This window comes from Microchirus variegatus (genome assembly GCF_963457635.1).
Source record: "Microchirus variegatus genome assembly, chromosome: 16".
Taxonomy (NCBI): domain Eukaryota; kingdom Metazoa; phylum Chordata; class Actinopteri; order Pleuronectiformes; family Soleidae; genus Microchirus; species Microchirus variegatus.
Window position 1 is genome coordinate 11,575,562 of NC_139817.1, and position 144,179 is coordinate 11,719,740.

Genomic DNA, 144,179 nt, shown 5'->3' on the forward strand with positions numbered 1-144,179 from the left:
TTGTCAGAGAGTGGTTTGTACGAGTGACCGGTTAATACAGGAAGAGGTTAATGTTTCCTGCGTCGATGGCCAGGAGAAGAAGTTGGAGGGGGGAGGGAGGAGAGGGGCACAAGGAGCCCGTTAGAAACAACGTGGTGTGTTGGTTTTCTTCAGAGTCGAGCAATTAAACTGACATGGTGTGTGTGACAGTGGACTGCATGAGTGAGCCTGCAAGTGGTCCTGTGTATATGGGCCCCACAACTTTGATTCCATTTGAATGTGGCACCCTCCTTTGTTTTTCTTTATTATTATTTACACTATACCGTTCAAAAGTTTGGGGTCACCTATACCATTTGTGTGTTTTCCATTAAAAGTCACACTTTTATTCACCAAAAGAGTTGCAAAATGAATAGAAAATATAGTCAAGACATTGACAAGATTTTTATTCAAAAATAATCATTTTGGCCTTGAAAACGTTGCTTTCGTCAAAGAACCAGCAAAACTGTTTTCAGCTGTGCTAACATCATTGCACAAGGGTTTTCAAGGGTTTTCTAATCATCCAATAGCCTTCTAACGTGATTAGCAAACACAATGTACCATTAGAACACTGGAGAGATGGTTGCTGGAAATGGGCCTCTATACACTCTTAGAAATAAGGGTTCCAAAAGGGTCCTTCCGAAGCAAGGGTATTTCAAGGGTTCTTGGTACTAATGGTTCCAGTAAGAACCATTTTGATCCAGAGAACCCTTTAAAACCCCTTCCCCGAGTAAAGGGTTTTAAAAGGGTTCTTGGTGGAAACCTCCGAAAGGTTTTCAGGTGGAACCTTTATAAAAATGTTCTACCTGGAGCCAAAAAACGGTTCTCCTATGAGGACAAGCCGAAGAACCTTATATGGTTCTACTTAGCACTTTTATTTCTAAGAGTGTACACCTATGTACATATTCCATTAAAAACCAGACGTTTGCAGCTAGAATAGTCGTTTACCACATTAACAATGTATAGAGTGTATTTCTGATTCATTTAATGTTATATTCATTGAAAAAAAATGCTTTTCCTTAAAAAATAAGGAAATTTCTAAGTGACCCCAAACTTTTGAATAGTAGTGAATGTATATGTATATTATGTTTATGATGTGTCCTCACTAAGGTGTGTAAATAAAAACAAGTTTTGTGTGTGTGTGTGTGCCTTTTTGGCAAGTCCACTGTGTTTGTGATCGTCGAGACACGCAGCTCTTTATATGGTCATCAGGAGCAGGAGATGAGCTCCAGCATCCTCTCAGGTTTACATTTGCATCGGCTCTGTTGAGAGTTCATGTGTGCGTGTGTGTGTTTTGGAAATAAAATAAAAAAGGAAGAGCATTCAGGGCTCTGTTTTCTTTTCACAGGAGGGGAAGTGAATATGAGATCAAATCCCTGTTAGAAGAAAAGCCTTTTTATCAGGCCTCTCGCTAATCAGGAAGTCAGTTTACAGAACACTCAAATAAGGGCAGAGAGAAAATGCCACCTTTTTTAATAAGCTACCAAATATTCAGCTCCTTTTGAAATGACCTTTTTTTTCTAGATTTAAAGGTCCAGTGTGTAATATTTGAGGTGTGTTTTGTCAGACGTTGACAAGTATGTGTGTAAAGTGTTGTCATTGATTGTGTTTCTGTAGGCTTAGAATAAGCAGTTTAAAATGTTCTTGCTCTACAAAGGCCACCATCTTCTTTACCACCTACAGCAGCCTGAATGGACAAACCAGCTAGACATTTCATTTTCGTAAAAGGAAATTTACTATGAATTAAAAAAAAATAAATAAAAAAAAATCATTGTACCTTTGGCATATGAAGGCCACCATAGTTTTCTGACATGCTTGGGAAAGATGAGGAGAATTCGTTGGAATCTGTAGTCTCCCCAATAGATGTCGGTTATTCTTATACATCAGGGGTGTCAACCTCAATTTCACTGAGGGCCACATCAGCATAGTGGTTGCCCTCAAAGGGCCAGATGTAACTGTAAGGCACAATAAATGTAACTATAAATGTAAAAGCACCCTCAGAAAAAGACTTTGAAGCAAGGGGGATTTCTTCTCGTTTTTGCTTTTGTGATCACATTCTGCTGCGATCGCTGTTTGCCTTTTAATTCTTTGACAATTTGTTGTTTTCCTTGAAGGCTTAACTTTGGCATACTTGGCTCCTTGCTTGGTGTCAAAATGTCGACGTAGATTGTACTCTTTGATGACCGACACCGCCGTCCTCATCAGAGTCAAAGCAGCATAGACCTCGCGGGCCACCATAAAATTATGTGGTGGGCCACATCTGGCCCCCCGGGCCTTGAGTTTGGCACATGAGTTATACATGGACACATGACACATCAAAGCATCACATTAACACAACCAAATAAGGAAAATTCTTCTTTAATAAATTAAAAACAAACTGCATTTCAACACAAAGCCGACAGAGAACCGCTTGAAAACTGCAGAGTGTAACACTGCATGATGTAACTCGATGAGAAAACAAGACTTCCTGTCTCCCCCTCGCTCAGGATGTTTGAAAAAAAAACAAAAAAAAAACATAAAGCAAACTTTGATCCTGCTCTTCACCCTGGCTTTAAGCCCTCAGTAGAGAGGACATGAACACATTTCACGACCAGACCTCACAGATACGGTTATCTGCGCATGAACGTCTGTGGTTTTTATGTCTCTTCCTGCTGCACAGAGATATGAGCGTACACTGAAGGAAAAAAAACCCACCAGCATCTAAAGAGGAAGCATTTGTTGTATTTAAAACAGCAAATGCATCCACATCACTAACACCAGTCAGATCGGTCCGCTAAACATAACGGTCATTGTCAGGCAGGAAGCTGCTGAGGGTGAGGTTATCTCCTCCCTCCTCATCACTGTCTTCACCACTGGGGATCACCAGCACTCCGTTGGTGACGCGGCTGCGTTGCCTCGTGTAGTTGTAGTTCCGCTCGGGCAGCAGCGACGAGATGCACATCATCTCGGTCGACTGCTGCGGCTTCCTGAGCTTGTACTTCCTCGCCGACAGCTTGGTGCACAGCACGACGGTGGAGACCATGAAGATGGTGGCCAACGCAGCTAAGCAAGCGATGGTGATGAGGCAGTGCTCCACCACGCCGCGAGTAGAGCAGGGCTGGACCACGTCAGAGCTGGGTGGGTTCTTTGGGACTCCACAAGGTGTCGTTGTTGTTGTTGTTGTCGTCGTCAATGTCGTTTGTGTTGATGGGATGGGCAACCTTTTGGGACCGCGAGGGACCAAGATGCCGACCGGACTCGTCGAAACAGCAGAGGTAGAGATGGAGGAGCTCTCGGAGACTGTGGAGGTAGGAGACTCATTGGTGGTAGGAGGCTCTTTGGTGGTAGGAGGCTCTTTGGTGGTAGGAGACTCTTTGGTGGTAGGAGACTCATTTCTGGTAGGAGGCTCTTTGGTGGTAGGAGACTCTTTGGTGGTCGGAGACTCTTTGGTGGTAGGAGACTCATTGGTGGTAGGAGACTCATTGGTGGTAGGAGACTCATTGGTGGTAGGAGACTCATTGGTGGTAGGAGACTCTTTGGTGGTAGGAGACTCATTGGTGGTCGGAGACTCATTGGTGGTAGGAGACTCATTGGTGGTCGGAGACTCATTGGTGGTAGGAGACTCTTTGGTGGTAGGAGACTCTTTGGTGGTAGGAGACTCGTTGGTGGTAAGAGACTTGTTGGTGGTAGGAGACTCTTTGGTGGTAGGAGACACATTGGTGGTAGGAGACTCATTGGTGGAGCTTGAGCTTGTTGTGTCAGGAGACTGCGATGTGGAGATGTGGGTACTTGCGTCAGAAATGTCCTGAGATGTAGATGAAAGCTTAGACCTGGTGGTGGACGTCCATGAAGAAGAAGTAGAGGTAGAGCTTGTTGTCATTGTGGCCACAGTAGAAGCAGAGGTTCTGCTCCTCAGAGGTGACGTGGACTCCTCATCTGTGGTGGCGGGAGATGACGGGATTAAAGACACGGTCACCTTTGCAGAGATTGTTGCAGACGTGGCGGGCGACTTCCTCTCTGTGGGTTTGTTTGTCGCCGTGTTGTTAGGAGAAGTGTGCGCAGTAGGCGTAGCTGCGTGTCCTCGACCTGAGCTTGCTGTGGTCAAATCGGTCGTGTTTCTATTTGAGCTATCGCTTTGGTTCCTCATATTTACTCCATTTTCTGTTTCCAGTGTGTGTGTGGTTGTTGCTGTTGCAGTGACAGCGACCGGTGCAGGTTGGTGAGTTGGAGATGGATTCACAGGCTGCATCTCTGTTGCATCGTGTCCAGTGGTGGAGTTGCCGCTGCTGCTGGTTTCTGGGATGGAAGTGTTCTTACTGCCCGTGGCAAACGACACAGAGACTCCACACAGCAGCAGCAGCAGCAGAGTCACACATGCTTTGATGCTGAGACGTTTCATTGTTGCGCAGAAAAAAAGATCTGAAACGACAGAGAGGAGACTCATGTTTACAGGCTCCACCTCTGGCGTGGATCATCGCTGTGTCACGTGTGCGGTCGTCGCTTCTCATGATGAAACTGTCACAAGTCTTTCACCACACCCATTGCTACATTGTTTTTTTCACAGAAAAGCGCACAGATCTACTGCAAACTTCCTTTACATTATTATGTTTAATACGTTTTCAACTGCAACAAACGATTCAAATGCAGATACTGTGTTGTATCTGAAACGTGGTCAACATTAAGAATAAAACAAGGACAAACTAAGCAATCTAAACAATCTTTACATAAACAAATCTCCTTTTTTCTTGACAGTGAAACAGAGAACACTGAAAGAGAACAAAGATCTTAAATGTGTCTCCTCCTGCAGAGAACGCCTGCGTCCTCGTCTTTCTTACCTTTCCGGCCGCAGACGTAGAGCTTGACAAGTATATGTGAGGATGAAATAAAGTTGACTTCAGCTCATTTCAGTCTCTCTCTGTCCATGAACATCGTTGGAGCTCTGACATGCTGACTGTGACGCTGCCTGGTAGAGAAAAAAAACAGGAAATATTGAGACACACTCTTTTTTTTCTTTCTCTCACTCTCAGAAATCAGTTATAGATACTTCCTCGACACATTTGTGAGGAAGTGCTTCTGTATGTATGTATGTATTATAATATGATATATTATTATATCAGGTGAAATGTCTCACTTTGCTGATGGCGAGGATCAGGAGGAGAGTTCTGCTGCTGCTGCCGATCCTGGCGTCCGATGCTCATGATGATGATGCTGATAATGTTCTCTTATCGGTGCGTCGTCAAAGAAGCAGGAAGTGCTCACTTCTGTAAACAGCTCAGAGGTTCGATCACGTCGAGGTGTAATAGGTGCAATAGTCGAGAGAAATCAGCACAACGCAAGGTTATACAGTGATAAAATAATTAAAAAAAAAACTTTCTGTCAATAACGTTGCAAAATGGATCTTCAACTATTTTGACAATCGATTTATCGCTTTGAGCGTTTTTTTTTTCGGATCGTTTTAGCTTCTTAAATGTGAATATTTTCTCAATTTCTTTGCTCCGCATAACAAAGAAATCATGAAAAATGATTTTGGTTTGTGGACAAAACAAGACATTTGAGAACATTATCATTTCCAGGTTAGACAAACACTGATCAACAGTTTTCAACATTTCCTGACATTTTATGGACCCAACGATTAATCGAGAAAATACTCCTATGGATATAATCGTTAGCTGCAGCTCTACAAACATGCGTTCTCTCTTTCTCATTAAGAAAGAACAGCAGCACCTGCACCTTTAATTGCACCCTAACTAAATCCTAACATGGACCTCACGCTGGATTTATCCTTATTTCAAACAGAACATTATAATGTGAATTAAGAAACTTACAAAAACATGTAATAGCTGCATAAAACTACAACAACTAACAGACTAACAACAGAAACCTCCACTGATAGAAAGAGCATGCAGTAAATACTAAGACGTCTACTACTAATAATAATAATAATGAACAATTATGTGATCTAACCGAAGCTTTGACTGTCGTACCATGAGAGGAAATGATAATGTATCTCGTCTGAAAATCCCAACCAGTCATTTCCTGTTCAGATGAGTCAAAAAATGTGGTTATGAAAAAAAAAATCCAACGCAAAAACCCACTGAGATTATTGTGTTTGTAAGGTGTTTGTAAAGTTGTCATGGTGTGGAAAGAAAAACCTGTTCTAAAAGTGACTTTGACAATTCTGGCAGTTTATAAGGTAAAGGAAATTAAGAAGCCGTGTTTCAGATTAAAACGACTTAAACGACAACAAAATGAGAAAGTAAGAGAATAAGAGATAATTTTAAGATAATTACACAACATACTAAAAGTATATATATTAAAAGTATTTAAACCTGACTCAAACAACATGCTCGCACAGTTGACTTCACACCTCTATGAAATGGCAGCTGTGTCATATAATCTGCAGCAGCAGCAGCAGCCATCTTACAGAATTGTCCCAAGGTATTCTGGGAAATGTAGGTATTCATTAGCAACAGCTTCAGTGCTAAATATGTAATGTTTTAAATCCATGCCAAAAATAAATACATTCATTAATTCAGAAAACGTGAGGAGGGAATTACCTACTTTTCCATTTGACCTTTAGGACGGCAGCTTTAGCGCCCCCGTCAGGCAAGAAAGGGTATGAATAAGTGAGGAGTTTTACAGGCTTTGGATTGCGGGTATGCTTTAGTTCAGTGATTATTCAAACCTTTATATATATATATATATATATATATATATAATCAATTTAACACGGCCAGATACTTAATATCAACTTATAATGCTTTAATTCTGTATGATTTTTTAATGTACAGATTAATTTTGCATCATAAATGTGTTTACATTGTGATCTGTGTGTCGTTCCATAGCAAAGCAAACGCTTTTATTTTGAAACTATGTGTAATATCATCATAAATGTGATTATTTTGATGACTCTTTTTGCGGGGGGCACCAAGTGTCTTGTTTGCTCAGTAGTAGTAGGGTAACTACTACTACTGAGCAAACAAGACACTTGGTGCCCCCCGCGTCAACTGAGTCACTTTTACATCTATGATGTAATATTTCCGGAGGATTTCAACCCTGACATCAAATACTGCTTTGAAATACGTCACATTCTATTACAAAAGCAGATTAATCCAGAGTAATAGTGGACTGATGATTTTGGACAGGTACCTAATTTACAAATACAGTCACATAGAACTAGAGCTGAGGCAATTAATAGATGAATCGATTACTAAATTAATCGTCAACTATTTTGATAATCGATTAATCCGTTTGAAGCTTTTTTTCATGGTGGAAACAAGATTTCTGATTGTTTTAACTTCTTAAATGTGAATATTTTCTTTGTTTCTTTGCTCCACATAACAAAGACATTCAAGAACATCGTCATTTCCAGGTTTGACAAACACTGATCAATGTTTTTTTTTAAACATTTTACGACATTTGATGGACCAAATGATTCATCGTGAAAATAATTAACCGATAACGAAAATAGTCGTTAGTTGCAGCTCGACAAAGAACAAAAGTTGAATGCTTGACCTACATTTACTGGCTGATATCTTCAATTCTCTGGTGGCCGAAGAGAACGTCAGCTGACATAAAAGCAAACCAAAAAACAATAAGAAATCTGTGGTTTCCATGTGTAAAATCTTTTATTATGTGCACAGAACTGTTTGTCATGGGTCCAGTGAAACACAAGCCGGGGTGAGTGGTCCCTTCCCAACAACAAATATGCACTGGAGAAGGCAAACTAGTTCCTAGTTTGAGCCTAAACAGTGACACAGAGGCACCACTACATTTGCACAACATTTACACCATAGAGATGCAAACCCCCGCCCCTCCCACCCCCATTTTAAAACCCAATGTTGAATTTAAATCCCAGAAGAACAGGAACCAAATGATAAATCGGATGGTTATCAATGAGCAAACTGGAGGGAGGGAAAAGTTCAACAGCTCCTATTTAAAAAAAAAACAAAAAAACAAACAAACAATAAAACAAATCCAGCTTTAATAATTCATTCTACCTGGTTGTGACTGGAATGTACAACAGGAGAGAAGATAAATGTAAAAGCAGTGCATGAAACGCACGCACATGACTCATATTTGGCAACACAAAGGAGAGCGATGAGAAATACTGATGCTACATAACGTTGTTGTTGTCTGAGTAGTTAAGTACAAACTTCACGCGAGAATGTTTGACCACGACTTAAAAACAAACAAAGAGAAAGAATTTAAGACGTTTCTTTCAACAACAACAACAAAAAAATGTCTTTTCTTCATACACGAGCTGCAAGAGTTTTCTTTTTCCATGTGTGTGTGTGTGTCTGAGCAAGAGTGTGGAACCTGGAGGAGGCTTGATGAGGAAAATTAAAAAGTTTGTCTTGGAATGTAGGCCTGGACTCGTCGTGGGGTGACGACGCCGAAGCCGAAAATGGAGCCCAATCTTGAGAATTTGGCCGTGGCAGACACTGTCAAGTCGATTCTCTCTCTCTCTCTCCGAAAACAACGAGCGGTAATCTGGGTTCTTACATGGCGACCTTGGCGACCTGCTCTTCCAGTCTGGCGATCCGACGGTCTTGGAGGATGACGCGATCCCTGAGTGACTTGAACTCTCGGAGTACCTCTTCCAGTTTATCTTCAATTTTCTGGGCAAGAAAACAAGGGAAAGAATGTTAACTTTCCACCTTTTAGTTAAACTAAAGACACTACCGTTCAAAAGTTTGGGGTCACTTAGAAATGTCCTTATTTTTGAAGGACTTATTTTTTTTTTCAATGAATATAACATTAAATGAATCAAAAATACACTCTATACATTGTTAATGTGGGAAACGACTATTCTAGCTGCAAAGGTCTGGTTTTTAATGGAATATGTACATAGGTGTATAGAGGCCCATTTCCAGTGTTCTAATGGTACATTGTGTTTGCTAATCACGTTAGAAGGCTATTGGATGATTAGAAAACCCTTGAAAACCCTTGTGCAATTATGTTAGCACAGCTGAAAACAGTTTTGCTGGTTCTTTGACGAAAGGGCAAAATTATTATTTTGAATAAAAATCATTATTTCTAATCTTGTCAATGTCTTGACTATATTCCTATTCATTTTGCAACTCTTTTGATGAATAAAAGTGTGACTTTTAATGAAAACCCACAAACTTTTGTACGGTAAATAAAAGTGCTAAGTAGAACCACATAAGGTTCTTCGGCTTGTTCTCATTGGAGAAGCATTTGTGGCTCCAAGTAGAACCTTAAATAAAGGTTCCACCTGGAACCCTTTTAAAACCCTTTATTCAGGAAAGGGGTTTTAAAGAGTTCTCTGGATCAAAATGGTTCTTACAGGAACCATAAGTGTTACCAAGAACCCTTGAAAAACCCTTGTTTTTCCAGAAGCAAATAGTTCCAGGTAGAACCTCAGCCCTTGTAGAAGGACCCTTTTCGAACCCTTATTTCTAAGTGTTTAGTGTATTTCCTGAAGATTGTTGACCATACATATTTTTTATTAACACTGGCAACTTCAGCTACATGCAGCGAAGTCATGTGGCTTTTAACACATTTTCCTTTACTGCTCCAGTGAATTGTGACCCAAACACCAAAGTATGTGCTGATCCTCATGAATTGTTCCAACCATAATAATTACTGTGAATAGGGAAAAAGACTTAATGTCAGCAAAAAAAAAAAAATACAAATGTCATGAAAAAAAAAAAAAAAAAGAGTCAAAATTCATCACTGACCACTGAGGGCTGTGGAGCGACGACGCGCTTCATGACAGGCGAGACGTGCTCGGCCTTCGGGGCCGTTTTGGTCTCCAGGACGTTGGACTTGACCACTTTCAGGTCACGGTTCTTCGTGGAGACGTAGCCGTCTTTGAGCGAGATGAGGATGGGGCGGCCGTTTTTGCCCGCGAACCAGTCCTCCGCCTCCAGGGAGGGGTCGGGTCCGTCCGTGTCCGGATACAGGTCGTCCTGGAACAGGTCCGACTGGAGCAAGCGGGGAAGACACAGGGAAATGTCATGAGGACAGGATATAAATGATCACATTCATTTGTTTCTGACTTGATAAAAACGCACTCACCTTACGCGGGACTGTCATGATGATCGGCTCACATTTTCTCTCGTGTAATTTGTAAAACCTAATGAGAAAACAACAGTTATTATTATATTATATACACTCCAACTTTAAGGATAAACATCACTTCAGTCTATTATTCAAATGTAAACAATGCCAATATTATAGTTGTAATGCTTATATGAAATAGTGTTTTACTGGCATCGTCCTTGCTCCGTGTTTTAATAGCTTATTTTATATTCATGCAAAACTGTGCCGTATGAGACGCTGGTTTTTATCTTATATATATATTTTTACTGTATGACCTGTTTATTTGTGTTGTTTTTATATTTTCTACAGTATTTTATTGTATGTTTTATTGTTTGTTCTTAGGTCTATTAGGTCATACATTTGTGTGCTTTATAGTGCTTTATAAATAAAGTTGGATTGGATTGGATTTTGGCCAGGATAAATAAAGGTTTAAAAAATATATATGTAGATGAAAATATAATCTATTAAAACATTTTAAAAATGTATACTGGAACAATTTTGTAGTGTTTGTCTGTGTTCATATTTTCTCTTCTAGTTCTATGGCTGAAAGCCTTTAATTTCATAGGCTATTATGGGAAAATGATTCTGCAACAACACCGATAACACAATAATAAGCCTTTGAAACTAAAACTCCAAGATATGCACATCCCTGCATTTTAAAAACCTATGATACCAAAGTGAATGTGTGATAAATGTGTAGAATGATTAGCTGCAGAATCCACAGCGGCTCATGCAAACCGAACTAAAGTATTATCCATAAATAAATAAATAACGTCTGCATTACCTCGCTATCTCACATTTGTTGACATCCAGGCCTCTTTTGGGCATGTATCCCATGCCCCTCTGCGGCTCCTTGGTGGAGAAGGTGTTGAGGTAGTGAACGTACGGCGCCTCGTCCGTGATCTCAAAGTACCGGATGCTGCTGTCGCCCTGAGGACGCGCGCAGCCACAGACACCACAGAGTCACTTTATGCATCCAATTTATATGAGAATCAGCAAAATAAAAACATTTAGAAATATCGCCTACCTTTCCACACAGGTAAACTATGCTGGTGTCGGGGTCGTAAAAGGGCAGCAGAACTCCGTTACTGCTGTCCATCTCCTGAACACATATGGGCTCATCCATGTTGTCCTGGAAACAGAAACAGTCAGAGTCATGGAACAGTTTTTAAAATGAATTTTCAATGAATATAACATTAAATGAATCAGAAATACACTCTATACATTGTTAATGTGGTAAACGACTATTCTAGCTGCAAACGTCTGGTTTTTAATGGAATATGTACATAGATGTAAATAGGCCCATTTCCAGTGTTTTAATGGTACATTGTGTTTTCTAATCACGTTTGAAGGCTATTGGATGATTAGAAAACCCTTGAAAACCCTTGTGCAATTATGTTAGCACAGCTGAAAACAGTTTTGCTGGTCTTTTGACGAAAGGGCAAAATTATTAATTTGAATAAAAATCATTATTTCTAATCTTGTCAATGTCTAGACCAGGGGTCACCAACGTGGTGCCCGCGGGCACCTGGTAGCCCGCGGGCAGCCAATACGGTGCCCGCGGGCTCACTTCACTTCACCTCACTTGCATGTATCCATATGATGGCTCAGTAAAATATCTTTGATATTGTTTATAAAAACTGATAATCGTTAGGAGTAAGCACTGGAATGAATGTGTATGCAGTTGAATGCATAATATTAATCATTTAAATGGTAAACAAACAAAAAAAAGTTAATGTGGTAGCCCTCCATATTATTTTTTACCCTTAAGGTAGCTCTCATCTCAAAAAGGTTGGTGACCCCTGGTCTAGACTATATTTTCTATTCACTTCTTTTCACTCTTTTAATGAATAAAAGTGTGACTTTTAATGGATAACACAAGAAAATTGTATATAGGTGACCCCAAACTTTTGAATGGTAGTGTATGTCTGTCATGGAATTTCACTGGCAATTCTAATAGGATGTTTTCGTTCTTTGTATTTAGCGCCCTCTGTTGGAGCTGAGATGGTACAGCTACAGTCACGAGAAAGAAATGAATGGATAAACACAAAACTAGTTTCAGTGTTGTAGCTGATCTGCGTCTATATGTTCATTTTTATAGTTTCTATAAAGGTTCTATATTTGGAATCCATGTTTACCTGACCAAGAACCACCTTTTAACGGTCGCCAAACCATTTTGACCCAATTTTAAGAGCAAATGTGCATATTATAACATTTTCTGATTATTCTTACAGCTATTTCTGTCACACCGAAAAAACTATTTTGAACAGGATATCCAGCCATTTCCAATAGATATATAGATGTAGGAAAACCTTAATTCATGTTGTAATAGAAGTAGAATAAAGTTATGTAGAATAAGGTGTTAAAACGTGCTTAATGATTACTAATAATGGGCTAGTATGTTAATTATATATGTTAGTAAGCACCTAGTTAAAGGTGAATATATGTTCCATAATCTAAAGTGTTACCGTTAAAAGTTTTGGCCGACGTATGGACACTACTCAAAAAAAATATAAAAGATAGACCTCATTTTTACATATTTAAATATTAACAAATCTTAAGTAAAATAAATTCTGCTCCACAACACATCTGTGTGTTCCGAGCCAATCTCTGGAAATGACATGGCAGCATCTCTGTGACGAATATAAACATGTGTGAGATTAAAAAAAAACAAAAAAAAACACAGGAACATACACTTCTCCACAGGGCCAGCTGGCGCTCACTCATGCGGCTGAATCCAGTGGTGAAGATGTTGTCGTCTACTAAAAAGATTGCTCTCATTGGGCGAGCTCCCTCGTGGGCTTTGTCCTTCTCCTGAAAATAGACAAAAAAAAAAAAAAAACACCTGTCAGATTGGACAGCCGCCGCGAAGCCTGTGCTCGGCGGGTGATTCTGGGAATGGTTATTCCGCCCCGTCGACTCACCGTCTCAATCTTCTTCTTCCGAGGGTCGATGACGCGGACCTTCTTGTCCTTGCAGGCGGTGCAGAGCAGGCTGCCGTTGCGGTTCCAGCTGACACTGAAGATGACGTCAGGGTGCATGTCCTCCAGGTTGATCATGGCCTCGCCCGTGCCCACATTCCAGATGATGATCTGGTTGTCGCACCCTAAAATGGACACACACACACCATGAGCCTGACTGCACACACACACACACACACACACCTCTGTGTTGTGTCCAAGTTTATTTCGGGCACTTTACATCACACAAAGCAGCGCGACAGAAGGCAGACCCTGAGATAGTCAGTCAGATTTGGAGTTCAACTCTTGGGCACTGGACAAAATGGCAGACCGGAGCACATGAACAGGGAGGAGTATTGACACACTACGTTACCTGCACTGAGGAGAACGTTGCGAGCGGTGGGATGCCAAGACACGATGCCGACCCTCTTGGAGTGGCCCTCTAATACGACCACAGGCTCTGAAAGTGGAGTCTCCAGCCCGTCCTCAGGGATCTGCCACACCTGAACCAACACAAACACAACAGTGTTTGACACTAGGGCTGAACAACTCGCCAGAATTTGATCAAAGTCGCAATACGGCCAACTGCAACTGACCTATAAACGTCATATTGTGTTTATCACAGATATGCCCTAATATCACACAGTAATCCTTTAAAACATGTTAATCAAACACAAAGAGGATGTGGTTGAAATGGGTTCAAGACACGGAGACCTGATTTGATCTGATGGATATTGTTCTTATTTATTTTTTCACTACTGTTACTATCATTACTCATCATCACTTGAAGAAATTGGTTATATAAGAAGGGTATGTTTGAGGTTTGTTCAGTTTTTATTTAAGGTAAAATTAAAGGGACAGCGCGAGAAAGAGACTTTTTAAAAAAATGTATGAAGGAATGCAAAGTACTGAACCCATATTATTATTATTATTATTATTTATGTGTATGTATGTATAAAGATGATATGTCTCTTATAACTGTAATTATTAAAATGAGAAATAATCATATAATAAAATAATAATAATAATAAAAATAATATAATAATAGAAAGAATTAATAATAATAAAAACAAATGTTGTAATGAAAAAGAGAATATTTAAGTAAAAACAATCGCAATTAGAGATTTATTCAAAACCCGTTCAGCCCTATTATACACTGTGTTAAACAATTGCAGGAAAATTGATTGAGGGGACTAAATAAAAGCTCTAGGTATTGTCATAATTTGAAGTAAACAGATTTTGACGAGTCTCTTTAACTTATTCGACACCATATAAAACAAAAACTAATATAATAACCCTCAGAAAAAATCACAACATATAATACAGAATATAAGCAAAAACAAGGCTTATCTCAGGGTTATAAATATGTAACATATTTTTTCTTACCGTTTGTTTTAAAAGGTTTTGAGATTCTTTGTATTTAAACTATCACTATTAGCTGGGAATCCATTTTAAATAATTATAATGTTTTTTTCTAAGAGAACAAATTATGAAACAGAATAAAGTGGCCCTCTGTTTAAAAAATAAAAAATACTTCAAACAACTTAAAGGTCATGTGACGCTTCAGAGATAACCAGTGACCTCACCATGACCGCACAGTCCTCGGAGCCGCTCGCGATGACAAGGTCGTTGTGGGGACACCACTCGATGTCCAACACCGGGCCGGTGTGACCACACACTGTCGGGTAGACCTTGTCTATACGTCCGGTCTGCGAGACAGAGAAGGACGGGGTTGTTACGGAGACATTTATGACGACATGCAGCAAAAACGATGACTATAAAAGTAGTAGAAAATAGTAAACAACGTTTATAGCGATGATCTGTCCCCAAACTTAGAGCAGATTCTCTACAGTCACGCATAAAAATGATTTAACCCAGTGGCCCACGATATAACGACAGAAAAGCAAACCCCCTCTGTGTGAACAGTAACAGGATACACGTTAAAATGGATCAGATTTACTCACTGATTTATCGTTCCTGCTGCAGATATGAGCCTCGAGGAACATAATCCAACCCAGTTCAAATCCAAATTCATTTCTATAGCACATTCAAAGTGCTGTACATCGCATAAATACATAAAACAGACAGGATATGAAACAATGTAAACTAAAAGCAGTATATAAAACAATAAAAACGGGACGTAAAACCAATAGAACACAGAAACAATGTCAAAAATAAGCAATATAAATATAGATCTAAAACACAGAGGAAGTGGGAGCAAATAACTTTCAAAATACCAGCTCTTTAGGGCCAGATTTCAAACCGTCTGCATGTCAACAGAACAGGTTTGGAATTATTTGAATACTTTGTGCAACACTGTTTGTAACAGTTCTCCTGTATAGGGCTGAAAAAAAATCCTTTAAAACAATCTCTTGTAAATGAGAGGAAGCAGCAGAGATAGAGGTGTTGAAATGTATTGTTTCTAAAAGGCGTATCGATGCACGTGGAGGATTTTCAGCTCATGATCGATTACAGCCTTAAAGCCTTGTTGATTTTCCGGTTGCAGGAAAGCTGAAGATAAACTGCAGAGGCATTCATTTTGTTTTGGAAAATGATTACATTGTCGTTTGTGAAGACACGTTTAAATAATAAATGGTCCGGATTTATATAGCGCTTTTCTAGTCATGACGACAGCAGCAGCAGCGTGGGGTTGTGTGGTCTTGCCCAAGAACACATCAGCACTAGTGGAGCCAGAAAACTGCAGACGCAATCATAAAATGTGTATAAAAAGGGGACGTAGTGTTCTGGTTTGCTCAGTGAGGCCAACTAGGAAGTAAAAATATAGTGAATTGCCACCAGGGGGTGACTGTGTCAATAAGCGTACTTTCTTACTTGATTTTCAATGACAGATAACATGTTCTTGGTGAGAACGTGATGTCAATTTTGTTCCCATTAAGTGGAAAACACAGCTGGTATTAGAGCTGCAACTAATATTATTTTCATAATCGATCAATCTGTCGATTAAAATGTCAGAAAATGCTAAAAAACGTTGATCAGTGTTTGTCAAACCTGGAAATGACGATGTTCTTGAATGTCTTGTTTTGTCCACAAACCAAAATTATTCAGTTTTAATGATTTCTTTGTTGTGTGGAGCAAAGAAACAACAAAATATTCACATTTAAGAAGCTAAAACGATCAGAATAGCTGGTATCGTCGAGTGGTTGCAGGTTACATTGTTAAATCACGGACGTCAAGGCTTCAGATCAGGAGATCAGATTCTTATTGATGACGTCACTGAACTGAAACGAATCGTTGACGCGATACGATCTGCTTAAGCCGAGCGTCTCACCTTTTGTAGAGGCAGGACGAAGAAGGCTCCTCCCCCGCTCGCCTCGATGATGATGGCAACAAACTTGGGGTTGACGGCACAGAAGGAGCTGTCCCATGTGACCCTGGAGACACGGATGTCATCGTAGCACTGGTCGTTCCTCACCGTCTGGCCAAAGACGTGACGGAACTTGCTCTGTCGCACAACTCGCCGCGACATATCTGCAGAGGGATAAAGAGACGCGAGAAATAAGAGTTAGGCACGAGAGCCCTCACAAAAAAGTACATCTTTCTGGAAAAAGGGCTGTTAAAAATACGATTAAACCTGGAAGTGAGCGCCCTGCTGTCACCACGGTGTACACAGGGGAAACCTTGAGAGGTAGATCTGGCTGACGGCCAGCTCAGTCAGTCTGTCTGATGTGAGATTGCATTTATTGGCTGTGACTCAGTTTGTTCCTGTTCATACAAAAGGAAACAAACCAGCTCTACCTGCTGGAAAACAACACAAACGCTGTGTTATTTCTTCAGCTGTGTCTCCAACTGTGTGTGCAAGTTTCTCAGCGGAATCAGCAGCCTCAGATTTTATTTCAGTGTTAATGTGTGATTCAAATCAAATAATTCCGTCGACGCAACTTATTCAAGGTTTTGCCTTGAGGACATACAATAGGATAGGACAACAAAAATAGGCCACTTCCTGAGAAACCCCACACCTAACCCACTGTAGATATCTGGCCATTGATTTCTGAAAAGTAGCGATGACATCATCAGAATCTTGAATAACACCTGACCTTTTCTGACAAACGGCCTCACGCGAACCGTAGCATTTGCAGGCTACAAAAGCGCGACGCGACAGATGGTCAGTTGCTGCTCTGAGGTTGTAGGAAACGCTCCCGACTTGTGAAACACATTGAACGATCGCAGCGTGGTTCTCAATGAAATTCTCCAAACAACCTGACTCTTCTGAACTCCTACTGTTGCAATAAGAAGAAACAAACAAACTCAGTCATTGATAAGTGAAATATATCATTTCCGTGACACGCTTTTCAGAGTAATTATGTAGGAAATATAGAGCTGTGGGACGATAATTAAGGTGCCATTCTGAAGCCTCATGCTGTGCTGTTATACGGGGGTTTTCTATAGTTACACACAGCTCTGTCATCACAAAATAATATTCATATAATTCTCAGCCAAAACATGAGTCTAAAAGCTAAAATGCCTTTTCTTATTTTTATATTTTTTACAGTCCATGCATGCATTTTTTATCCGTGCAATATCCACTTTTTATTCCTATGTTGTATCACAATAAGCGTTAGAGCCCTAATCACTACTGCACAACACTAGACTATGTCTCTGACTGCTATCACTGACACCTTAGGGCAGTCTTAACTCATCAAAATACCAGTCAGTTTTTACATGCAGATGCTGGATTATTTTACTAACAGCACTCTTCTATGGATTAAATACTGAAATGTCAGTAAACATATCCCGAATCACTACAATGGGGACTGTGCTCTTGTGATAGAGCAAGAGCATGATGCCTGGACAGCACAGGAGGATGAGAACAGCATGTTCCCTCCGCTGGTATTAACGCTGCATTCAAGAGAAGCTCCTCTCACTCCGAACATAAACCCGAGAACATGAGCTGCTTTCACCCGTGCTGGTTTAAACGACGCCATACATTACAACAACTGCTTCTGCACCTTATCAGCATCCAGGCCTCAGCAGGACTGAGTATCTTACATGACCGCTTTATCCTCCTCGCTAGTTCTCCTTTTTCGCCTCCAGAACTACCTCGTTTTTTCACACCATGGATTCCAGAAGGTGCTGGAAACATTCTTGTCAGTTTTTCGGTCCATAATGACAAACTCGCACCGAGAGGTTGCTGCAGATTTGTAGCCCATCTGTTTCAAGGTTTGCCAGGCTGTTGAGTTCAGATATGGTCTCCTGCATATTTTGTTTATAATTAGTGTTTCTGTTGCCTTTACATCATCTCAGACCTGTTAACCTCCCGTGACCTCTGATTATCAGCAGAGTCATTTTGCCTATAGAATAGGGCTGAAAGTTTTCAATAAATGCGATTATTTAAACAGGAATTGCGATATCAGAGGGAATGGAAATCTTGACATCATGATCCTCATTTTCATTCGAAAAACATATTTAAAATGATTTACTGTGTGATATTTGTGCATATCTGTGAGAAACAAATATAAAGTCTGAAGAATATGATGTGTATATATCAAATTATTCATCTAAAATTATATTTTGACACATATGTTGGCTTTAACAAATATTGCGCCTCCTGCGATTTGAAAATTGCAGTAGGCTATATTGCAATTTTGATTAAAATTCGATTAATTGTTCAGCCCTACAATAGAACCGCCGCTGTATGGATATTTTGTTGTTTTAAAAAAAACAAACATGTTTTTTTATGCCCTTAACCGTTTGGAGTTTTTACAGTTCACAGTTAACTACATATTTATTATGCATTACACTCCTCAGCCTTATGTTATGGACATACACTTTCATTTCATTCTATTTGCACATATTTATTTTATTCAATTCTATTTATATTCTATGTATATTATAATAATAATAATAATAATGCATTATATTATGTGTCTTGCTGCTGCTACACTATAATTTCCCAGTTTGGGATTAATAAAGTCGATCTATTCTATTCTATACATCCAAAGTGGGAATTGCAGGAGACACCACAATACGATATTATCACGATATTGCGATATACTGAGTAAGGAGTACTTGTTTGGTCCATAAAATGCCAGAAAGGGTTTGATCTGTGTTTACCAAACCTGTAAAGTACGATTTCTCAAATGTCTAATTTTGTCCACAAACAAGTAACTTGGCAACATCGTGACAATATCGTATTGTGACTTAAATATCGCGATAATATCGTAGAGTGGACTCTGGCGATTCCCACCCCTGGACTGCACCCCCCTACACCCTCCTCCTCCTCTTGTTGTTCCAATGACTGTCAGGACAATGCGACTACATTGGTGCACAACAACACCACCAACATACACCGAACACCGTCACCTCACGTCGGCCTCCTCGTTATAACACCTGCATGTTGTACATGTTGTGTACATGTTAATGAGCTACACCGTCTGCTCTGAATCAACGGCGGTGCAAACAGCTGCACGGTGTCACCGTTAAACAATGGTTGCTAGCTGCTGTTAGCACAAAGCTTGCCACGTCCCCCTCCTCCTCCTCCTCCACCCCCATTGAGACAAAACCGCTCCATAATACATTATTAACGTGATAATAAGAACTCAACGTTATAATATATTACACTATATCAGAAGTTATTTCAACAACGAAGCGTGGAAGCTTCAGTTACCGAAATAAGGGGCTGAACCGCGTATGCAGATTTATTTTTTTTCTTTGTGAGAACGCCCCAAATGTGATTTTGCACTAATAAACGCCACAAAACATGAAGTTTTATTGAGGGGGGAAAAGTTAATTAAACTGTGGAATGGTAATTACATTTACGTATAGTATTAAAAAGGGACGGATGATGCATGATAAAAGACCGTGTTATGCCGCGCTGCCCCAGCCGTCAGCTCGCAGCTGTACCGGGGGCTGGTCCCACTTCCCATCCGCCGACACCGCAGACACGGTCGAGGCGAGTGTTGTTTTATGGACATTTTCCCCAAATACACCAAACTAGTTCCTATTTGTTGGCGAGTTACTGCCTTTTATATATGTGCCAATTTAAACAAAACGTGCTCAATTCTTCCACACTAGCCGGCAAGTGTGTTTTGGACCCCCAGTTCAGCTATGCTAGTTAGCCTAGCTGCTAAGCGTTAGCCGCGGTGGAGCACCGCCAGCTGACGCAAGTGCAGACATGTCCACCCAGGGTTTGTGAGGCTGCTGCTCCCACTCTCAAGCCCATCCAGCGGGCAAAACGGATGCTGCACATCCGCGGACCCACGCAGCACATGGAAAATGCACAACGCTGAAAGACTATTTCAGAGTGTCTTACCTCCTAAATCTATGCAAGATTTTCGTGAGCACGGGGTAATCAATCACAACACATGAATGTGGTAGTTTAGGCGCGCCCTTATCCTGCAGGACGTTGCTCTGGTATCCCTTGTCTCCTCTCTCACACACACACAAACACAATCACACACACACACACACACAAAAAAAGCTCAGCCGCTTTGCTCTTATTATTCCTGTTATACTGCGTTTCTTGCAAAGGTGCGGTCAGTGGAGTCACAGTTTGGATCTAGTGGTATTTCAGGGGGAGATCAGAGCATCTCCAGTCCGATCTTCACCTGCAAAAGATTAAGAATCGTCTATTCTCATCGTTTTAACATTCAAAAGGATTCTGTGACGACCGACTACTGCACATGCGCAGTTCCGCAGTCACATTTCATCCTCCCAATTGGGGATGGGTCTGCAGGGAAACTTGAGTTTACCCCTATGTGTTCTTAAGTAGTGGCAATATTTGTATTGTTCAGCTTTACATCTTGTGTTCAGTGTTTACTCCCTTTCCGTCTAAACCATCCTGTCCAATTCAAACAAAAACACTGTGATATATGACTGTAATTAACAATTATTTGCACAATCAATTAATGTTTTTGTCATTTTCTGTGCATGCATCAGTTGCTCGGTTTATCAAATATCACAAAAGGGTGTCTTGTTTTGTTGGCGCTTCATTTGGTGGTAGATTAATGATTAGTTATTGTCTCTATCCACTATCGTTTTGTCTCAAACATATTTCTGTCTCTTGACGCCGCTCATGATGAATGGGTCATCATGACAGCTATTTAGTTCACATGTCAGCAGACCACTGCAGGAGGACATTTCAGTGTGTTCAGGAATAGTAAATTTGAGTTGGAGGTTGAATTGGTTTGCACTTGGGTGATACAACACGGTTAAGGTAATAAGAGTCAACACACAGTTATTACTATGTACTGTGATTGTAATGTAGTTCTGATTCTGAACGAATGCTAACATTTTGTTTAAGATGTTAATAAATACGTGGGTGATGTAGCGGGAACGAAGAAATCTGCACAATTTAAGTCATATTCAGCCATGTGAAAATGTTGTCTGGGGAAATCCTTTTGTAAATTAAATTACTTGCTAAACAAGACTAGAAAATATTAGATTTTCAAAAGTATTCAGATGTCGTATGTTACGTAACTGAGATCCCACAACTGAGTTCTGTCGCTGGCAGAGCCGCTGAATTTCTTTTAATTGATGAATACTTAATGTAATTAAATCCATACCTATAATTACATAAAACTAGTGTAGTCTCATTTTCACAATCACGACTCAGCGTCACTGTCTTTGAGCATGCAGAAGCGGCTCGTTTAGCGGTATATCTATCGCTATATTTGTACCACACTGCACACGCTTGGTAAGTCGCGTGACCCATTGGGCAGTTATGCGATTAACGGGTTGACACATGGACAGGTGGACAATTCAAAACGTTCCTTGAAGCAACAGATGCGTGATGTCATGCTCCTTTCATCTGTGACGTCGCATTTTTAACATCTCTCGACTGATAGGCGGAAGAGTCATCAAAGAAGAGTGATAAGAACTGTGGGTACTCAGTCATCTAAGGCCTTTTTTTTTTACACCATCTAAAATAATTAAAACATATTCTGAGGTTTTTATTGGCTTCAACTGTACTCAGCATCATGTGCAACTTCAATTAATAGAGAGGAGATATCACGGAACACTCTGAACTGTTGGATTGAGACAATTTAAATACATATGTATAGTTTTTCTGAGCTCGAGAGTGAGGAAACTGAACCAGAACAATACCTGTAGCAGCTGTGAACCCAGAATATCTTTCTGAAAAATGTGTTGTTGCGCGCGTCCTAACCTTTCTTTGGAGATGGTTGGACCTCTGCTTGTCTCTCTTTGGACCTCTTTGGGACATCGAAGGCGGTCTTCATCTGGGACACCTTCACACTTGGACCCTGCTCTGCCACTCGAACCTCAGGTTTAACCACTTCAGATTTGACCCGACCCTGGAGTCTCTGCATTTGATTCGTTTCCTTGATCAGTTTTGACACGGGCTTGTAAGAATCCACCTCGCTGCCTGAGTCTCTGTCAGTTCTGCGGTCAGTTAGATCTTTACATTTAACATAGTTAGCACGGCTGTTGTTGCTGATGATCTCAGTCGGGGGCTCAGGGCAGATTTCTCTTTTCCTTAAACAAGCAGGTTTTGGTCTTTGGATTTCTAGGTCCGGGCCGACCTCTGGTATGTGCAGAGCCTCTGTGGATGCACACGGATTGTGTGCCTTTTTTGCAACAGATGGAGGAGAACATTTATATCTGGATCGCCTCTCGAAGAATATCCTTCTCTGCAACATATCAAGGTCTTGCGTTTCTTCATCCGGAGACAGAGTCGCCATGCGTTGGCAGAAGTCATAGTCAATCATGTCTCCGTACTGTTCGTCCATGTGTCCAAGCGAAAGACGTTGACATGGGCCGATGTCGGCAGAGAGCCGGCGTGTGTTGGCTGGAAGGACGTAAGGGCCTCTGTCGTCCCACAGCACGCACATGTCCTGATTCGTTGCTGTGCTGCAAGTAAGGTCTTTGTTAAAGTGGAAAGTGTGCCTCCTCTTGACCTTCTCCTCAGAGCGGTGAGCTTTTCCTCTTCGTTGAACATCAGTAGACAATAATTGTGCAGTTTTGAGCTTTATAAATGGGTTTTTGGGTTTTTTGGGGACAGGTGGAGGTGGACCTTTAACTTTGAGCTTCTCTTTTGGCATAGACTCGTCCTTTGAATCACAAATAGGCGCAGCTTCAGGGACTGTCTGTGAATTGGCCGTACTTGTATCGAGTTGTGTTGTCACAGTTGTGTCTTCCTTAGACAACAGATGAGTTTGAGGCGGAGGGGTGATGACGGCAGAGTAGCGGACATGTTCACTCTCCCTCTTTGAGATCACTTTCTGCATCTTTCCATCACAGCCTGGTTCGTTGCCTGGTGACGGAACATCAGGGATCGATCTGCGTTGTCCCATTGAAAATGCAGGATTGTCTTGGGCTTGTGTTCTCTCAGATCTAGGGGGGTTGGCTTTTGTGGTACGAGAGTCAAAGGCTTTGCCATCATCTTTCTTACCACTTGAACTCATAATACCTGCTTTAGCCCTCTTCGAGACAGCACCAGCAAATCTGTTTTGATAGGACTGATCAACATTTTGTACAGTAAATCCTAAATCCTCTTCCCGTGTAACAAAACGACCTCCTGTATCACGCATGCTTTCCAAACCACCAGTGCCGTTGTTTTGCTTCGATTGGTGAGTAGCAACTTGCCCCTCGCTTTGGTCTTTCATGACTTGTTCCCTCTCTGCCTTTCCTCTCCCAGTTGCCTCAGTGTGGGCAGCTCTTTTTAGCCGACACCTGCTGCCTGTCACTTCTGCCAAATGTTGCCCCCTTTCGCTCTGCAGACATGCGGTGGTAGAACTCCCAGCACATGTTTCCTCAGTGTCCGGCATCACCAAAAGCGTGTCAGATAATCGTCTGCTTTTACTTTCGTACACCTTTTCCGGAGGAGTATTCCTGGAAGGTTTTGGAAGGTAGTGAGCAGATGTGTCTTCTTCAACTCTTCCTTTAGCAGATGATTGAAGATTCTTCCTTGTCGTCACGTTACCTGAACGATTACTTTCTCGATCAAAAGGTGTCCAGGTTTCATCCCTCTCCAGCACCACAAAGTCCTCTTCATTACGGGGATCAAATGACCCCGACAGACCTCTGCTTTTAATGTCAGGACCAATCTTGCTGCAGCCAGTTTCGGATTTCATTCCATATTCCATAGCTGTAGTCCGAGTAAAGACTGCAGCCTTGCTCTCAGAGCCTTGGTCTTTGTTTGAAGTTTGTCTGGTCTCGTTACGGCGCAGGACAGTTTTTGAATCCTCGACAGTTGGAGTGGCACTCAGACTCTCCCTGTCTCCACCCACCCGTGTGCCTGTGGTGTCGAGAGGGTGCTCTGGCTGACACAGTGGCCTGATTGGTTGCCCAGTTTGGTTGTCTGTACGTGCAGGATCGACTGTGTGCTCCCCTGTATGCCCAGCCGGCGAGCCACTGATACTGATCCTGCTAATCCTACCGAAACTGCCATCATCATCGTCCTCATCTCTGCTCTCACCTTGTTCTCTTGTCCCGGGCTGTTCTGTCGCTCCGGTTTGCCCAGAACATTCCGAATTGTCACGCGACTCTTCGTCTTTTTCCGAAAGCTTCTCCAGCTTCTGACCCATGGTTCTTGTTCTTGTTAACTGTAGGGAAGAGAGAAAAAAAAAACACGTTAAGACACAGCACAAGTTTTATAAGCAAGTCAAAGTGAGCATGGCTCGCCTCCACCTTCCCTAATTAGGTGAAATCACATCACATCGACTTACTTCAACTATCGTGAATCTTTCTCTATTTTTGTATATTTATTTACACCGCTCATCCGTGCCCTTCCAATGCCTCCCTGTCTATCTCTCCCTGTTCTGTCACAAAGGAATGCTGTGGTTGCTATAATTAAAGGTCCAACTGCTGCCACTGAGTCAGTCGGCCGAAAAGGAAACAAGACGAGCGAGATAAGAGGTCAGCCGCCAGGTTCCAAGGTCAATTTAAATACACGACCAGAGGGAACGAGTTCCGATAAATACAGTCAAATACGTTCTTGTAATGTCTTTACATTTTTAGAAAAAATATTTTTTCTTCACGTGTACATCAAACCCTTGCTAATGATGATTTGTGGGTTTAAAAGTTTTGTACAACACATGTCCCTTTAGTGCCCGCTGCACAGTGTGAGACATCATGCACTGTCAATTACCGGTTTGGACACAAGGTCCCTTTGTGTCGTGTGTGTGTGTGTGTGTGTGTGTGTGTGTGTGTGTGTGTGTGTGTGTGTGTGTGCGTCCGTTCAAACTATCAGACTGTTTATGATTGTTTTGGTTGCAGTGGGAAACGAAAGAAAGGTCACCTAGAATAATGTGATGCAAGTCACAAGTGCTTTGACGGCGAAACTGAATTGTTTGCCAAGAGCCCTGATGAGAGGTTAACCTCCGAGCTGATGGATGGTGGAAGAGAGATTATTACAAAGGGGAAAATAGCTCAATGGGCTTTGACGTGGCATGTGAAACCTGATGTATTTTGAGCAAACAAACGGCTAAATATACAGGACGTTTACACACATGCGTAGCAGAAATATACACGTTGCATCTCTGGCAGAAAATAGAGCGGGCAAACTTGGCGAGTTCACCGGGATCCTCTTTCTTTTCCTCTCATGCCGATCGGAGCCAAAGCTGATGAAAGACCGCAGTCATTGGCAGAATCATTACACCCAGGAGTGAATGAACACATCCCCACTGGTGAAAACCTGCTTGTAACCAGGGATTTAACTGTTTTTTTATTAGTATGGTATTTCAACAATAAGACGTGTTATAGGGTTGTCCATAGGTAGTTCAACGCAGTTTTGGACAGTTAGTTAAAAAAGATAAATGAAGGGCTGTTTTAATTTCATCTGACAGTCTGAAGGAACACATCATACATCCACTCATAAATACCAAAAAGTGCAATAACATGTTGTTGTTGTTTTTTTGTCTCTTGACTGAACTACAGAGAAGAACATTGTTTGGTTTGATATGGCACACGGTGAACTCACAATAATCCACAGCCTGACAGACACATGAGCTGGACGCTTCACTGTATCTGACGTGTTATTTTAAGATGGATGCGTTACAGCACCAACATTGCCAGGCATCTGTGACACTCGCCTGTGAAACCCTGACCACTATTCTTCTTCTTCTTCTTCTTCCTCTTGTCTCTCTTTCATCTGCCTGTTCTTGTGATTCTCATGCTTGGCGGACTAATCACACAGTTTATAAGTAACTCGTGATTCCGAGTGCACTCGTAGCCCCATCTCAGACCTCGGACTTTGTTTTCCTCTGCCAGACCAAGTGTGTAGCTCAAAAGTCAAATGATCCATACGACATGATGAGACTCTCAGACGTGAAGCCTTGTCTGACAGGAACATTCCCATTGCATTTTCTAAAGATTTATGCAACGTAGCTGCTCATAAAACTCTATTCCTATTGCTTTTATGATACAGTTGTTGACTTAAAACATGGATTCATGCAAGGATGAACTTATTTTAACTGACCTATTGTTACCAGAGCATTTATCAAGACAATCAGCAGCGACTATTTCAAGTAATTGAACAGATGTACGGATATATAACGTCACCTCAGAGCCACGAGAGGTTAAAAATACAGTAGAATAAGCAGATACTTACTGAGGCTGATGCTCTGTCTGCATGCTGTGTTAGACTTGGTCTTGTCAGGAGATTTTCTCTCTCTCTCTCTCTCTCAGCTATCACCTGCTTCGTGATGTCAGGCAGACTTAATTTGACTAATTCAATGAGATTACTCCCTGCCCGCTCCACGTAACTAAAAGAGCAACGCTATAGACGGAGGCTGAAGTTATGCCGGGCCACAGTTACCGGACCGTCTCGTCTCGTCTCGCCCCCCCTTTGATATTATCCACCCAACTAAATAACGCTTCAACTGCCCCGTGTACGATTGCACGCACAATAACCAGGAGAATGCAGAGGAAATGGTTTATTTCCATGATAAACATTAGACTGGACATCATTTTTAACAAAATGTAAAAAAAGTGCAGTACACATGAACATTGGTAATGTACAGTACATTACAGAAATTCAACCCAAAAAAACCCCCCCCAAAAACAATCAACCAAACCTTTTCATCGTCATCATAATCTCTATCTTTCACTCATCCCATACTTGCTTTGGGGCAAACTTGTGCTCTGTAGATATACACTCTCTGTAAATGCCCCACCACCCCCTGATAACACCACATGTCTCTTTCTTAACTTCTGGCCTTCAAGTTTAGATTGTCTGTTTGATGCCTGCTGCCTGGGAATAATGCAAAAAAAACAAAAAAAAAACAATAATACTTAATAATTTTAATTTTTTACTAGTGCTTGAGGACATTTATCTAAATAAGAGATGGCCCCAAGTCGCTTTTTTTTGCTGTGCCTAAAACAGAAGAAGTCTTTTTGTTGCGAGACACAGTAGCATTTATTAGTGCTTTTCTTAATACTGACCACAAATGCAAGCAAATGTACTCAATAACAAATTGTAGAGAAAAATATGTACAGACTGGTCAATGTCAAACCCTTCTTCTTCTTCTTCTTCTTCTTCTTTTGTTGTTGTAATGTTGTGTTCTAATGTAAATGATGGTTCTCATTCCAGCGAGTAAGGTTCTTCAGCCAGCTATCGAACCAATACAGTGTTACCACATGTTTCAGCAATATCAAACAAATACAGTATTATTAGAGGCTATTGATCGATGGAAGTCCGTCACGTGAGGGAGAGGAGGCTGCTGTGCATGAGCTCGTCATGTCTGTTGCATACATTATGGGCCAAGTTCTACACTGAAAGGAGCCGGGTTATTATTATTATTGTTGTTATTATTATTATTGGGCGTGAGGGTATAAGTTATATACAAGAATAATACTAATACAAATCAAATCAAAATCAGATCGCCAACACGGTCACAGAACGTCTTGCAAAGCCTGTGATGCTTTATGACAGAGCTAAGGCCGAGGTTAAGGCACTTAAATGCAAAAAAGAAAATTCAACGCATGAAGCAGACGACCAAACACAGTGCTGCAGTCTGGAAACACACACACACACACTCTCTCTCTCTCTCTCTCACACACACAAACTTGTTTTTCTATCACTGTGAGGAATCTTCATAGAATCCCCCTTACCTTAACCATCACAACTAAGGTCTTAACCCTAAAGGGTTAGAAAAAGCCCTTTAACCTCATGGGGACCATACAAAATGTCCCCACAAGGTCAAAATGTCCCAATGAAGATAGGTTTATAGGTTGTTTTTTGTCCTCACAAGGATAGAAAAACATTTACACACACACACACACACACACACATACCCATAGGATTTAGTGATTTACTTAAAATCTGATTTATAGTAAAGAATTGTGTTGAGATTTTGTAAAGAAGGTCTTTTACCCAGAGTTGGCGGCAGAATATACGACTGTCCTTTGTGTTACAAATTAAGTTTCTAGTGTATTAATTGGTTCAGTTCAAGAAATTGGTCGTCTAAATATGATAAAATATTACTTCAATGTGTCTCTCAAAGACTTTAACAAGTTCTTCCCTTTGTAAGACCTTTAAATCTTATCGCATGCTCAGTTCCTTGTGTGTGAAACTCTGTGTTGTTTTGCCACGTCCAAATGTCCACGTGAGGCCAAGAAACGGGTTAAAGGCAAAAAAACACATGACTGAAATCTAACTGGAGCAAAACCTGCAGCTCCCTGGCATCCAGTTAAAAGAGGAGAAAGAACTGATGATGCATGATTGTTGTGTTTGTTGTGAGTCTATACGGGGTTAAGTGAAAGAAAAGCAATATCTACAGCGACACCAACAAAAAAAAGAAGATTAAATACTTTCCACAACTTTCACTTCCACACACACACACACTAACACTTGCGTGTGCTCTTCGTATAAACATCGTTTATCAGAACCATTCGGGCACAACCAGTGTACCAAACACAGTGAGAACACAGCTCCCAACCAATCAAGAACAACTCAACACATCGACATCTGCCGGCGCAGCAACTTTGGATCGGTGGCACAGTTTGAACAAAACAGTTTAAAAATGTGCATCAAGCTGTTTGAACACACAATATAAAAAAGTATAAACTCTTGGACTGTGGGGTGAACAGGAGCTGTTGTGTACTCGATGGGTTCAGTATAATCAGGTCAGTTAACCTATAAATATTCTCTAATTCACATGATTTAATTTGACAGTTTGAAAGTCAGAAAATTTGTGTTGGGGATCTACAAATAAATTATTCTGACAGCGAAATATTGAAGCATATTTTGTACTGATGATGAATTAAGCGGTTTGTGTGTTCGTTAATTGTGAATATTTCCTGGTCTCTTTGCTCCAAATGACAAAATCAATCATTCAAAGTGAACCATTTTGGTTTGTGGACCAAAATTCTGATTGAATGTGGCTATACAAGTGCTAAATATACCTGTGCAGTGTGTGTGAATGGATACTACAGTTGTGCTCAAGTGCTAAATCTGTACACGATGAGTGTGCCTTTGCAAATATTTGTGTGTTTAGGGAAAGGTAGTTCAACATGTTTTTTAGGACGAAAGCTTGCGTGATAAATAAATGTGATAAACGACCACATTCAATAAATGATCGAAGATAGATTTGGCTAAGAGTGATATTTAAGTTAATCGGTGCTTTCTTAAGCTCTTTCACTCGAGCAAAAACAATGACTTTGGTACAGTTCGACCTGTTTGCTGACTCCTTCAATTGTGGTCAAGTTAAACTCAATGAGGACAAATTGAATTTGAAGTTTTCACCATTTCAAAAAAGATAAAGAATAATGAAAGGTGACTTTAATGTTTTCTGCCTTAGCATGTTTGCTTGTTGCGGATATGTGCTGTAATACTGCAAAATCACATGTGTGTGTGGCTAAACTGAGCACTTTAAGGACGTGATTACATTAACGTCAGTGGTGGAGGGCGAGGGTGAAGCAGCCACTGAGCACAGACAAAAACAGTCTTTGACCAAAACAGTCCGGGCGATGCTTGTGGTCCGAGGTACGACGCTTTTTAAAGGAGCATAAAACGGCTTGAATCCTTCTTTTTTGTTTGTTTGTGTGTTTTTTTTTTTTTTTTTAAACAAATGATTATGAAATGTCCTGACGTGACGCAGAAACAGCTGCAGCAGGGAGAAACACAATTGAGGCTGAACAGGAGATTTGTTTATCTGTGGTAACATGAGGAGATACTGATACTGCAATCAAACAGGCTCCACGGTGAACCCTCGTCAAGCTGCTCCACTCGATGCCGTCGATGAGTTTGATTGATAAAACACACAGTAAATCAACAGTAACATCAAAGTGTGAACCACAGCTCTGTCAGGAGTCACACAGGAACACGAGTACATCTCCGAGAGCACGATTTCTGCTTCGAGATGACACCAAACCTGTCTCTTATAGGTTTCAATGGCAGCATGACGGTCATTGGGTCCACTGGGACTGTGAGGAAGTGTGATGATCCTGTGCGTGTGGAAGAGACTGGACAGGCTTCAGTCAGGGGGGCAAGGAAGGGGGCGCAAGAACGTCTTCAGTCTCAGCACGAGCGTCCAATACTTTTGCAAAAAAACAACCATCCTCGTCTGACTCTACATGCCAGTGGTGGCAACAGTACCTGCAGCTTGTTACAGTGGCCGGGACATGACGATACAAAACAGGACAGAGCTTCATTTTGAAGGCCCTCAGCCATCATAGTGTACTGCGGCGGCGGTAAAACCTCCACCTCTTCCAGCTCCTCCTTTTAAGGCAGGGGCCCCACTGAGAGCTGGCCTTCCATGGTCAAACCTGGCGGGTTTTGAAGCTGCACTGCCGTCTGTCACATGAGGTCCAGACCAAAAGCTACGCCCTGTCCTGGCAGCTGGAGCTCCACCGCCTCAGCAGGTTGCACATTTAAACCCTCAGCAGTCGTAGCGATGATGTCCCCCGCGCCCTCTCGCGATATTTGCACGTCCACGCTCTCCCCATGCGGTTCGTCCATGTCCTCCGCCTCTGCTGAGCTGCAGTCTGGCGCCGTCTCCTCGCAGCTCATGGGCGAGACCGGTTTCGGCCGGTTGGCGAGTGGGACAGACGGCGCACACGTGATGCAGTGGTAAAGGTGAGTAGAGGGCTGGACAACCGCGGGAGCTGCCAGAGACTGTAGAAGTGACGGGGAAGCAAAGTGTGTCCCGGGCGGATCTATGCATATGGAAGGGATAGTGCAGTGGCGGGAGGGGTTAAGGCGGTGAGAACGACCTCCCGCTGGACGCTCACAGCGCCGACCTTGTGGCAGACGGAGGCAGTCTTTACAGGACTGATAGGACGGCTTCACCTTCAAAGGGTTCCCTGTGCTAGCGCTGTCCTGAATGGAGTAAAGGCAGAACAGAATACAGAATAAGCACGACTCATTTCTCTGCGACAGATAAAGGTCCAGCGAGTAATCGTTAGTGACATCTAATGGTGAGACTGCAGAATGCAACAAAGGAATCAATATTTCAACTCACGTCAAAAGCTGCAGGACAGCTGCGCTTCGCAGCGAGCCGGTTGCTGTTGTTGGTGTTCAGGTTAGCGAGACCTAACCGGCTCTCCTCCGTCTGCTCCGACTCCTCCTTTCCGGGAGTCTGAGCCAGCGCCGCCATCTCCGCTTCCTCTTTCTTGGCCTCTTCCTCGTCCTCCTCCTCCAGCGTACTGAACTCCAGTCTCAGTCTCATGTCCTCCAGAGGGTCAAGGCGTCCGCACGTCTGGGCTGCCGTGCCCTCGCCGGGCAGAGCCAAGTGTGCCATGGGGAAACCCTCGTCCTCCAGCAGAGCGTCTCTCTCCACGTCTTCGATCTCGATGAAAACTCGCTCCATACCGAGCAGCGGAGGGCCACGCACCGGGGTGGAGGGCTCACTGTCTAACGCAGAGTCCGACAAACGTCGGAAATAGTAATTATAATTCAGGGAGTCGAGCGGCTCCATCTCCAGACCCATGCCCCTGCAGGGAGATGCACCACAGCCTCCCCAGGCTTCATCCTCTCTGAGCACCGGCGTCTCTTCTCCACCAGTGCTGTGGCCAGAGGCCTGCAGACCGTCCGATCCCTCCTCGTCTGTTTCAGGCCTCCACAGTTTGTTGTGACGATGTTTGCTGCGGAAAAATGAGACAGAGAAAAAACATCAAGACATTAATTGCTGAATCAATCAAAAATGTTCACAACAGCAAAAAGAAGGATAGGATCCACACACAGTGAAGCTCTCATTCTAGTCTAGTTACACTTCCGTTCAAAAGTTTGGGGTCACCTATACAATTTGTTTGCGTTTTCCATTAAAAGTCACACTTTTATTCATCAAAAGAGTTGCAAAATGAATAGAAAATATAGTCAAGACATTGACAAGATTAGAAATAATGATATTTTGCGCTTTTGTCAAAGAACCAGCAAAACTGTTTTCAGCTGTGCTAACATAATTGCACAAGGGTTTTCAAGGGTTTTCTAATCATCCAATAGCCTTCTAACGCAATTAGCAAACACAATGTAGCATTAGAACACTGGAGAGATGGTTGCTGGAAATGGGCCTCTATACACCTATGTACATATTCCATTAAAAACCAGACGTTTGCAGCTAGAATAGTCGTTTACCACATTAACAATGTATAGAGTGTATTTCTGATTCATTTCATGTTATATTCATTGAAAAAAAAAGTAATTTTCCTTCAAAAATAAGGACATTTCTAAGTGACCCCAAACTTTTGAACGCTAGTGTAGCTAGAAATGGCAGACCTCAGTGAGTTTGACCGTCTTACCTGGCGTCCAGGATTCCCTCGTACTCCGCCAGTTGTCTCATGAAGCCAGTGTTGGGCTGAGCTATGCTCCGTTTCTGCTTGACAAAGTTGTAGGCCTTCTCCAGAGACCAGCCGTACTCCTTCATCGCGTAAGCAATCACTGTCGAGGCCGAGCGACTCACCCCCATCTTACAGTGCACCAGGCACTTGGAATTGTTCTTCCTTTTGTGCGGAAAGAAGTATGAATACATTTGATGACGCAGTTAATTGTTAGGAGTCATATTACGATTCTGACATACAGTCAGGTGCTTCTTTTTCTTTTTTTCTTTTTGACAAACATCTTTTTTTTTTTTTTTTTTACTTCAGGTTAGCATGGCTGGTCAGTTGCATAGCAACCACAGTGACTGCACCATTTCAGCTTTCTCACTGTTACTGGCAAAACTCGCAGGAGGAAAAATGTGTCATGTGTGGCGCTGGCCCCAGCACTGGTGAGAAAGCATGATGTGAGACATCAGTTCATCTGAAACGGCTTAAAAATAGGTCGTCGAAAAAGCCCCATCTTTTAAAGAGCAGCTCGAGCATGTTTTAATTAATTATTCGTTTCATAATCGATTAATCTGTCATTATTTTCTTGATTCATCGTTTGGTCCATAAAATGTCAGAAAATGTTAAAAAACGTTGATCAGTGTTTGGCAAACCTGGAAATGACGATGATCTCTAAAATCTTGTTTTTGTCCACAAACCAAAATGATTCAGTTTTAATGATTTCTTTGTTATGTGGAGCAAAGAAACAAAGAAAATATTCACATTTCAGAAGCTAAAACAATCAGAAATCTTGTTTTAATCATGAAAAAAGCTTCAAACGGATTAATAGTTGATGATTAATTAATATATGAATCATTTCAGCTCTGATATGTACGTACCTGGCTTTGACGATAAAGTTGTAGGTGTCGTTCCAGTGGGCCAGCAGGTCAGTAGCGTCCTCGTCGTACACGCGGACGTTGTGATATGAGAACATGCCCGGGAAGAAGTTATCAATCTCTCTGGTTACGTTCAGGATGTAGCCCACTCTGCAACAAAAACCAAAACAAATACAATAGATCAGTTTCTCTCTCTGTCCGCACAGAGTAAAAATCATGGGTTGTTTAATATGAATGCATGTCCAGATTCTGCTGTGTTTTCTGAACACTGGGCCGTATTATATTATTATATATATATAAATGTATATATTATATATTTTTATATATATTTTTTTATTAAAATCTATAAAATACAACAAAAGTAAAACAAAAATGTCCCGATCCCCTCCCTGTCACACCTGCATACAAACTAAGAGAGGCCTAACCGTGTTGGTAAAGTGTCAATATTGGTGAAGTAGGGTTGCCGAATTTTCAGAAAAATATCTTATTAATTTCTTAGATTATATGTGATCTTTTCAAGTGGGGATGCAGCGTTTCATTTCCCAAAAAATCAATCGAACTATCAGGAGATGAGAATCAGACTTCCAGGTCAGTGCACAAAGCTATTCCCAGAGACTTCTTCTGGAAGTTTGTCTCCAACTCAACACAGACACCAAATTTACACAAGACATACTTTGACTATAAAACACACGATACTGAATCAGGAAAACATGACATGCGTTTATCAGCTCACCCACAGTCACGTAGCTCTTCGAGGTTTGAAGCGTTCCACTCAGAGCCCTGTGTGGGTAAAAAAAAACAAAAAAAACACAGAAAACAAGGCAAATGTTACTGTATTTGATTGAAATGAACCACAGGAAAGTGGAAGAAAATAGTGTAAAAGTGTTGCAGAAACACTCACTAAGTACACATGGTCAAAGATGAGCGTGGCCTTATCCATCTGACCCAGGATCAGAAGCATCTCGTTGTCTATGAACTCCTTGTACTCTTTCAGGTTACAGCTCATGTGCTGCTCCAGCTCGTTACGGATCTGACGACAAGGATTTAGAAAGTTTCACCATGAGTCTCTCACACTGAGTTAAATACTCTCAAAAGTGAAAAAAGGTTGATTTGGCGCAGACCTCCTTGGACGTGATGTTCTCCAGGTCTTGGAACATCATGATGTTGCGTAACTTGGCTTTAATAAGGCACTCTGTTCTCTCTCGCTCTGTTGGCCTGCACAGAAAGTGTCAACATTGTCAGTGGCACCGTGTAGGTTAGGTGTCTGTGTTTCTACACCTGGAAACAAAGGGCTAGTGGCAAAAGGACGAGAGGTGGACGTACACAGAGTCTCAGTGCATCATTTCTAGAACTCCGTCCTTAAAAAACTTCACTGGCTCCAAAACCGTTTCCGCATCAAATTCAAAATCCTTCTTTTAACATTCCAGCTCCGCCAGATCTTTTCTCTACACCTTCCTGCATTCTCTGTTCTGTGGGACAGGTCTTCAGCCGTTCTGCCCCCCCCCCAACTCTGGAATGCACTCCCACATCACATCCGAACAATGAAGTCCCTGCCTACCTTAAAATCTCAGATCTCAACTCACTTTATTCAGTCTAACCCTACCCGAAATGACTATCCCCCCCACGATCACCTAAGCCATCTTTTTCTGTATTTTTGGTATTCATTTTTAAAAACTTTATCTACTGTGTTGAATTTATTGCATCTTAAAGTAGACATATTATACCCTATTTCTCCAAGTTTATCTAGTTCCCTGGTGTCCTAATGAACATGTCTGTGACATGCATTGGTCAAAATACCTTAAGGATGAAGCACCACAGCGGTTCAATCACCCTGCCAAAACAGCCCTGTTCAGAATGCTCACTTTTTAGTGCCTGTCTCTTTAAATGCAAATGAGACACGTAAATCCTCTGAGGCTGGATGTCTGTGTAGAACTCTGTGCTGCACTGTGCAGACAAGAATAGAACACTTCGCTGACTTCCGCTCTTCCAGATACTATTGCCCTCACCTGCACTCTCGCGTTTTTTAGGGACAAGCGGAATTCCAGGAATGTGTCATTGTGACGTAACAACGAGTGCGGAAGTCAACATCGCGTGTTTTACCTCCTGTACTTAGACTGAGGCGGACCACAAAAACATGACTGAGTCATCTTTTGTCACACTTTGCCAACTCATAGAGCCTCCAGAGTCCCAAATATAAGTATTACAATGATTAAAAAGTTGTTTTTTTCATAATATGTCTCCTTTAACTTTTGCCTGTTTGATTTATCTTTTTACAGAAGATGTGAAGTGACCTTGAGTGTTTGAAACTTACAAATAAAATCTACACACTAAAGAAATCAAAGTACGAGACTGTACCTAAAAAGGTACAAATGCTCTGTCGCTCCAGTTTATACCAGGACATAAAGGTACATTTTTGTCACTAGGGGTGCAGAAATGTTTACCTTTATAGGTACAAACAAGCAGGTACAAAAATGTACTAATTGTAAAGGTACAGTGCTTGTACCTTGTTAGGGTACCACTGGAGAGACAAAGCATTTGTACCTTTTTAGGTACAGTCTCGTACTTTGATTTCTTAGTGTGTATTGTTATTAGTATTTATTTAGTTCTTTGGATGAAATCAGCACAAAGCGTCTCACCGGTCGACAAAAATGCTGGGCGAGTCGGGCCGCGTCGTCTCCAGGTCGGTCATGGCGTTCCACTCGTTGATGAAGCTTTGCTCGGAGGTGATGCAGCTCTCGTAGAAGGCCATCCACGTGAGAGCGATGCCGCCCGGGAAATAGTTGAAGCGGCGCGACACCTCGCACGCTTTGTGTAGCACCTGCAGGGCAGACCTGTGGCCACACGCAGGAGGAAAGAAAAAGTTATGAGTTGTTGTGATGTGACAGAGGAAGTTTGATAAAATAGTGAGTCTGACCTATTTATGAATCATTCTGATAAGTGACCACTAGGTGGCATGTGGCTACAAGATACTGCAGTGAGAGTAGTTACACAGAGGGACACTATTAATACAACTTTATCAAATTTTAAACCACATTTTGATTTGATTTCATGGATTTTTGAAAATAAACAAAAATAAACATTTCATACTTTACATGTCATATACAGTATATTCTAAAATTTCTAGCTCCTTTAATCATGTGGATGGCTAACATAGTATTTTCCTATCTTGTCGTAGTTGTCTGCTTTATAACTTCGGTAACAAATGTTTATTACACAACTTATTAGCTAATTATATACTGACTACTATTGGACTATAGACCATAATATTAAAACTGGACATAGACTTCCAGTATGCTGGATGGGGCTAACTCATAAGAAAAAACAGCAACTGCTTACTAACATGCATATAAGTCGCATACTAGCCCTTTATTGGTAATCATTAAGCACATATTATATACAACACCTTATTCTACATGACCTTATTCTACCTCTATTACGACATAAATTAAGATTTTTCCTAAATAAGGTGTTAATACATGCTTAATATTTACTAATAAAGGGCTCTTGGAGAAGGTCTTTGGAGAAAAGAGCCTAATTCTCACTTGATTTGAAACACCATTAAACTTTTTTTTACCGAGGACTTACTTCATGGTCTCAATCACTCATTTCAGGCCTTCAGTAGCACAGGATTTAGAGGAAAAATAGATAAAGTACAACACCTCTTGGTGGTGTGTTTGACAGCTGGTATTGTCCAATAAATGCCTGTGACGTCTGCGAATTTCCTGTTGTAAAACCTCACAAATCTCCCTGAAAACCAGGTGAATATGAAGGATTTCCTCACCACATGGCCTGCACAGACACAGGCTTGAAGACATGTGACCGCCCCGATGTGTTCACGCTGAAACCTCTGGCGAAAAAAAGAAGGAGGAGGAAGAAATCTTAGTTTGAGAGTGGGTGAAGATGAAGCATGATGATGATGATGAGTGGATGTAAACACAGACTGGATGGGACCCAGTGGAACATTCCTCCAGTTCACACACACACACACAGAAAAAAAAGTGAACAGGTCAGCAAGAACTATTCTCACACAGCAGGGAACAAAAAGATATAATTCACATCTCTGCCACTAGAGGGAGCAGTAGGAAAACAACCTAAACAGCTTCAGACCAGCTCTGCAACTCATCACTGACGAAAAACCACATAATCGGTTTCTGATTCTCCCATGGATTCACTGAAAAGCATGATGTCATCAAACCACATTTTCCCTTTATGTTCTTTGGTTGTTTCATTGATTTCTATATCTTCTTCTCCTTCTCTTGTGAAACGCGTTGCATTTATTTGAAAGTGCTATATAAATAAAATAGCCAATTTCCATTTAAAATCCAGTCTGTGACCCATGAGCGGTTCTGCACTTTAATGAAAGGAAAAGGCCAAACTTACCCGTCTCCGTCTAAATGAATGTTGGTGTCACTCCACAGTGGCAGCACCATCCCGATTGAACAGTTTTTACTGCGGGGCCAGAAAAGATCACCAAATGTAGTGAAACATAAAAGTGTGCTGAATAAAAAGGCCGCACAGACTTTAACTACCTGTCCTTGTCTGTGAAGTCCATTCCCAGGACGATGTTCTCCTCTGTATCTTGATGACCACTGGTGTAGATGACGACCATGTAGCGCACGCGGTCTGACCAACCGCTCTCTAACCGTACAGCCTGTGGAACAACAGCAAGATACTGAATATACACCCACAAGGACTGTAATGACATATTAAAATATGGTCACGCTTTAGATGAGAGAACACATATTCACCATTAACTAGGTGCTTACTAACATGCATATAAGTTGCATACTAGCCATTTATTAGTAATCATCAAACATGTGTTAACACCTTACGTCGGTAAAATCTTAATTCATGATGTAATAGAGGTAGAATAAGGTAAGGTAGAATACGGTGTTAATACATGTTTAATATTTACTAATAAAGGGCTAGTATGCGACTTATATGCATGTTAGTAAGCACCTAGTTAATGGTGAATATGTGTTCTCTACTCTAAAGTGTTACCTAAAATACATATACAGTACATTTATGGAGTTGATGCCCTGTTTTGCAACTATAACAGTTAAATACTGAGTTACCCTAACCCTTTGAGTAGCATTGTCCAAAATGTCTCTGTATGCTGAAAGCAATAACTTAACCCTTCACTGGACATACACTACTGTTCAAAAGTTTGGGGTCACCTATAGAATTTTTCCATGTTTTCCATTAAAAGTCACACTTTTATTCATCAAAAGAGTTGCAAAAAGAATAGAAAATAAAGTCAAGACATTGGCAAGATTAGAAATAATGATTTTTATTCTAAATAATCATTTTGCCCTTTCGTCAAAGAACCAGCGAAACTGTTTTCAGCTGTGCTAACATCATTGCACAAGGGTTTTCTAATGATCCAATAGCCTTTTAACACAATGCACCATTAGAACACTGGAGATATGGTTGCTGGAAATGGGCCTCTATACACCTATGTACATATTCCATTAAAATACAGATGTTTGCAGCTAGAATAGTCATTTACCACATTAACAATGTAGTGCTTTTTCCTTAAAAAATAATTACATTTCTAAGTGACCCCAAACTTTTGAATGGTAGTGGAAGATCAAGAGCAAGTCCAAAGCCTGACTGAATCACCTTAATCCAATACTTAACAGATGTGGCCAAACACTATTGTTCTTATAGTGTATATTTACTTGTTAAACCTGCCTCTTAAGAAACAAATGTTTTTCCCCTTCACGATTTGAGGACGAAAAGTAACACCACAAACACACATTGCGTGAAACCTACGTCTCTTAATGTTGATGCATTTCAGCAGAACAAGAATAATAAGTATAACAGTACATTCTTAGAAATAAGGGTTCTTCTACAAGGGCTTAGGTTCTATCTGGAACCATGTGCTTCTGAAAAACCCTTTCCCGAAGAAAGGGTTTTTTCAAGGGTTCTTGGTAACATTAATGGTTCCAGTAAGAACCATTTTGATCCAGAGAACCATTTAAAACCCCTTTCCTGAATGAAGGATTTTAAAAGGGTTCCCGGTAGAACCTTTTTTTTATAAGGGTTCTCCTATGAGGACAGGCCGAATAACTTTATGGTTCTATAGCACTTTTATTTCTAAGAGAACATATGATGTGAGAGATGTAGAAGTATCGTACAAACCAGTTTAATGCGATCTTCAGACCGGAGGATCTTAAACATGACCTGCAGGTGCTGCGGTAAATCACCTGAATGTGAAGCATCAACAAGAACAAAATTAACAACAATGACAACAACAACAAGAGTGAGTATAAAACAGAAAGAGACACAGATCAACAAAGGAAATGCACTCCAACTAAAATGTCCATCAATAATCTGAACTATACGATTCTTGGCTTTCTAACAAAAACGAAAGGTCAGTCACAAACTGAGCGTTGATCCTTTCTTTTCCATTGGGGAAAAAAACCCCCCAACATTTTTGCAGATTACTCCTAATGGAAACAAATCTAAACCTCAGTCATAAACATAGTCCAATACAAACATAAAAATAAAACAAATCAGTGAGAATCTAAAGACTAAATGTTAGCGTTGGTTGTGGTTTGTGATAAAAATCAACATACAGGTTTTTAACATATTGTCCTTGTTTCATAGAGTCTCTTAAAGTGTCTTGTGTTCAGCTGTGGGATCACGTCAGGTCACACCCAGCTCACCCACAGTTGAGAATAAACAGACAAACCCACAGAGAGGAAAAGTCAGCGAACACAACGGCTTCTTTTGTCTGGAGCTCGTTTGTGTGAAGGAGAAAAAAAAGCCTCTTGTCTTAGTCTGTGCAGATTGTGTGTGTGTGTGTGTCGGTTCTTACCTGCATGTTTGTGGTGGGTTGGTGTCTTTGGCTCTTGTGTGCTGCCGCCCTGCTGGAGGAAGAGGGCAGCACCTTTGACCATGAAGAAGCTCTCACTGAGACTGAGAAAAGAAAGAGAAGTGGAAAATAAATCATGCTGCTTACATTTTTTTTTTCGATGAGAGTGGATTTTTAGGAGATGATCATTTATTTCCACATACGACGTACAGCATGATTTAAAGGTCCCGTGTGCGAGAATTAGTGACATCTAATGGTGGGACTGCAAATTGCAAGTAAAGGCGAACTCCTCCATGCTTTGCTTAACAGAGTATAAAGTATAGAGGCTTATTCTAAATATTTTATTTCAACTTGATTACACACTCATAGCCATTGGTCATATATTATATTTCTGCCAGTAAACCCGACTAAAAGTTACACACTGGACCTTTAAAAAAGCATGAGCAAGGAGGTCAAACAAATGTGACTGAAGCTGAAACAATTAATTTATTGTTAATCGATGACTAAATTAATCGTCAACTATTTTAATCATCGATTAATCGTTTTTTCATGATTAAAACAAGATTTCTGATTGTTTTAGCGTCTTAAATGTGAATATTTTCTTAGTTTCTTTGCTCCACATAACAAAGAAATCATTAAAACTGAATCAATTTGGTCTGTGGACAAAACAAGACATTAGAGAACGTCGTAATTTCCAGGTTTGACAAACACTGATGAACATTTTTTTTTTAACATTTTCTGACATTTTATGGACAATTCATCGATTAATCGAGAAAACAATCGTCAGATTAATCGATTACCAAGATAATCGTTAGTTGCAGCTCTATGTGTGACCCCACATTAAATCAGTGTTCCCCAATTTTTTTTAAAATGGGGACCCACTTTTATAAAGATGACATTGCAACCCAATTCACACGGGGACATGACATGTCTTCACATGGAAGGCAGGTGTTTAGTCTTCCCTGGTTCAGACAGGAGTCTCCTCTGCTGTCTCTTCACAGAATGATGCACAGTCTCATCTTCACAGATCTTGCTGACCATTGGTGGGTCAAACCTCCTCCATGTATCTACTCAACTCTACTTTGGACGCAGCACTCCTGGGTCATCATCGCTCTGTTTGCGATGGAGGAGATCTTCAGGAGATCTTCAGTTGTGGATGTCTTTTTCTCACCACACAGGACACAGCGTGCAGCTTTGTTCCACCACAGACTCTTTCCCCTCACAAAAGCCCGGAATGACTGAGTGGGTCCATCACAGGCGGCCTTTTGTTGTATAGCTCCTGTCCTATGTGGTGCCATTGTTTTGTTCCGAATGTACACACAAGGTCCACTTTCATGACTCGGTTTGATGTAGAATGGAACTTTTACAAAATAATACTACACCTGAGGAAAAAGTCTCTGTCCTAAACATGTAACATTTCATTCTGTTAGATTACATGTACACAAGTACACTGCCGTTCAAAAGTTTGGGGTCACTTATAAATGTCCTTATTTTTTAAGGAAAAACACTTTTTTTCAATGAATATAACATTAAATGAATCAGAAATCCACTCTATACATTGTTAATGTGGTAAACGACTATTCTAGCTGCAAACATCTGGTTTTTAATGGAATATGTACATAGGTGTATAGAGGCCCATTTCCAGTCATCTCTCCAGTGTTCTAATGGCACATTGTGTTAATCCCAAGGCTATTGGATGATTAGAAAACCCTTGAAAACCCTTGTGCAATTATATTAGCTGCTGAAAAAAGTTTTGCTGGTTCTTTGACAAAAGCAAAGTTTGAATTTTTTGAATAAAAATCATTTTTTCTAATCTTGTCAATGTCTTGACTGTATTTTCTATTCATTTTGCAACTCTTTTGATGAATAAAAGTGTGACTTTTAATCGAAAACACCCAAAAAATTGCATAGGTGACCCCAAACTTTTGAACTGTAATGTAAATCAGACCTCACATACTGTCCCCAAAGACGGACTATTAAAACATGGCCTGTATTTTTACTTTTGCTTATACACCCATCGACACAGCCGTCAGGAGCCACTCAGGGTAGCACAACCAGGATTCAAACCCTCCATCTACCAGTTAAGAGACATCTCACTCTACCACTCATCCACCGTCACCCCTACGTAAAAAAGTAATCTTCTCTTAAATGTGTCGTGGAAACTTACATGCGACAGATCTCCCTCCGAGTCAGAGCGGCTTCCTCCACAAAGTGAGGCAGCACAGTGAACATGGTTTTGTGTGACGGCCTCACCACCAGATGCATCTTGCTGGTCGTTCTGTGACTCACTGTCTGATCATAAAATCTCATTCTCCTCTAATTTAATCTTCTAAAACTACTACTAAAACTGGCTTCAGCTCTCCCTCCCTGAGCAGCAAAGTGCGGTGGTTGAACGTCTCTCACAGTCAGTCTTGGTCCATTCCTCTCCTCCCTCCCACAGCTCGGTCCTCGTCACCAGCTCGTGCTTCAGCAGCCGGGGTCTCTGCATCGCTTTCTTTTCTGCCACAATACCATCATTCACGTGACTCCTGCGAGGCGTTGGAAACACTACTTGGCGTCGGTGGCGGGGTTTGACGAGCAGAATCTGCAATCAGAATCTCTGAGTCCTCGTGTGAGTCAGTGAGTCAGACGAAGCATGACACGACTCTGTGAGCACAATGACACCGTCTGTGCTTCTGTGACATAAAACAAAGCTTTTGTGACTCAGCGAGAACTAGATGCTCATCTTCACTCGCTGATGAACAATAAGAGAGTATCTGTCGCATTAATCAACTAAGAAAATATCTAAATATGAGAGTTAAAAGTACATTGTGTTCACACGTGTACACAATATCTTCTTAAAGAACATTATGACAATAGTTTTGTCACTCCTTTCAGACGACATACTTGCTCCTTATGTAAATATCAATCTGGTAACAGCTTTAATACTTTAAAGTTGTTAAGACAGCTTGAAATGTGACACAACTTAATCAGAGTTTGAAGATTAAAGCTTGTTGCTGTTGAGATTTATCCTTAGGGAAGCAGTGTCAGATTTGATAATGTTTTCAACCGTAAAAGTTACATAAAAATGTACTGTTTTATTTTACAATTTGTATTTTAAAGCGGAACTAGACCGGAAGTTCCTATTATCACTGTTTTTTTTGGTGTGTATCTGCGTCATTACCTTGTTTATGAAGCCCTGACGGTTCGAAACAAACAGTTCAGCCATTGCTGAGAACGTTGTGTTTTATTGTAATCTCGGGGCTCAACGAGATCACTGAAAATCCCGTTATAGTTACGTAAGCAGCGGTTCTCCTGAACAACCGATCGTCCTGCTCCGGGCGGTAGTCCGGGCACATCCGGTTGCGTACATTGAACCGCAGAAGAAGAATAACGTCAGTTGTGGAGGTGTTTCACGAGCAACAGTGTCTTCTGACTCTGGTCTGACTCCGGTTTAAAGTCATAAAGGGACTGCGGCGGGGAGTCGTGACGAAGCTATTTTTAAACATTGTTAAAACAATGTTTTGATAATGAGTAGCAATGCATCCACCGCTCCAGAGAGGGAGCTGCGCTTCTGAGAGCTGACGTGATAGATTACGTCACTTCCAGATACCTGGCCAATCACAACACAGGTGGGAAGGCTCTACGCTGGCTGGCCAATCACAACACACTCTGTCTTCTCGGGCGAGATTTATGGCTGAAATAGCGCGACTGACAAGCGCTTCGAAAAGGACAGATCGGCTCATTTACATCAACTAGGAGGATTTTGACCATAAAAACAACTTAATATATGTAAATAGACCTCCATAACTCACATATATGTGCAACAGGACCACTCTATGTGACCTTTAATGGTCATCATTAATTATTGAGTGTAAATGTAAACTCAGCTAAGCCATACAGGAGTTAACAAATGAAAAAAAAAAATCTGCCTTTCTTTCCCATCTGGTATCAGATAACATAGTAAAATAAAGTAATATTTACAGGTATATAATATATAAAGGCACATAACACAGAGTTATAGACCAACCTTTTACAATTTTTTAATCCAATAAATGTACTGTTTTATAACAGTTTTGCAGATGTACTGTTTCTGTCGCTGGTTTCCTTACCACCTCAGCTAATGGGGACAGTGTGTGACTTCTATTATATCTTAAAATGTATGCGTCTGATCGTATGTAGAAAAAATACCAAAACACAGAGGGTTGATTTTCTATCCCAGTCTGTGTCCATGAAACTTCGTTAGAAAACCGAAGCTGCCAGATGTTTAAAATCTGATCGGGGCCGGACTTGAGGGCACACTATGGAGGACCGAAAATGACAAAACAATAAATAAATAAATAAATAAATAAATAAATAAATAAATAAATAAATAAATTAATTAATTAAAAATAAAAAGATATTTAAATACGTAAATAAATAAAAAAACCCAATATATTCTCACCATGAAAAGGGCTATTACTTTATTCTTACACATATTTATTTATTTGTCTATTTATTTATTTATATATGTATTTATAAATTTCTTATATATATATATATATATATATAATTATATATGTATTTTTGTTTTTATTTTTTATTGTTTTGTAATATTTGGTCCTCCATACACTAAGGGTCAGAGATGGACAGTGAAGGTCAAAGTAAAGCAAAGCAAAATACGTGACATAAAAAAAAAAATGGAGAGAGTTTACCTTTGATTTGTTTTCCGGTCATCGTCGCTTCCAAAATCCTGAAAAGACAAAGACAAAGGGAGTTTTAAAGAATAAGAAAACAATGGTGCGTTGTGTGTGAATAAATGTTCACAGAGAGGCTGAGAGAAAAAACAATAAATGAAATCCTGAATCTTTTCTTCATTCGTCAATGTCATATTTGTGCGTTCAGTCCTGTTGTTTAGTTTTGACCAGAGTCGACTGCTGCACTGTGCTGATTGAACTCTTACTTAACCATAATGATGTAAGATATGGTACAGTAGTGGCAATAGGTTTTGATGGAAGCCTGCCGGCGCCATCTGCTGGTCCCCTCTGGTCAGTATTGTGATCTCATTGGCTGTGATCAGCTGAATCATTAGGACATTAAAAAAAAACCCAAAGAAAAACATCACACAGTCACTTTTTCTTCTTCTTCTCTCTTGCTGACTCTTGCAGGACAGTGAGAAGAAAAATGTGTGATATTAAAAACTCAGGAATGTCCCTGAGTTTGCTCGGCTCAGTCAGCCTATACTTAAGTACATAATCCACTGTTTTGTGAAAAGAAACAGAAATGGAAGTCTGGTGTTATGATAAAACGTGGAATTGCTTTCTGCCAAATCAGTCTTACATCGACTGAACCAGATTCTTCCAGATAAAAACATACTATTTGTCAACTTCTCGAGGTGTTTTGTGTTCTTAATACGAGTTATTAGACAAAGTGTTGTCTTTCTATAATTTTTTAACCAGACTGACCATTCCCCTCTGCTGCTCACTGGACAATGTTCTCTTTCTCGTCCTCTGTAAACCTTTGGCTGTGCATGAAAATCCCACAACATCAGCACTTTCTGAAGTACTCATGTTCAAAGTCACTTAAATCTCTGTTCTGATGCTCGGTTTGAACGTCAGCAGGTCGTTTTGAACACTGAAACAACACAATGGGCTGAAGTTGACTGCTGTGAGTTAATTGTTCTACTTTTAATGACTCGAAACATTCAAAGAATGTGAACACAAACATTATCTTTTTATTTAGTATAGTAGATGATATTTTTGAGAGTGGCATTGCAACAGACCCTGTTGTCGCTTTTAAAACGCAGTTAAAAACGTATGTTTTTAATCAGGCTTTTTGTTGTTTTATTAATTTTTACTGTGTTTTCCTGTTTTCAGGTATTTTCCTTGTATCGCCCCGTGAAGCACTTTGTGATTCCATATCTGTGGAAGGTGCTGTATCAATAAAATGCACATATTAAAATAAAGCTTCTCATATCGAAAATAACCTCATGCCTTAATGCAGTGGCCTCAAAATCAAATGACCTGGGGGCCACTGAGCATCTAGGTTGATATCATCTTCACATTATATCACAATAACAATATTAGTGATGGTAGTTCATGGAATTTCAAAATAAAAGTGCTTGTTTTGATATTATAGTTGATATTATGTGGTGGGTCAAATGAGGGCCACATGTAGCTCACGCAGAGTTGCTTCTGTGGGATTCTCTGATATTTATATTAACAAGACGTTGAACATGTGTACATCACTGAGTTTGGAATTGAATAGTCCTGCACTATGAGGAACAAATGGACGATCACAGGGCCTAGAAGTTCATGAACATGGCTCTACACACTGTCCTGGGCCACCTGGTTTGAATCATTTTAACAACAAAGACCTGGATATATGAAGATCTGCACTGCTGCTCACAACCTGAACAACACCAGGCAGCACATGTTTGTTTGTGCAGCAGCAAAATGAGCACTTTGTTCTGACAGCTAAACCCAGCAGCAGCAATGCCCCCCCCCCCCACACACACATATACACACTCACCCACCCTCAAATCCTCCTCATCCTCCTGATGCAGGATTTTGTTTACAAATCCTCTGCTGCCACAAACAAGAAAACAAGTCTATGCTGTTGTTCAGTCAGTGCAACATTATACCAAGTTTTTACACCACACACACACACACGCACACACGCACGCACACCTCCGCAGGATGGATTTTCAAACACCACCACCACCACCACCCTCCAGACTCCTGGCTTCCACACAAAAGACCAAACCCGGCTTTGCCACTCACCTCCCCCGCGCTGCTGTTTGTCGTGCTGGCCGAGGACGCTGCACTGGGAGTGGGGGAGCGCTGCAGTGTCACCAGGGCCATGGTCGGAGGAGGAGGATGAGGATGAGGAGGAGGAGGAGGAGGAGGAAGAGGAGGAGGAGAGCTGCTGCTGCTGCTGTTGTGGTCGTGGAGAGCAGCAGGAGAGAAGGAGGAGGAAGAGGGCGGAGGATGCGAGAAGATGCGGCGCTGAGATTGTCTCTGTCACCGGGGAGAAATGCCTAGTCAGCCTCTCATCCAGCAGCAGCAGCACCACCACCACCACCTGACTCCGATTGCGCCCCGGCGCTGCTCCCTTTCACTCCCCGCTCCCGCGCGTCCTCCTCTGCGCTTCTAGAGTCCTCACGTGCGGGGAGGTCACGACGGATTCCCGGATTCGCTTGTGCCGAGAGAGAAGCAGCAGCTGCAGCGGCAACAGCGACGACACAGTCGGGGATTTCATCACAGACAAACAAAACATCGGCGCAGGTTGGAAGCGGGGCAGAAATGACATGCAGCTCCGGCGGCTGCCTGTGATTGGCTGGCCTAGTTCAGTGTGCGCTGTCATTGGGCCAATGTTGTCAAGGTGACTGTGCCAGACTAGGAACTCCCAAATACAAATATGTTGATGAAATGATATTCAAGTCGTTATGAAACACAGAGATGATGACAAACATCTGCCATTATTGAACAGAATAAAAATGTAATGTTGTAAGAAATGTTTTTATCTATCTATCTATCTATCTATCTATCTATCTATCTATCTATCTATCTATCTATCTATCTATCTATCTATCTATCTATCTATCTATCTATCTATCTATCTATCTATCTATCTATCTATCTATCTATCTATCTATCTATCTATCTATCTATTTTGATATCTACTTTACTCCAATTTAGATTTAAAAAAAGGTGAATTCAGTTTGTTAGTTGCCAAATAAATCTATCTATCCTTTTACACACAGTATATAGACTATTACATATTATGTGTATGTGTATGTAAACATTTTGGCAGATACATACATACATATGTATATATATATATATGTAAAATAAGTTCTTATTTTCATTCTTCTGGCTTTTGGTTCCTACCTGCCTGTGTGTTTATGGGGGGAATTTATTGAGCGTGACAAACACGTGTGGTAGAGAGAATAAAGGTCTTACGCTGTGTCTTATATGATAATTACTGTGACCCCATGACCTTAGAGAATGTTACCATCCAAAAACAACAGCAAAAGAATGGCACGTCTCTTTGTAAGAGGACAAAAGGTGTTGGGTTTCATATTTAATAAATAGTCCTATAAAAAGTAAAACTCATATATATATAAAAAATGGTCTTGTTTCAATATTGTAACATAAAGCAAAGTCTGGGAAGTGCATTTTACAAAATATCCCCCCTCTCCATTTGCCGTCATGTCTCAAATGGAAAAGAGGATAAACAAAGTATTCGTCCACTCTTTTTGTGGAAAAAAGTGGTTGAAGAGGAAACAGCAGCAGCCCATAGGAGGTGATCAATCAATCAATCAATCAATCAATCAATAAATAAAATAATCCGTCCTTTCGCCCCAGTGTCTGTTTCCGTTTCCTCCTTCAGTCTAAACGATTTTGCCGGTCTGTCGTGACTCCTCGCTGGTCGCGGCGGTCGCGTTACCTCTCGCCTCCTGGTCGCCGCTGGACTCCTGCAGGCCGCGGCCTAGCGTCTCGATGGGCAGCAACAAGGACGCGACCCCGGCGAGCACAGAGCAGCCACAGTACAGAGCGAGTGTCAGGTACACGGATGATCTGAGCATCACCTGAAACACAAACACAAGTCAAAACTTGTGCTGCAAATATTACAGGCTCACAATAACAATGTTACTATTATATATACATAACACATTTTTGTAACACTTTAGATTAGGGAACACATTAACTAGGTGTATATAAGTCGCATACTAGCCCTTTAACACCTTATGTAGGAAAATTCTTAAATTATGTTGTAATAGAGGTATAATAAGGTTATGTAGAATAACATATTAATACGTTCTTAAAGATTACTAATAAAGTGCTAGTATGCGACTTATATATGTTAGTAAGCACCTAGTTAATGGTGAATATGTGTTCCCTAATCTAAAGTGTTACCCACATTTTTATTAGATTATTAGACCACCACCCAAAGCCACAGCTGCCCTAAATGAACAGTAAATACAATTATTATTGTTATCCATACATTTTCAAATGTACTGTTTAAAAAAAATAAAATAAAAAAAAAAAATAAAAAAAAAATAGCACTTTATTATTTCTTGTCAAATTATAGTTATTAACTTGCATTCTTGAACATTAAAATGGGTCATTTTAAATTTGGTCATAAAAAGGTGAATTCAGTTTATTTGCCAAATAAGTAACAATAATTTGCACATTATATTGCAATTTATTTTATTATATTAAACTGACGAGGAAAAAATACATAAACACATTAACACATTTAATATTAAGAATTCATAATAATCTTGTTGCCGTCTGTTATTCTGACTATTTCATAAGGAAAAGGTCATTAGGAGACATTTGTCAAATATCTTGCTATGGTGATCAAAATATGAATCTTAATCACCATTATATGACCATTATACAAAAAAACTAACCCTAACCCTTATTTTGTCAGATATTGGACGTCGTACCTGTGCTATAAAGGGTGTGATTAAAGCGCCAATTCTGGCCATCGCACTGGCGATCCCCATCGCCAAAGCTCGGTTTTCTGTGGGAAACACCTGATAAAATAACAAGGGAGTGAGAAGATTTTATTTATTAGTTATTGAATCTAATGAAATCAGATTTATTGTCAGTCAATTTGATGTACAAACAACTGTAGTGTGGGTAAATTACACTTCCTGAACTAATAAAACACCTATGTAAAGTGGTAGTTGCATGATAAATATTCCAGATAAGTACTTCCATATACTCAAAAATAGAAAAGTCTATACCTCTGGTGTATACACAAAAACAACTTGGTATCCTCCAGCGATGAAGGCTCTGGCAATGAAGATGCAGATTGTAAGAGCCGTCCTATACGAGAACAAAAAGAAGCATTATATCATTTTATATTGTGTTCTTTCAGTATATGATGAAACGAGGCACACAGGAAATCACTTACCTTCCAATACAAGCACATAAGGGCAGGAGGAAGAGGGAAAACATAAAGAAACACAGAGTCATGCTCTTCTTCCTGCCGAGATACTCGATTGCAAAAATGATAATGAGGAGACCTGAAAAACATGGAAAGTATAGATATTTGCACTAGTACTTATTGGATTATTGGTTGAATTGTGCACTTAAATTAATACTTTTTTTGTTCATTTGTTCAATTCTATAAAATCTCACCTGGGAATTCAGCCAGCGTTGTCCATAAAAGGTCTTTGTAGTCGGCCGATGTCAAATATTTGCACTCCAGACTGCAGCTCGGCTCGATCTTGGCCCCCTGGGTCGCTGCGAGTTTGAAGAGGTTTGGTTTTAAACGTTTTGCTAAAAGTGTGAAAAGAATAAAAGCAGTTCCAGATCCAAACTTACCCCCACACGAATCTCCAGCTTGGAACATTTCAGTCGTCAACAGGATGACCCCATAGTAGCAGAAGGCATTTGCAAACCTGTGGATAATATTATAATAATAATACAGTTATTCTCACAGTGTAGTCATGGAGAAAGGAAGTTTAAAACTCTCCATTATGTAGAGACCATGGGCTCCACAGCCATAGAAAAACACTTTTATCTCAATCAAGTGATCAATAAACAAAGCACAAGGGGAAATATTCTACTTGGCCTTGTTGATTAATGCTTAAATAATTGAATCTGATCAAGTAGAAATTAGAAAATGTGTCACTTGAACTCACCATATAAACCACAGGAGAAGAGTGGTCCTGCAGTACTGAGGAGTGAAGAGATCTTTGATCTGTCCACGGTTTTTCTGAAACATTGCAAACAGGAGACGCACTTGTCAATACACACTGCTGTTCAAAAGTTTGAAATGTCCTTATTTTTGAATGAATATAACATTAATTGAATCAGAAATACACTCGATACATTGTTAATGTGGTAAACGACTATTTTAGCTGCAAACGTCTGGTTTTTAATGGAATATGTACATAGGTGTATAGGCCCATTTCCAGTGTTCTAATGGTACATTGTGTTTGCTAATCGCGTTATAAGGATATTGGATGATTAGAAAACCCTTGAAAACCCTTGTGCAATGATGTTAGCACAGCTGAAAACAGTTTTGCTGGTTCTTTGATAAAAGGGAAAAATTATTATTTTGAATAAAAAATCTTGTGAATGTCTTGACCATATTTTCTATTCATTTTGCAACTCTTTTGATGAATAAAAGTGTGACTTAATGGAAAAAAACAAGCAAATTGTATAGGTGACCCCAAACTTTTGAATGGTAGTAGCTCCAATAGAGTGGTCCTATATATATTATGTGAGTTATGGAGGTCTACTTACATACATTAACTTGTTTTTATGGATGTTTTTATGGACAGATACACACCAAAAAAACAGCGTTAATTGGTACTTCTGTTCTATGGGAGCTTTAAAAAAAAAAATCATTATATTATTATACTTTTCACGTCACCTGTTTACAGACGATCAGCTGCCCTCGAGGCAAGACCTTTCCGTTCTGTTTGGCGATGGATTTTAACGTCGCCACAGCCTTTTCTCTTCTCCCCATTAGCACGTCAAAGCGAGGACTCTCCGGCAGCCACTGTGCGACACAGAACGTTCAGCTCAGAGTTTCGACATCAAGCAGCTGCTTTTTCATTTTCGGAGTCACAGCGGTACACTTACAAAGCAAAAGCAGAGAAAGAGGAACATGGGTGTAGTGGACAAGCCGAGCAGCCACCTCCAGCCGAGAATGGGCATTATCCACAGAGCCAGGAGGACCTCGAACACGGCACCGATCGCCCAGAATGACTGAAACACACAAACAAACAAACATAAATGAGAGCTGGTAATTGAATAATCTATAATAAGTCATGCATTAATAGCATAAATAAAATCATCACAGTACCGCAATCAGCATGATGCAGGTACCTCTTGCCTTCGCTGGGAGAAACTCTGAGTAGAGAGTCACCCTGAAAAAAGACACCAGTTATTTCACATATGGTAACTTTTTAATACATGAAAAGAACATTGTTGAAAGAGTTCACATAGACACAACTCTCTCTCTCTCTGTGTTAGTACAGCGGTGATTTGATCTCTCGTTAGGCAACATTCCAGTCAGGCTTAAAAAGTTACGCACTGCAGCTTTAATAAATCAGGTCAATTCACATAGACGCGGCTCTCTCTGTGTGTTAGTACAGCCGTGATTAGGTCTCTTGTTGGGCAGCATTGTAATGTAACAAAGTACAAATACTTTGCACTTAAGGACAAAATTCCCATATCTGTACTTTACTATGTTATTTATATTTATAGCAACTTACTTTTAATCCACTACATTTCCTCTAAATATCTTTGTTACTCGTTACTATCTACTTTATATAGAGCGTTTCTAGTCTTGATAGCTATTCACCCATTCATAACCCATTCACACACTTCAACATATGGGTTAAGTGTCTTGCTCAAGGACACATATGGACCAGGAATTGAACCCACAACCTTCTTGTCTCACTCACTCACTTTTTTTTAATACTTTTATTTCCAAAACTTCAGTACATTCAGGAAATAACTTTTAATACCTAAGTACAGTAAATGTTATATACTTTAAGACTTTTACTGAAACAATATTTTAAATAGTGCTGAGCTTGTTAACACACATTAACACATGACACGTTTCCATGACGACTGACCGGAAAAAGATGCGTTTGACGTCATTTTTATGAGCCGCGGCCCCGGAGTCCAGGCACTGTTTACCAGTTAGGTCCGTTAGCTGCGTTAGCTCCTTTAGCGCGCCTACAGTCGAACTGTAGCAGTCTGTTTATTAAAAGAAAAGAGCAGCGCTACCAGCGTACCTGTGTACTGCGTATGTTTGCCTCTGTTTTTAAAGTTTAGTGTTACTTTAGAGACTCCTTTTAAAGGTGCATTATGTAATAAATCCAAAGCAACTTGCCATAAAATCCTCCTAATATGTCACGGAGACTCAGGAATAATGTTCATATAACAAACTGAACTCACCAACAACAACAGTACAGCCAAAACATTTGCATTAAAACATTTTTTTTTGCAGACTGCAAATCATGTTGGGAAAGCGAAACCTAAAAGACCTCTGTATGTTGAATTTGAATGTAGTAACCGTTTTTGCCCACATTCTTACATATGGCACCTTTAACAATAGCACCGCTAACCGATGTTAACCGCCGCTAACGCCATTAATGCCGCTAACGTGCCCAGCACTAATTATAAAAAAGTGACTTCAACTTCTACCAAAGTCTTTTTCTGGTAACTTTTATACAAGACCGAGATCAAAAAACGCAGCAACAAAAACGCCCAAATGTTACGCACTGCAGCTTTAATCGGCCAGTGATCATCATGTAAGAGAGCGAGAGAGAAGCGGTCGACTTACGCCTGTGGCGCTCCTCCGATGCCGACTCCTACGAGGCCCCGCAAGACCAGCAGCCAGCCGTACACTGGAGTGACGGCACTCAACAGGCCGTAGTACAGAGTCCAGCTCATACATATAAACAAACCCTGTTGTCAAAGTGTTAAATGTGAGAAGGTGTTCAAAATGTACACTCAGACTATATATAAATATACATATATATATTTGGTAACACTTTAGATTAGGGAACACATGCATATAAGTCGCATACTAGCCCTTTATTAGTAATCATTAAGCACATATTAACACCTTATTCTACATAAGATTTTTCCTACATAAGTTGTTAATAAATATGTTTTCCCTAATCTAAAGTTCTTGCCATATATATTTATATATGATAAACAAAGACTCACAATTTTCCTGCCATACTTGTCAGACAAATTCCCCCACGCAGATGAGCTGAGGCCCATCCCGACAAACACGACCTGAGGCAAAATGGAGAAACGGTGCATCTGAGTTTGAGCCCAAACAAACAAACAAAATAAATCAAATCCAACATACAGTACTGCAAAAAGAGACGTTACCGATGTGATAAGAGCCGTCTGATAGCTGGGCAGCCTCCACTCGCAGTGCAGCTCAGGCCCCAAGATGCTGAGGATCATCATCTCCATGGCGTCGGCTATCTGCACTCACAGAGAGAGAGAGAGAGAGAGAGAGAGACAGAGAGAGACATGGCGTTACATGGCGTTACATGACGGACGCAGAGTAACTCGCAGGACATGACCTTTCCTCCTCTGGAGTCTCACCCATGACAGTCCAGTGACGAAAGACAGCTTCCACTGGAATATTCCAAAACCAATGGCGTCCAGTGCAGCTTCCACAGTGAAGGTTTCTGAAAGACATGTGACAGTCGCTGTAATCGAAAGACGAAACACGAAAGAAGAATGAATGCAATTACAGGAAATACAGTATGTTACAATACTATATATATACTGTATAATATATCCTTTGTTTAGTAAACAAAGGATGACGGGTGCTGATAAGTGACTCCCACACAGTAGCGGTGGATTAGAGTGAGGGGCATCAGACGTCATCAATTGCTATTTAACAATTTTGATAATATTGACCTTAGTTGTGAGTGTGAGTCACTCTGTGTCAGCTGGGATTGGCACCAGCAGCGCTGCAGGATATGCGGAGGATAAAGTGGTTTAAGATGAATGAATGAATGAATGAAAAATAATTCTTAGTTGCAGCCCAGGTGGAAAGTAAAGCTCATTTGCTACTGATGAACATATACTGCTACGTCTACTCACTCCAACTACTACCTTTCACAGAAATATGATGCATTCATGTGCATTTTTCAAAACAAAAAGGTCATTAGCTATTCACCGTGAATGAATAGTGTATATTATATACTATTCAAGTAGATCCAGCAGTTACTACGAGTGCAAACAAACTGAAATGACTACATTTAAACAAACAAAAAACCTGTTAAGCCTTCGGCGTGACTGGCTCCATGGTCCGGTGCAGACCGTGTGATCCTCGGTGAGGTTATGGTGCAGATCTCGGTGTCTGTGGACTGCGACTCGTCGATGTGACCCGTCAGATCCACCTCCCCCCTAAAGGTCAGGAGGACACAGGCACAGAAACACGGCAAATGTCATCCGAGGAAGCACAATAACAACAATGCCTTTATGATGACAACACGGTGTCAGAGCACGACCAGCAGGACAGGTTATCTCCACCGAGGTAATAACAAACACTTCATCATATCATTGTTGGTTTGTTTTTTTTACCGTTGCTCTGGATTTGACCATCTCCTGTAAGTCACCGACGATGGACTGACAAAGTGATCCATCCCAGCTCCTTAGTGTTTCAACACAACACAACACAACAGCCGGCGTGCTGCTTCCTGACTGCAGGAGTGAAGGATTTTGGGATTGGTTACCTGTTCATCCAAGTCAAACAATGTAACCCACTAAACCTGCTTTTTTGGTTTCAGGTTTCTGCAAAGACATCCAATTAGAGAATAAAGTACCTCCAGGGAAGGGGAGGAGTCACACCGGTAAACAACACAGGTCACATTCACATCTGTAAGATTGTGTCTCTGTGTACATAGTCACTGTGTTTCTTAGTTAGGACTCTGACGTAACCAATGGGGAAGGAACTATAAAAGTAGTGTTTCCTGTGTGTTATTGATATGGGGACACACCTTTTTTCAAGAAACACAGACACACATAAGAAGTCACGATGAGTGTTCATTACAAAGTTAACGACCGTTTCGGCGACACCTCATTTTGAACAGGTAAACAAGGCCGTCCCAATGTCACTGCAGATAATAAAGGGCAGTCAAGGTCACTTTTTATAAAAAATCACATCTTATAAAAAAGAGAAGATAAATCAAACAGACAAAAGTTAAGCTAAATTAAATCAGACAAATGAAAAAGTTAGACGAAAAGTCAAGATAAAATAAAATAAACAAATTAAAAAGTTAAATTACAATTTATCATTTTGAGGATATAAAAAGGTTGTGATGTGTTGCCTGTGTGTCGGGCCGGATATTCTGTCTCGAGAGTCGTTAAACTGTTAAACAACACAGGTCGTTCACCCCCCAAAGGTTGAGACAAGAGAGAGTTCAACCATAACAGCAAACAAAAAAAAATAGGTCAAGATGCAAAGAAAATACACAGGCGAGCACTTAACATGAAATACAAAGAAAAAAAAAAAAAAAAAAAAATGCATTGAATCTTAACTGGACAGGAAACATATTGGCCTCCTTAAATAAATCCTTAAATACCCTTTCTCATGATTGGATTCACCTGTGTATGGAGGTCAAGGGTCACTGAGGTTACCAAACCAACATTGAGTTCCAATAATTAGTGCTAAATATATTGAAATCAATGAAATGACAACATTTATGCACATGCCTAATTCTGTTTAAATAATTATTGCACCCTCATAAATCATATAAACTTTATTTCACTTCTCAAATAGCACTGTGTTTGTCTCCTGTATGATATATTTAACTGGAATTTCTTATCCAAAAAACGAATGATTTATAAAGGAAAATCGTGAACATTTACAGTGGTGCCCACACTTTTACATACCACTGTATATACTTTACATAAGTGCAATATACATGTACAATATCTCATGTTCAATCCTTGTTTATACTATACATATCAAGCCCAGCCATATTGTATATATTCTGGTAACTGTGTATAATGTACATTCTATTTTAACTTTTTATTTTCGTATTATTAATATCTTTCTATATTGTACTTTCACACATGTGGAAATGCATGTTTATTATTCATTATCTTAACTGTCTTGGCTGCTGTGACGATGTAAAAATGTCCACACTGTTGGACAAATAAAGGACTCTCTTATTTTATCTTCTCGAACCCTGGGGCGTGTGCTGTCGGGGTTAAAATAAGGACTTTGCTTCATTATTTGAGGAGCAAATGATGGAGAAGTGAAGTGAGTGTGATATAGATCAGGAGGAGGACGAGGAGGAGGAGGAGGAGGACGGGCAGCCTCTCAGCAGCTGTTTGGCTGCAGGGCTGTTATAGCCTGTAGCTGTCAGCAGGCTGTGCCCTCACACTGTCGTTGGTGCAGATGAATCTGCTTTTTACTGTCTGGGGTCCGTTTCACAAAGCAGGTTCAACAAACTCTGAGTCTAACCCTGAACTCTGAGTTGATCTACTCTGAGAAAGGAAACTTCCGAGTTTTCGGTTTCAGAACAGCTGATTTGAGTTAGTTTGTTCAACTCGGAGTAGTTTCACCTCGAGTTAAGCGCGTGCACCACAAGTATAAAAAGACAGCATGAATGGAGCCCCGTTTCAACGAGTCACCATGACAACGGGGAAGCGGAGGGTGACGTTCTTCATCACACTGGAGTTGGAAATATTAATGGTTGAGTTTGAGCATGTTTTAGAAGGAAGTGTAACAGCAGCAAAAGAGAGGGAGACGGCGTCTGAGAGAACACTGCTGCTGATGAGGAAGTTTAAAGGGACAATGTGTAGTATTTATGGGTTTATATAACCCAAAATCCACTTTTTTATACATATTATGTGCTCCTGCATTGTCTAGTCGCTGTATAATAGTTTTTGTTTAATTTCATTTCATTTTCAGAGGAGTAGATCTTTGTTGTAAATTTCAGCCTCTCCTCTAGATGGCACTATAAACTACTTACTTCACCTTTAAATGTAGTCCTTTGCACAATCACAATAATATTACAGGGGGAAACTGCTTGAGTTGTTGACGATTAATTTATTCATTTAGGTGTAATCCCGCGGGGGAGAAGCGCACTTGGCAGCAGTTTAATATGAAACATAAAAACATTGTTCAAACAGGTAAAACCTCGGTATAATCTCATGGGATTAACCTCATTTTGATCATGTTTTACATAAAGTAAATATGAAGTGGCTGTTTGACTGTACAGTTATTTTATCACCAACATAATGCTGTTTTCACACATAACACGAATAGTTAATTCTCTGCACAGTAATGCTGTTCCTTCATCCACGGGATCACTGTCAAAAGGACATGGTTGTGAAAATAGTCTCCACCTAATATAACTTCTAATGTAGACGCAGAACAGACTTCAAAACTCTGCTGACTGAATGAATGAGGAAATCAAATACCGTGTGTGTCTGAAAGAGGGCGGAGACAGAGAGAAACTCAAGGTTTGCGGAGAAAAACCTGCTCCCGACCAGGTTAGTTTCATAGAGCATGTTACCATGGTAACTGACCGAGAGGTTAAGTTACCTCTCTCTGTGAAACAGGCTAGAGTTACTCCTCTTTCTCTGCTTTGACTTACCTCCCTTTGTGAAACGGAAAACTCAGAGTTTCCCCTCATTTCAGGGTTAACAGACTCAGAGTTTTCACTAAACCTGCTTTGTGAAACGGACCCCAGTAGTAGAATGTTAACCATGTGGGACGTTCAGAAACAGTGGTACAGTAACATAAGACGTACTCATATCCTTTTCTTACTTAAATGTACAGCAACAGTTTTGTTTTCCACAGTTAAAATGTATGTGGTGACAGTTTTCGGGAAACACTGATGCAGTAATGTATAAAAACAGTGTTTGAAAGATGACAAACAGTGGAAACAAGTTATCCTCGTTCCCCCGCCTTTGTTTAAATAAAGAACAACGGTAAAAAAATGTATTTTTGGGTAACACTTTAGATTAGGGAACACATATTCACCGTTAACTAGGTGCTTATATATAATATATAATCATACTAGCATCATTACTACACCTTATTATTAGCATTATTCTTCATAACCTTATTCTACCTCTATTATGACATGAATTAAGGTTTTTCCTATACATAAAGTGTTAATACATGCTTAATATTTACTAATAAAGGACTAGTATGCGACTTATATGCATGTTAGTGAGCACCTAGTTAATGTGTGTTCCCGAATCTAAAGAGTTACCATATTTTTTTAATAGCTTTGTTTCAATATAGTGTGCTTTTTAAAATGCATATCTGATAAAACAGTGTTTTCCTCTGAATTGTAGTAATTGTGTTTCAAGGCAGCAAAGATTATATTAAATCTTTGTTTAGCTGTCGGTGTCATTCAAACCTCTGTCTGCACATTTTTAAGTGAATAAGCGAATAAGGTCGACCTGATATTGAAAAAAAAAAAAAAAAAAAAAGAAGAAGTAGGACAGAGACAGAGAGCGAGGACATGCTGAGGCTGCTGCATTATGGGACAGTCATAAATACACATATATACAGTATATACTGTACAGTCTCTCGTCCTCATCCTCCGGTCACATCAGCTGCTGCTGGGAACACAGAACACAGAAGTCCAGCACAGCTTTACATCAACAACATGGACTCACAGGTGAGTTTTGACATGCACATTTTGACAATGACTTATTCTGACGAGGTTTGCGGTTTGTTGAAATCAGTAAAAAACGTTTGGCTTCAGCGAACGCTCTGAAACTAATACAGCTCACAGCTTGTGCTGGCCTTCTTCTGGTGATGTGTCCTTCTCCTGCAACATCAGTCTGTTTGCTCGCATGAATAAAGGATTAGTGGGAAGTTTAGTTGTTTTGGACTAATTGAGCCTGTGAATATTTATCTGGACAAGTATCGAGGACACTCGCTCTTCACTAACCTACTGCAGGAGGACACGTTATTTAACTGGCTCGGATCGCGTGTGTGTTGAGGCTCGGATGAGTGACTTTGTTGTTGAAGCAGTAGAAGAAGAAGAAGCTTTTTACAATAAAACCACTGCAAATCAATGAAGAACATAAAGGAGTATAATTCAAGTAGCATGATTGGCATTGACAGAAAATAACACCAGAAGTTACCAAGGACTGAAACTTGTCCAACGCCAAAGAAGGTTAATGTTATTAGTTAATGCTCGAATTCTTTCTCTTCTTGACTGTCATTGGTTTACAACAGCAAAAATGTCCAAAATGTCATTTTTAATAGGCTTTTATTTGGGATCGAGCAATAGTGTTTGCACAAAATTACAATTTATCTTAAACTGCATGAAATGGCACTGAAATCATTTTTATTTTGCAGAAATTGAAGCTAAAACAAGTAAATGTAAAAGCACTTTATTTATACAGCCCTTTACAACAATCCTTTCGTTGATCCAAAGTGCTTTACAACAATTAAATAAATAAAGAGGAAACAAATAAAAGTAATTAAAAACAGTAAAAACAATAAAATAGTGCAAAATAAAATAATCAGATAAAAGATAAAAAAGTGTATAAGTGTATAATCTTTTATTACTTTATCAGTTGTATGTATTGTTTTCATAACCACAAGACAAGCCTTTTATATTTATATGTCAGCTCTACAGAGGCTGTCATTTTGAACCACTTTGTTTTTTTTACAATAACTAAATATCTTTTGAGTTTTGATGCTAACTGAAGGCTGTAAGGGAAAAACATATTGTTCGGCCTTCTCTAAAGTTATCAGCTCCCATAGTCTTAAGCACAAGCCTAAACAACTCTGTACGGTGCCTGCTGCAACTATCTAATCACAGCACTGGCACCAGTCTACAGAATTTGTGTTTTCACTGAGCCTGACCGGACTGGGGCAGACGACTGACTACGCTACTGCGCAGTCCTCCCCAAGGTCAGCTCCATGTATCAGCAGAGAAAGCACCTTTAAATATCCTAACTCTGGGACTCACGGGCAGACTGACAGAGGATGCACAACTGTCAACATACTTGTTTATGTTTGGCATTGTCTCAGATTCTCCTCAGATCTGAGCTGCATCCAATAAAGCCTTCTTCAACTTAACTCATCTCTGACACCAGAAAACTCCATCCTCGGTCAACTCACTAAATAATCAAATCTCTGCAATAAAGTTCTCCAACACAGTTGCAAGGGAAAGTTGTGGTGAAGTGAGGGATAATTCAGCTGCAAGAAGCACATGTGGTTAAATTTGACACATTGCACCTTTAAAAATAGCTCATAGGATCAATGCAGCATGGAAGAGCATCGCTCACTCACATATTTACAGTCGTGCTTAGTGAAGTATTTACATGATATTGAGGCGTTTTATGTTTTGCTTTAGCTTTGATCACATCCTGTATTTAATTTACCAATTGCATGTTGTCTTGTTATTGGTTATTGGAGCCTGTAGAATAAAAGGTATAGATAAAAAAACAAACAACGAATGAATGCAAGAGGTTTGTATATTAAGTTCAGTGAGGACATACAGTATGTTAATTAGGGATGTGAATCTTTGGGTGGCTCTCGATTCAAATTCGATTCTGATTTTTAGGGTCACGATTCTCGATTCAAGGGATTCCATTCATACGTTTCTCGATTCAAAAATGTATACAATGCATAGTGTGTTAAGGCAAATTATGGAATCAAAACAATACAGTTTGTATAAGATCATGTGATCACAACGGCAAACTTTAGACAAAAGTTAACATTTATTCATTCAAAACAAATAAAATCTTACTTGCTGTACAAAAAAAATGACTTGCATAAATAAAAGCTGAGGCTAGCTGCCTTTTACAGTTACAAAAATAAACTGTACACAAATAACACAAACTGGTGTTTTGTGTGTTTTTTCAAAATAGAAACTTAAATTTTTTATTTTTTTTTAAATTGATTTTTGAAGTTTATGAATCAATTCAGAATCGTGGATGATTAGAATCACGATTCCTATGTGAATTGATTCACTTTGCAAACTGTTGTTTTTAAAGGTGCTATACAAATACAGGTATTATTATTATTATATATCTGTTATCAGACAATGTCCAGTAATATCATTTTCAGTCAGAATCAGAATCTCAGGATGGCGTTCCCCTTTATTTTTAAGATATAAATACGTTGTCCTAGTCAGCGTTTCATTCAAACTTCTTTGTTGATTCCAGTTGAATGCATTTCTTCAACCTGTAGGATATTATGGTTAATCCTTTTGTGTTTGGTTTCCAGTGTCTTATCCAGTTCTGTAGCTAAGATATAACATAGTATTGGTGCAACTGGATTTCCTGCGGTTGCCAGATTTGACAGTAATTTATGAACGATAATTGCCACACGTGTTTATAAGCCCGTATACTTGAGAGCCCAGATGACAGCACTCACACGGACACTCCAGGGGGTTCACTGTACTGTACTGTAATCCAATAACATGTGACCATTGTCTCCTGTAAGTGTGCAGCTGTGTGTGTTGTGTTGCGACGGAGCGGATTCTATACAGACAAAAAAAAAACCCTTCTCTATTTGCATAATGGATTACATTATGTTAATTCCTGTTTTTTCTTTCCAGCATCTTATGTCACCGTGTGCTCCAGTAACGTAAGATGCCCTTGTTTATCCCGACAGGAAGCACAATGTTAAAATTTAAACAGACGGAATTTGAGGGCGACATTACGCTGCTCACAGACCTATAGCTGTCACCGCTGCACCAAACAGAAAGAAATATGCAGAAAAGCAGCAACATGTGACTTTGATGGTACTATTAATGAAAATAGCATCATGTAGAGTAGATTAAAGTTTCATCAATTTATTTATTTTTTACTTTAAAACTGATATAATATTTGGTTTATTGTAACTGGGGGGGGGGGGATCAGTTCCACCACAATCTATACTTACTTTTTATTTGACATTTCCTGAAAAGATTCACGGTAATTACAGAGGCTTATTCGTGTGTAAGTCTGTAAGTCATTGTGTGATTGATGATCTGATCCCCGTGGCTCTAATGAGCAGTTAGTAATTAGTTTGAAACGCATCTGCCTAATCAAAGATCAGTAATCGAATACCTGCGCAGTAATTTTGTGGGGAGGAGGAGGAGGAGGAAGAGGAGGGGTCCCAGTGGAGATAGAGTTACCTCATCCTTGTATTACATACCTGCACACACACACACACACACACCAACACACACATCCTTCCGTAAACACACAGCGGAGCTGTCCAACACTCAGGTGGAGCGCTGAATGAAGGTTTGCTGCCTGGGCTCCATGAATGTTTAAGCAGCTCAGTGTTCTACAGAGACAGAAGGGACAGCAGTACCACCCTCATCATCATCTTCCTCCTCCTCGTCCTTTCCACCTGCTGTGTGTGTTTGAATCAGGGACTAATGCAAACCTGAGAGACACACCAGAGGACAGAGAGAAGACCTGGAGCGATGGCAGAACTTGTCGCTTACTGAAGCTGCAGTGAAAGGCCGTGTCTGTTTGAGCGGAGGCTTTAAACAGAAGACTCGAGTTTATAGGAGTTTGGGTTCGTCAGAGTCATCCTCACACAGGACTGAATCAACCATGACACACATGGCTTTGGAAGTGAAGGAGGTAATGACACGGATATGGCTTCATGTGAACATGATCTTGGTTACTGCTGTGTTCTTATATTCTCCAAGATACTATTTAAGATTGTGATCTGATTGTAGCAGCTTCCAATGCAAGCGGCTTTAAAAAAGCACCAATTTAATTCAAACAAGAGTGTTTTTTTATTCACTTCTATTGGATCTTTTCTTCTTCTTTTTTCTGATTTGGTTCAATCTAACCTCTCACCATGATCGACTGTGACCAAGGGAATACAAATATTGGCACCGAAATCACAGGCTGAGTTAGTAACTATACAGTATACTGGTGAACACGCTGACCCCGCTTATACATCGTGACTCAGTAAAGAGCAAAACCACGCAGAGCTCAAATGAAAAGTGGAAAAGAAACGCAACAAAAATGAAGGTTAATTCTGTAGTGAACTATATTTGACTTGGACTTGCTTTGGTTAGGTTTCACCCATCATCCAGGAGGAAGAGTTACTTCTAACAGAGGGCACTCTCGCCCTCTATCAGGGGTTCTTTTCCAAGACTACTGCTACGTAACTTATTCCTCTTTTGTAAGTCGCTTTGGATAAAAGTGTCTGCTAAATGCTTAAATGCAAATGTATATAAAACATCTTCAATCTGACTAAAGCAAGTCTAACCATTGAAACTACCGTTCAAAAGTTTGCGGTCGCCAATAGAATTTCTTTGTGTTTTCCATTAAAAGTCACACTTTTATTCATCAAAAGAGTTGCAAAATGAATAGAAAATATAGTCAAGACATTGTCAAGATTGGAAATAATGATTTTCATTCAAAATAATATTTTTTCCCTTTCGTCAAAGAACCAGCAAAACTGTTTTCAGCTGTACTAACATAATTGCACAATAGTTTTCAAGGGTTTTCTAATCATCCAATAGCCTTCTAACACAATTAGCAAACACAATGTACCATTAGAACACTAGAAATGGGCCTCTATACACCTATGTACATATTCCATTAAAAACCAGACGTTTGCAGGTAGAATAGTCGTTCACCACATTAACAATGTATAGAGTGTATTTCTGATTCATTTAATGTTATATTCATTGAAAAAAAAAGTGCTTTTCCTTCAAAAATAAGGACATTTCTAAGTGACCCCAAACATTTGAACAATAGTGTATAATAATTATATATATTAACATAATTTGGATAAACCTTAAGTAGATTTTATTTGATTCTTTACCGTTCAGCAAAGCAAACAGGGCGATGGTTTGTGTGGTATGGATCATGTCAAAACAGTTCAGTGTGAGACCGTAGCGACACAGGAGGTTCTATATTGGACCAAGAGCGATGGAGGCCTGTTGACGGTCAGGTTTCTCTGGACACCTGGAGCCCCCGAAATGTGTGTGTTGCCCCGGGCGATGTGTGGTGTCAGTCAATGGCCCACGAGGAGTGCTATCTCTTTCAAGAGCCTAACTGCCACTTTGTGGCTCCGTAACAGGATCCTGCACCATACTGGAGAGACGGGGACAATGGAGGGCCCGGTCTGCTGGTCAGATAGACTTTCCTGTTCTGATGTTGCCTGACATCAAAATTTGATGTTTTACTGTAGTTGTTTTAGTTGGTTTTTTTTTTATACCTTATACATATGACAGTGTTGTGTTGGTCTGGGGGGTAATGTTTCCCTTTAACCCCTGAAGGTGTCTTTCTTCCACAGTTCATTCAAAAGACAAGGTGGGAAAAAAAGGGGAATTTGTGCTCTTTGCCTTTCACAATAATTGGCCGTGTGTGTTCAGCAGAGGTCACATTTCAGAAAATCTCTGCCTCGTGCTCTCAGCTAACAACACAGGACAAAGCCGAGCTGTACTTTACTTTAAGTTTTGCCACACGTCGTTTTCAGACTGAATCCTGTCACCGTAACGTCCCATGTCAACGATAAATCAACCTCATAAATCATGTTCAACCTCTGTGATGAAGTTAGAAACAGTTTTAGTCTTTGGTTTCTTCTACAAAGACAATTTTTCGAAAGACTCTCAGGATTCGAAACTCCTCCTCCTCCTCAGTCTTTGCATCATGATAAACTACATAATTTAGATTTTCTTCCTTTTGTGGACAGGCAGCACATTATTGATGGTTTCCCATTGAAGGAAGTGGGGAGGCTGTGATCTATCTGTGTTTCCTGTCATGCTACTGTCCTCCCCCTCCAATAAAATCCCTACATTTAGTTCAGAAACACTCCGGCTGACACACACACACACACAGGCACACACACATCAGGGACCTTCAGGACAGGTAACTTTTCACACTTTTTTTCCCATGTTGAACAGGTTAATTATGTGGTTTTTTCAGGACATTTCTGGCTCGGCTTTGTTTTGTCAGTTGTCAGTTGATAGTCGGTTACTCAGACTTGGTGACAGGTCGACAGCGATGAGAGTCAGACTACTGAAGCCTAATACCGGGCGCCTTTCAAAGCTCCGTAATTAAAGTGCGTGATGTCACATTTGCTGATTATTTCACCGCGCGCGTCTTCCGCCGGGAATTAAATAACAGAACAAAACCCTGTTCGTAGATTAATAATCACATTTGGATCATGCTTGATTAAGGTCATTTTGCATTTTATTTTGTTTGGGTCATTGTTGAAGCCCTTAGATTCGAATTGTCATCCACATGATGGAGTGTTTTGGTGTTTGTGTTGTTCCTGCTATGATCGTGACATATGGTTCTTTAGGGAGCACAGAGAAAGATTAGATAGTAACGGCTGAATTTAGATTTGTCGTGAGCATAAAGGATGTAGTGAAGGCCACAAAAAGCTCCGACTGGACGTCACTGATATTAGGACAGACAGGATGTTAGTCATTAATTCTATGGGAAATATACAGTATGTCCCATATCATGTGTGTGTGTGTGTGTGTGTGTGTGTGTGGTTGTGTTCTTGAGTGACAACTTCCACAGAACACAGATAACGTCTGACAAAAACTGATGGGACATGATGCAGCAGCCTACACTCTTAGAAATAAGGGTTCCAAAATGGTCCTTCTACAAGGGCTGAGGTTCTACCTGGAACCATTTGCTTCTGAAAAACCCTTTCCCGAAGAAAGGGTTTTTCAAGGGTTCTTGGTAACACTAATGGTTCCAGTAAGAACCATTTTGATCCAGACTCTTTAAAGCAACTTTCCTGAATAAAGGGTTTTATTAGGGTTCTTGGTGGAACCCCCCAAAAGGGTTCCAGGTGGGAAGGCTCTCATGAGGACAAACCTTATATGGTTTTTAAGAGTTTAGCAATAAAATAATACAATAATAACACTACTTTAACACTATTCCAGAGTGTATTTTAGTGTAAATTTAACACTGCATACATATGATTGTGTGTATATGATTTGTATTTGTATATTATGTGAATTCTGTAGGATCCATTCACCTTGAGGTTCACCTCAAGTGGTTTATCCTTGAAACAAAAACTCATCTGTCATTAAACACAATAGTTTTTCCTCGTGATGCCCAGTTTCCCTTAAAATGTCGCTGACGTGCTCCTGATTTGGCACAGAGCCTGGAGGTGCGCTGTAACCAGATCCTGAGGAACATGGAGGCCTCGCTGACAGCCCGGGACCGCGTGGGCATCCAGGATTTTGTTCTCTTGGACGCCTACACGAGTGAGAGTGCCTTCCTGGACAACCTGAGGAAGCGCTTCCACGAGAATCTCATTTACGTGAGTCTTTCCTTTAGCGCGTTCGATTTTGGCTGCACTATTCCGCCGTCTCCTGTGCTCTAATTAAGCTTTACGACCTCCACCTTTGACCCCCACAAGGTCCTCATGCTGCGTTGTCTTCTGCTAAATCTGGCACCTTGTGTTGCTGACACAGCAGCTCCTGTCCTTTCATTGTGCAGAGTAAGCACTATAAAGGTCACTCCTGTTTGGAAGGTGATCAGCCAAATTTATTGCTTTTGATAAGAGGAACAAACTTACTTATCAGTAGACTGATGCACACTCCTCGCGCACTGTTGAAGGACTTTTAATGTCACGTCATTTTTGAGGAAAAACAATGGCCTCCTTTATTCATTGTGCAAACGTTGCAGACCATGACTTCCTCTCCTTGTCTCGCTTTGCAGACCTACATTGGGACTCTCCTGGTGTCCGTCAATCCATACAAAGATTTAGACATCTACAGCAAGAAGCAAATGGATACCTACATGGGCGTTAACTTCTTTGAGCTGCCACCTCATATGTAAGATTTTGTTCTTCATGCCGATGAACACAAGACGAACACAAGCGTCTACGCCAACTCTTAATCATCACTGTCCTTTACAGTTATGCTCTGGCAGACAACGTCTTCCGCACGATGCTGTCCGAGTACAACAACCACTTCATCCTGATCTCAGGAGAAAGTGGGGCCGGCAAGACCGAGGCCTCCAAGAAGATCCTACAGTACTACGCCGTCAGCTGCCCGAGTACCAGAGTCCTGAACAATGTTCGAGACCGACTTCTTCTCTGCAATCCAGTGCTCGAGGTCAGTGAGCTGTGTTCATTTATTGATGTGATATTGTGTTTAAAAATCTGTGATTTTTTTTACGACACTTTTGTATCTTCCAGGCTTTTGGAAATGCCAAAACTCTGAAGAACGACAACTCGAGCCGCTTTGGAAAATATATGGACATCCAGTTTGATCACCAGGTGGAATAAAAATCAAATTTTTTTTTTTTTTTACATTTGTATTGCAAGTGTAAATGTAACACAGCAATGTAAAGATCTTAAGGTTAAAGATGACCTTCTTTCCTCAGGGCGGTGCGGTCGGCGGTCACATCCTAAGCTACCTGCTGGAGAAGTCCCGTGTGGTCCACCAAAATCACGGAGAGAGGAATTTTCACATCTTCTATCAGCTGGTGGAAGGAGGGGAGGAAGATCTGCTCCGCTGGCTCGGCCTACAGAGAAACTGCCAACACTACAGTTATCTGGTGCAGGTCAGCAGTCAAAGAAAACACGTGATTTGTCTGTTGATTCAGATCTCTAATTCTTCGTCTCCCACAGGGTGAATGTGCCAAAGTTAGCTCTATCAACGATAAAAGTGATTGGAGGACGGTGCGAAAAGCCCTGTCTGTCATAGAGTTCAGTGAGAGCGATATTGAGGTGAGGTAGTACAATATTCTTGAATAAATGATATAAAACCATGTGTGACAACTTTTGCTCGAGATGTGTAACCTAGTTTTCTCTTTGGCTGTAATACAGAACCTGTTTGGGATCATTGCTAGTGTGCTCCACCTGGGTAACGTCAAGTTTGAAGCAGATGCTCGAGGATACGCCACTCTCAACCACAACCAGGAAATGCACTGGGTGTCAAAGGTGAGAAATGATTAAAGCTGCAGTGAGTAACGTTTGGTGTTTTTTTTTTTTGAGAAATTTGTTTGAGGTAGGGAAGGAAACAAAATGCTGATGTCTGTGTCTCTTTGCTGTGCAGTTGCTGGGGATTCCTGCTGATGTTCTCCAACAGGGCTTAACCCACAAGAAGATTGAAGCCAAAACAGAGGAGGTGATTTTAGGCCTTGAGCTGTTAAATATGTTGATATATGTGTTTGCAACATTTATTTTACGTCATAACCTTTACTGCATTGGTTCTCAAAGTGCGGCCCGCGGGCCAATGGCGGCCCGTAGAAACATTTCTGGCGGCCCGCAATGAATTACAGTTGATAGTTTTAATCCAGGAGCTACTAAGCTTGTTAAATGTTTATTGGACATTACTGGATTCAGACCAATAAGTGTAAACAAAAATTCTGGGTATTTACCTGGTTTCTATATGGTGAATTTTAGTGTATTATTGGGTTATAAGCAGGCAGCTACAGCCCCCAATTACTAGCTATTTACCCAGTAAATATATGGTAACAGAAATGTGTTACTTGGTATTAACCTGTAATTAGAAGGTAAGAACAATGGCCAAAATACTGGGTAATTACCCAGTAAATTATAAAGCGTTATTATATTATATTATATAATAATAAAATAATATTAAATTACATTATGTTAACGCTTATATTACTTTACGCTAAACTGTAGAACTGAAATCTGGTCATTAAAATGATTACAAATGGGATTTCTTTCTGTTTTTTTTTTCTTTGGCGGCCCTCAGTCCAATGTTGGGTTCCTAAATTGTCCCTCAGGTATCAAAAACTTTGAGAACCCCCTGCTTTACTGTGATGTTTCAGGTGTTCAGTCCCTTCTCTGTGGACCATGCAGTATATGCCAGGGATGCCCTTGCCAAAGCCATCTATGGCCGCACTTTCACCTGGTTGGTCAACAAGATCAACGAATCTTTAGCTAACATGGTATGTCAAGAAAATGGATGAAATAAGATTCTACTAAGGCTGTGGCAAATAAGAAAACATGTTTTTTTTAAATCTAGGATCTCTCCAGAAAGACAGTGATTGGTTTGTTAGACATCTACGGGTTTGAGGTTTTCAGCGTGAACAGGTAAAAAAAAAACACACAACAGCAACAAATCTGACTATTCTTCAACATCAAATGTGTGAAATTAGAAATACTTTTTTTTTTTTTTTTTTACAATTCAGCTTCGAGCAGTTTTGCATCAACTATTGCAACGAGAAGCTGCAGCAGCTTTTCATCCAACTGACCCTCAAATCCGAGCAGGAGGAGTACGAGATGGAAGGAATTGAAGTAAAGACACAACTCCTCCCTGTATTTTCATCATATAAGTGACTTGCACTGCTACAAATGTTGATTTTTTTTTTCCCATGCACAGTGGGAACCAGTGCCATATTTCAACAATAAGATCATATGTGACCTCGTGGAAGAGAAATACAGAGGAATCATCTCACTGTTGGTAATGCTGTGACCGAGTTATGATTCTTTTGACAATATTGTAGCACATGGTTGACTTACTCATGGTTGTTCTGTCATTTAGGATGAGGAATGTTTACTTCCTGGAGAAGCGACAGATCTGACTTTCCTGGACAAGATGGAGGAAAAGATCGGTGGCCACCCTCATTTTGTCACGTGAGTGAAACACCCATGCTACACAGGAAATCGTAGATAGAAAAACATCTAAATATCTATATTATATGTTATCATCTCTAAATATCGTGATAACCAATAATGACTGAATCCCTTCCGTGTAGACATAAACTAGCCGACCAAAAGACGAGGAAAACGATGGACAGAGGAGATTTCCGACTGCTGCACTACGCTGGGGAAGTCACCTATTGTGTTGTTGGTGAGACATTAAAGGCACCATATGTAAGAATGTGGCCAAAAACGGTTACTACACTCAAATTCAAAAATACCGAGGTCTTTTAGGTTTCGTTTTCTCCGCCATTGTAGCTTAGACGTACTGTAACTGGCAACCCGTGGTTGCTCGGCAGCTGAGACTCTACTGACTGCAATGATTGGTAGGTGGCGCCACATGCCAAAACATGATTTCAAAACATAAACATGATTTGCAGTCTGCAAAATATTTTTTTTAATGCAAATATTTTGGCTCTACTGTTGTTGTTTGTGAATTCATTTTGTTATATGAACATTATTCCTGAGTCTCTGTGACATATTAGTTGCTTTAGATTTATTACATAATGCACCTTCAAATATTCTTTTAGAATTTCTTACTTCTTCAAATGCCTTACTTTCTTTATTGAAATACCATTAAATAAGTCAATGTAGAAGTGGTTATGGAGGATGCTTACAAATTGAATTTTCTGTTTGTAATGAGGTGGAATATTTGGAAAATGTTGTTATTTTAAAACATTCATAATCTTCGTCTTTCTTCCGAATACCGTCAGGATTCCTGGACAAAAACAATGATCTATTGTATCGAAATGGAAAAGAGGTAAACTCACTGAATTTGCATCCTTTGAAACCAAATGATACAGCATATTTGCTGGTGATTATACCTGAGAATGTACACACATTTATTTCAGTATATTAACATTTGTTTGACTCTTCTTCTTCATCAGGTCATGCGACAGTCCAAAAATGCTATCATCAAGCTCTGTTTTCCATCAACTGAGCCGGACAGCAAGAGGAGACCTGAGACTGTGAGAAGTGCTTCTGATCAAATTGTCCACTGGTCCACTGACTATAAAACAAAACTATTATTTCTCATATCTAACTCTTGTCTAATGTGCTCCTCAGGTGGTGACTCAGTTTAAGAGCAGCCTCGTGGGACTGACAGAGATCTTGATGTCCAAAGAGCCTTGGTACGTCCGCTGCATTAAACCCAACGAAGCCAAGCAGCCAGGTGAGGTCGATCATCATCGAGATGAACAAGTGTTCGACAACACACAAGTTAGTACGCGTGACCTGTTATGCTGTGTCTCCTGCAGGACGCTTTGATGACGTGTTGGTGAGACATCAGGTGAAGTACCTGGGGCTGATGGAGCACTTAAGGGTCAGGCGCGCTGGATTTGCTTACCGCCGCAAATATGAGATCTTCCTCCAGAGGTATCTTGTCTCGATCTCATCTCACTCTCGTCCTTTCTCTCTCCCCTTTCTGCCCCCCATCTCTCCTCTTGTCCCCCATTTTTCCTTTCACCCCAACCGGTCGAGCCAGATGGCTGCACATATTTGAGTCTGGTCCTGTCAGATATTTCTTCCTGTTAAAATGGAGTTTTAAAAAAAATGGAGCTCATTGTGTGAATTGTTGAGTTCCTCTGCTCTCGGTGATGTCTATGTACAGTGCCTTGAGATAATGGGCCAATTCCAATTCCTATCTTAATCCTCAATCTTAACCCTCAAGCTCAACCCTTAATCTTAACTGACCCTCAAAACCAAGTGTTGAGGGTTATTTTGTCACTTAGAAATGGGACACCCCTTAAATGCAGATACATCTTCAGACTGTAGGGGGCAGAATAATGCAAAAGCTGCGTCCAGTCTGTCAACTCCAAAAAAGAAGAAGAACACATTTACGTCACGATTATTTATTACGATCCATTTGTCAGTCAAGTTATTAGGTTGTCAGTTAGTTATAAGATGATACTCATACAAATACCACAACCACGGACATATTCAGCTGACAGTTACCACACACCACGGCTTATTGAAAAGTAAACCATAGCAAACGATCGATTGTCCGCACCGGCCGGCTGTTGACAAAAGATCGTAAAATAAATGTTACGCAACAATGACGTCAGTTATCCATAATATGGGCCTAGACTAAGATAATACAATGGTTTTCATAATTTTTATATCTCTATAAACAAAGAAAATACTTAATTTGTAGCGTACTCATTTCGCTGCTTTCGACGCCATCTTTGTTATGTGAAAACACACAATGCATTCCCAAGGGTGGTCTCGGAAAATCTCAATATTGAGGGCGATACAGCTCTTAAACTTGCCCCTCAACTTAATTTTTCTGAGAATCGGGACAGCACTTGCACTAACGGGAGCGTGCATTTTTGAGATTGAGGGTTAAGATTAAGGGCCAAGCAAGGAATTGGAATGTATGTTATGATTTGGCACTATACAAATAAAATTTAATTTAATTGAATTTAAATTCTCCTTATCTTTGGTGTGTCCTCATTTTTAATGTGTTGCATTTGTCCGTGCTCAGGTATAAGCCTCTGTGTCCCGACACCTGGCCCAACTGGAAAGGGACGGCAGCAGAAGGCGTGCACCGCCTCATCAAACACCTGGGCTACAAATCTAGCGAGTACAAGATGGGCAGGTAAGCGTAGACATGTTGAAGGTGGACACTGGTTCACAAGGAAGGAGATCAGATCTGACTGTACCACTGTCCTTCCCTGAAGGACAAAAATTTTCATCCGCCACCCGAGAACTCTGTTTGCCACAGAAGACGCCTTTCAGGAGTGCAAACACAAGCTGGGTAAGATGTAGTTCTGCGATCTACGCGTCGAAAACATCATATTTATGGAGAAAGTGTTTACTGTTGCAGCGACAAGGATTCAGGCCAAGTACAAGGGCTACAGAGTCAAAGGAGACTTCCAGAAACAGAAAGAAGCTGGTAAGAGGCGCACATGTCGTCATTCAGGCAGAAACATCTTTATTTTTTTTATTTAATCATATATATATTATAATGATATTTTCAGCCACTAAAATTGAGACTTGCTGGAGAGGACTCATGGCCAGAAAGGAGAGAGAAAAGAGATCGTGGGCTGTCAAGGTCATCAAGAAGTAAGTCTAATTTGAGGTTTGCTGAGATGAGAAGCAGTCAATGACCAAACAGTGACCACATTGTCACCTGCCTGTCGATTTATTCTAGGTTCATTAAAGGTTTCATGACCAGACATCATCCGGCGTGCGTTGACAACAGCGAGTACCTGGCGTACGTGAGGCAGAACTACCTGACGCGACTGAAGGAGAACCTTCCACAAACCGTTCTGCGGAAAGACTTCTGGCTCACACCTCCGCCTATAATGCAGGAGGTGAGTGTTTTTTTACAGACCGGTGAGGACAGTGTTAAAGTCAAACTAAGCAGCTTATGAACCATTTTTCATTTTTTGTCAAATGAAGGTGTCCCAGGTCTTGAAGCAGGTCTACATTCGCCACATGGTACGGAAGTACATTCGCGGCATCACTCCACAGAGGAAAGCACAGGTAGTCTATAATGTTCAGTCTATATTGAGGTAAATTATTCATGCAGAGTTTAGTATTTTTGCATGTATTTTATCTAAAGTTCACACTATATATTATGATTACTGCATATTATTATTATTTTTTTCTTCCTGTATGTAATCGCTCTTTAGGTTTTAATATTACACTCCTGTTTCCAGCTCATGTTAAAATTACAGGCAAGCTCCATGTTTAAAGGAAAGAAAGAAAACTATCCCTTCAGTGTGTGCAGACCGTTCATGGACACCAGGATAGGTACGACTGTACAGCTGTTTGTTTTATTTTTGCACTTTATTGCACTGGTATGATGCTGCAGTGCTTTACACTTCGGATTAGATTTGTAGTGTTTAGAAATACCTTTTCAGATTGTTATGGTGATTTATCTTCATCTTTTAAAGGCACAGACGACATCAACGTCAAAGTGCTTCAGCTGATAAGACACGAGCAAATTAAGGTAACACGCCTTTAACTTGTGCTGATCCGTACTGACATGATGTATCCTCTCTGACCGGGAGTGTTTCCGTGCCCACAGTACAGCGTGCCGGTGGTCAAGTACGACAGGAACGGCTTCAGACCTCGTCCTCGGCAGCTCGTCTTCACCCTGGAGGCCGCCTACCTCGCAGAAGAGGCCAAGGTCAAGCAGAGGATAGATTACACTTCTCTGAAAGGTAACACGGGAGGAGACGAATCAAGCGCCTCGTTCTCATAAAAATTACTTTGTTTTCTTTTTTTAAATACATGATTTATCTTTATAGGTGTGTCAGTGAGCAACCTGAGCGACAACTTCCTGATCCTTCACGTTACATGTGATGATGTCAAGAAAAAGGTACAGTCGGACTGGTGCTGATGGTAGACATTCATTATAATTCATTTAATGTATTATAAATGATGCACAATACACAACAAAACAGTATTATTGTGTATTATTCTGCACTATGCAACACCTGACTGACTGGAGACCTCTGTTCCTTCAGGGTGATCTGGTCCTGCAGTGTGATCACCTGTTTGAGGCCCTGACCAAACTGAGTGTTATTGCCAACAAGCAGAACTGCATCCACGTGGTCCAGGGCAGGTACAGGATTGATTTAAATTTTAAAGGTAGAAAATGGAAATGGTAAAAAAGACCATGTAAAAGAATTTTGTGTAATTTATGTGAAATTCTTTTTGTCCACCAGCAGCGTGCGATTTGACATCCAGCCGGGCAGAGAGGGCTTTGTGGACTTCAAGAGCGGTCAGGAGTCCACTGTCTACAGGGCAAAGAATGGCCATTTGATGGTGGTCAGTATACAGAGATTAAACAATGATATTTATTAGTGATGTTACAAACAAGTGACTGAGCTCCTTTTGCTTTAATTTTTTTTTAGGAATCAACAAGAACCAAGTCAAGATTGTGATGCACATAACACTGTTGCTCCTCTGAGTCTTGAATCAACAGCCATGATTGTTCTATAATCCTGCTCCATGGCTGTTTCATTTAACAGCTGAACGTATACTATACAATGAAGTACTGTAGATGTTGTTATTATCTCACATATACTGCCAATTCAGTAAAAGAGAAGCAAAAAGAGAACAAAACGTGCTGATAACAGAGCCTGACTAGAATAGAAATGACTCTGATTGTTTTTTTTTATTTGTATTATTTTAAAATGTCTTAAATTACCTCTTCATCCCTGACCCTCTTTTTGGAGCTCAAAATAAATAGATTATATCTCTGCAATTACAAGCTCTATGTGAATTATCTCAGTATAAAAATAAAGATAACACTTGTGAGATTCCATCACATCACTGTAGATGCTACTGTGTTAGGGTATGTAGATGGAACCCAGCATACATGAAGCCTAAAACAAATATTGCATTCTAAAGCAAATATCATCTTTGCAATATAGATATGCATTAGGAGCCTGAAAACTCAAGAATATTGTGCAACAACATGTGGACATTAGCTGTGCAAAGACTGATGCTGCTGAGGTGAAGAAGAGCAGAATTACTGCGGTTTTATTAAAGGGATGCCAAGGCATTCTCCAATTTGGCACAGTTTGGCACAGTTTGGCACCAGCAGTGCCATTTGAGATTTCTTCAGTACCAAATTATAAAACCTGTCCATCTTCTATCGCTTTATCCTCCACATGAGGGTGGCCAATATCAGCAGACATGGGGTGAAAGGTGGGGGACAGGTCACCAGACCATCACAGACCACATAGAGACAAACAACCATCCATTCTCACACACTCACACCTATGGTCAATTTAGACCCATTTCATTTCATTTTATTTACGTGTCACTATTTGCCTAAAAAATTATTACCCACATATCAATATATTACCCTATTCAAATAAAACTATACAAAAGGATTATGGTCAAGTCAAGTGGATTTTATTGTCAATAGACTCAAGCCTCTGTAACCAAATGCATTTCATTCCATTAGCGCGTCAAAAGGACGCAAATCGACGGACATTCGCCCTTCTCCAATCAGAACTATCTAATGGCGCTATGTAATGACCAATCACACCGGGAATAGTCCGCCCAAAGCATGCTGGGAGATGCAGTCCGTCATTCGAAACGGGTTTATTTCGGTGGATTTAAGTACTTTTGACAAACCGCAAAGGTAAGACAACACTTCTGGTTGTATTTCTTGAAAGCGAGTTGTTGTTTTGCTCTTATTTTGCGGCTGGACGAGTGAATCTTGGTTATAAAGTGATAAAAATGCTTCCACAGGACTTCTGTGGAGTCTCTGCTGTCCAGCTAAGCTAACATGTTTTTCTCCGGTGCTGCTAATCAATGTTTACACTGCGCATGTGTTGTCTACACCTGCTGGTTTGGCCGGCTGGTGTTTTCACTGTGTTTGGTGAACATACTAATGTTTTTTTATGAGCTTTGAGCCGAGTTTCAGACCTTTATGTGGGTATGCAGCATGTCTGTGTTCATAGAAGTTTTTTATTAAACTTTGTGACGTGTTTGTTGCTGCGTGATAAGATGCCACCAGCTCATATTCAAGGTCATCACATATCCCTAAACAGAAATGCACTTTTCAATTAAATGTATCTTTAGTGTTATTTAGATTATATAAGTAGTGAAACATCATATGTATATATATTACATACAGTTTACAGTATTTAGCCACAAATGTATCTGTGTATATAAAACCTCACACATGCTGAACCTGTACATTAAAACATGTTAAAACTGATTCTGAGTATGTAAATACCTGAACAATATTTGTTTATTGGGCGTTTAAAACAATATGACCAGCAGCATATAATGTATGTGACACTGTGCTGAGGATTTCAGAGGCTGCAGCTCCACCTACTGGCAATTATAAGCACAATATAAGTGGCCAGTGATGTGGCAAATACTGTATTTCCTCCATTAGAAGATGAAGGCAAATGATTCAGAAAGTATACAAATACTGCATCAGGATAATGAGTGTATGAATCTCCCGCTGTCACATAACAAAACAAAACAAACGTTCTAGTGTGTTCAATCTACGGCTGTGATGGGTGCAAAGACCTAAAACTATACAATCACTGAAGAAATGCATGGTTCACCACAGGAGAGCAGTCTTGTATAAAGTACATTAAAGGGATTCTTGAGTAAAAATATCAGAAAATACCAGAAAATCACTTTGGTTGGAATCGCCTTTTATAATGTTACTTAAGTAAAAGTCTTTAAGTATATGACATTTACTGTACTTAAGTATCAAAGGTAATTTTCTGATATAAAATGTAAAATTATCCCTTAACTATTGAGCAAGTTCACTACAAACACCTACAATAGTGCCATTTATTCTTTCCCAGCAGTCACACTTGGCCAAACCCAGCAGCTGTCATTACCGATAACCCCAGCTGTAACTCACCATTAGTCAACCAAAACAAACAAATAAAGTTCAAAATTATAGTCCCTTAATCATCGTGGCGTTCTAAAGTCCAGTCGCACATTAGGACTGGACCTAATGTTTGAACATGAGCTGGTGACCTTGGTCATGTGAAGACGTTTACAGTGCAGCTGAAACTGTTATCACACTGACTTCTGGCTGATGATTAACAGATGTTTGTAAATTGCTGTGGTAAAAAAGGGAGGAGGTTAATAAAAAATGTGAGTGCACTGTATCTGCCGGGGTGAGTGGAGCACAAACGTGGGCTGACAGAGTCATTTTCACTCGAAGAAATGGAAAGATTGACAGCAATTATATGTGTCCTTTTGATTTCTTGTATCTGCAGGATATCAGGTGAGTAAAATACAATAATAACTGTTTACTCACGAGCGAGGATCAACATGATTAATAAGGAACAAAAATGTTAAAGCAGCGCATGCCATGTATGTTGTTGCATGTATGTAAAGCCATTTTTATTTTATTCTGAAGTTTTATGTTTAGTGAATCTAGGCACAATTAAGTGTTACATGGGAGATAACAGAGAAAACATGTTGTTGAAGGCCAAAATCAAACATATAATATCCTGTCCTGCTGCAAAAAAGTGGTAGGTTTGAAATTAGAACTGAAACGGATGACGGTAAATGGTAGTGGTTTGTATTTATATAGCGCTTTTCTAGTCTTGATGACAACTCAAAGGTGCTTACACAACACTTTTGCCATTCACACTTTCATACCCACTCACATCACATCTGCATATAGACTAGAGCTAGCGCTAGAGCCGGGAATAAAATCCACAACCTTTTGAGTTGAAAGACTATGGAAGCCTATTGCTGCGGTGCTCAGTATTATGTTATAACGAGAAACTATCATGTTATTTCAAGATAAGATGTTTTCTTGTTATAACTAGAAACTGTCACGTTATTTGGAGATAAGATTTTTTTTCTCGTTATAACTAGAAACTATCACGTTATTTCGAGATAAGATTGTGTTCTCATTATAACGAGAAACTATCACGTTATTTTGAGATAACATTTTTTCTAGTTATAACGAGAAACTGTCACGTTATTTCGAGATAAGATTTTTTTCTCGTTATAACAAGAAACTATCACGTTATTTGGAGAAACTATTCCGTTATTTCGTGAAACTATTCCGTTATTTCGAGAAACTATCACGTTATTTTGAGAAACTATTACGTTATAACGTGAAACTATCACGTTATTGCGAGACACTATTACGTTATAACGAGAAACTATCACATTATTTCGAGATAAGCTTTTTTTATCGTTATAACAAGAAACTGTGTGATAAACCTCTCACAATATTCCAAATATAGTGAAGAATGTTAGGAACCTTTCATCAAAACATAGCGTACATCGTGTTCTTCTATCTCCCTGTAAGGACCTTCATACACCTCTACTGACAAAAAAAAAACCTGAACTAACCCTTTAAAATGTCCCTTTTTTATGGACAGGACAAACGTGTGAGAGAAACTGTGGAAAACAACTGAGCACATGTTCATGTCACCCAACATGTACGTCCCTGAAGACCTGCTGCACGGACTATAAGGAGTACTGTGTGGACATCTCTCCGTACTCTGGGTCCACTTTTGGAGGGACAGATATTCTTGTCCTCAATGCAACGTTCAATAATATGTCCCGTATTGTTTGCAGGTACTGTAAGACGTGGATAAACGTTATTCTTCAGGTCTATTTTTACAATTCAAGAAACACAATGATGAATTGATGCAGTTTAAATCGCTTTTATTTGTGTGTTTCAGTTAAAATGTTTTTTTCTTTTTTTTTAAATCATATGACAGGTTCAACATAAATACCGACACTGTGGGCTACGTGGATGAAAACAGCAGAGGCCACTGCATCTCCCCACTGCTCTATGAAACGGGATGGATTCCACTGCGCATCTCCTCAGACAATGGCACCACATTCAGCAGGAGTGGAGCCTGGCTCTCAGGTCTGCACATTTTTAATTTGAGCAGAATATACAGTATAAACGCATAACTGTTGAAACGCCATTCATGTATTTGTTGTATTCAAACGCTCTGCTTTCAGTTCATACCGGCAAGTTGGATTCACGGTTCAAGGCGACTCTGGTTAACGCCACAAAATGGCAGTACTACGGCACGCCTAATGTCGGAGGAGGCCTCCACATGAGATGGAATACGTCTTTGGTGCAAGCTGACAGGGTCAACGTAGAGCTGTGGGGATACAGCGAGACCGGTGAGAACAACTGCAACAAACTTTTTCATCCAATGTTTGCTGGGAAAACCACTGAATACGTCTCTCTGTAGGTGAACCCTATACAAACTCATGGCAGGGTCAGTGGCAGTATCTGTACTCACTTGGAAAGAATAGGACAAACAGTGGTTCCTTCAGCTTTGTGCCCAAACCATCAGAGAAGTTTTCAAGATGGGAGCTTGGTGCCGTCAGAGTCAGTGCCAGTGACAATTCTGACGGCATGTGGTATGTACAAGAGATAAAAGAGACAAAAAACTGAAAACAATTGGTACGGTAGATACACAATTGATATTTTGTCTCTGTGTTTAGGAATGTGCAGGCCGCGTGGACGGAGGATCACGCTCTGGCTTGGCACCTGGAGGACACTTTTCGGCAGAACTCTTCAATTTGGGCCAAGGACAAATGTTTAGCGTGGGACCGGCTGGAAGAGCAGCTGCCCAACTTCCTCAGTGAGATCATTGACTGTCCCTGCACTCTGGCTCAGGCCAGAGCAGACACTGGCCGCTTTCATGTAAGTGTGAAGAGAAATGGTTAAGTTTAACTGTCTCACAGCGGGAAGGTGCCGGAGACCTTTCTGTGTGGAGTTGTTCTCTCCCCGTGTCTGTGTAGGTTTCTTTCCGGGCTCTCCGGTTTCCAACCACCCTCAAAACATGTTGGACACATTAGGATAGGGCTCTGATCAACCCTCCATCTGATCTGGAAATTTCATTGTGTTATTTGTGTAAATTTCCTTTCCTTTCCAATCACTTCAGACAGCCTCAAAATGTGTGGGCTGAGATTATCATGATCATTTATGTATGTAAGTAATGACTTTATTAGTGTTATCTGTTGTTATTAGCCCCGGTTTACCAGTTCAAAGTCAAGAAATCTTTTATATAGTTTTGTTAGAGATCTAATTGTGTTTTCAATCCAACATATTTACTGGCTCAGCTGCAGTGGCAGGTGAACGATCTGTTTACTATTTATTCCTTGTCCAACTCTGAGATTACAGCAATCCCTCCATGGGAACTAAAACAAATACATTTATTATTCAACACAAAGGCAACCAGTACGGTCCAAGTCTTTTATAACCTACTGGAAGGGAAAAGTCCAGCTGCTCTCACTTCTCTGTTGACCTCCACACAGGATTATTATTCTCATGTCATATTCAAACAGGTGCAGCTTGTGTGTAAATATTTAGTGACAGCAAAATCTGTGTGTTAATAATTTGTGTGGTGCACGTTATTAACTGACTAATTATTTCCTCTTAGCAAACATTTACACGTGAGTTCATCAAGGCCACAGTTTACAAGCTGGTGAAGCCAGTTAGTGAAATTTACTGCTCATCGTGATTATCTCTCTGTCTCTCTTCAGACGGATTATGGCTGTGACATAGAGAAGGGGAGTGTTTGCACTTATCACCCTGGGTGCGTTCACTGTGTGAGGGCCATACAAGCCAGGTGAGTCCTTCACCAACACTGTGATCATATTTGTTCCCATTATATTCATATACTAATTCATATAAAACATGAATTTGTACAAATATGATATTATTATTTTTATGGCTTAAAAAAAACCCAGAAACACGTCATGTCATATTGTTGTTACAGTCATAAAAAGTATTTTTCTGATCTTATCTGTAACTATTATGATCTCACCTTGATAATAAGTTGTAGTAAATACTCTTTATACTCCTTCTACAACCTTGTTTTCAATTAGTCGAAGCTTTTGGCAATATTTGATTTGAACATAGTTGTCATTATGCCATTTTTATTTGTTTATTTATGTGTTTTTATTATTTTGTTTTCCTAAAGTTTTGAATCTGGTCATATCCTTTTAGTCAAATTTGATTGTTTTTTTGTTTTTTTTAACCAGTTTTGTTTCAGTAATTCCCGTTTGTAACTTTGTTTTATTTAACTTGCATTGTTTTAACTTCAGAGCACTTTATTGTCAAGAATAGTTTGACATAAATAAGTTATTGCATTTGACTCTGAGTAAATATTCACTTTGAATGATGTCACATAAAACAATAAATAGATTCAATGAGAACTCGTAATTGGAGCTAAAAAAAAAAAAAAACACAGTATCATAAAAGTGTAGTGAAGAGATTATTTTAATTTGTAGTTTGGATTTCCAGTACAACTACACTATGCTGCATCTAAAAACTGTAATATTATATTTTAATATAGCGTTGATTAATAATCATTTGTAATAAATATAACATCTTTGTTCTATGTTGAATTGTCTTAGAGATTTTCTTTTTTCCAATTTGATTGAATTCGTTTCTGGATTATGACTTAATCCAGTGTATCACATCTTACTTTTTCACACTTCACATTACTTTGTCATGGCAGTTCAGCCTCAAACATGCTAGGAATTCATGAATGCATCCTGTTTTTGCTCCAGCACAGTTTGCCTGACTGTGTTTTGTAATTGTCTCATCAGCCCTCAGTACGCAGCAGGACAACAGTGTTGTTACGACAGCACCGGAGCTCAGGTCCTGACTGCAGACTCCATGGGGGGGAGCACGCCAGACCGAGCGCACGACTGGGGCTCGCCTCCCTTCAAGAGACCCCCGAGAATCCCCGGACAGTCCCACTGGGTCTACGACGTCCTCAGCTTCTACTACTGCTGCCTGTGGTCGGACAACTGCCACTACTACTTCAAACACCGGCCGTCCAGCGACTGCAGACGTTACCAAGCACCCAGATCAGGTGGGAGAGTCAACCAATCACCTTTTAACCCTTTTAGATTTCAACAGATTCTGAAAGCTGAGAAGTTGCACGTCAAAGCCAATGCGTGGTTATTGCGGTAGTTTCACGCGCACCGTTGCAGGGAGCAGGCGAATCAGCGTATTTATCACCAGAGAGGAGAGAGTTGGAAAAACACCTGTACAAGATGTTCATGTACAACTACAGTGTTTTTTCATTATTTTAAATTGTTAATACACTATTTTATCACGCAGTAGATTGTAAATAACTGCCAGGAAAAATGGACAAAAGCACTTAACACAGGATAATTTTCTGGCCCTTTTAAGCAAAAACGGACAATTTGAAGATTATTTAAAAAAATTTATTCTTTAGTGTTTACTCTTGAGTCATAATAATCTGTGTTTGACATCAGCTGTGGTGTTTGGAGATCCACACTTCATCACGTTTGATGGCGTCAGCTACTCCTTCAATGGCAGAGGAGAGTACACGCTGGTGCATTCAGCAAAGAAAAGGCTGACAATCCAAGGAAGAACAGAACCCATGAATGGTGAGGGACTGACATGGTGATATTTAACTATACGATTATGTTTATGAATATGAAACATATGCGTGTATAGTTGCCTTTTCTTTATGTCATTCATCTGCTTCGTAGGCACCATAAAGGCAACACAGTTAACATCCGTGGCTATGAGAGAGGCGTCCTCGGACGTGATTGAGGTGCGGCTTGTCGCTGACCACACCGGTCTGGAGGTGCTGCAGAATAAAATGTCTCTCTCCTTCACTGAGCAGAGCTGGATGGACCTGTCTGGTGAGACTTTTCTTCTCCTGACAGACCATTTTTAACTTGTATAACTGCTATACACTACCATTCAAAAATGTGGGGTCACCTATACAATTTTTTCAGTGTTTTCTATTAAAAGTCACACTTTTATTCATCAAAAGAGTTGCAAAATGAATAGAAAATATATAGTCAAGACATTGACAAGATTAGAAATAATGATTTGTATTCAAAATAATAATTTTGCTTTCGTCAAAGAACCAGCAAAACTGTTTTCAGCTGTGCTAACATAATTGCACAAGGGTTTTCTAATCATCCAATAGCCTTCTAACGCGATTAGCAACACAATTTTAAACACAATATTATCTGCATTAGTAAAAATGTATTGTATGTATAGCCCAAACTTGGGCTAGCTTAGCTTAACCGAGCTTAAAACACACTATTATTTACAAATGCAATAATTAACTCAGAGTAGAACCTGGGGAACAAACTATTCCATTCTATCATCATCAGGGCTTCGAAAGGTGTTTTCATATAATGTTGTTACAAGTTGAACAGAATCTCTCTCTTCTAGGTGTGTTTGTCTTCTGTCCGACCCCAACAAACGTGACCGTCATGTTCCCCTCCGGAGCCGGCGTGGAAGTGCGACTGACACAGGGAACCATGGCGACCACTGTGCTCCTGCCGCTGGAGTTTAAAAACATCACGCTCGGACTGTTGGGCAAGATGAACGGCTACGCCGGGGACGACCTGGTCCTCAGCCACGGCCAGCTCGTGCAGAACCTCAACAATCCAGAGGAGTTATTCAGTTTTGGGGCGAGCTGTAAGAAACCAGTGAATACTTGGCCACAGTTCTTATGATGTCCTCGACTTAAATTAGGTTTATATATGTGTTGTGAAACAGTACAATTGCAGTTTTATTGTGTGAGATAGTAGAGTACAGCTATGTAGTTTTATTTGAGACTTCGACATCTACAAATTGGGACTTTGGTCATGTTTTAAAATTATATCTGAAGTCATAGTAGTGCATGTATAACATATTATTCACTCTTTACTTCATCACAATTTCTTTGCCATACTGCCTGATAGGGTTAGGGTTAGATACATTTATATTTACCTTCATTCCAACACTCTGTTAGTAATGGTGCATCTTTCTTTTTTGTCTTGCAGGGGCTGTGTACAACTCGTCGGCCTTGTTCACATATGATTCACAGTATCTTTTGGAAAAATATAACTATGTTCCAAGACACGACCACACTTTTATTCCAGTGTTCTCTGTCCCCGAGAATCCGAGCGATCCGTTAAATGAACAGGCATCTGAGATATGCTCAGGAGAGGGCTCCAAGTTCTGTAGGTAAGTCTCCTTTTACTATTGAGATGATTTGAGTCAAAGGGTGAGGTGAGGTGATGTGTGAAAGAGAAACAGACACAAACCAGGCATTAAGTTGCTTAAAAAGAACAGTTGAAAGGAATTATATTTAAATATGTTTAAATAATGTTAATTAAAAGAAGTGAGGTCTGGACCACAAACTCTTTTTGTCTATGTTTAAATTCTGACAGAACTTGCATAAAACAAATGAAAAACAGATGTTGACCCTTAGAACACGGAGCATTTAGGCTGTTCCTTCCCCCATTATGTTAAAACATACAGTACATACAGAGGCTATAAGAATATAGTGTCTTATAACCTTTTTTTCAGCACTACTTGGGAAAATAAAAATATCTAATCTTATTATCTTATAGATAGTGTTATTTTGTCACTTCTGCACAATTGTCACTACTTTATATCACTACCAAAAAGTGTGATATAAAATCAATCCTAACTTTGTCTCAACACATAAGAACGCTTTTTTTTTTTTTTTTTTTTAAAAGCTTGACTATGTGACCTATAAACCTTATATGTCCATATAAGGCGTTGTGTATTATTCCCACTGCAATTTACACAGCTACATGCCACGTGCGCATTAAGGGTTAACTCACATTCCAATGTCTATTATCGGTAAAACAGCAGCTTAATCTTGACCGTTTTCCTTGGTTGTACAGGTATGATATCTTGGTTGGTCGGAGTCCAAGAATGGGAAATGCTACGAGGGCGTCCTTCCAAAGTCACGTGTCTCTTGTGGATAATCTAAAGCGAGGTACAAGACAGAGAAACTCTCTTTGAAAGTGTCCACTGTTGATTTAAATATGCATGGTGTTTTCTCACTTACTGTCACACATTGCTCTGCAGTGACCTCCTGTGGCTGGCTTTCACCTCCGGGAAACGGGAAGAAGGAGGGTACCTTATATTTACAAGGAGCTAAGGTCCGACTGTCCTGCAATGACGGTTACGTGCTGAAAGGATCGGCAGAGCGTGTCTGCCAGGAGAACGGACTGTGGTCTGGAGAGATGACGTCCTGCGCTGCTCCAAGTATGCATACATTATTAAAGCAGTCTTATCCAGATCTTTATGATCTTATCCTCACAAATGGTGGACGTACACTACCGTTCAAAAGTTTGGGGTCACCGATACAAAATGAATAGAAAATATAGTCAAGACATTGACAAGATTAGAAATAACGATTTTTATTCAAAATAATAACTTTGCTTTCGTCAAAGAACCAGCAAAACTGTTTTCAGCTGTGCTAACATAATTGCACAAGGGTTTTCAAGGGTTTTCTAATCATCCAATAGCCTTCTAACGCGATTAGCAAACACAATGTACCATTACAACACTGGAGAGATGGTTGCTGGAAATGAGCCTCTATACACCTATGTACATATACATTATTAAACAACAGACGTTTGCAGCTAGAATAGTTGTTGTGTATTTCTGATTCATTTAATGTTATATTCATTGAAAAACAAGTGTATTTCCTTCAAAAATAAGGACATTTCTAAGTGACCCCAAACTTTTGAACGGTAGTGTACACTCTTAAGATCTCCATTGTTTCCTCTATCAAATACTGATAGTTTTTTTAAGTTTTGATTCAAATTAGCTGCTGACCTTACAGGTATTTTTCCCTGTGGGCAGCATCAATATTCATCAATACCAAATTTAAAGTCATAACCTATCATCATCTAGTGAAACAATCACGTGACTACAACAGTAAGTCTGTCTTTGTCCATTTTCAGTCAACGTCGCAGGGATTGTGGCGGGTTCAGTTGTTGGAGCGGCAGCACTGATTGTCATTATAACATCAATCGTATTGTTCTCCAGGAAACACAAAAGGTCCGGTAAAGTATAATAAAATCTGTTGTTAATTTGAGAATATGAAAAGGAAATGAAAGTGAATGTTTTTTTTTTTGTTTTTTTTCAGAAAAGCTGCAAATGAAATTGTGACGAGTGACCACTTCTAATCATCGTTTTCCTCTCATACTAAACTAAAACTGTTAGTATGTTAGCGGTAAAATTAAAATAAATGGAGACAACTTGTTCATCAGTACATATATCGCAAATTTGAGAAAGAATGACAGAAAACGTTTTTGTTGTAACTTTATCCTTGTGTTGCCCTTTTAATGTAAAGTTAGTACTTTGTTGATTTATGTTTGTGGTTTCACCTTCACAGAAGTGGGTCACATTTTATTTAAAAAGCTTAAGTCCATCCTGCCAAACACTCCATTATTATCTATTTGAGCTACTAAAGAAAACGTTTTTTTTTGTATTTGCAGAAAACGGAAATAAAAACTATAAAACAAACTAAACTTTACAGTATGTGTGAGTGTGAGAGAGAGTGCATTGTTTCTGTAATTGTTTTACATTTACACTCCAGTGTTCTAATGTGTACATTGTGTTTGCTAATGGCGTTAGAAGGCTATTGGATGATTAGAAAACCCTTGTGCAATTATGTTAGCAGTTTTGCTGGTTCTTTGACGAAAGGGCAAAATTATTATTATTGAAAAAAAAATCATTATTTCTAATGTCTTGAATATATTTTTCAACTCTTTTAATGAATAAAAGTGTGACTTGAACGTGACCCCAAACCTTTGAACGGTAGTGTAAACAAATTAAAACTCATACTTTATTTCAATAATGAAAGTGAATTGTTTAATTCACCATAGGGTTAGGGGTATTCTATTATTACATTGCAGTATCCTCATGTACTCAATCCAAACACCGTAAATCTAATCTGCATTTCTCAGCGTTTACTTGGTTAATACCTTTGACCTAATGTTTTGGATGAAAGCTGACGGAAAGGTCACAGATATCGCCTCGTTATTAAATATCATTCCCCTCGGACGGCAAACAGCCCGCTGATTTATCCCTTGTTTCATTATTTGTACAACATACCGCTCATGAGGACGATCCACGTGTAAAATTCCTCACCACCTCTTGATCGCGTCAGACTCAGCCCAGTAAACACATTTCTTTTTATTATAGTATACTTTATACAGAGAGAGCTGTTTGACCTATACGTGCCTGTGTTTGTTTGTCGCTGCATTCCTTTTATTTTTTTTCCCCTTCAGCCTTGAGCTTAAGAAACTAACGGTGTTGTTTATCTGTGGATGTTTGTGCTGTTGCCTCACATCACACCAGGCTGTGACTCCTATGGACAAAGAGCACCAGTATGTGACGAGACTGCAGAGGCCACGGCTGAATAAACTCCTCCGCAGTCACTCACCAACAACTTGCCACAGACACTCCAGAGATATAAATACAAATAATTGGCATTATCCAGTCCAGGTTCCAGGGCAACAGAGGACTGACACCTCAACCGATGAGGACATACCAAGATTCATACCTCATCGCTTAGGTCACACTCGCTGTTAGATAAGTGTTAAAGTGAGTCAAAGGGGTATAAATGCCAAATCAGCCTTTCCCCACAAACTGCTGCTCACTCTCTGTTTGCATTTGAGGATAAATTTACAGCTCCTCTGTTGTTTGGTGACCAGGATCGTCAAGCCAGGGTGGAGCTACAAGCTTTTCACTTTCCCTCTCCTTGATTCTCAGCTTATTTTCCAAGACATGGGCGATCAAAATAAAATATTACCCCGTCCTATTTTCCGCCGAGATGCCTCCTGGGAGCCTTTCCCGAACTGGACGCAGCCGAGCCGCATCTTTTCTCAGGATTTTGGCCTTCCTCCTTTCCTGGAGCCAGGCGACGTGGACTGGATTACCTGGGCAAAGAAGAGACTGGGGAATTTCTCGTGGCCTGCGTACACACAAACGTCGCACCTGACTCCCTTCAGCGGCGAGCAGGATGGAAAGGGCCTGCGACAGCTGACGGGCGGAGTGTCTGAGATCAGAACGGGACAGGACAGCTGGAAGATCAACCTGGACGTCAATAACTTTTCCCCTGAGGAGATTACAATCACGACCAAGGAGGGATACCTGCAGATATCAGGTGCTGCTGAGCCTCTGAAGATGATACTTGAGTAAAAGTACCAGAAAATGACTTTGGTAGATGTTGAAGTCACTTTTTTTTATGATATCACTTAAGTAAAAGTCTTAAAGTATATGACATACGCTGTATTTAAGTATCAAAAGTTATCTTCTGATGTAGATATAGTTAGGGTTTGAGCCATGGTGGCTCAGTGGTAGGGTGTTGTCTTTCAACTGGAGGGTCGTGGGTTTAATTCCTGGCTCTGCTCGTCCATATGTGTCCTTGAGCAAGACACTTGACGCCATGTTGAAGCGTGTGAATGAGTGAATGTCAAAACTGTAGCAAGACTAGCATCAAGACTAGAAAAGCTCTATATAAATACAGACCATTACCAACTCTTCTGATTTTATTTGGTAGTAACGAGTAACAAAGATAGTTCAATGAAATGTAGTGGAGTAAAAGTAAAAGTTGCTAGAAATATAAATAACAAAGTAAAGTTGCAATTACAACTGTTACTGTTAAAGATGATTGCAAGTTTGTAAATGTGCCGTTTTTGTTCCTATTTCTGTCAGGAAATCACGAGGAAAGGCAAGATCAGCATGGAATGGTCTCAAGATGCTTCAACCGGAAATACAAGTAGGTTAATAAAAAATGTCATTTCCAACACCATTTGTTTTTGAGGGAAACAAATGTGCAACATTTACAAAAGCCAGTAACACGTGATGATAAGTTGAGCCACGCTTTATCACTGGCCTGTCAAAAAGAGAATTATAGACCCAGTTTGCTCACCTATGTACAATATGTGTAATCGGCTGCTGATAAAACTCCCGTGTATTCAAGGTTGCCGCAGGGCGTGGACTTGCAGCACATCAGCTCGTCGTTGTCCAGTGATGGAGTTCTGTCCGTGGAGGCTCCTGTGCCCGGGACGCACGTCATCGACCCGGCCAACGAGCTGGTCATACCTGTGCAGACCAAACAGACGCAGCAGGAGGGTGACAAGTGAGACAAGTGAGCAGAACCTGACACTAAACTCACATATATGCAGTTGTGTGTGGAACAAACTGACATTTAAAAAAAAAAAAAAAAAAAAAGAATAATAACAAAAGGTTGTTGCAGCTTATTAAATGTCATGAGATACTGCAGTAACGTTAAAGGCAAACTCAATCAGTTGTGTAGTTGGATAGAAACATGTATGTGTTTTATTTTTGTTTGTACCGTTCAACAGTTTGGGGTCACTTAGAAATGTCCTTATTTTTGAAGGAAAAGCACTTTTTTTCAATGAATATCACATTAAATGAATCAGAAATACACTCTATACATTGTTAATGTGGTAAACGACTATTCTAGCTGCAAACGTCTGGTTTTTAATGGAATATGTACATAGGTGTATAGAGGCCCATTTCCAGTGTTCTAATGGTACATTGTGTTTGCTAATCGTGTTAGAAGGCTATTGATGATTAGAAAACCCTTGAAAACCCTTGTGCAATGATGTTAGCACAGCTGAAAACAGTTTTGCTGGTTCTTTGACCAAAGGGCAAAATTATTATTTTGAATAAAAATAATTATTTCTCATCTTGTTAATGTCTTATGAATATTTTCTATTCATTTTGCAACTCTTTTGATGAATAAAAGTGTGACTTTTAATGGAAAACACAAACAAATTGTAAAGATGACCCCAAACTTTTGAACAGTATTGTATTAATAGTATGTGTTCATACTGACAGTTGTACACGGGTGTGTAAAATAAAACTGGTGTAATGCAAACAACTGCATTAAAAAGCTCCTAATAAATAGTGTCATTTCCTTCATTCACTGCTGATGTGTTTACTTACTAGATATTAGAGATCAGATTAGAAGAAAACGGTTTATTGTGCTTATATAAATATATAATTATTATGTTTAGTTATATGAATGTGCAGCCAAGTGTGAACCCCTATTGTTCCACATTTACATCACATAACCACCTTCCTCTTTGTAAATCCAGTTAAGTTTCAGTCAAAGACTGGTGAAGAATCATGTGGTTTAAGATGAATACATAGTAAACAGTGACATCTAGTGTTTGCGTGTGGCATTGCACTGTGCACAGTGATAACCTATATTACAAGTTAGCATAGCTGTTTTGTATGCCATCACGTGGATCACTGCAACAAATGAAATATATAGAATACACAAATATAACTGATTATGATCGCTTGGTTGCTTTTGTTAAAAAAAAAAGAAAATATTAAAAGCTTAAGATATTCCATGAAGCATGAGTGAATCTCAGTGAGTCATGGCCTCCTCTGTTGTCCAACCATGTTCAAGTGCACAACATTTAAATAGCTTCCTTCTATTTGATGACTGGACCTTAACATGAAACACAAGACACCAGCGAACATGAATATAACTGTACAACTTCAAACACATAATACAGTGGATCACACTGCAAAGAAAATAAGACAATCATCTAATAATAGTTATAATAACTGATAACTATTGCATGTTTGTTTCTCAGTGTCCTTGATTTACCGTGTTCCAGTTTCACCTTTATTGTCCCTCAAGGGGAGGACATTATGGTTTGCAGCAGTGGCTAAAAAGACACGAGACATAAGGACGCAAAATGCTGCAAACAACCTGACACATTTAGCCACAAGAGTGTCTGTTTAAAGAAAAAAAAAAAGTAAATATCAACAACAATGAATAAATAAATAAACAAATGAGCAAAATGACACAGTGCTGCTGAAAGTGTCCCAGGGGATTTGGCTGATTGATTCACTGCATTGTGAAGTATTGTTTTTAGTGTCTCTGTGTGTGTGTGTTTCTTTGCGCTTCCACACTTGCACTTGCCAATATGACCAACAGAGGCCGCCAGAGGCTTGTTGCGCGAATGGGGTGAAGTCATCTCTGATTGCCTTGTTTGTTGCACTTGCAACAACCCGAACCATAAAATGTAGGTTATATATCTTTATAGAAAATAAACTGCAATGATAAACTGTGGCTGCTGTTTTATGTTTTTGCCGGAGTTTGTTTGTCTGTCTGTCACTGTGTTAGTGACCAACATAACTCGAAAAGTCTGATTTGGATGAAATGTTCAGGAAATGTCTGCAATGGGACCAGGGACAAGTGACTACATTTTGGGCGTAATCCGTGGGTAAAGGGGGGGGGGGGGTGCTGATCTTGGTGGAGGTCTGCGCTCTCCGAGTGCTTTTCTAGTTCACAATGTGTAGAATGTATTTCTGATCAATTTAATGTTGTATTCATTGGAAAAAAAGGTATTTTGCTTTTCTAAGTAAGGGACCCAATACTTTTGAACATAGTGTACTTTTATCGTACGTTTTCATACGAACCCTTCATGAGAATACGCTGAGAGTCGAGCTGTGCCGTGTAGTGCTACAACTGTATAGTGGGAAAGCGCTATTTGTTTGGCAAACTAGGGGCCCCCCAAACAGCATCTTGCATAGGGCCCCAACAAAGCTAGAATCAGCCCTGAGAGAAAAATTATATTAGTATTTTTTTTTTTACAAGTAAAGGTGGTGGGTTTTTTTAATGTGAGAGGACCTCATTGTCGATGATATGCTGTAACATAATCTGTGATAGAGTGCGTAATGCCAAATGACTTTGGTGTAGCTGATGTGTGGCTGTAGTATTGCGGTGTCTCTTTAAAGGAAGGGGGAGTGTGTAGAAGAGGGACAGAGGAAAGAGATGAATAGAAGGCACCAGAACCACCTACCATGACCAAGTGCGCTGTAAATGTAGGACAGAAACCGGAGTGGAATACTAACGGATCGACCGGCGTCTTCTTGAAGGGAAAATCATGTTTGGATGTGCCTTATCATCTGATTCCAGTATTATTTTCAAACGCGGCAACACATGCGACCATGGGAGCACAGGAAAAGTATTTTTCCTCGCAAACATTTCTTGCATTTTGAAACGGAAAAGAAGAGTGGCAGTAGAATACATCTCTGTGCCATCCTCCTCCAAATATCAATGGTAGGCATTGCATAATTCACCCTTAACCACCGGAGCCATTTGGTTCCTCCTCTTTGGGAAGAGGGGGACGCCAGAAAAAAAAAAAAAAAAAAGAGAAAAAGAAACGACTACATCCTGTAGCTGCTTTTTGGTGCTGCCTGCAATTGTTTTGGCAATGCCCTTTTCTCTCCTAGGAAGGACTTGCAGACAGTAGCAGGGGAATGATGCTTTTGACGCTGGATGTATGCTGCATTCAGGGAGATTCGGCAGAAACAGCGGCTCTAGCAGAAGCAGCGAGTGCGGAGGGCCTGGGAAGCACCCAGCCCCACTATCTCCTCCTTTTCCTCCCCCCCTGCAGGACCATGCTTGCGTGAGGGATGAGGCTGTGCACAGGGACACCAGGCCAGAGCTGCGGCCTACTTCTCACAAGAACCGGTCTCTCAACTGCAAGACCTGTGAACACATTGCCACCATCAAATCAGCATCTTTGGTACGGGCGCACCTCCCCGCTCTCCTCCATCCGTTTGCATTAAAAATAGGCTGCGCGCGTGCCTGCGTGCGTGCGCGCGCGCGCGAGTGTGTGTGTGTGTGTGTGTGCGCGCGCGCGTGTGTGGATGTGTGCGTGCGTGCTGGCGGCGGCAGTGGGGGTGAGGAGGGGAGGGAATGGGGTGTCTGTGTTCTCAGCTGTACATCTGTAGTCATGGCAACCACATCCTGTTAATGGATGTCATTTTTTCTATCCTCAGCTTCTCTCTCTCTCTCTCTCTCTCTTCCCGCTGCTGCTGCTGCGTGTGTGTGTGTGTGTGCGCGCGCATTACATTCATATGTATTCCACGCAGAAATGTCTCCGTGTCACTAATGAGATGTAGTTTTTTATGTCATAGATCATAAGGGAGGAGGAGGAGAAAAAAAAAAAAAGAAGGAGCTGCATCTTCTCGTATTTAGTCGTCTTTTGATTGACGTGTCACAGGCCGGGCTCGAACCCGCGGTCCTGACATCACACAGATGTGACGTCTAATGTCAATGATGTCACTGATGCTTCTTATTGTACATGATATGATGTTTACTGTGAACGATGTGCCTATACTGTGAAATGAGATTGGAGAGACTGATTCATTCTTTGATGCAGAATGATGGTTGAAACAGCAATTTTTTTTTTATTTTTTACATTTGGTGGTTTTTCCCTCTACTTGTTTTTATGCTCATTACAAAAAAGAAACCTGACACACTCACACACACATATAAAATAAATAGGTGGAAAGGTCAGCATAATATTATATTTTAACCATATTATGGTGCAAATTATATAAGTGTAAATGAAACAGGTTTACTGAGTAAAGGATGGAAATCACATCAGTACTTTCAAAATGCTGTGTCGCTCACCACCGTACAGCCCTAGTTATTTATTTTGAAGTCTGTAGTTGGAGGCTGCATCTCTCCAGTCATTCCAGGACCTTGAATCTTGTTTTCAACTTGAAAAGGTTCACTTAAAAATAAGTACTCTTTGTTTCATGTGTTTTTTTTGTTTTTTTTTTGTTTGTAACACTTTCTGTGATGTTTTTTTTTTTTTTTTTGGTAGTTTTATGTCAACTGTTTTATGAGAATTCTCAACCTGATACATTTAGGAATCTAAAAGAAAAAGATCTAAAAACATAGAGTATTTTGAACAACATTCACAGCATCCCAAGACGAAGAAGATGGGTGCATGATTTAATCAATCCATTCATACATACATGACTGATTATGATGCCTGAGTATAGTTTACTTTATCTCACGTATAACCTCCTCTCTAAAGACTCTTATAGGAAGGTTTTTGTGGGTGTGTGCAAACTGCTTATTTTCTTTGAAAGAACTGTTCTCTTCCTCTGCGCTGTATGTGGTCTGTTTTTAGGCCATAGTCTTTTACTTGTGAGCTGTTTTTTTTCCTTCTTCCCCGTCCCCAGCACGGCAGTTGTTTCTCCCTGCCCGCTCTGTGTCTTTTACTTCCCGCCTCCTTGTGTTCCTTCTGTCTAGGTCATCAGGTAGATCCAGGAGCATGAGCAGGACTTTGAGCTGCGGGAGCAGATGTCTGGGTATAAGCGCATGCGGCGGCAGCACCAGAAGCAGCTGATCGCCCTGGAGAACAGGCTAAAGGCCGAGATGGATGAGCATAGGCTCCGACTGCAGAAGGAATTAGAAACACATGCGAACAACACTTACATTGAGCTGGAAAGACTGGCCAAGCGGCACACTGCTCAAACTGACAAAGAGGTAGAGCCTCCATAGCATGAATGAGGTCCAAGCCAAACCTGTCAATACAGTCAGGGATGATATTTTCTCATATTATAATGTCTCCTCACAGATTAAGTCCATTGCAGCTGAAGAGAGGAGGATCCAGCAACAGATTGTTGCTCAGCAAAAGAAAGAGTTGACTACTTTCCTCGAGAACCAGAAGAAGGAGTACAGGCTCTGCAGAGACAAAATCAAAGACGTAAATATCACAAACAAACATCGACGGACTTCTATGGATATCTGTGACATGCTTTCAAGGTAAAGTAAACTCTTTTACTTTGTCTAAGGAGATGAACGAGGACCTTTACTCACCCAAGGAGGAGAAGCAGGAGCGTCTGTCCAGGCACAAAGAAACAATGCAGCGCTCTCAGGCTGAGGAGGAAGCTCATCTGCTGGCCCAGCAGAGGCTGGTGTACGACCGCAGCTGCAGGGCCCTCAAACGTCGGAGTCTGGTCAGGAAGCATGAGTTTGAACAAGAGCAACTCAGAGAGGTAACTCCACTCACTGTGTGTCATCACACTTTTAAACCAAGGCAACAAAAGCCAGATATGACAGTTTTTTGGAACTTTTATTAGCAAGTAAGACGTTAGTATTTCTCTGTGAGGGTCAAGTGGTGGACAATCGATGAATGAAATGAGCTTTTCAAGGTGTAAGATGTTACTTCCTGGAAGTATCTATAAAACACCTTAAACGCCTTATAATTATCAACTCAATTCAATTCTATTTTATTTACATAGCGCCAAATCACAACATACATCATTTCAAGGCACTGTACATAGACAACTTCATGTGTGCTTGCTCACACATTGAGCACTAGGCATCAGTGGAGACAGAAGAACAGAAGAAGAAATCTCTGACAGAACCAGACTCAAAGATTTGCAGCCATCTGCCTCGACCGGTTGGGGTGAAAGGAAAAATGGGGGAGAGAAAGGACAAGAGGGAGATGAGGTAGCGACAGAAGGAGACCAGGAGTCGATATACAACAATTGTATCAGGTTATAAGTTAATATGAGGTATATATAAGGCCACTGTAGTTCCCTTGTTACAGCCTTCAAATTCACCATTAGATGTCACTCATTCTCAAATATTGGACTTTTAATTTGCCAATGTGGACATTTGTCATTCTTACTACCATTGCAGCTATACAGTATATGTATTAATAATTGTAGAAGAGGTGTAGTAGGCGTGTAAAACACTAAAATACAACACAAACTTATGCACCGTGCAAACACACGTAAGATACAAAACACAATTCCTATGAAGGTTTTGCCTCAAACTTGTGTTTCTGTGCTGTTTTTGTGTGATTTTCCAACTTTCCTTCAGGAGCAAAAGTCAATCTGCAAACTTTTGGAGATCTTTTCCTGATAATTATCAACTAACTTGAATTGAATTCAACTGAATTTAACTAATTTTTATTTAAACTTACTTACAACTTTGAGCCCCGGTTGAAACAAGTTTGCATGTTCTCCACGTGTGCGTGGCTTTTCTCCGGATTCCTCCCACAGTCCAAAAACATGCAGATTTGTGGATTAGCTGAATTGGTCACTCTAAATTGACCGTAGGTGTGAGAGTGTGAGTGAATGGTTGTTGTGTCTCTATGTGTGGCCCTGTGATGGACTGGCGATCGCCCTATGTCAGCTGAGATAGTTACAGCACTCCCCGCGACCCTCGGGTGGAGGATAAAGCGGTAGATAATGGATGGATGGATCTTTTGGATGTATCACCCAGACCAAATCTAAAGTTAAAAAGAGCACCCAAAAAATGAAGTCATATTCTGCCCAACAGTATCATAAGCAACCGCTGTGTTTATGGTTGTGTTGTGTTCACATTTTAAACCCTTCTTATCCCAGGAGCTGAACAAGAAGAGGACCCAAAAAGAGATGGAGCATGCCCTGATGATCCGGCAGGACGAGTCCACCCAGGATATGGAGCGCAGGCAGCTGCACATGCTGCAGAAGCTGCGCGTTGAACTCATGCGGCTACAGCATCAGACGGAGCTTGAGAACCAGGAGGAGTACAACAGCCGGCGGCAGAGAGAACTACACAGGAAACATAGTCTGGAGAAGCGGCAGCAGCCCAGGAACCTTAAGGTGCCCACAGAGTTTTTATCTTTTACCACTGAGTGAGGTTATTTAGCGAGTTATTTAACGGCAGCCAAAGAAGGGGTTTGCTTATAAAGGTAAAAGGACATGGTTCATAAATAAAGGAACTATCTATTAATTGACTCAATCAATAATTTATACAGTACAACGTGATTTACTTACATATTGAGCTATCGATCGACAGCGAGGAGCAACTAAATGCTTAGAAGTTGCAAATTAAAGTGAATCAAAGCAAGAGACACATAGATAGACACATTTTCAGTGTCATTAAAGTAGTTGTGATGAACTTGGGGCAACCCATGACTAACTTGAAAGGGTTGCCAGTTTAAGACCACCCCCAGGTCAAAGGCTGGGGTACTCTGGAGCAAGGCACCCAACCCCCCCCCCCCATTGCTCCATGGACGCTGCTCAGTGGTGGTTGCCCACAGCTCTTAATTCTAGGAAGGTTTCTAATAGATGATGGATTAAATGCAGAGAAGGATTCCCCCATGGGATTAATAATAAAAGTACGAAAAAACCTCAAAACTAACTGCTACAAAAACAGATTTATGCCATATTCCGGTTGAGTTGGGTTCAATGGTTTTTTTTCCTCTTTTGCAGACGCTGGAGATGCAGATCAAGAAACAGTTTCAGGACACTTGCAAGGTGCAGAACAAGCAGTACAAAGCTCTGAGGAACCATCAACTGGAGGTCTCCCCCAAAGGCGACCACAAGTTCATCCTAAAAAGCCTGAAAGAGGAGCAGACGCGCAAACTGGCTATCCTGGCTGAGCAATACGAGCAGAGCATCAACGAGATGATGGCGTCGCAAGCGGTACGGAGATCCCCGAGCATTTCAAGTCACCGGTTTTCAAAGACGTTTTTTACAGTTGATAAATGATATTTTGTCGTCTGCTTCTGTCTCACCCCCCGGCTCTTCAGATGCGTTTAGAAGCAGAGCAGGAAGCCGAGTGCCAGGCTCTGAAGCAGCAGCTGAAGCAGGAGATGGAGCTCCTGGACGCCTACCAGAGAAAAACCCAGTCACAGATGGAGGCCCAACACGAGCGAGAGCAGCAGAAACTGGAGCAGAAGGTCTCCATACGCAGAGCGCACCTTGAACAGAAGGTTGGACATTTTTCTGGATTACTTGGGAGGGGGAAAAAAAGTTGCACGTTTTACCAAACTGAAGGCACATAGGAGCATAACTCTGTTACTGTTGTGGTGGCAGGTGAAGATCTTACAATCTGGTGCCCCAATAACGGCCCCTAGAGGCTGCAGAGTTCATTACAATCCCAAACCCAAACTTATGTTCAGGGTTAGGGTTAGGAGTAATAAACTAATGAACAATTTCTAATGCTTTTAACCAGGGTAAGGGTAGGGTATTGGATACAGGTAGTTGTTGGCTGGTTATCTGCTTATTTATTATTAAAATCAACAGTGTGTAAAACTTATTTTTAGGCCAATTGTGACATGAGAGAAGAGTAACAGTAGTATGGTCGCGTGCTGATATTCTATTTCGCTCAAGTTGAAATGCCATTTTTTTTTCTGTACCAATACCTATCATCACAAACAAGACTTTTCAGACGTCATTCATGAAGCTGTTAACAACACCATTTGTGCTGAGTCATTTCAAAGACATAATTCTCCAGAAGATATTGTGTAACAGATGCGTTGCACAATATGTGATTGTTCTCCCAAAATGAAGAAATAAACAGCCCAAACATGACTCAGCTAAAAGGCTTTTGCTGACTTTTATAAACACTTTTAACACTCTGTGCATAGAGAAGCATGTGATACATCGGAGTTTTGGACGTGTCCATCATCAGATCCAGTGATCTTGACCGAGTCTCATCCCGACTTAAAAATGACTCATCAATGAGTTATTGGCCACAACAGCAAATTCAGTGTCCACCAAGGTTATAATAGTTTTGGATTTTTCCATAGTTTTGGTTTTTATTTAGTTTTGACTTTTTGTTTTTAAAATTAGTTCAATTAGTTTTAAGTTTAAGTTTAGTTTGCTTGTTTTTATTTTTTGTAAATGCTTAGTTTTAGTTGAGTTGAGTTTGTATGCGTTTTAGTGTTACATTACTGAAATAAGGAGTATTTGCCAGGTGCATATATTTTATTGTGTCATAAAAACTCAACAAAAGATGCCATTTTAAACATGTATGAGGACAGATCGATCAATCAAATATAACCGTCTACAAGAAATGAAGTGCAACATGTGCATCATAGTGCTGAGGTTAGATGCAGGCAGTTAGTGTGTCAGGTAAAAATCAGACTAATGGACACATAATGAACATAACATAAATAACTAGAGCCACAACTAACGATTATCTGCAGAATATTTTCTCAATTAATCGATTAATCGTTTGGTCCATAAAATGTCAGAAAATGTTAAAAAAATGTTGATCAGTGTTTGTCAAACCTGGAAATGACGATGTTCTCCAATGTATTGTTTTGTCCACAAACCAAAATGATTCAGTTTTTAATGATTTCTTTGTTATGTGGAGCAAAGAAACAAAGAAAATATTCACATTTAAGATTAAAAACCCTGAATGTCCACTTCATCACGACATAATCGTGTGTTTTGTTTTTGCGTCAGATTGAGGAGGAGTTGGCCGCACTTCAGAAGGAACGCAGTGAAAAGATCCAGCACTTGTGGGAGCGTCAGGACCGAGAGAGTAACAGTTTTGACACAGAGAGCAGAAGTCTCGGCTTTGGAAGCCTGGGATCTCTGGACTTCCCCAAAGAAGACAACAGATGAAAGTGGAATTATCTCTATAGAGGACAACATATCCGTGCCCTTTTCACGTCCACTCGACCGTTTTTTGCCACGTCCGCGGCGACAAAGCTGGATTACCTTCTCTCTTGCTTTTCTTCTATCTTAGATATTGCATCTTCGGAAAAAAAAAAATCAAGGTGGTTAACGTGCAATGAGGACTTCTTTTGTGAAAACTTGAAGGGGGAAAGTAAAACAAAAGAATCAACAACAACAACAACAACAACAACAACAACAACAACAACAACATGTCAATAAAAACCTAGTCAGTGTAACTCCAAACTTATGTGTTCAAAAATAACAGACTCTTTTTTCCTCCATGCCATTTTCTCTTTTTTGGTATGAAATGAATAAAAATCAGGAAATTTTAGTAAAAAAATGGGCACTTTGATATGTTTAAGTAGAAAAAACCCATCATGTTCATATGATGCTAAATGTGTGTTACATGGAGGGACATTGTGGAATGTGAGCTGCGGACTTCCCCCCGTGGTGTTAAGCTGCTTTGTCTTTTTTAAATACGTTCATTTTGTTTATTTTATGCTCTGAATGTGAATATTACTGTATGGGGGTCACTGGATAAAGTCAGAGTTTCTTCATTTTTTTTTTTCTAAATTTCCTTTCTTCATATTTCCATATTGTGCTTATGCATACAGTATACTGTGGTCCCTCACTTAGGTTTCTTTTCTTTTTAGGCAACAGATCTTTTATTATTCTTATTATTATTTGATATATATTATAGGATCAATTGGCATCGGCTTGATCAACCCGTTTACCTTAACACAATTAAAGATCCCACTTGGTAAAAAAAACTGCTTATTATTGCATGCACTTTAAGGACAAATTCAGGTTGTGAAGTGAAGCATGAATCTGTCAGAGATTTTAGCTGTTTGTAAATAAAAGTGGTCATAGCATTTTTATTTATTTAGTAAGCCTATGGATACTGGACATAAGCTCCATATTTGATGATAATTTCACAAATGCCTTTATTTAAGTTGTGCCTGAAGCAGACCTTAGTTCCGTGTTTGTTATTTATATTTGATTTACTGAGGCCGGCACCATTTTTTTATTATTTTTATTTTTATTTAAGTTGTTTTTGGTTTCATCTTAACTTGTGAATCATTTAATGTTCACTAATCAAAGTTCTTGTAAAGGAAATGGTGCGAATTGTGCTGTATAACTTTTGATATCAATATTTGTACATGAGAATTATAGCTAGAACACACAGAGACACACGGTCTATTACTGATAACAGAGCTTAATGTTAAAAAGAGTTTTTTTCCGCTTCATTTTTGTTTCGAATAATGGTCAAACAATAGCTCGATATATTGATAAGTCACTCTCGGATTGTATACGTGCTGGTGAATGGAACCGCAGACTTCTTTTAATGTCATCGGATAATCTTTTATCGATCCGCGTTAAAAACAAACAAATGTGTGGATCCAGTTTGCATTTTAGTGTCCAATGATCAGATTTACATTTTTTTTTTTGCCATGTTCATTATGGTCATTGAACAGGTTGCACAATGTTTCCATTTATATTGAATGGGAAGATAATTGTTTGGTGCTTGATTTCTAATACCACCTTTAGCCTTGTAGTTTTTTGTCTTGGTAGAGACGATTGATTTTTACCAAAATGTGAACACGAAGCATTTTGAAACCTCCTCTGAGTCAAAACACTACTAAGATTTTCACACACACACACACACACACTCATGACATATTTAGAGTACCCCATGCAGTGAAACCCTCTAAAAATGAAGTATATGTATAAAAAAAGAATAAATACTATTTTATCACGGGTCAGTTTTTGAAACATTGTTTAATGTGGTGGTCTTGAACGCAGCCCTGTTCCTTTTTTCGACAGGCGTTTTGTGACCTGTTTTCTTTTCATTTCACAGCCACAAACTTGTATTAATGTCGTTTTCCTCACAGGTCTGAAAGACGGAAGACGGGGGAGAATCCACAGTGTATTTTAAAACAGAGGAATATATTGACCGACGCATCGTTTCTGATGGGAATCCAACGCAAATGCTCGCTTTTTTCCCCACCCCTCACATAAACATACAACATTCTGAAGCTGTGTTATGTTTGACCAAATGAAGTTTGAACGGCGCCTCCAGATTTTTCTGCCTTTTACATTTTCATAAACTTTTTTGAAATTTGATGAAAAAGTTTCTCATATGCAGTATAAGGCCTTCTTCTGTCCGGTCACGTGCTATAATCGAAAGCCTTGTGGGGGTGTGCTGCGGGGGAAGAAAAAAAAAATGGTTTGCCCTAGGGAAACGTTATGAAACTTACAATTTGTGTGAAATTTAAGTTACTACAAAGATGTATTTAGTTAGAATAAAGGGGACTTTCCTGAACCACCTTATTCACCGTTTCCTGTGCAGTTAAAAGACAAAATAAAAGAGATTCTGTTGAAAAAAAAAAGAAAGAGAAAAGAGTCTCTCTCGACATCCTGCATCTTATGACAGTGCATTTCATTTTCTTTGTGGTTGAGTTTCCCTGTAACGCTTTCATGTGGCCTTGAACTTCTCACTTTTGCTTTCCTCGGGTGCCATTTTAACCACTTTGACCCACATTGTATTTAAAAATGTTGTTCATTATAATTTTACTGTTGATCTGTAAACACATACACACACACACACGGTTCAAAGAAACGCTGCGAGAACTTTGAGAGGTGTGAGGGAAGTTAAAGTGCAGGCCATCGGCGCCTTTATACACTGCCGGGTAAATGAGTTTGATTTACAGTAGGTGTTGATTGTTGGCTTTTTTTTTTTACATTTTTTTGGCAAGTCTTTACAGTATACACTGGCAGGAATCCAATGCCTTAGTTTCCTTGAACCGTCGACGTTTGTGGCACCGACTGCTGCAGCAGCTTACCCTCCTCACCACAACCTCACTATATTATCCCCTGGGGCAGCTGGAAAGCCCCGAGGACGGCAGACGAGTGGTTAGCCTTCACCTGAAAGTAGTGCTGACTGGGTTGTGGTGCGACGAGTTCCCCCTGTCTTTTCCCAAGCACTTCAGACGTTTGATATCAGTTCAGCATCGAGAGTGGATGCTTGAGACCGAGACACCATAGATATTATCTCAATGGAAAGGAAACCAGTTGAGTAAATGACTGGCCTTTTATTTTTTTTTTGTCACAACTGACCAAAAACAGCACACAGTGGCTTTTAAGCAGAAGTGACCCCCATTCCTCGAGGTCAGTCATGGTTACTTATACAATGTGTGTTATTTCCATATTTCATACTGTATTTTTTTTTTTCTTCTTTCTCCTCTAGTTCCTCCTGAGGACGCAACACCAGTTCACGCAACGGTGATGCGATTACGCGGAATTGGTATCCAGTCCGTCACTAGCTCACACATGTGGCGCGATGACTCTCACATATCGCCTACTTTAGTGAGGCAGCTCACCCCCCCCCCCCCCCCCCCCCTTTACGCACATTGTAAAAGTTTCTGATTGAGAAATGCATCCTGTGAGCGTGCAGCTTCCTGCACAGCGTCCACATGCAAATAAAGAGTGACATTTAGTCAATCACATTTGAGCAAATTCACACTCTTAACCTAAAAAACAAAGAAGAGATGGTGGCAAAAAAAAACTCAACACTTGCCAATTTCTTTTTAGAGTCAGCTTTTTTCATTTCTTTGTTAATATTACACGGAAAAAGGCAGGAGTAACAGTAACAGTTAAGCTGACTTTGCTCAGTTGACAGCAGGTTCCTGTTCTGCAGCACATGAACATTTTTACAGAATGAAAACCAGAGGAAACAAGTGATGACGAGAACAAAGCATCCCAAACAAAAACACAAACATGAAAACACACAAAAAAAACCCGAGAAGAATGAGTTAAAGAATAGGCCGAGCCCACGGCTCGAGTTATTCTCGTGCATGTCTGACACTATTCTCTAATTTGAGCAGGTTCTTGTTTGTCATGCAACTTAAATACCTCAGATAGGTGCATATTGTTTCCATGCACAAGTAAACAGTCAAAAACAAAAGAAGTATACACATATAAAATGTTTTGCTTTGATGGCTTTGCTATGATGACCTCACATGGAATACTAATGAGATAGATGTCTGAACATGCCCCCCTGCTCACACACAGCCACTGACCACTCACACAGAAGAAGGGGAGAAGAAGAAGAAGAAAGAAGAAAAAAAAATGCACATGTGAAAAAAAAGGAGGAAATTCTGGGAAATTTGGTTGCCTCACAAAGTGCACGTCATTTCCTCCTGTGACAAATGGTGTGGTTTAGAAAAAAAAAGTTTTTAAAGCGATGTGATTATGACAAGTCCACACAAGTTGCCTGTGACACTGAGTGGAGAATGAATGGTCATGTAAAGAGCATGCGCTGTCAAACTTTTATGGACCAAGCAACAAGTAAGTTCTATTTACCACTGTCTTATTTCTGTTTTTATCAAAGACTATCAAAGACCAGTTAAATATAACAGCACCTTTTTCTTGACTTTGTGCATGTTGTGAGTGTTGTGGCTGTTATTTGTGTCTTAACTCTTGACTGTTCAGTGTTTTAGTGCCTGATAATTTGATTTACCCTTTGTTAAGATGTTTGAGTTTTGTTGCTGCATTAGTGACATGAATGAGTTTGTAAATATTTAGTGGAATGTGGTCAGGTTTTTTTAGATTCAGAAGGAGGGAGAAGTGAGATAAATGAGATCTTAGGAGTGTCTGAAAATGGAAAAAAAACCCAGCAGACTTGAGTTGTTCTTCTAATCTATTTTTACCTCTGCTCGCCACATGTGGCTTTACAGTGAAGTTCCACCTGACTGATGTGATGTAGGATAACTCTTAACTGACTGCTTCCTCTCTCTCTCCTCAGCAATACTCTCTCTCCTGCTGGTTATGGCTGTTTATTCAACAAGAACTGTGGCAGCGAGCAGAAACCAGCAGTGTGGGAATCCTCTGCAGCAGACCATGGCGCTCACCAGACTCGTACAGAAAGAATCTGTTAAGCTCATCAAAACATATGTGAGTACAGACATAGAAAAAGTCCCCATGTGTTTGTTCAGTACTGTGTTGTTTTAAGTGGAGGTTTAATTAATTCATTTTTTTTTTTTTTTTTTTGCAGAAAGCCTGTCAAGGCGAAATGTCAGAGCTCTTTTGCAAGGTGTCGGTCAACAACGTCCCTGACCCCATCATCTCCGGCCTGGAGCCCTCGGAGAAGATGGCGAGCATCTACACACACTTCCAGGCCTTCCTTGCACATTTTAAACGGGTGAACGAGCAGCAGACAGACTTGCAGCTGCCGACGAGTCCGCTGCTGACCCAGCTCACCGACGTCAGAGCGCAGAGCGGGTACCTGGCCACGTCCGTCGCCGCCTTCTATCAAAGCCTCTTCCCCAACCTGCCTCTACCTGAGCCGGCGGGGCCCACGACACTACCGTCGCCTCAGAACGTGTTCCAGCAGAAGGTCTACGGCTGCGTGGTCCTGAAGACCTACAAAGAGTTCCTGTCAAATGTTTACAGAGAACTGAGAACTATCAAGAGCACCGTCTGCAGGAGGAGGACACAAATGAACACACCCTTCTTCTGAGGATGACCTAAGGCCGGGCCTTAGTTAGTCAGTTTCCAAACATACTTATACTGCCAGGGTTTTGATAAAGACTTAAAATGACAATTTGAAGGTGGCTGGTACATCACTGTAAAGAAGCCTATTTATGGTATTTAATATTTATTTCTCTTGTGTTCTGTTGAAAAGGAATCGTGTTAAAAGATTCGGGTTATGAAAGTTATCTCTATGCAGGTTATGTATATTTAATATTATGTTCCATAATGATCTACTTTGCTGATATAAACTACGCAGACTTATTAAAAAGAAACTTTACAGCAATACTCCTTTTTGTCACATTTGATTTTCTTTCTTTTTTTTGTGTGTGCTTGAATCCAGCAAAAAGTGTCCCGAAAAAAGACCGATGCTTGACATGCATCAGTTAACAATGTCAAAAGATCACTCTGCTCTCATGTCGTGTGTTGTTTGCACAGTATCGGTATCAAAAAAAAAAAAAAAGTAGTTAAAAGAAAATCAGGAAGCTGCTGAGACGCTGACTGAGCTGATATCAGCTCAGAATGACGCATGTGTTCAGCACAAGGCTGCATCAGATAGGAAAGATTTCATGACACTGGCGGCCCGTCTGGCCGGTCACAAGGTGCCAGTCAGTGGGTGTGGGTCAGATCACTGTATGTGGACTTAACGGCGCTGCGTCTTTGTGCAAGTCTGTAGAAGGTGAGACGACGAGGGAAAAAACACGAGGGAAGTTGGGAAACACACGCACATCCACATCGTCGCTTGTTGTAATAGATGAACGGCAGATGCTGCTGTGTGCAAACATTTATACAACCGGCAGCCACGTTTACAGAACATCCGATATAAAGTGGGAGGAATACGCTCATCTGCGTCAAGGTTTTTTAAGTGTTTTGTGTTCAGAGTGTTGTGCAAAGCTTGGTTAATGTTGCCTTTCTATCATTTCAAACTAGTCTGGCCATTCTCCACTCACCTTCTGAGCTGTTAATGTGTGAAACTTAGACCAGTTTGTCTGGTATCAACATCCTATGCCACGTTCAAAGTCACTTAATATCATCTTTCTACTACTCTGATGCTTCAAAATGTGACTTTCAGCAGGTCATGACGACCACGTCTGTGTGCATCGTCTGCTGCTCGTCACTTATAAACAAGGATTATCTGCATATTTTTCTAGCCAACACACCCCCCCCCCACACACACCCATATAAATGTCCTGTTTTTGTTGAAATGAAGTAATGCTTAACTAAACTTTCCTCAAATCACAAGCCCTCAGGAAACTGGAAGTAGAGAAGGGGGATTCATTCTAGGTCATGAATCAAGTTCCTTGTTAGAACTTTATTTAAAGCACTAACACACGAGGGTATTTTAGGACAAAACCAATTCTTCTGTCCACGTTATTTTTTTTGTGTGTGTTCTCACTTCACCCACTTGCTTTACAGAGGGGTTGAGGGTCTCAGGTGTGAGCTCAATTAAACACCATCAGAACCAGACCAGGCACCTGCAGCCCACTGGTCCACTTGTCACCAGTATAGGACATTAAATACAGTATGAAGTGCTTCCAAGGTCAGTAGCATGTTCTTATTTTGCACTGGATTCAATAAATATATGTAATTTCTACAAAACAACCCCCTTTTCCCGAACTTGATGCAAACCATATTTTGAAACACTATGATAAATGCAAGGCTACTATCAATATGGAAAGAGATATTATTCTTTTAAAATGTTTGCATTTACAAACGTGTGATGACACCAGCTTAATTCACTTTGTTTAAGAAAGGACGATATTTGCCAAATGTTCAGAAGTTGGGACTTTTTGAATTCAAACCCTGACACCACTTCCTCATGTGTGGTTTCCCACAGTTTAAACATAAACATGCTGCAATATGATGGACTGAATATGTGATGAATGCAGTTTTTCAAACGGATGAGCACCCCGTTAAAGAATTATCCAACATTAACCATGTAAAGAATAATGCATCCTACCAGGTACAGCTTCATTTTTCTTTTTTTAAACATGCTGTATTGTATTTTGACCTGTAGATGGCAGTATACACCCACGGCTGTAGATATGGAAGTCAAAGTGGATCTAAAGAGCTACTGCAACATTTATTACTTGGTATGTACAGGGAATGTTAACGTTCATGTTAATAATAATATTAATAATAATAACTATAATAATAATAATAAGAGAAATCATAAGACGGGAGAATTGCTTCTAACTGCTCATTGATAACCAATTTCGTATTGATTTTCGTCTCCAGTTGAAGATTTTGAGCCTTTTTAGAACAAGATTTCGGCTCGTCTTTGTCAAGAAAAGTGGGAGAATGAAATAAGACTGATAAGTGCTGATGTGGTGACGATGTAAAAGCTTTCAAACTTGAATCATATATTGTAATAAATAGGGCCTGTTGTTATAAGTTCATCTATCCAGCATCAGTTATCTCATGACCATGTATGGTAAGTCATATTTAAAGTGGTCAAAATATAAATAAAAGGATATTCTTCATTATATTATCTTAATTATTTCATTACATACCCTTAGCGACTACATTTCTTAAAGGTATACCGATTTTACTGATAACTTACTGATGATATTTTTTTTTTTTTGCATATCTGGGAAATCAAATGTATCGTATGGTTTACAGTATACATCTATTCCTCTAAAAGTTAAAATAAATCAAATTCTGCCTTTATGCGATTAATCTTGCATATCTGCACTCCCATTTCCTTTTTTCTTTTTTAACTAGAAACGTACATCATTAACTGGAGTCCGACCTGTTTCAGGCTTTTATTGTGCAAATATCACATCTGCTGCACAGTGTCAAAGTGAAGGCATTTTAGCTGAATTACATTTCAAGACAGACCCTTATATCCCTGATTATAGTTTTATGACATTTACATTTGTAAAAGTTCATCTAGCATCCATTATTGCATATATAGACATACTGTCTGCCACTTCGGACGTCAATATTTGATTATTGCTGTGTCCGACGACTAGCTTTGCTGGTTATTATATCACTTATGGTGTCGTATTAGTGCTGAAATAGACTATTATAGGTACACAAAAACAAAATATATGTTCTTTGGATCTGCATAGAAAGTTGGTGAAGGGAAAAAAGCATATGTTTCCTCCTTATAGATTTCCTTATTCGATGGAATAGTGTCACGTCATGCACCGACCTCACTTACACAGAGTTGACGCGTTCATGCGCCAAAAGTGAATGTTCATTTTGGATTCAATTTCAAAGCCTTTCAGCAACTGCAAGAGAGTTTCCGCTTCAGTTTAAACTGCAACTCCTCATCATTTCAAACACACTACCGTTCAAAACTTTGGGGTCACCTATACAATTTGTTTGTGTTTTCCATTAAAAGTCAGACTTTTATTCATCAGAAGAGTTGCAAAATGAATTAGGAAATATAGTCAAGACATTGACAAGATCAGAAATAATGATTTTTATTCAAAACAGTAATTTTGCCCTTCAATGACACATTAACAATGTATAGAGTGTATTTCTGATTCATGTAATGTTATATTCATTGAAAAAAAGTGCTTCAAAAATAAGGACATTTCTAAGTGACCCCAAACTTTTGAACGGTGCTATTACAGAAATGTAAAGTGCAGAGTGTGTCGTAGGGAATATTGTGATCACCCACCTTCACGAAATGCTCAAATGTAATTCCTTCATAGAATTCATCAGGTTCCTGTGTAACACAGAATGACTTTACTGATATTTAAAGGTCGTTTTCTTGAGATATTGTATTTTTTATCAGACTGTAGCTTACTTACCATGTGACCCATTGAAATACTGGCCACCTCCAACATGGCTGCATCAGCAATGCCTTTGGCTGTTTCCTTTCCCAAAGCGCCACTGCGGGATAACAGCTCCTCCACCACCTAGACAGTTGAAATATGACGATATTACTGCAATGACTGTGTATGAATCTGATCTCCAGGGACTGGGCGAGGGAAATGCCACGTCCCTTCTTCTTCCTTATTATTTGCCAATTAAGTGTGTTGCAGGAAGGAAGCCGAGATGCCCCAAACCCAAAAGTAATGGTACATAGAGTATGCAGAAAAACACAAGAGATAACTTTAGGACAACCCTTTGGGAGGATCTCAGCTGTCCCCCCTGCCAAGCAAAACAACTAGTACTCCCTCATGTATTTCCCTTAGAATTATTAAACTCTTAACTGGTTGATAATAAAGAAATCTATTCATTATTATCGTTTACAAAATGACACGTTGTAAAATACTTATACTACCGTTCAAAAGTTTGGGGTCACTTAGAAATTTCCTTATTTTTGAAGGGAGAGCACTTTTTTTTCAATGAATATAACATTAAATGAATCAGAAATACACTCTATACATTGTTAATGCAGTAAACGACTATTCTAGCTGCAAACGTCTGGTTTTTAATGGAATATGTACATAGGTGTATAGAGGCCCATTTCCAGTGTTCTAAAACCCTTGAAAACCCTTGTGCAATTATGTTAGCACAGCTGAAAACAGTTTTGCTGGTTCTTTGACGAAAGGGCAAAATTATTATTTGGAATAAAAATCATTATTTCTAATCTTGTCAATGTCTTGACTATATTTTCTATTCATATTCCAACTCTTTTGATGAATAAAAGTTTGACTTTTAATGGAAAACACAACAAAATTGTATAGGTGACCCCAAACTTTTAAACGCTAGTGTACATAGCACTAGTATTAGTAATACATTTGGTTTGGTCAGAGGTTAAGGAAACAGGTTAGTCTGAAATACTGGCGACGCTGGCTACGATGCTACAGACACTTCATTCACAATTTGAAATTCAATTTACAGCCTGCAAAATCTGTTTATGTTTATTTTGTAGGGGGGGGAAATAGGGGTTACAAGAGTAGCTTCTCATTAGATCTGTTTTTGGTTGGTGTGGGATTGTTTCCTCAAATCACATGCCAACTTCAAGTCTCCAGGGAGGCACAGGGGGGGGTATTTGTGGTATTTGATATAAGCTCTAGTTGCATATCTTAAATATAGCCCCTTTAAATAAAAAACAATTCTATCACACATCCTCACACCTGTCACAGCCACCAGGAGCAATTAGACAATATTTTGCATCTTGCTCGTTTCGAACCCCAACCTTCAGGTTGGAAAACAAGCCCCTGCACCACTGATCCAAAGCTGTGTCTTATTGTAAGAGAGAAACGCATCTCGGCTTATGAAGAGCTCCACAGAGCCTGTGTGGTCCAGTTTGTTTACACTGGCCCGGTGACAGGGAAAAAATGTATGCAAAGATGAACAGCGCTAGAGTTCACTGTGCACTTTTAAATCAACAAAAGATCAAGCTATGTGTGACAGAACGTGCAGTAGCTGACCCTTACAATGCTACACCTATTCACCATCTTCACTTTGTATAATAAATACAGCCAGACACGAGATGAGTTACCTAATATTTATACAGTATATGCTGTCTGGCATCTACGTCTATGGATTTAAACAGTGCAGCTTCCTGCCAAAATGACGTTGTATTGACTCTATATTGATTCTGACTGTTGCATGATGTGATAGTGTGACGTCAGCTACCAGAGCGCCTATAATCATGGTTAATTTAATAGATAAAACTGTTAATGGACCACCTGTCAGTGTATCGCGAACCCCAAAGGGTCTCCAGACCCCTATTTGAGAATAAATAAATAAAAAAAAATCTTAAATCACCTTGTGACTCCACAAACTGTGTCTTCTCTGTTTTTAATCTTCACCAGTTATGAGTAAATTTAATAAAATGCAGGAGCAGAGTCTTACATGTCTATATTCCTCCAGGGTTATTGTCCCATTGTTGTCTGTGTCGTGCATGTTGAATAAAACTGCAGAGAGGAAAAAACAACAACACAACAGCTGATTGTTTCCGTCAGTAAAGGATAATGTCAAGCGCCGGGTAGATAAGAATTGATTTAAAGACCCACATCTCAGCTTCTCCCTCCTGACGTTGTCGCGTTGCTCCTCTGTCATGTGCAGAGACGGCGGCCTGAAGTGGGACATGACCACCAGGAAATCCTCAAAGTTGATCTCCTCAACCGTCCCGTCGCTATTCTGACGATAGTTTCTACAGAAATAAGCAACCACCACATCACAGTTCCTCACATGTACTGAGAAATGAAACAGATATGCGTGTTTGCAGAACTTTCAAAGTTGAGGTCATGTCACCGTACCTCCTGTCAAAGAAGGCACCTATTATCTGTGTGCGGATGGGATTGCACACGAGATCTGGGATTTCATTGAAGTGATCTCTCCTGTGGGATTATGAAGGATCAGAGAGAATAACTCCAATTACAAACCACTTGTGCCATTGTGCAGCCTGTTGAACAGGTTTACCATGGGCCAGCCCAAATGAATGGGATTAAAAACAACAAAACGAGGAAAAATACAACATATCTTACCGCAGAGTGTCTTCATCGTGGCTCAGCTGCTTGAATCTTTTATGTAAGACTCCGATCTGTTCAGAGGAAACTGAGAGAGGAAGGAATAACTACCGGTTTGCAATAAGATGAAGTCACAGGTTAATGCAAAAAAAAAAAAAGTTAACGAGTTGACATAAAGGTTAAACATTTTTAATAAGTTTTAATAAGCCACTTTTTTTTTTTTACTGCATGGCCTTTGGAGGGAGGAGATTTGGATATTCATATTTTATGTAAAACCCACTCGTTTGCTGTTGTCAGCCTCTGTGCAGCTACTACACTCAATGAAACGTACACCTCTTCACCTAAATTATTCATTAAGAGGGTAGTTTCACTTGGACACAAATGAGACGAGATAGATAGATAGATAGATAGATAGATAGATAGATAGATAGATAGATAGATAGATAGATAGATCAAATACTTTTTCACCAAAACTTGAAATGATGATGTCTTGTTTGTCCACAAACCAAAATAATCCATCTTTTATGATCTCTTTTTTATATGGAGCAAAGAAACCAGAAAATATTCACATTCACTACAACAATCGTCGAGGATTAACTGATTAATCGGTTATTAATCGATTAAGCCCTGAGTTTAAAAACTTTGCATGTGTCTCTGTGTGTGTGAGGCCACTGAAGTTGCATTGAACATAAGTGAAAGAACAATAAATATCTTTCTGCCTTTGACAGTTGTTGGACAGTAAATATTACAGATTTCCCCTTTAAGATAAAGACTGCAGTAAAATGAGAGTGAATTAAATGATGAGGTCATGTAACCACACATTTCCTATGTGTCACAGTTGATTTCAAAAGAAAAACAAACAGCAATAACTACTCACATCCAGTCTTTTGTGCCAGATCAACGTATTCATGGTGATTAGGTTGAGACTGCAGCGCACCCATTCTTAACAATAAAGAATGGCGCACACACACACCTGACAGAGCCAGTAATAACACGATGTGAGAGCGGAAAGTGTTGGGAGTTGAAGCTGACAGTGTTAGAGGACCGTGTTTTCACAATCCTCCATCTCTGTCCGAGTGTCCGTCCGTGTCTCTGTCCCTGTCCCACATCCACATCCACATCCAGGTCCAGTGAGCACAGCTCTCACGGCTCCTGCGCTGTCGCCAGGTTTCATCCTCTGCAAACAACGCCGAACACTTCCGCAACAACCGTCCCGATGACGACACACTTTTCTGACACAACAGGCAGCTTTGAATTATTCATCCAGATGTATTTATTTATTCATTTATTTATTCGCCTATTGACCCGTTTGTTTACACATAATCCACAAAAATAGTAGAGGTGAGGTCTCGAGTCTTGATACTTATTGTATTATATTTGAGGACTTGAGACTTACGTGACTTACGCAGGTTAACTTGACACTCATGACTTCAGACTCTACTTACTTTTTGTGTGACGGAATATTTCAACTTTTTTTAAATCATTTTATTTTTAAAAACTTGCTTTTGTGGTCTTGCGTACAAACCTGGCAACCCAGCGACACCACTACTACGCGAAATTTCATTCGAGACTTCAAATCCCGCAGAGAAAGGTAAGACAGGAAGTCAGTTGGCTGCTATTTTAAGCTAACGCTAGTTAGCATGTCGTTTTTAGCATAATATTTCCAAACAGTTTCCCATTGTTTCATGTAATTATAACATTTTGGGCTATATACTTTTATTTAATTAAGGTTTGTTGATAATTTGTTTTGTGAGGCAGTCCTTACATTGTGTGAGTTACACAGTGTTTATTTGACAAGTAAAAAAAAAAACTAGCAGTCAGAAATTACTGTCTTTTTTAAATTTAAATGTGGAATATGTGATTTAGTCTCCATCTCTGACAAATGGATCTCAAATATCATATAACACTCAAGTGATGAAAATGTAAATTTAAAATTGATTTTCCGTCTACGCAAGCGATGCTTCTTCTCATCTTTGTCCATTTCACCATGAATTATAATCAAAACATAGATTATTGTGCAGTGACTGAAACAAAAATTATTCATCTAAAATATTCAGTATTCATATTATAGAGTGTGGTTGTGGCTCGTCCAGAGCAGTATATCTTTTATTCACAAGGAACTATACTGTTGAACACTTTTTATGAACCTTGCAGCACGTTGCAACTTTGACAAGTGTTATATAACTAATGATTTATTTACTTACTTCACTTGATTAGTACAGATTATTATTTTTTTATTATGTTTATTAATATTGCAAGGTTTCCACATTTATCATACATGTAATACAGCTGATACTGTATGCTGTTAAGGTCATATTAGAGTATAAACACAATACACATAATATATTTTTCAATAAAAATAATATAGACAGAATTTTTTATAGTGTATATATACTACTATATACACTATTTGCAATGTTTACTGTTACTGCATGGCAGTTCAACAAAATAGGTTACACCTCATTGATGCATACATAAAACATGTCATCACATGCCTTGCTACTTTAGCTTCAGCGTTGTTGGCTGCAAAACAACTTCTAAATTGACCTGGTTTCCAGTGAGGAAAGCTTCACTTGCACAAGTTTGTAAAATACAGTCTAGTGTTTCGGACAAACAAGCGGAGCGTGATATTTTACAACATTGCAAGAAGTTAAAATATTTGTGGTGGTTATCAGACTTTGTAAGTTTAAACTTCTGACCTCTGCTTCTGTATTCATGCATTAACTTGTGAGCTACCAAGGAAAACTGTATATGATACAGTACATCTACTCAGACTGACTTAGATCCTTCATTTTTAATTAAACAGCAGTACTTGGCACGGGCATAAATTATATCTCTGATGGCGATGTGAAAGAAGATAATCCATAGAATAAGGCTAGTCTTCTACCAGTCAAGTCAGCATTTGCTACAGTCAGCATGAGCAAACACTACATGACTGCATGAGCAAACACTGGACTGATAAGGTGAGATCAGTACAATCAAAAGTGTGATTTCTGCTTCTTGCAGTAATTTAAAATGATGTAGTACTAATGTAGACCACACAGTGTCAGTATTTCACCAACAACTTAAACATAGTCCCTATCTTGACCAAAAAAATCATATCAGTTATAATTATCATCAGCTTTTTGTTTGTTTGTCTGTTTGTTTTGTGTTTGTATGACATTTATAGTTTGTTGACTGTCAGACATGAGGGGAGTAGATGTATTTATCATTCATTCATTCATTCATTCATATTCTACTGCTTTATCTTCCACATGAAGGTCGCATTGGAGCGCTGGTGCCAATCCCAGTTGACATAGAGCAAAAAGCAGGGTACACCCCGGACAGGTCGCCAATCCATCACAGGGCCACACAGAGACAAACAACCATCTACAGGTAATATCCATGACAACAAAACTGAACGATTCAGATTTTATCTTTTAAAACAAACGTCTTATATCTGCTCTCACTTCCCACTGAAACTGTTACAGTTATGTTATGTAACTTGTGTGGAAAATTATGCAGGAATCTGAAAGGCCCATTACTGTTTAGGTCACAGCCATTTTGACAGATCACTGTGGGGAAAATCACAGGTGTAAATAATTAAAGGTAATTATGGTGCTTTCTCCACTAAAATTTGTCAAAATGGCTGCTGTGCAAAGGGCCAATTATGAATTATGTTAAGGTGCAGTCAGAATTGGACAGTTTCCTGTGACTTTTCCCCACTTGTTTTAATATAATTTTTGCTAATTATGGCCCTGCCTCAAGCTACAGTCATCAGCACGTGAGAGCTTTCCGTGTACTCTGTGCCAGGATTGTGTGACGCTAACGTCAAAGAATTAGTCCTTGAACCATGGCCAGGTTAGGACCCTTGCTGCTAACGCATTCCCTACATCCTCATACATGGGGACTCAAAGGTTACTCGCATGTTGGAGTACAGGCCCCATGTTTTCTGTTCGACATCTGTCACCATGACATTGGCTTAGGCTTTGCTTGTATGTAGTAACAGGGAATATATTTGCAAAACATAAAACCTCAAGGTCCAAAACGGCATTTTGATATAATATTAGAACGATCTAGGACACTTTATGGATCTAAATATAAAATGACTCAAATTTGACTCTAACCAGCCACTTTATTAGATACACTGGACCCCTAATCAAGTGTAAGGAGTGGCACCTGGTGTGGTCTCTGCTGCTGTAGGCCATCTGCTTCAAGAGTCAACGTGATATGACTTCAGAGATGGTCTCCTGCACACCTTGGCCTTCTGTAATTATGAGCCAGTGTGGACATTCTCCTCTGAGATGCTTATGGTGACAATCCCAGTGGATGTGCAGTTTGTGATATGCTCAGATCTGTCCATCTGGCACTTAAGACACCTTTCTTCCTCCTCCTGATGCTCAGTTTTAACCTCAGCAGATGCCTAAATGCCCTTTGTTAACATGTCATCATCGAGTGTCCTTTTATTGTGACCAGTCCAGGGCACACCTGTGCAGTCATCATGCTCTTTAATCAGTGTCTTGATACGTCTCACCTGTCAGGTGGATTCTCATAATGTGTCGAGCTCACTAAAACAGATTTTAACAATTTTTTGAATCAAAGTTGAGAGACTTTTATTTGTGTATAGGACATTTGACATCTTTTACTTCAGTTTGTGGAAGATATGAGTAACATGTGTTGCTTTTATATTTATGTATTTGCATTAAAGGAAACATATTATGCAAAATCAACTTTTTAATCATTTTAATACGGACTAAGTCATGTTTTTGTGGTCCGCCTCAGTCTAAGTACAGGAGATAAAACACGCAATGTTGACTTCTGCGCTTATTGTTACGTCACAATGAGACATTCCTGGAAATCTTACAGTCTTACAGAGCTCTGCTTTGTCCCTAAAAAACACAAGAGAGTTCAGGCGAGGGCAATAGTATCCAGAAGAGCAGAAGTCCGCGAAGTGTTCTATTCTTTGCTGCACAGTGCAGCACAGAGTTCTGCACAAACTTCCAGCCGACAATGTGCCGGCTAGAGTCGGCAAATGATGGCTTTTCCAAATGCTAACTTCTGTTAGCTGCCGGGCACAAAACCAAGTGTTCTGAACAGGGCTGTTTTGGCAGGGTGCCGTGAACTGCTATGGTGCGTCATCCTTAAGGTATTTTGACCAAAGCATGTCACAGACATTCATTAGGAAACCAGGGAACTAGGTTAACTTGGAGAAATAGGGTATAATATGTCTACTTGAAGCAGTTAAGAGTACTCCATACAGCGTACATGGTTAGATGTGGCTATAACATGAGCCCTGCTTATGTCAAGCTGTTGATCTGTAATAATCAGGCGAAATTTGTAAGCCTGGTGCACTTGTTGGAGATTCTTCTTTGTGTCCATCACTGTAAGTAAGGGGGCCCCACAGCGCCTCCATCAGTGTCTAACAATAGCACAAGTTAACTTCCTGGATTCACACTCTGTCAGTCTGGCCGTACAACTAGGTTTACACGTGTCTTCAGGGAGAAGACTACTTCCAACAATAACAGAATATATCACTGCACTTGACGAGCACCGCATGACAGCAGGAATCCATTTAGGACCGCAGGAGTAGTTTCAGTGTGTGTGCAGAGACACTAATCTCAACAGTGGACTCTGGTTGTAGCTACCAAACTTAAGATTTAGAGAGAAACTTTCACTCTTGACACACCAGTGTGGATTATGTGTTATGACTTAAATATTCTGTCAGCACCGATTGTGGCATTTCTTTGTGAGTGACATGCACCAGAGCTTTAACCTGCAGAAGGCAGGAGCACTGGAAAAATAATTGATTGTTGGGTTTCATCCACAGGTTGTTAAAATACTCAGAGATGCTTCTGGGGTTGTTGCTTTCTGTCCTGACCTTATCTCATTAGTTGAGCATGGACAGACACAATCTTTCTCTGGACGTGACTGATGACTTGAGGCAGTCTCTCCATCGCGGAAACTCTGAGCCAATAGTGACATGTTTTATTGTGCTCATTGTCTGACTGTCTTACTGACTTCTAGAATTATTTTTGAGGTTTCTTTGAAACGTAGGCCATTTTGTTGGTGTGGTCTCGCTCTCTCTCAACTGTGTATATGATACACTTTACTGAGGTATAAAGTCCAAGTAAATCCATTTATTCTCATTCACAAAGATGTTTAGTGTCCATTAATTTGGTATGACTTCCGTAACAGACCTGTAACTTTACACACAACAACATGCAGTGTCAGTGGTCAGAAACATTTCCCCCCTGAAACACCTGACTAGACAAGAAAGGTTCCTATATAAAAGGAAAACAAAATATTTTGGAATCTCAAATTATTATAGAATCATTGATCAATCACTTAAAATAAAGTGCACCATTATCAATTATGTAGATGCTCCCTGTTGTTGGGGATAGGTTAATAGCACTGTTTTTGGTGTCAGATATGATGCCATAATCGCATTTACACAAACCTAGCTGTTAATATTGCATATGTACTCCAATGCCTTTACCAGCCCAGCTGTTTTAAAAACACATAATCAGTGTGGTTGACATGTGCAGCCCTCACTCACATGACAGTAGTGGCACATTTCCCAGCATGTGGCCGATGCTTACTGAAGCATTTCTGTGATATTTTGGGTGCATGGGTTTGTATTGGATGCCACTCTTGTCATTCACCATGCCATTCTTTTCTTTTTTCAGATATCTGATTTTGATCAGTTTTGGACTGATGCTGAGTATCGTACACATTCAGAAATCAAAGTACGAGACTGTACTTTTTGCTGTTGCTCCAGTTGTACCCTATCTGGGTACAAGCACTGTACCTTTCTCAGTGTGTACATGTACATTTTTGTCACTAGGGGTGCAGAAATGTTTTTTTAGAGGTACAAACGAGCTGGTACACATTTTAAAGGTACAGTGCTTGTACCATGATAGGGTACAACTGGAGCGACAAAGCATTTGTATCTTTTTAGGTACAGTCTTATACTTTGATTTCTCATTTCTACCCATTGGAACCAGTCTCAATTTTCAGTCGGCAAGTCAATGTATTATTTACCTTTTTAACATAAAAACACTGTTAATCTCACTTACATAATAGTAATCAGTGGAAGAGTTGGCGTGCTTCAGACCATGTTCATTTATTTTTCCCTGTGTCACAGAAATTATGAATCTTATTGCATGGAATCAGTTAGAGCCCCAACTAACTGATCTGTCGAATTAATTGATTAATCATTTGGTCCATAAAATGTCAGAAAATTATTATAAACGTTGATCAGTGTTTGTGATTGTTTGAAATGACGATGTTCTCAAATGTCTTGTTGTGTCCACAAACCAAAATGATTCAGTTTGAATGATTTCTTTGTTATGTGGAGCAAAGAAACAATGAAAATATTCACATATAAGAAGCTAAAAAAATCAGAAATCTTGTTTTAATAATGAAAGAAGCTTCAAACCGATTAATCGATTATCAAAATAGTTGATGATTAATTAAGTAATCGATTAATATTCTATTAATAGATTAATTGTCTCAGCTCTAGAACCAATCCGAACTGAAAAACAACAAAATATGTGCTTTTATTTCTCAGTCTCTGCCCTTGAAATGTTCTCCCTCTCATAAAATTGTCTCACTTGTCGCGTGCTGTGATTGTGTGTGTGTGTGTGTGCTGTTACTATTACTGGGCCCAATATGTTTGAAGGCTACGAATTGATTTGAATGAAGACTCTGCTTCAGGGAGAGCGAGCGGAGAGTAAATAAGGAGGTGCCTATTATATACGGAGACAAAAGGGGGCAGAAAAGCGTGGCCAAGGAGAGAGGGGCAGCGCGAGCCTGTTTTGCATGCATGGAGGCTTGTGTGGGAGAGGGAGTTGACAGGGCGCCGCAGTGCTGCCTTCAGCTCTCAGACAACAGCTGCTCAGAAAGAGGAGACCTCCTGAGGGTGCTGTGACATGTCTCGCTCTTTCTCCGTCTCTCTTTTCACCTGTCTGCCTCTCACTTTTATCAAAAACATACGCAAGGCACTCAGCTGTCTTCCCTGCGTTCACACAGACACGCAGACACAGTCTGGTTTTCAGTGACTTCAGAGGACATTACATTTCCTCTACTATATTGGCCTAACCCTAATGTCTTCACCCTATTTTTGTCTCCATGAGGAAGACAAGTCCCCCCCTAATGTGACAGTGTACACAGATTTAGAGTCTCACAACATGAGTAATACCTTGAACACACACAAATGCACACATCTCATCCTCAATGACACACGAGCACACCAGGGCATGTGTGGGTTATGAGATTCATAAGAAATTGGCATGCTGTCTGTGCTCAAACAAAAACACTGGAAATAAACCCGGCTGAATTTTGATGGAATCTGTTGTTTGCTCTGCTTACTTGAAAAAAGCTGTTTATGAAGAATAATTATCAAAACTTTAATGGAAATGGAATGAATTATTCTCCCCGCACTCCTTTTCAAGCTGCTGATGACAGATATTTGAGTAAGCTCTTGTACGGACATCATAAATAAAAAAAAAATGTTGTGGTTAATAATGAATTTGGTGCAGGGGCTTTTGATGAATTTCTTCATGTAAAGAATAGAAAAACAGTGACACACGCCACACAATTTATGAGACTGATAAATCAAATATTACAATAACATCTTTCTGTGTTTAAAGTGACTGAGAAAATTCTGTTACGACTGATGACACTTTTTTACTTTGCCAGAGAAAACACATGAAATAAAGAATCTTGATCTACAACAGAGGGGAAACGTAATCTCAAATTAATCCCAAATTAACTAATCCTAAGAGAGTCGGAACAGGGTTCATTTGTTATTACTTGCATCAGTTTATAAGTGAAGGGGGCAATCGATGTGCTAAGAAATAATTACTGCAGGCGAGAACTTTTTAAAGTTTGCTTTTGTATCAATATATATGAGGACAAACCTTTCTCTTGAATTTATTTTTATGCCCTTGGTTTGTCAATACAACAGAGGGGAAAGGACTGTAGAGGCACAGACAGGACATGATTTGAACTACAGATGGGGAAGGTAAAAAAAAAATCAATTTTGGAGTACAACAAGTCCAGAGACGGCCAAAGACAAAGCGAGGTTACATTAGAAGACACACACACACACACAGGTGGAAAAGTTTAGAGACACCAGCATTAATAATAAGTCACTGCCAGGGAAGATAAAAAAATCCATCAAAACCATCTGGTGCTACAAACTGTCAATTCTCCATCACCTCCCTCACACTCCTGTGGGGGTTCCTCGGCTCACTCCGGCCATATGGGAATATAATCCCTCTGCTGTGTCTCGGTCTGTTCTGGAGGTTGTCGTTCCTACTTAGTCTTGCCTCTGGACACCTCACAACAGACCATAGCATTTTCATGAGACGTCTGAAGCACTTCAGCTGGCTGCTCACGTTGTGAAGGAGCAACGGTTCAGAGCAGAGGTTTAACAGAATAACTGAGCTCCGTTTAACGTGCGAGCGGCAAGCAGCCGACCGTCGCAGAAAACTCATTAAAGTGTCTTATACCGGTAATCTCATTTTTTCCTGTCACTATTCACAAAGACCGTGAGAAATGTGAATGAGAACAGACAGATGAATTAAGAGGTTTACTTTAAAACTCAGAGCCGCGGCTTCACCACTGCGTTCTGCCAACGTCATTAGCTGACCATCAATCTCACGCTTGCCTCCTTTTATTGCTATGTCACCGTTGCATCTGTGGCAGCTGCTCCCTCCTTGAGAATTTCACCCTGCTCTGCACCAAATCTCTGCACGGATCAGATCCCCAAGTTCACCGATCGATGAAGACAAAACTGTATCAATAAATCAGGGTTTGGTAAACTGAGTACATTGTTGACATTGTACCTATTCTCATTTGAGGCTTCAGCAAAGTAATATACTGTCTGTGCCGCTGTGTCCCAGAGAAAAGGTTATTTTAAAGAAGAAACACTGTCTTTACTTTATAGCAGTTGTTTTGTTTGAGAACTGGCAATAATTGTGTTTCTGATGTAGACATTGCCCTTCAAATTCACTTTTCTCGAGGACAAGCTCCTTCCCTAAAGTTACACAAAAGCAAGTAGAAACTAAGATGTCTGATAATTATGTAAAACGTGTACTTTTATCAGAAAAAAACTGTCCTGATGCATGGGCTGATATGTCGTCTAAATCTTTGTTTGTCAAAGGTCATGTTGTCCGCGCTTGTAAGCAAACATCGTGGACCCGGTGTCTGAAATGGTTTTTCCAATTCCAATTACCTGAATACCAAATGCAGAAATTTACCTTTTTACACCCTGTGTTGTTCCCTTAAGTGACTAAAAAAAAGTTTCCAAAGAAGGAATAGCGACGGCGAAAGGTCATAGACTATGCGGGAAATCTAATATCTATATTGTTTTCCGTGAATAGCAGTTGCACATCTCAAGGATTCATTCCGTTGCTTTGACCTTATATGTAATCAAAGTCTATAACTGAAGAGTTTATGACCTTTCGGGCTCTGAATGTCAACATATTAACTGCTTTATTGAGACATTAATAAACATAGATGCTTTAACCTGCAGTATAAACCTGCAGTGGATCCATTACAAATTCAAATCATGCGCTCGCAAACTTTGAGCGAGAACTTAAGTGTGAAAACATAATGTAGAAAATGTTGCATCGAAAAAGAAAAATTGTACAGTTAAATGAAGATGGCACCTTATACTCTGGTACTTGACGAGGCATACACAGTATGTGGTATGTGTGCACTTTGTTGTCAGAGGCAAGGACAGCTGTTCAAACCTTAACAAAGTCAGAATACTGAGTAGACAGGAGGAGCACAGAGGTGGGAGACTGTGTACGGCAAATGAATATGTGATTATGACTTACAGTCAACCCATCCAGGGCCAGCTTCCCTATCTGACTTGATTACTAATTTTAAGAGATGCTAAAGTGCGATTGTTTGTGAAAAAAAAAAAAAAAAAATGTCCATCTGTTTCCTTAAATCTGATGCAGGAGTGGATTCTCTCACTTAGGCCCATTAGGCGAGGACAAACGGCAAACTGTGGGATCGTTGGATCAATACTGAGGATTGCTGTTGGCTGTTATACCGAGGTCAGGAAGACGACAAATGATTACTGTTAATGACACGTAACTTAACTCTCCGTTTCCTACTACACTCTCTCTTTTGTTGTCCTTGGACAGATATGCAATTAAATTGTCATCTCTGCTGTGATGCGAATCCTAATCGTGCGGCTGAAACCCTCAAACTTTTGCAGCACCATTCCTTTCCCATAAGAAGAGCTGCATTATTGGTCTAATGGACAGCTTGAATATGAAAATGTAATGGTCCAGTAAAAAAGAAATTCCTCGCAGTTTACAGATTTTTAACGTCTTTTTTTTTTTTTATATGAATTTGTGATATCTCGCCATAAACGATTTTGGTGAAGTGATTCATTTGCCTTCATCTGTTTCATTTCCAGTTACGACACAAAAACTTGTTTAAAAGCCAATCATATAATACAATCTGAGTCCAAATGGATATTTAATCGTTATATCAGTGGAACACCACTCTGCTTTTCTTAAAAATAAAAACCCCTTTATTGTCTGAATACACTGTTCTTTCTATTTGTCCTCACAAAGCAAACAACTTGCTCCTGTAAGCCTACATAAAAATGCAGTGTCATGAGCCAAGGTTAGCACTGTAAACACTCTTCACTCAGACAAAGACCTGAGTGTAAATTTACCAGTATTTTACAGGGATTGAGGTGTGCAAAGGACGACTCCAGAATAACCATTTAGCCAGTGCCATGTTGACGTTTGGCGACAGGACGTTAAGAGTAATCACCAGCTGTCAATCACACTGGTGTCCACTCACATGTGCTTTAATGTTTATTTTCCTCTAAGTTAGAACATCATTTACACATTTCCAAAGAAGACCTTAAACTAGTGATTAAGACTATTAACTCCTTTGTATCTTACACGAAATGGCTTACGGGGATCAGTATAAAAAAAATGGTGTATTTCTATCACAATAACCTTAAGCAAAAAAAGTTTTACTTGTAGAAATTGAGAGACTTTGTGAAAGAGCAGAGGTTGTGGTTTGAGTAAAGGATGATAAATAGCTCTTTACCATTTCTGGGTGCCTTAAAAATGGATCCGCGTCCTGTTAATGCCAAGTCTGTTTTGAAACAGATGCTGTTTTGTATGCTCTCCTGGACGAACCTTTCATACTGGCCACAAACAAAGGAAATTGGTCCCCCCCCCCCAAAAAAAGATGCCAATTCCTTGAGAAGAGCTGAAAGAATCCTCATTTCCTGCCTTGTACAGCAGTGTGGCCTTCACGCTGAAGAGGAGTTTATGTTTGTGACTTGTGTCTCATCCTTGTTTCCCCTCTGTTCTCGCTCTTCTGTGCTCTGTGACAGGCGGAACGCGCGGTGCTTCAAGCAGGAAAGATGGGCCCTATTATGTTAGCTGTATTATGTTATATCTACGGGAAAAAGAGCAGACCCGCAGTGATGACGCACAGGCCTGTATCGTGCTGTGCTTTGGTACAGCCCTGAACAGCTGGAAAGGCTCACCTGCTGCACTGCAGTCAAGGTCAGTGGACAGTGATGGCTGCAACCCAGTTTGGGTAAGGCCTGTGTGAAGTGACGAGCTATTGAATTTACACAGAGCACCAGCTCATGTTGGCGATTTCCCCCACGTCTGCCGAATACATTGTGTGTTTGACCATCAATCAAGCCTGACAGGTATTGTCATATCACTGGAGCAACTTTGCATTGTCGAGTTTTCGCAGCTCAGCGAGACGGATTCATTTCTCCTTCTGAAAAAGTTTTCACCGTCTTAGCTGTGAACTTGCTCACTGCAGAATATTACCCGCAGTGAGAATGTGCTCTTCTTAAAGCTCTTATGCAGAACCACTATTGCCCCATGTGGACTTCTGAGTAATAACCAAAACAGTGTTGTCTCTAACGGCGTGTTTGGAACGGGACGGTACATATTTTTGCTTTTACGTTTCCATGAGGAATAGTACCGAAATAACCTGCTCCAACCTTTCCATTTTTCAGTACCCTTCCTTTGTGGTACCACATAATGGTACAGTAGGGTACGGGTGGAGCTAGACCCACCACACTGAGCTGATTGACAGAAAAGCGTCACTCCCTGGCTCGAGTTCTTGTTGAGACAAACAGCCACAAATTGAGAAGGAATAAAGAGCTGCTGGATGTCCTCCATTGTTGTCTGTTGTGTTGTTGTCCGCCTACCGCGTCATGGTGCTGTTCTCAGTTGAAAAGTTGAGTTCCTACTCTCACACATTCACAGAGAGAGAAGAGAAAGAAGCAATGCTGTCTTCTGATGTTGAGATTGACACAAAGTGCCACAAGCAGCAAGTTGTCAAGCAGCTGCTCAGGGAGCGCTTGATTCCTGTTGGCAGAGCACGCATTTTCAATACTGCATGCTCATGATTAAAATAGGATTGCTACATTTTTGGTTTTTTTTAGCAGTAGAATCCACTTCTGACACTTTTCATGGGCACTTCTTGTGTTGTGTTTTCAGCCATAATCCAATTATGTGACGCCGTCTCATTTTACTCGTGCGGTGTGCTTCCTCTGCCTCACTTGCTCTGTCGTGGCGTAAAATATGTGTGAACAGACACGAAAACAAAACACTGCTATACTGAGAGATAGAGAGAGAGATAGTTACTGTAATAGTTGAGTTCACTCCTGTCATTTCAGCTCATTCTCCTCACCTGCAGCTCATTAGTTATATACAGTATATATACCTCACCTTACCTCTGCACAGTTTGTCTTGTGTTCTTGCCAAGTTCTCCTGTGTCCCTAGTTTTTGTAGCCTGCCTGTTCTGACCTGCTTTGTGTTCTGACCTCTGGATTCTTGCCCGCCGTTGATTGGATTTGTTTGCCTCGTTGGACCGGTTCCCTGGTATATTTTTGACCCCTGTCTGTTTTTTTGATCAAGTGAACTGAACGCTCCTTTGAACCGACTTCTGCCTTTGTCGTGCTTTTGGACTCTTTTCTGCCCGTACGCCTCACAGTTACACAGCGTTGTATGAACTCATTTGACAGTGGTTTGAATGTATCAGACATTCATTTTTTTTTCATTAAATTCACTAATTCAGCTGTATGTTCTGTATCTTTTCATCTTGAGATTTACCTTTGTCATCCCCGGCAAATGAGGTACACCGGCCTCTCATTTCTCTTTTGAAAGAGTGACTTTTCTTTTGTGACATTTTCTTGGCAGTCGCCAGGATTTCTCGCGTGTATTTTGGGAACATCCTGAGGGACATAAATCTCCTAATTTATGTTATTTTCCCTTTACTGCATAATTAATTGTCTCTCTTAGTCTTTCGTGTTTCTGAGTCACAGATAAAGTTATCTCACAGGTCATATATGGCCCACTGGTGTGATGTTCTTCGCCTTTTGTACACATGGTAACAAAACAACTTGTATATCCAGAGCCGTCATGATATGACTGCTCATTACCTCAGTGTGTAGATGCAACAACACGAGTTAGAGTCTGAGAATCTATCAAGTTTGTAACCTTCTTAGTCAGTGCTGTCTGACATCTGTTGTGCTCTTGCCGCACATACCAATTTTAATTGTTTATCAGGGTCATTATCATTCTGTCACAGACTTTGATGCTGGCGCTATATCCATAATAGGGCATCAGTCGGGTGATCAATCACACCGTGTCAGGCGGCAACACACGACATCTCAAATACAAAGTGCGACAGACATAAGCAGCTATCTGCCACTTTTGAAGAATTTCCAAATTAGTTTTAAGAGGTTTCAAGGAGAAATTTGCAGTGGTCTTTAAATCACAGGGCTCTTTTCAAATGTCACTCCAGCTGGCTTATCCAGTCTGAGCAGCAGAATAATACACATGATCCAAAACAACTGAAATAAAGGCTTCCCTAATTATATTTTTACAAAGTCTACCATAAAATACTTTTTTCCCAAAGCATTTACTAACACAGTTATTCTCTACACAAGACGCCTTAATTATATTGAAAATTGAATCACGCAAATTTAGAAATGTACTGACTTGGGCGTTTGATGTTAAAGAATAATCTGTTTAGGAGTCAGACTATATATACCCTACCGTTCAAAAGTTTTGGTCACCTATACAATTTTTGTGTGTTTTCCATTAAAGCTATATTACCTTTCTTGCATTTTTACACTTTTCTTTTGTAATCTTAAATTAAAAACGTAAGATAAACCCATCAGGTTTTGAAACTCATATTTTTTTAATTCTCGTATTATTATGATAAAAGTATCACCAATTAAAATATTCGGACCGAATAAAATAATTGGCCGAGCTACCTTTCTGTCTTCTGTCGCGAGCCTCGCCTCTGTCAACTGTCACGCGCCTCGCTGATCGCTGTGTTAACAACGTGGCGACTTTGTCGCGAAATCTGCCGACTCTTTGTGGTGTTTGGAGACTCTCATGTGAAAGCACTTATCACTCTGCAGTTACTGTGCTTACAAGCAGCGTATGTTGCCGGGATCCCCTCTCAAAGCACAGTATAGCGTCCACAGTCCCAGCCTACAGTCAGAGCAGAGACAACCTCATCACTCTATGTCCAGGCTGCTAATGAATCGCGCATGCGCATAGCCGCTGCTGTGGAGGGTGAGACTTTGAGGGAGGCGGAGGTGTTCATGTTCAAATTTTTACTAAAAAAATCACACTTTTATTCATCAAAAGAGTTGCAAAATGAATAGAAAATATAGTCAAGACATTGACAAGATATGGAATAATGATTTTTATTCAAAATTATAATTTTGCTTTCATCAAAGAACCAGCAAAACTGTTTTCAGCTGTGTAACATAATTGCTCAAGGGTTTTCTAATCATCCAATAGCCTTCTAACGCAATTAGCAAACAATGTACCATTAGAACACTGGAGAGATGGTTGCTGGAAATGGGCCGCTATACACCTATGTCCATTAAAAACCAGACGTTTGCAGCTAGAATAGTCCTTTACCACATTAACAATGTATAGAGTGTATTTCTGATCCTTCAAATTCCTTAATAAAATAAGGACATTTCTAAGTGACCCCAAACTTTTGTATGGTAGTTCTAAATGTATGATTTACTAATTACTAAACCACTACTAAAACCTTAGGAATTACTAGCTGGTATTTTTTGTTGCACCAGGCAAACTGATACAATTCCGACGATAACCTGGCTACCCACTCAGCATGCAAAGCAGAATGTAAACAGTGTTCATGGACGCATGGCAGCCGGACAATTTCACTGAGATGCTGGCATAAAAGCATCTGCTCGACGCACAGTGCTGTAGTGGATTTGTATTGTGTGTGTGTGTGTGTGTGTGTCCCCACCACCACACTCGTATATCTGCATAGACCCTGGTGCAAAATATCTCCATGTAATACAAAGTTGATGAAATGGAAACAGAGCCCTGTTCAGCTCCCAGAGGTGCTCAGTTGTCAGTAAGTCGAAGCGGTGATTTTGATTATTTGGTCGCATCAGAAATGTGTGTGTCGGCATGCTCATCTAAAAGGTGGATTCTATCTCTCATAACCCTTTTTTCTGTGGATGACAGGGGGGCGTCCTCCTGTGGTGCCATCATCCTCTCCGAATGAGCCATTATTCTCTTTGTGTTTCATTTTGCTGGCAGGTTATGCCAGTCTTACTCTATGTCGGGTACGTGTCAATGTTTAATAATTAAGCTAAGCTCTATGCAGTTGCTGGTAAAAGTCGTGCAACACATTTTAAATCAGGAGCGACGACAACCCGATATGTATTATTACACTGACAGTGCTTTTTCATTATACAGTTTGAGCACTACTTGGTTCGACTATACACGGTTTGGTATCGGGCATGTTTTCCATCACTATAGTACGATAATTTCCGGACTATTGAGTGCACCTGAATATAAAAAATGTAGAAAGAAAAACAAATGTGTACATATATAAGCCGCACTTAAGCCCAAGGTGTCCACATTAAAAAAATACATGCATTTTTTCAAAAAGTGCCTGTAACACGGCAGTAACACAGCAGTAACACAGCTGGTTAAAAAAATAACCAGCCTACCAGAAAAGTCATTGATCGGAACTGGCGTGACGTTGTTTTTAAACTAAGAACGGGCAAAGCAGTTGATTTCAAGTTAATTAAAAAGATTAGTTCAGTACTTCCTGCACAGACTCCGTCTGACACGGTCACTGAATTAAAATGGGGCTGAGCGGGTTGTGATTCGGCTCACGATTGCCAACTTTCAGCAGTGATGTCGCTAAATACACCAGATTCCTCTGTTAGATATTGAGATTTGAGAAATTTCCTTTCGGCATTGTTGATTCTTGTGTCGGACGTCGCGCTCATGATTCTTCCAGTGACTCTCTGACCAATCAGTGGCCGGCAGTCTGTTGAAGTCACATTTTTTGTATCGGCTCAGCTCGCTTTGGAACCTCACTAGAGCAGGTACTAAACAAAAGAACAAGGTACTATCAGTGCTCCAGTTCACATTAGACTTAGCTATATTGAGATTTACATGAGATTAGCACATGCAACATTCGTATAAGACAGCTAATAAGATAATTGACCCATTTCTACATTCTATTAACTTGACTCTATTGTGTCTATCACTGGAGAATTCTCTGTAAATATTGTTTTTTGTTTTGTTTTCAGCTGCACTCGATCACACCACTCATTGGTGCATCCCACACCCCCGCTGTCTGTTATCTGTGAGCAACAGCTTGAAAATTTGACCTCTGTGATAAAGCGTCACATCAAAGAGTCATAAAGGGGGGGATCGGCAGGTGGAATATTGAATAGAAGTGTTGTGCTGCTGTGTTTACTGCTCAGTCGCACAGGGCCGACGGAGAAGGTCTTCCTTCATCGCAGCAGATGTGCTCCACAAAATGTCCCCGCTGAGTTTCCAAGAAAACGCTGAGTGAGAGAGCCGTAAGACTATACGCTGAGTCACAGCAGGTGCTTTTATACGTCAGATTACAGTCCGGATTAGCACCTGCTGCTGAATAAAAACAGGTCTCTTTATGGTATATTTAATGCGACTCATAAATAATTTGTCATTTTGCTCAAGTTGAGGGCATTTTTTTGAGAAGAATGCAGAGCTGCAGAAGCACAGTATGAGGAGACGTCTTTGTGATCGGAATAAGAAAATGCTTTGCTGGTTAAACTATTTATTTAATGCATGGAAGGAGATTTCCCTCAGGCGTCATGGAAGCAATTAGAAAGATACCTCTTTTGATGAGCACGCACACATGGGCTGTGCTGCACCAACAAAGCCATTTTATGTATTTTGTCTATTGCATTTAGATGTACTGAAAAAAGAAAAGAAAAAAATCCAATCACAACAGTTTTTTGTTTTTTTAAATTTTGGGTGGAAAGTTTAATCCAACTAATGTGGATAATTTGTCCCCGTTAACCTTCTTCTGTCAGCTAATCATCTAAATGATCAGCAGCTGATGCCAGGATTGAGGTCAGGTTCTTTTTCCCCTCATTTGTAAAAAAAAAGATATGAAGTTTCCTGGAACTATGGTGATTATATCTGTTGGACACATTTTCAGTATATGTATCTGGTGAAATGTAGGTCAAAGTCAATGTAAGGAAGGAGAGCTGGCTATGGAGGCATATATGAATATAATATTGTTTGGGACGATACAAATGCAGTAGTTTCCTGCTAACTATTTACTGTGCAAGTTTCTCATGCCCGGAACTCTTTCTACACATAATTATTTATAGTGATGTCAACATTTAAGGGTTATTATGTGTAACATATGTTCAACAGTGAACTTGAAGCTTTTTAAACAGTTACTGCAATTTGATGCATTTTATAACGTATGTTATGTTTGATTCCATTACGTTACCTGTAGAGCTGCAACTAACGATTATTTTTACATAATTGATGATTAATCTGTCGATTTATTTCTCGATGAATCGTTTGGTCCAGAAAATGTCCGAAAATGTTAGACGTCAAACCTGCAAATGGTGATGTTCTCCAATGTCTTGTTTTGTCCACAAACCAAAATGATTCCGTTTCAATGATTTCTTTGTTATGTGGAGCAAAGAATCAAAGACAATATTCACATTTAAGAAGGTAAAACAATCAGAAATCGTGATGTTTTAATCATGACAAAAATCTTCAAACCTATGAATCGATTATCAAAATAGTTGACAATTAAATTAGTGATCGATTAATTGTTTCAGCTCCATTTACCTGTTACAGTCCAGTTTTAGCTTACTTAAGATATCAGAACTTCAGTAAGAACATACCCAGTAACCAAGACGATGCTCTGTGACTAATCTAGAAGAAAACTGTTCCTGTGGAGGCCGTTAATCCCTTAACTTACATCAAAACTATTCCATACTTCCTCAGGAATTAGCTATGATCCCTCTGTTATTAGCACCGCTCCACGCACCTACACAGTAATTAGTGGAGTAATTAGTGGAGTTAATGTTTGATAGGGTTGTTCCTGCTCTGTTCTGTTCCTGGTAATTCAGTGGCACTTTCTGAGTATTTACACACTTATTTACCTGTGCTAATTACCCAAATAACTGGTAACTAGGGGACTGTTAAAGGAAGGGTTAACCAAGGCTTTTTTGGTTTGGTAAAGTTCAGTTTTGACCAAAACATCAAAAACATAAACACAGTTTGTTTCACCACTGCTATCAGGAAAAAAAAATTATATTTCAATTTCCTTTTTCCAGTTTCCTTACTCACTGATGACACATGGTTAGTTATTTATGTCTTCATTTGATCACAAAGGCAGTTTGCAGAATGGAGTTTGTGTCCTATTGTTTTTATAGCTCACTGTGTTGTTCTAAACACACACTCACTGAAGACACAAATGTTTTTGCAAAAGTGAGAATCTGTTGAAGATTGAGGAAGAGTCCTGGCCAGAGAGGAAATGTAAAGACTGGCAAATCCAATGTGTACATTAACATAAATTTAAAATGTGCTATTGTGGTGTGCAGCATAAGATAAGTCATGTTTGGTTTGGAACCTCACGTACGACTGAGGTGGATATTTCATAATAATTAAAAGTGTATATATCGGGCAAACGTGACAGATGGACTGAAAGCAGGAGCAGTGACTATCTTGCTGGTTTGGAGGGGAACCACACACAATGTTGAGAGACATGTTTTTATTAAATTAGTGAGCAGCGCAGCGGTTGAGAAGGAGGTGGAAGCAGAACACAGCCACTGGTTCTGCTCCTGCAGCAGTCATGCATTAACTACAACACCATTTTATCCCCTTTTTTCTCTTCTTTCATTCTCTGATGTTGCCGTGTAGAGGATTTTTAATTAGTGAAACCTTTTGCTGTCGGATACATCCAGTTAGAAAGTTCAGGCACTTTTGTCTGAATAAATAAGTATAACACAAAAGAACACAACATTCAGTGTGATACATTTAGCAACATCTTTATTCTTTATTGTCATTATACAACCGACATTGCACAACGAAATGACGAGGTCAGCCCGCGTCTGACTGTTTTTGGCGTTAACATCTATCTTCACTTGATGAAAACAGCCACAAAGAGACGAGTTTCCTGACACACGGCCTGATTTATCGACTAAATACGTCTGTAGAGGTGAAAGGCGTAGTATCCTGCCAGAGGGCGTTACCTTGGTTGTGTGACGTCAGCTCTATAGCGGAGATCTATATTGCAGCTGTGTTGAAATACCAGGCTATTCATGAGATAATAGGGCTGATGAATCTAAATCCCGGGGGCTGCTGCCTGCACATTAATCGTCTTATTTGTAATTGGCAGGATGGTATGGACACACTATGTGACCCACATTTAAACATAAACAAAGAGATGTGTGTGCAGAAGATGGGATGCTGTTGGTGAGAAGCCGTGACAAACAGAAAGGGAAAATAAAGAGAAACTTAGACTGAGAGAGTCCCAGATGTAATGGCTTTTTTCAGGATGGAGTGTCACCATTGTTATTCATAGAATTGCATGCTTGGATTAGGAGAAGTTCCTCACCCACATAACATTCTCATGGCCTGAAATTGTCATTTAATTCAATGATGGTGCAATGAGACCGAGCTTGATGAGAGAAAAAAGAAAACCCTGGCACGCTAGAATACAGACATCTAAAGATGATTACACACTAAGTACAATGTAGATCTCACAAACACATAATGTCTATAGAATAACTTTTCACTCTTTATTTGCCCACTTTTATTTCGTTTTTTTTCCACTTCAGAATGAGGACAGACGGGAAAACACTGGGGAAGAAGAGATTACAACAAAGTAACTGGACCGGATTCAAACTCATGTCACAGTTTCATGGTTTTATTTAGCCCAGCGAGCCACCAGGACACCATAATCTCTCCTCCTGCACACACTTCCCCTTCAAATAAAAACACTGTCATTATCATCCACTGGACCAAAATATGCTCTGAACAAAAATCTATTGACAGTAACATTACATTTTATGCATCTTTAATGGTTACAGAAACCTACTCCTCTTGCAGAATTGATGTCTGAATATTTGAACCTGTAGGAGTAAAGTACCATCTATAGAGACTGTATGCACATTTAAGGTGTTCATTTAAAATGGACAGTGTACAATTAAAACATTATTGTTAGCATTTGATGCACTGTTCGAGATTATACTTTAGAGTTCATTCACATCTTTAGTCCCTCGACAGCATAAAGTACAGCAAAAATAGCATTTACACACAAAATGTATACTCTACCATTCACATGTTTGGGGTCACAGAAATGTCCATATTCTTGAAGGAAAAGCAAATTTTTTCAATGAATATAACATTAAATCAATCATAAATACACTCTATACATTGTTAATGTGGTAAACGACTATTCTAGCTGCAAACGTCTGGTTTTTAATGGAATAATAATATGTACATAGGTGTGTAGAGGCCCATTTCTAGCAAACATCTCTCCAGTGTTCTAATCTTGTCAATGTCTTGACTATATTTTCTATTCATTTTGCAACTCTTTTGAAGAATAAAAGTGTGACTTTTAATGGAAAACACACAAAAAATTGTATAGGTGACCCCAAACTTTTGAACGGTAATATAGTACACAGCAAATAAAGCTCCTTTATAGATGTTTCTTGTGCCACAGAAAAAGCTGATTCCCCCCAAATGCGGTGCAACGAAAATGGTTCAGCGTGATCAAGTATAGTATAAAAGATGCTCTGATGGATCATGTTGACTTTAAGGGGCTGGTGTGCACAAAGTCACTTAGTTTAGAGATGATACATGGATCTGAAAACTGCAGAGGTGCAATAAAATGATTTAAAAAAGTTCAACAAAGTAACAATTAGGCTTGATTTCTCACTCTAGAGCTGACAGCAACTGTTGACAGTGAACGTAATATTTACTGTTTGCTGCAGAAAGGAAAGAAGGAAGGAAGGATTCTTTTTTATCTCCACATTTCACTACATCCCCCCCGTCAACACACTGCAAAACCAGCGTATCAATATTAAATATCTAGCAATAGTTTTGCTCCTTTTTTGACAGGACTGATCAGTGTGCCTCTCAATCCTTGACTGCTATAAGACTGTAAAGGTCAAACATGAGACAGATAATCTTCACTGACCACGAGTTCTGGCACAACATCTGATTCCCTCCCCCTCTCGTGAGCAACAGTGTCCTATCAGGAGCCGTCCTTGTCCAGAGGCATGTTCCAGCGATAACAAACCCACAGGAGCAGAGACAATAAGCAGATAAATGGACTGGGAGTAGGTGAATAAACACTCGAACGCTCAATACTATTGAGTTTGTGCAACTCTGTATCTCAAAGAAAAGCTTATTGCACATTCAGAACTGTGGCCATGTATAAATAGCGCTTGTAATCATAAAGGTTGGACAATGGCCCGAGGTCAAAGCCACAGTTGTAAGGTTCATCACAGATATAGGTTTGTAAGAAGAAGACAGGGAACGTGGGTTCTGACACTGGATGGGGAATTGATTTACCGTATTATCACATTAAAAGGTTTAAATACTTTGTTCTTTACAACACGGTAAAAAGCTCAAACAGTCCTACAAGATAAGGGGAAAAAAACGATTAGTGCCAACTCGCTATAAATGCTCAGGGTGAAATGATTAGACTAAATTGGGTAATAAAACACTTCAGTGGTTCAATCAGGAGAGACTATGGTGAACGTAAAATGAATTTATTACAGATTAAACAGAATAATGTGCTGATTTAAGGAGTCGTTGAAATATCAATGCTGCAGGACTGTGAGCAGACGCAGGCACAGGTGCTGATAGTGGCTGGTGACCTGATGAGACTAAAGAAGGATGAACCTTTAAGTGCTAAAAACAAAGGCAACTGGACTTCTGTTAGGGTCTGGAGGACGTTTTACTTCTTTTCCAAAGTCAGAACTGAAGACACCTTTTGGATGAGAGGAGAAACGTCTTCAAGAACCGAACTGAAGCCTTCGTTTTTAGCACTTTAAGGACCACCGTGACCTGGATGACTGCAGAACCTTCAAGGGTGAAGAATGATGGGTTATTTTGAGTTCAGTGTGTAATTGATTCACAGTTTGATGGAATTTGTCAGGCGATGCTAGACCTGCAGTGCAGCCCGCTGTCCAAATGAGGAGATGTCGGGCGGAGACGTAGATGGTATATATATATATAAAAAAAAGGACATAGTCTTCAATTTGCAAAACATATATCCTGTTTTGAGGCCTCAAGATTTGCAATTCAACCAGAAGTTCACAGGCGCCCGTCAATCACAATGGTTTCCATTTATATGTGCCGTACCGTCTTCCTTTTTCCACCGCGGGTCATCGGCAACAAGTGAAACTAGATGAAAGAGAGCGAGCACTTTCTCCTTCACCAACGCTTCTCTCCCCGTTTCCAACAGTGTTAATGGACTCAAGCGGGGCTCGGCATCTGGATCGCCACCAAAAATCTAATCATTTCTTCCTCGGTCCACAATCTACATCCCCGGATAATTTCATCAAAATCCCGCCTTAACTTATGTTGCTCACAGATGCAGCCAGAAACAACATCGTTGTTGGAGCAGTGGCACTTGGCAGAAAGACATTGTGACAGATGGGAAGGGGAAAAAAAACTATTTACATGGATGAACATAAATGCAGAGGAATGTGTTTCCATGCTTGCAATGAGCACGAAAACACTGTGTTTGTGACAGCAGTCAGTGTATTTATATGCAAACAACAGTAAATGACCTCTTGTTTTGAAAATGAACACACAGACTCAAAAAAAACCCACACACATTCATGCATAAATGAATAAATGAAACTATGAATTCATTTTTTTTTTCCTATTCTTTAGGTAATCTTCATATAAATAAGTGTTGGACCTGGTATTCTTGGCTAGAACACTTGAGTTCAGAGTCACAGTGTCGCTGCGTCTATCTCAGCTGTGTGTCTTCTGGCTGCATCTGCACTGTTGGGATTTCCTATCCTGTTTCACGGCGGTAATTGAAACAGTGCAGGTGCGAGGCTCAGTGCACAGGGACTTCATTAGCAAAGAGAGAGATTTTATTTGACCCATTTTCAGAATACCCCGAGTCCTACGCAGAGCTTTTTTTTTTGACACCTTGACTGCTGTTTTGACGTAAAGAGGAAAGGCAGCTAATTTATTTCTATGGCGCATTGATCCATGGAGAATGTCTCCGGGTCATTTCCTCACCTTGAGTCCAGGAGGGTTGAGAGGCCAAGGTTCACATGACTGGTGATCAATCTTAAGTGTTTCTCTTTTAAAACCATGTCAAATTGCCTCTTATGTCACCTCAACAGTTAGTTTGGAGAACAGCCAAAACAAAGACAAAAAAAACGGTCCCGTTTCCAGCCAGAGACAGATGTGTCTCTTTTACAGATCCCTCTGCTCAATGATGAACACAGATGAGTGCGTGCGATTGTCTTGTTTGAAAATCACTTTGCCGTGAGCCGACCGTCCGCTCACTGGAAGGTGTAGCAGCAGGCGGAGGCGGCGAGCATGAGCAGAATATCAAGTGTTGCACAGAAGGAGACCATGGCGACTACCAAGGGACGCATGTGCATCTTATGAAATTAATGTCGTAGAATTAATTCAGATGCAGTATTCAAATATAAGTCTCTTAAAATGCATTAAAACTAGATAACAGTTCACTCACAGGAGTTCTTCTTCTCCGTTTGCCCGCGTGAAGGAATAAATCAGCTGATAATGACCTTGGGACTTAGTGGCTGCGGGGCACAAGGGCATTTGCTTTGTAAACAAGCGGGATGCATGACAACTACATCAGTTACGCACGACCCATTTCCATACCGACTGACCGGGCAAACACTCGTGTGACGTCAAGTTTACGTGCCACGGCACCGGAGTCCAGGCACCTTTTACCAGTTAGCTGCGTTAGCTCCTTTTGATCCGTTAGCCCATTAGCAAAAAGAAAAACCAGCATACCTGTGTACTGCATATGTGTGCCTCTGTTTTTAAAGTTTAGCGTTACTTTAGAGACTCATTTTAGTAATCGGGGTTATTAAAATGCAGGAATAAATCAGCTGACAATGACCTTGGGCCTTAGTAGCTGCGGGGCACAAGGGCATTTGCTTTGTAAACAAGCGGGATAGTTGACAACTACATCAGTTACCAGCAAAGACACGTGTGTCACATGACATGCTAACACAGATAAGTAAGAAGTCCCACATTAAAAAAAAAAAAAAATTGTGCTGGGCAGGTTAACGCACAACGCTTTTCCATGCCGACTGACCGGGAAAAGACGTGTGTGATGTCAAGTTTACCGGAGTGCAGGCACCTTTTACCAGTTAGCTCCATTAGCTGTTAGCTCTTTTAGCACCGTTAGCCCATTTGCGAAAATAAAAAACAGTGTACCGGTGTACTGCGTATGCGTGCCTCTGTTTTTTAAAGTTTAGTGTTACTTTAGAGACTCATTTTAACAATCGGGAGCCTTTTTCCGGTCAGTCTTCATGGAAATGCGTCAACGTTGATGCCGTTAGCACCGTTAACCACCGCGTGTTAACATGCCCAGCACTAAAAAAAAGTTGGCTTTATTAATCCTAAATAATAACAAACTCAATTTCCCTCTGCTGTAAATTCTTTTTGGTGTAAAAATGTTGAGTCCATATCTGTGTTGGACACAGAGAAGTGTGGAGAATTGCAGACACTGTCGCTGTCATCGGTGACCAAAGAGTTGCCGCCGAAACCAGTGACACAATGAACGCAGCGCTGCTTCTTCCCTGCGATAAATTTGTCTCGCGGTCGCAGTCCGACGCTTAATGAGTCTGGAGATGACGACGCGGCGCAGACGTATTAGGTCATGAAGAGCTTATTTCACTTTGTGCCAGCGAGGGAGTCACATTTTAATTAATCCCAAATCTGCATATAGTCAATTTGCATCTCAAAAGCCAGCAATCCTGCTAATTTCCATGAAATTGAGCGTCTTAGTAGAGGGTGACTGAGACACGTGGAAGACGGGAGTCAATCCGAGAGGGTTCTTATTCTGTGAGAACATCACATGAGGGAATCGACCTCGCAGATTATGGACGTGTTCGCCTCCCTCATGTTGTCCATTAATAACATTACCTCAAAGCAATAGCTTTGCTAATTAATAAACATTTAAATGCAGTGATCCTTAATATTGTAATTTTACAACATGGCCAGTAGCTTTCGCTGAAGAAGACTTGAATATCTTGTTATAAGTTAACATTTGGTAAAACACAAAATGACATTTTTGAATTTGCATAATTATTTGTATTTGTAGTGTTTTTTGAAATTACCTCACTCTGTTGCTATTGTATTACTGGTTGCTAAAATGTTAATATTATGTTGCCTTTTACTTAGGTTGCCCTGAGGTCTAGAGTCATCTGATCTGGGATCTGTTTCTTACGTGCAAGGCATGAATATTCTGTGACCTAATTCTGCAAGAACACAATTAGACGCTTACAAGACGTGTATGCAAATACAGATCGACTTTATTATGCAAATAGCTACATTTTGCAGACAGAAACCGGACAATGCTTATCAAAGTTGTTCATACTTTCATTAATTTAATTTTGTACAATTGATGACGGCAGTACTGCCTCACAGAAAGCAGGTCACCAGATTTGAATCCTTTCTGGTTTTCTCCAGGTTTCTTCCACAGTCCACAACATGCAGAGGTTTTTCTGGACGCTCTAAATTGACAGTGGCTTTGAATGTGAGAGTAATTTGTTGTTTAAGGTGTTCCCTGCCTTTCTCTCTATTGCCACTTTTCCACTAAATGCTCCTGCCACACCGTGTCTTTCCTCGGCTTCGGCACGGCACGGTTTGGTTGTGTTTTCATTACAATAATAGTACCTCCTCCTCACAGCACGGCTGCATGAAACTGCACACAAACAAGTGAATATAGTGACTTGTAAAGCAGTTCTTTTCAGTGGAACTGAATCATTAGAATCAGTTAATTAAAAGCTTTGTTCAGTGCTTCCTGCATGACCAGAGCACAGACTCTGTCTGACACAGTTGCTGAACTGAAATACAGCTGCAGGGTTTGTGAAGCGGCTCCACGCTCACAATCGCCAGCTTTCAGCAGTGATGTCACTAAATACACCAGACTGACTCCTCTGTTAAATTTTAGACATTTCCTTACAAGTTTTCAGGATTTTTAAGTCTTTTTAACTGATCTACAGTTTGGCATTGTTCGCTTTGATTTAGAGCTGAAAGTATTAATAACTACTTTGATAAGCTTTTTTTCATCTTTAAAACAAGATTTCTGATTGTTTTAGCTTCTTAAATGTGAATATGTTCTTTGTTTCTTTGCTCCACATAACAAAGAAATCAGTAAAACTGAATCATTTTGGTTTGTGGACAAAACAACACATTCAAGAACATCATAATTTCCACGCTCATGATTCTTCGAGTGACGACACTCGCTGACCAATCAGTGTAGGAGTAGTGTAGTATCTTGGAACCTCACAAGAGCAGGTAAAGCTCTGGTAACCTCACCAGGTACTATCGCTAAAGGAAAAGCAAAAAAGAAAAAGCGTGCCGTACCGAGTTGAAAAGCAGCATATGTTCCCTGAAGCCCTCGTGTGGAGGATTAAGTGTTACACAATGAGTGAGTGAGTAAAAACTGATGAATGGGGATGACTCGGCGCTGTTCGCATGAAAGCTGCCTGTCATATCTACCACCCAGAGGCTTGTGCTCGAGAAAACCCATTACAAGATCAAAGAAATAACTTCTCACATAAGATGACCTCTCACACAAAATCCTCTGTCTTTTCCCCAGGATGCTGTCGCCACAAAACTGCTCAGCGAGGTCACACATTCAGTTTGGACTAGTTTCTTGTCACTTACCCCTCCGTTTTTAAGCTCCCTCTTGTCTGGCCAGGAGCATTTTGGATCCATCTTTTAACCCCTGTTAGAGAGAATAGTGTTGTTTAAAGGTGCATTATGTAATAAATCTAAAGCAACTAGCCATAAAATCCTCCTAGTATGTCACAGAGACTCAGGAATAATGTTCATATAACAAACTGAACTCACCAACAACAACAGTACAGCCAAAATATTTGCATAAAAAAAAATATTTTGCGGACTGCAAATCATGTCAGTAGAGTCTCAGCTGCCGAGTAACCACGGGTTGCCAGTTATGTCAGAAAACGAAACCTAAAAGACCTCTGTATTTTGAATTTGAATGTAGTAACCGTTTTTGGCCACATTCTTACATATGGCACCTTTAAAGCTAAATGTGTCTCTAACGTCTCGGTGAAGCCTCTGTTTCAATTCTAAAATGTTCTTCCTAATGATCCTGCGATAAACTGTAACAGCTTGTCGGGGTATTAGCATAGTATTTGCTCCACTTTCTGAGAAATAAGTGGACAATTATAGAAAGTGCTGCGTTTTTATTCTGTCATATATTATAAAAATCTATTTAGCTAAAGGTTAAATAGAATAAAATAGATTGTTGTTGAGTTTTCTACATTCGACTAAGTAGATTTATGTGTCTATTTATGTTGGGAATGTGGGATAAGAAATAAAAAAAAATCATTATGTCATTATGTCGTCTTTCCTTCTCACAGTAGGTGCTAAATCGAACATTGCTTTCAAACTCTGTAGAGGACAGTGAATGTACCATTTTTCCAAAAATATGGAAGTGGTTGATACATTAGATTCTGCTTTTAATTGGTTTTCATTAGTTTTTCCCAGTAAAGGTTGAAATAAAAAGTGAAGCGAGGCGGTGCCGTTTGTTGTAGAAGATGTCCAGGACCAGATAAGTGGAGACAGTAGAACAAACAGGAAACATCAGTCGCTCAAAGGGCAAGGAAAAGACAATGAGGAGAACAGAGAGATGGAAAACGGCTCGAGCTGAAAGAGAGAGGGAGTTGTGCTCAGCAGAGAGTGGAGGTTAATTAAACAGGAGGTTAATCAAAACACACAATAACATCTTTGTGGAGGATGCAGCGTTTGAGCCGAAACGATGCGTCGTTTTTTTTTTTTTCAATTAAGGAAACAAAGACTGCGTTAGAAAAGGGAGATAAAGAAAAATACAGCTAATCTATGCAGTTATACAGGTGGGTCAAGACAAATTATTGGAAAACTTGAATTTGAAAAGGTCAACCCATAACTCCCAAAAAAACTTATTTCATGACAAAGCTTTTCTCTGGACTTCTTCCCTCTCTCTGAAAGATACTTTGAGACAAACCATCAAAACGATGCCTGAGGGCAGAGGAGTCACTAGTGTCTCTGACAACATCAGTCAGAGAATCTGGGGGAAAAATAAAAAACCAAGAAGACATCACAATCCAAAAAACTTCTTCTTGCTGCAAAATAAGAAAAAAATACTGAAAAGAAAATATTATTATTCTCATCCTCATCATGCAGATACATCTAAGTCAGAACATTTGACAGCCTTCTTGCAGAGCTGAAACTTTATCAGACTTTTTCCTCCGATGAGAACTGCATGTGATTACCGGTTATGATAAGATGTTAAAGTAAATATTGAGAATGTCCTTCTCTGGCCAAACAGCCCCCCACACACCACGGCACTAACAGCCAGAAGGATTCTTGCAACATCCAATGCAAATTAATGTTTTATGGCTCACATCAGGGGAGCGAGATCATTTAGAGGCCATAACTCAAAGTTGGCCATTTAAAAGCCATTAATCTGAACGTAACATACAGCTGTCGTTAATTTGTTTGGCTGTTCGGAACAGGAAGACAAGGAGATTTAATGTGTTGAGTCAGAAATGTCTCTATCTCATATATAAAATTAGACTCTCGTTAATATTTGAGTTGCACCGATATTTTTAAATCAGTAAAAAGGTTCTTAACCTAAAGGAGTTTGACTGAAGATTTGTTTCACTGCTCTGGTAGACTAGACACACATTTCCTTTATATATAAGATGTTATTGTCTTGTCAGGCAGTGTTGTAAAAGGGTTCCATTAATGTTTTTGTTTATTTTTCTTTCTTTAGTTGAGTATACTTGGTCTGAAATTGACGAGCACTCAAAGTGCTTTCCATCATTCACCCATTCAGACTCAATCACACAGCTCATCTGTATGTAGCACAGTTTTTTCTCTTACACCATTTTTCATTCACACACTGCAGACACAGCCTGACAAGAGCTACTTAGGGCTCACTCTTTGCCCAACTCTCTTGACATGTGGACTTGAAGAGTGACTTAAAGGGATTTAAGTCGTCATCGACCTTCTGTGGTGTGTCACTTAAGTATTACCCTGCATTCTCAAGCCTCCTTAGAATTACAATAGTCTGTTATTGGGTCGCATCTATATTCTGTATACACACAATTAAAACAGTGAAATAGGACATGCAGGATTTCCGGCAATGAATTAATGAGCTGAATCCCAATTCAATGCTTCTGTTTCAGATGTTCTAGTGTTCCTATCTGTATCCTCACTGGGATAAGATAACATAACACAACAACATAAGATAACATAACATGAGATAACTTAAGATAACATAAGTTAACAGCAGGCGATAACATAGCTTAAGATAACATAACATGAGATAACTTAAGATAACATAAGATAGCATAAGTTAAGATAACATAACTTACGATAATATAAGATAACATAGCTTAAGATAACACATGAGATAACATAAATTAAGATAACATAACATGAGATAACTTAAGATAACATGACATAAGATAACTTAAGATAACATAGCTTAAGATAATATAACATAACTTAAGATAATATGACATAACTTAAGATAACATACCGTAACTTAAGATAACATGACATTAGATAACAAAACATAAGATAACATAACTTAAGATAACATAATATGAGATAACTAAATATAACATTAGATAAGATAACTTAAGATAACATAACTTACAATAACATAACTTACAATAACATAACTTAGGATAACATAACATAAGATAACACAACTTAAGATAACATAACATAACTTAAGAGAACATGAGATAAGATAACAAAGTATCCCTTTATTCTTCCCACATGGGGAAGTTTGCAGTGTCACAGCAGCCAAATACTCAACCAGGTATGAAATAGAAATGAGTTAAGTACATAAGAGAAAATAGTGTGGACTGACAGTGTCAGTTGTAGAGTCAGTCTGCAGAGACTGAGGAAAGACCTGCCACACCTCTCCTTCAAACACAGAGGATGCAGCAGCCTGTCACTGGATGAATGAGCAGCCATAATTACCAATACTTCTGCATGTCATAGCTGTACAATGCAAAAAAAAAACATCATATCATAGCAGACAGTTTGTCACTTGCTCTGGTTCTAACCACAAGGCACATTTCCAAACTATAGTATATGTTCAAAGCTCTTTTAAAAAAACAGCCTTTTCTCCAAGAGTGGGCCTTTGATGTACACTATTAGCACACAATAGAGACAGAGGAGCAGAGTGGAGTGGGAGGAAAATAAAAAGCTAATTAGATGATGGTGAAACAGCTTTATGAATTTTTCAAAAACCAAACAACTCTAAAGTTTCTTTGGGAAATTATGTTGGTGTCTCTTTGGAAGACGGTAGCAGCGGCATTCTGGAGATTTAACTCGCTGTATGAAAACAATATACTGTAAAGATGAATTACTCATCTTAATTAGTGTGTAGCACATAATCAAGATACAGGAAAATGCTGTAATCAGCTGACAGCCAGCTCTATTAGTCACACTTCAATCACAGCCACTCTCACACTAAGGCAGTCTGTTTAACTATCAGTCCTCCTTCACTCATTTACCTTATTTCTTGCTACATCAGTGCTGCCTCACACGGCAGCCGCTGCTCAGAGCTTTGCCGCCTCCACTTCAGCCTCCACCTTCCTACATGACAATCTCACAGGGTCAGGAGTATAAAATGTTGGTTTTTTTGTCCGTTGTCTGGCTTGGTCTCACTCCTGTATTCTGAATCTCATCTCGTCCCACTTCC

At 40.0% G+C, this 144,179-nt stretch overlaps 9 protein-coding genes across 9 annotated transcripts; 5 read left to right on the forward strand and 4 right to left on the reverse strand.

The window, feature by feature from the left end:
* Positions 1–7,853: 7,853 nt before the first annotated feature.
* Positions 7,854–24,092, reverse strand: coro1cb (coronin, actin binding protein, 1Cb). Its single transcript, XM_083903080.1, has 11 exons — positions 22,147–24,092; positions 16,312–16,511; positions 14,609–14,731; positions 13,396–13,525; positions 12,987–13,168; positions 12,757–12,876; positions 11,090–11,194; positions 10,847–10,992; positions 10,039–10,096; positions 9,699–9,944; positions 7,854–8,615 (listed from the first exon to the last, which is right to left on the reverse strand). The coding sequence occupies exons 1-11, from the start codon at positions 24,083–24,085 to the stop codon at positions 8,496–8,498; spliced, it is 3,369 nt and encodes a 1,122-aa protein (XP_083759206.1). The 5' UTR covers positions 24,086–24,092; the 3' UTR covers positions 7,854–8,495.
* A 6,646-nt stretch (positions 24,093–30,738) lies between these two features.
* Positions 30,739–47,221, reverse strand: ssh1b (slingshot protein phosphatase 1b; the record flags this gene model as incomplete). Its single annotated transcript, XM_083902320.1, has 15 exons — positions 47,138–47,221; positions 45,071–45,108; positions 40,401–40,501; positions 39,722–39,786; positions 38,107–38,228; positions 37,958–38,026; positions 37,359–37,424; positions 36,214–36,408; positions 34,699–34,792; positions 34,479–34,607; positions 34,311–34,357; positions 33,581–33,727; positions 32,679–32,879; positions 31,403–32,024; positions 30,739–31,260 (listed from the first exon to the last, which is right to left on the reverse strand). The coding sequence occupies exons 1-15, from the start codon at positions 47,216–47,218 to the stop codon at positions 30,739–30,741; spliced, it is 2,499 nt and encodes an 832-aa protein (XP_083758446.1). The 5' UTR covers positions 47,219–47,221.
* A 185-nt stretch (positions 47,222–47,406) lies between these two features.
* svopb (SV2 related protein b) lies at positions 47,407–55,515 on the reverse strand (the record flags this gene model as incomplete). The annotated part of the gene is made up of 17 exons (XM_083902321.1): positions 47,407–47,576; positions 48,807–48,948; positions 49,813–49,902; positions 50,116–50,197; positions 50,286–50,397; positions 50,513–50,617; positions 50,699–50,775; positions 51,019–51,092; positions 51,756–51,884; positions 51,968–52,093; positions 52,191–52,254; positions 53,682–53,806; positions 54,071–54,142; positions 54,242–54,340; positions 54,464–54,549; positions 55,146–55,276; positions 55,454–55,515. The coding sequence occupies 17 exons, from the start codon at positions 55,513–55,515 to the stop codon at positions 47,407–47,409; spliced, it is 1,746 nt and encodes a 581-aa protein (XP_083758447.1).
* A 7,897-nt stretch (positions 55,516–63,412) lies between these two features.
* myo1hb (myosin IHb) lies at positions 63,413–75,387 on the forward strand (the record flags this gene model as incomplete). Its single annotated transcript, XM_083902322.1, has 32 exons — positions 63,413–63,442; positions 66,945–67,106; positions 67,508–67,623; positions 67,707–67,905; positions 67,989–68,069; positions 68,177–68,356; positions 68,424–68,522; positions 68,622–68,735; positions 68,851–68,922; positions 69,593–69,712; positions 69,790–69,857; positions 69,956–70,061; positions 70,147–70,227; positions 70,309–70,400; positions 70,523–70,617; positions 71,180–71,226; positions 71,354–71,434; positions 71,532–71,637; positions 71,723–71,840; positions 72,949–73,062; positions 73,145–73,221; positions 73,291–73,359; positions 73,445–73,529; positions 73,618–73,780; positions 73,869–73,952; positions 74,129–74,222; positions 74,366–74,421; positions 74,500–74,635; positions 74,723–74,793; positions 74,942–75,039; positions 75,146–75,249; positions 75,332–75,387. 32 exons carry the CDS (start codon positions 63,413–63,415, stop codon positions 75,385–75,387), a joined length of 3,174 nt encoding a protein of 1,057 aa, XP_083758448.1.
* A 2,744-nt stretch (positions 75,388–78,131) lies between these two features.
* Positions 78,132–86,880, forward strand: susd2 (sushi domain containing 2; the record flags this gene model as incomplete). Its single annotated transcript, XM_083902323.1, has 16 exons — positions 78,132–78,192; positions 79,310–79,508; positions 79,655–79,806; positions 79,905–80,072; positions 80,144–80,315; positions 80,400–80,601; positions 81,444–81,529; positions 82,515–82,783; positions 83,193–83,327; positions 83,433–83,588; positions 84,133–84,381; positions 84,729–84,912; positions 85,602–85,696; positions 85,789–85,968; positions 86,673–86,774; positions 86,858–86,880. The coding sequence occupies 16 exons, from the start codon at positions 78,132–78,134 to the stop codon at positions 86,878–86,880; spliced, it is 2,433 nt and encodes an 810-aa protein (XP_083758449.1).
* A 1,623-nt stretch (positions 86,881–88,503) lies between these two features.
* Positions 88,504–89,864, forward strand: LOC310937934 (heat shock protein beta-1-like; the record flags this gene model as incomplete). Its single annotated transcript, XM_083902324.1, has 3 exons — positions 88,504–88,882; positions 89,434–89,497; positions 89,702–89,864. 3 exons carry the CDS (start codon positions 88,504–88,506, stop codon positions 89,862–89,864), a joined length of 606 nt encoding a protein of 201 aa, XP_083758450.1.
* A 3,417-nt stretch (positions 89,865–93,281) lies between these two features.
* On the forward strand, positions 93,282–99,927 carry taok3b (TAO kinase 3b; the record flags this gene model as incomplete). Its single annotated transcript, XM_083902116.1, has 8 exons — positions 93,282–93,299; positions 94,823–95,059; positions 95,151–95,279; positions 95,368–95,571; positions 96,931–97,170; positions 97,783–97,995; positions 98,103–98,285; positions 99,766–99,927. The coding sequence occupies exons 2-8, from the start codon at positions 94,874–94,876 to the stop codon at positions 99,925–99,927; spliced, it is 1,317 nt and encodes a 438-aa protein (XP_083758242.1). The 5' UTR covers positions 93,282–93,299; positions 94,823–94,873.
* Positions 99,928–104,880: 4,953 nt separating this feature from the next.
* m17 (IL-6 subfamily cytokine M17) lies at positions 104,881–105,499 on the forward strand (the record flags this gene model as incomplete). The annotated part of the gene is made up of 2 exons (XM_083902325.1): positions 104,881–104,934; positions 105,035–105,499. The coding sequence occupies 2 exons, from the start codon at positions 104,881–104,883 to the stop codon at positions 105,497–105,499; spliced, it is 519 nt and encodes a 172-aa protein (XP_083758451.1).
* Positions 105,500–108,668: 3,169 nt separating this feature from the next.
* On the reverse strand, positions 108,669–112,831 carry tescb (tescalcin b; the record flags this gene model as incomplete). Its single annotated transcript, XM_083903021.1, has 8 exons — positions 108,669–108,746; positions 109,142–109,189; positions 109,275–109,382; positions 111,274–111,335; positions 111,435–111,574; positions 111,681–111,761; positions 111,909–111,978; positions 112,768–112,831. 8 exons carry the CDS (start codon positions 112,829–112,831, stop codon positions 108,669–108,671), a joined length of 651 nt encoding a protein of 216 aa, XP_083759147.1.
* Between the last annotated feature and the right edge of the window lie 31,348 nt (positions 112,832–144,179).

Coding starts and splice junctions, on each gene's coding strand:
- coro1cb (XM_083903080.1), bottom strand. CDS start 24,085: ATGGAATATGGAATGAAATCCGAAACTGGCTGCAGCAAGATTGGTCCT. Junction 11,195..12,756: donor AGCTGGCCCTGTGGAGAAGT/GTATGTTCCTGT, acceptor TTCTGTTTCCAG/GACAACATGGATGAGCCCAT. Junction 10,993..11,089: donor TAGTTTACCTGTGTGGAAAG/GTAGGCGATATT, acceptor GCGCGTCCTCAG/GGCGACAGCAGCATCCGGTA.